The sequence below is a fragment of the Panicum virgatum genome, chromosome 3N, assembly GCF_016808335.1.
Source record: "Panicum virgatum strain AP13 chromosome 3N, P.virgatum_v5, whole genome shotgun sequence".
Taxonomy (NCBI): domain Eukaryota; kingdom Viridiplantae; phylum Streptophyta; class Magnoliopsida; order Poales; family Poaceae; genus Panicum; species Panicum virgatum.
The window spans coordinates 59,074,131-59,218,309 of record NC_053147.1 but is presented as its reverse complement, the minus strand read 5'-3'; the positions used below and the strand labels follow the sequence as shown (position 1 = coordinate 59,218,309).

Sequence of the window (144,179 nt, the reverse complement as noted above, 5' to 3'; positions counted from 1 at the left end):
ATGATGAATAGTAATACGATTAATTATGTGGTCTCCATGTGTAATTCGCCCTCATGTTGGGTCAAGATGTTGTGATGGCAAATGTACAGTGGATAATGTGTGGACAAAGTATCATTTCATTTTAAGTGATTCGTGGAGGATGGAGCTAAATTGCTGACTTGCCTCTTTTTTTTTATTTGGTTCTCCGAATGAATTTACATTTAATCAAATAACCAAGCTAATTTATATATTTAGGGTTACCTGTTTTGAGCACAGTAATGATGTTCAAGAATGCAACAAAATTCTTCCTCTTTTCAGATGCAGTGTTTGAATTTGGTACAGGTAACAAACACTACACATGTTGAAATTTCGGACTGACAAGTAGTGTCATTGTGGTGCAAAACTTTTGTTAATTAAACTGGGCTTTGAGAAAGGAAGATAACATCTGTTGTGACAATAATACCTTTGGGACATAATTCATGCAATCTACATTTGGATATCAATAGAGCTTGCGTTCAATCCATCAGTTATTTATAATTTTATCATATACCAGCAAATTACATATCAACAGATGTGACATGGTGACACATTTTACCTATTGTTGCATAAGATCAAAAAAAAAAGAAGAGAATTTGTGGCACAAATACACGATTTACATAGCGATGTTACAGACTCACAACAATTGTTGTCCACAAATGTAGAGATGTGACCACTACTGTTATTGGGGTTGTTTAGTGGGTGTCCCTGATCTCCCCTCTAGTATCTGCAGCCTTTGCTTGAGATGGAACACTTCAATCTGGCAAACGGCAAACGCCATGATCATCAGCCATGTTGGTATATTTGTTCAGTTGCATAACAAAAACAATTTTGATAGAATTCAATTTCATGGGTCAAATGTCTCAAATGGGGTACCTGGAGCTGGAAAGCGCGCGACTGTTCTCCTGCCAAAACCCTGCGAGTGGAATGCAGTTCCTGCAAGAAGACCAACTAAGTACAGACCCACAACAAGATCACGAAACATTATGAGTAAATATCAAGTTGCCTTGCCTTCTGGGTCTCATCTGTAACGGCCTTCAGGAACGCCACCTCACGCTCGAGGCACACATTATCGGCATGGACCGTGTTCGAAAGGCTGTTTGACTCTTCTTGAGCCAGCTCTAGGGCTGCTATCTTCTCTTTCAAGATCTCCGCCTCCTTATCCTTGCTGGCAAGCATCTTTTCTAGCTGCTCCCTGCTTTGAATGACCGAAGATAGGCTCTTCTCCAACTGGTCTTTGCTTGCTAACGCGGTCGCTAGCTGGTCTTGGAGCACGGTGTTTCTTCTTATTAAATCTGCTATCTTTGTGTTGTATAGGTGACTCTGGCTCACGTCTGAAGAGCATCTAGCGATCCTTCTTACATTTGATCCCCCAGTCACCATAGTTTCTATTTGTGCCAGGTCATTCTGAATACCAGCTCCTGTCCTTGTGCTCCGATGCCCTTTTGGCTGCAAGACAATCTATTATGCAGGGAACCACAAAATATGTTTCTCAAGTGATTAGTAGGTGCAGTACTTACAGTGCTTTCTTGACATGAAGAATAGTCATCAGCATCGTCATATCTGTCATCATCGATCGGTTTCTGAAGTTTTTTAGCTAAGCTGCACTCTTCTACTTGATCCAAATTCCTATGGATTGAAGTGCCTAAATTGTGTTGCTTCAACAATGACTCAGAGAGGGGTTCCCTTCTAGGTGGCTGTTCTACCACAGAAGTGAGACTATGCCTTGCAACGGAACTGTTAGAGTACAAGGGGGCACACTTGTTGAGATGATCAACAAGCTCCTTATTGCTCGGAGAATACTCATACAGCACACGGTCCACTTCTGGGGCTGACCGCAAACTAAAAGAATGCTCATTTTGCAGTACCACAAATACTTCAACCTGCAGGTGGTCATATGGTTAGGGATACAGTTCAAGTTGATATGAAAGCTTCGAGATTCAAACCTTTTTCAATTAACTGCACATGATTTAGTAAGAGGAAAACATAAATCTTAAATGTTCCAGACGCTGGAATGACAATTTTTTTCAGAACCCAAGATTATGGGAAGTCACACTCCATTTTTCTTTTTGCAAGGTGACAATCGGTTCTTTAATCGAAGTTCATTGTTTCACCTTGTTGCACGGCTCCTTTTTGTTCCCTCCAAAAGCAATAAGAGCGATCTTGTCCCTGTGGTAGAAAGGAACCATACTGAAACCCTGCATGAGCAGTTGTTTTAGATTTTTGGTTGGTTAGATGAAATAATGTAAACTTAAAGTAGTGAGAGTATGAGACACTAGAACTGCGCTTAGCACAATGGAAACGAAAGAAGAATTTTGAAGTGATAATGATAATCTTTTGGATTGTTATCAGCAAGAATCCAAACATGAAGGTTAACATTTCCTTCCACTATTTTAGTATTTGCTCCATGGAATGTTTTAACACTATCGAAGTTAAAAGGAGTCAGAAACCAAATGGACTTACTTTCTTTGAAGTTATTGATGAACTAGGGGGCACTACACAAACAGACCACTTAGATTGTTGGATATCAAAAACCCAGGTTTCCACGTGTCCTGAGAATTAGATATCTTGTCAGAAATCGCAAATGAAGCAAGACAGGACATCATTCTAACAATACATGTATTGTTCGTATAAGAAATATAACCACCAAATCATTTTCCAGTCACTGTATTCATAAGTAGAGAGCTTCAGACATACGTTTTTTCTTGCTTGCGCCACCAGCTATGTACCACTTGGTTCCACACAGAGCTCCGCTGCAACCTGCTCGGGGTGATGGGTGATGACCATGAGTCTTCGCTCTTGACCACACCATCTGTTAGTGTTAGGAAGCGAAAACTGTGAGTATCCGGCAACATGGAAATGTACTGAGATGACCTGAATAGAGGAAGCTCACAAACTTACTGTCTCAAAATCTAAAGAATACAAGTCATTAAGGGTCTTCGATTTTGAGTGGCCTCCGAAAATCAGGAGGATCCTATCATCATACAGTGCAGCGACATGATTGGATCTCGGAGAAGGTCCAGCGCCTCTACAACAATGATCTTTAATCAGTAACCCAAGAGTGCGAATTAAATCTAACCACAAATTGGAAAAAAAAAACAGATGCACTTAGATGAGGAGTGTTGAGAGTTGGGACGACAATAGATCGGTACCAAAAATGTAGTGGCCAAAATCTAAGAATGACTTACTTATAGTTCAATGGAAGCCATGTTGATGATTTGAGATCAAACATGTGAAGGTCATGTCGTTTCTTTCCTTTTGTGTCCTCGCCGCCAAAAAGTATCAATCTAGCACCGGCTCTGATCACTGTGTGGCCGCTTCGAGCTGCCTTAACTCAGGACCAGAAGACAATTCAGTCAATTCACATGAAAGTTTGCCAGACTGACAAAAGTTGACTCCCAATATAAAAGAACTTACAGGGATATCACCCTTGGCTTCAACAAGGGACCAAAGTTCTGTTTCAGTATTGAAAATCCATACTGCAGTAGAAGTGGAGTTATTAATCATTATCTAGTTGAGGAAGGCATCAAACACTTATAAGTATTTTTCGGATTTATCTAGCATCTGCAAACCTGATAAACGATCAGAAGCAGGCTCAGTTTTACCTCCAACAAGAATGACACTATTTTCCCATGGAACCTGTATATCAAGCAAATGTTTCTTACAGTGTCAAAAAGAGTGCATACGACAGTGTATAACCGATAGCACTCATTTTTTTCTTTGGCTAATAGATCCCTGACCAGTGTTCCAACTTTCGTAACTTCAAGTTTAGATGATGTCAAGTGCAAGTTATATCATCCACTGTAAATTTTCAGCTAGCATAATTGGCTAAGGGCGTAAGAAAATCTTGACCAACAGAAATGCATACCATAAATACTTGGGGACAACTGCCAATCTAGCTGAAAGAGTTTAAAAGTTTTCATCTTGAAGGAATGACCATATCGGTAATTTAGGTTTTGAGAAGCACACAACAACAGTGATTTACAAGAACTATACCAGACAATGACCTCTGCAGGCTGGCAACTTGGTAGAACGTCCACTTGGTGATGGCCGAACTTTAGGCGGTGCAGAATCCCAGCTAAGCTTCTCTAAATTGAGTATCTAATTAATATAAACAGTAAATTCATAGGATTAATTGATAATAACATGGTAATTAATGCAGACTTCCAATCGAAACAACACAAAAAGAAAGATCCCACTACCTTTGTATCATTTAATAAGTGACGACCAGAATCACCACCAAACACTACCATCTTGCTACTTACAATGGCCGCTGCATGCTGTTTAACCATAGTTGAAGATGTGTTAATCGAAGACAGAAATTTTGTCAAGGTATATGAACTTATCTAGTTACATTTTCAGTCGATTACATAGAAACGAGGAATAGGTTTGTCTCCCTCTGTGGACAACACAGTCCAGTTTTCAGAAATATTGAAAGAACGACTGTCGAGATCGAAAGTATCTGAAGAGCAGCGGTAGGAAAGATCATCTGCGCGGCCGCTCACCGATGTTGTAGCAGCGTCATCCCCCTGATGAAGATAAAATTCCAAGAGCTAACGGTCACGATGTGCCCAAAATACAACAAGATCAATACTACATACAATTACTTCAGTCACAAAGGCTCACATTAGGTAGGCTGAGCTGTTTCGTGGGGCCACCAAGACTCCTGGAGCTATTCAAAGAATCATTATGGTCACCCTTCAACCTGGAAAAAGAAAGGCAACCCCCAAGGGATCAAGACAAGGATATAGCAACCAAAGCAAATGTGGAAATAGGATTGATCATCAGCACCAAAATGTAAAAGGAAGCTTGACCTCAATTGAATGCAATGCTAAAAGAACACGGCAACATGTATTTATATGGTGGGATCTACATGCTGACTCGATTCATGAAGCTGCATGACCGCACGAATTTAGAATGTATCCCATCAATTTTTATCAACAGTACTATTCTAACCAAACATAGCCGTTTGGTAGTCAGTGAAACCAAATCAATTAACAGCCTACCAAAAGAACAAAATGCTCACAACATGTACTGATAATCATGAAGCGCCAGATGATGAACCGATTCAGGTGAAGGTTCTAATTTAACTGCGAAAACTAAAATGATTGACTGATATTCTTCTCTCTCTTTTTGCGAAAGATGTACTGATATTCAAGTACACAAAGAAACCAAGTTTCAGGTCAAAGCTCCCCTTGCCATCATCACACGGCAGGACAAAAGGAGTTAAAAAGGTAGGAGAAACATCGCACGATGAAATCAAAGAACTGGGCGTAATATTCACCTTCCAAGTTTCACCCGGCGCCGCGAGAAACCAAACATATTCCGGACTGTGCTGTCTCTCCAGTTCAGTTCAGGGACAGGGCATCAGCCTCCCCTGTTATCCGCAAACAAGTCAAGTCAATGCAAAAAATCATTTGGGAAAAAAATACATGGGGTTGGTTGAGAGACCGAATCATGGCGGAAAACAGGGGACTGAGACCAAGAACCGCAGACAAATCCATGGGAAAAAAATTCGTCCCCAAAATGCCACCATCTAGTGTAGCAGTGAGGAAGAACAAGAAACCGCGAAGGGGAGTAAAAGCTCAATCATGAAGACAAGGGCAGGAATCGAGGAGAAATCAAGAGGCGAGGCGCTTGGGAGGAAGCGACGCATCCGCATTGTTCGGATTCCAAGAAGCAGCATTCCCAACAAGACAGAATATCAGACGGGCAGCAGGAAGAACTCGGAGAAAGTGCTGACACCTTTCGCCCCCAAAAAGTTAATACCAAGAAATCCTCTTAACGGAAACCATACGGATCGCAATACCACCAAACACCAGAAATGCCGGAGAAATCAGGAAAGAAATCAAGGGCATGGAGAACGATCCCGAGAGGAAGACGAGGAAGGGGAGGAGCTGGAGCACTACCTCTTGGGTTGGGTTGGTGGTGAAGCACGGGGGACAGAATCACAGGCCGCAGAGGACGCCGCGCAGCAGCCAAAATCTGCAGCGAAAACGATGGAAGCTACCCCCTTCCACCTCTCACTCTCACAAGATTCAGCGCCAGAGAGAGAGAAGAGAGAGAGCTGTGTGCCGTGTGCGAGAGAGGAGGGAGACAGAGGACAGAGGGGCCAGGGAAAGGCTGCGGAAAGGCGGTGTGATCTGCAGCTGCGGCGGCAGCAGCCTTTTCGTCCTCTGTGGCCGGCGGATGAACAGGGGAGCTTGTCCGCTGAGGTGGCTGCTGGTTCTTCCTCTCTCTCTCTGCTCCTGGTCATTCACTCCTAGTCACCGTTGCCAGTCAATGGACCATGGGAGGAATGAATGAATGACCGTTTCAGAAGGTGGCTGTAAACGTCATCTCACCTTGATGTGAAAACGCATTTAATTGTAACGTTTCTCAAATGGTTTGTTGGTTTACAAATAATTATTTAAATTCGTTAGTTATGGTAGAGTCATCACACAGTTACCAAAATTATGATCTAGTTAAGCAAGACCAAGATTATGAACTAGTTAAATGAGCCGGAGTAGTGTTATGGTGATCACTCCTCTTACATCACATAACACTCCCTCTTCTCTCTTCTAATATGGTCTTACCCGACATCATAGCACACTAGAACACCCTTTCCGATCTGACAAAGTATTATTATTAACAGATTTGTCGTGGAAACCATTTTTGTGTACCGTAAATTCATGAAATTGGATTTTATTTATCTTTATAATAGAAAGTAGTGTCTTTCAAAAAAAAGTAGTTGCACAAAGCTACTAATTATCAAACGCAGTATATGTTGATGTCTAAATTGTTTGGCCGTTAGCGTCTTATAATTTATAATGTATACATAACCGTAAAATTGATACAAGGTGGCATAGATAGATTCTTATATTAGAATGTCGCACCTGGCATTTTTGTACGACACTAGAAAAATCACTAGGCTGTACTGGCTTTCAATTTTATGTTGGGGATTGATTGCTTTAGAAAAATCTCAGGGTACGGTGCTTCACTCCATCACCAGATAGGAACTTTGTTGTTTCTCGTGAAATCCTAGAGATGTTTGACGATTTCCAAAGGGGGTCTCTACCCCGTGTCGCTGGTTTGTCAGATTTTGTTTTTCCTTTTTGATGATGTGAAATACAGTGCAGACGCAGATACTGACAAACACGCATGCACATTTATTCTTATGAATACACACACAACCCAATCTATACGGGCATCTCCGAAAGATTCAGTCATAGATTTGACACTTTGTCCTAAGTACGTGCAATCAATGGTTTATTACTGAGGCATCTTGGGCACATTTTGTACCACGATAATCTTGTTTATCTCGACCCTTTTTAAGAAATATTTCTGCCTTTTTGGGGTCATCTATTTGGATTTGGCTCGTCACCTGTCTTGCGATGGGGACAAGAGTGGCTGAGTGGGAGCGACGTTTTCAGTGAGGATCTTGGAGCGTAGCAAGCTCGGCATCCCGCCTGCACACACTGCGCACGCGTAGCCACGCCAACTGTGCGGCCTGCGGGATGGTATCCGTGAAAGCTGTGGTTGCATGTTCAGAAACCACTCATGGACTCATGGTACTCCTATGTACCCACATTCACCATATGCCAAAACCAAAATCATACATCAACATAATCTCCATACAAACTGAAACTGAAACTTGTTCTACAGGCATACAACACATGCATGCTCAACCATGCGTATATAGATAACCACATAACTTGCAGATCATCAGACAAGTAGTACAAGCAATTAGTAACTGATATTACCACATAATAAAGGATGGGTGAGAGTGCCAGCTCTACTAATTCAATGCCATATGACCCATGGCACATGATGTGCATGCAAATATGGTCCTGAATGAAACTCCCAGCATGACCACAGCACAGTAGCACTGTAGGCACCACTATTCGGTGCCAATAAATACCACACGACCAGAACAAAATGCAGTGCCCATGCATCCTCCACCTCTCTCACAGAACCATCGGATCAAAGATTGGACGACCCGTATCCGCCGCCCGAAGAATATAATTGAGTTTTTGGTTGATGGACCATGCGTCGTCCATGGGTAGTATGCATTCTTGTGTGGCTAGGCTAGCTGCTGTGCCCCCCTAAATTCAGAGATCTGTTGGCCCATCTGGATCTGGGCATGCATGGGCTACTGACATTATTCAACAAGTCTGGCTCACTCGCTTCACTAGCTACTCTCTTCCTCTCTGGACTGGACTGTGTGTCAGCATTCAAATGCTACCAACTCTCACATGGATGGCCTCCGAGTTTAGGTGGTCGGTTGCATGTTACTCGAGATTATATATGTGCGTATGTGATCTCCTTGTTTCTTTTCACAACTTGATATATTCTTGCTGGGGTACAAGGTTCTGATGCAGCCACATTGTCAGTACGTGCAAGTGAGCATGGATGGAGATGGTTGACAGGGTGGGCACGTACGGCATGGAGTGCGATGGTTTGCAACTCAATGAAAAAACTAGCTAGTTTTTTTTTTCTCAACGACCGACAAATGCATATCATGTTGACGTCTGCTGTTACTGCAGTGGTTAAATTTCTTTTAAAGGGTATTGCAGTGGTTATTAGTGAAACAAGAAGAGCTAGCGAGATAAAGTCATATTGTGTAAGAATATGGTGTCATCTACTAGTCGGCTAGCTTTTTGAACAGAGAATATGGCCTATTTTGAAGATGATGTTTCTTAAAATAAATTCATTTTACTAGCATTTTTCATAAAAAGTTGCATCATCTAGTTCCCCTGGAAATAAGGCGATGCGATTGTAAATAACCTCTATGTTTCGTGGTAACAAAATGGAACGTAATAACACTAGAACCACCCTCTTTGCCCAAATATTATTGTTTGATAAAAAAAGAGAAATTGAATGGAAACTTTGGGCCTGGCTGTTGCACAAAATTTGTATTCAACCCTCTTATTTGGGCCATCAGCCCATCTCTTTGCTGTTGAATTCTTGCTCGCTTGGGCCAGCCACTGGGCCTATCTATATATGTCTGTCCAGGGACGCTTTGTGTCATTGTGTGGGGGCACATGCATAGGTAAGGTTTGGAACAAAATTCACTATTTTTGAAGGGTCATGCTGTCACATGCAATTTGTCTCGCTTGCCACATCTTTGTTTATGCCTTTATTTCTTTTTTCGACCCCACGAGAACATCATCTTCTGACATCAACAAGACTACCAGAAAATCTCTGAAATTCAAACGAAGTCAAGGGATATGGTCCCAAAAAAACCCCTCAAACTAATAAAAGAATAAAAAATAACATCATATCCTTTGCTAAGCATATAATCCTAAAATATTTTCCAATATGAAAATTTACTTTTTGGAAGATGAGTCCTATTTTGCACCTCATGGTATTTTAGTTATTTTTTTGAAGTCAGCACCAATTTTCTGATGTTTGTATCAATATTTTCAAAGCTTTATTTGAATTGTTCTGTGTTTTGCTTGATGGTCTTTTACTGGTTGACCAGATGGGATTGCAGAAAAGAAAATCAAGATAAGAGCATCCGTAAAGGAGAAAGGCATCATCATTTGAAGGCAAGTTCCTTGGTAGCAAAAGGAAAAGTTTCTGTAATTAATATTCCTTAGAGTTGTTCTGTACTTTTCAACTCTCCTTAAAGAATTATGAAAAGAAAAATCAAAGACTCCGCTTGTACAAGATGAGAAGTGTTCATGCATTTAATAGAGTTTCCACTGTACGCTCCATGATTATATATATGATGACTGGAAGAACAATCCAAGAACACAGAAGAGAGTGGTAACTCAAAATTCATATCTCATTGGAAAAACTGGAAAGGGGAGGCTACAAGACCCTTTACACCCTTTTCAGCCCTGCTAGGTTACACCAGCGGCCAAAAAAAGAAGAAGAAAAACTCACATGTTGGGTTTAATTATATCCTATAATCCTAACCTTCCGTTTCGATCGGACGGCCCACAAAGGCGCCTCATATATATCTCTGACTTGTGAACATATTCTGTAGTGTATAATTAAGTCTTAATTTAATTTAGATGCCTGCAATTAGTTAGTTTCCTCCAGGCAAGCTAAGGTGTAATAATTTTTTTGTATAAACCCAGCAAAATTTAGGGTGTGATTGCTTATTGTTGTCATCATCGCGATGGATGGAGGGATTCAGAGCCATATGGCGCCGGCGGCCTTGAGCATGGGCACGAACTTGCCGGCGAGGTGCAGGGACATGACCTTGTTGGTAGAGCCGACGAGGTTGCCGCCGATGAAGACGGCAGGGACCGGCGGCGAGCGGCCGAGGCGGCGAGCGAGCTCCCGCTCCATGTCGCGGCCGCGCGGGTCCTTGTCCAGCTCGTGCACCGCCACGCACACGCTGAGCTCAGAGATCAAGAGGCTCAACACCGTGTGGCACATCGGGCACGGACTCCGCGTGAAGATCACCACCGCCTTCTCCGTCGACAGCCTCGACACCCTCTCCGCCATCGCCGTCGTCTTCTTGGTTTCTCTGGATCGAGCTTGAAGGTGAAAAGTAGATAAGCTAAACTTGGATGTCCCAGCTAGTATAGTCCTCAAGTATGTGAAAAAGTTGGATGTTCCAAATTATAAGTCATTCCAAGAATTTTGGAGAGTCAAACTATCTTAATGTTTGATCAAAATTATAGAGAAAAATATAAAGATTTATGACATCAAATAGGTATACTATGAAAATATAACTAACAAAGAATCTAATGATATTTAATTGGTATCGTAAATGTTATTATCTTATTGTATAAATTTGGTCAAACTTGAAAAAGTTTGACTCACCAAAATTTTTAGAATGACTTATAATTTGAAACGGAGGGAGTATTGACTAGCTCAAACATTCTATTTTCTGAAGTGGCACTCGTACATTCACGTCTTGTACGAGATACTTATTGGAGTTATTCACTTTGCCACTGAATGCAACATGTGCCTTACTCTAAACTAAAATTAATGGACTCCAACATCGAGAGTCCAGGACTCAACAAACCCTAGTTCATAGCTAATTATTGTCTTTTCATATGGATAGATGTAGCCCAATTAATTAAAGGGTTTAATGGTAACAACACCAAATAATAATTGCCCTGTAAAAGAATAATCTTTGGCCAATAATAGGCATCTATCAGAAAACAAAAGGAGAAAACTGACCCAGAACCATTGTCGGAAAAAATATTCAAAGTAGTGAATTATGCATGCACATATGCATATCTTAGAAGAGAAGGAAAACTACGCATCGTACGGCTTTCCAAATTTGGAATGCCTAATGTTTAGTCGGGAGAATTGCATCTTCTTCTTGTTTCTAATATTATGGAACCATAGCCACCACCGAAGGACAAGAAACTCTTCAATTGTCACAAATGAAATAACCTATTGTTGTCGTCAGTGTAGCATCAAGCATACGTTTATTGAGCCAATCAACTTTATTAACAATAAATAAGTCCTTAATTAGAACAATCTGGTGGCACTTGATCTTGTGTAAATGAAATAACCCATTAGCATTTTTCTTCTTTGTGAGAAACCCGCCCAAGTTGATCCCGCCTAATCGAGTCGTCCATTGATCAACTCAATTAGAAAGGACCAACCCCGGTAGTCCTTGGAATGTGTCATGAGTACCGCCCAAGATTTAAACACACTCCGCTCGCACAACAATAATACCATTACATAGTCACGTTCCCACACGAGTTTATATTACAAAGAGATTCAAAGTTCATTACATCAAGTCTTCAGAGTTTGCAGCGGAAAGTCGCTAAACGTGCACTCCATGCATATCACAAAATAAAAGGTTAACACTATATGCCGATAGTGCCCTTCCTATAGCCACGGGCCATCTACTCCTCACCCGCACCTCCGTCCGTGGGGTAGAAGTACCCAAAGACGGCCTCCGGCTGCGCTTCACCTGCATCAATTTAACAAGAGCACCATGAGTACAAAGGTACTCGCAGGACTTATCCGATATGGGTATACACACTTGCCCCACCACAAGGAGGATGCATTTGGGTTAATAGCAAGGATAGGTCGTGGCATTTAATTTTTGCACAAGAAGCATCTACTTTGATCAAGTTGTAAGAAGCAAAAGACATAGCATCTATAATCTCTACAACATACATCCATGAAATTGCATAAGTAAGTGATCATGTATCATAAGCTCAATCTTCCATGAACTTCATCGGTAACTCTATGTTAAAGTCAAAGTACAAGAGCGTGCTCAATATCCGAGAGTGTGGCTATTGCAATAGATTTAAATCCCCACAGGGGTGTACAACTTTACCCACACAAGGACAAGACCAACGACCATACCCACGACCACGGATAAGTGTTAATTCATGCCTTATCCTTTCACACAAACACAACCGACTATGAGCGAACGGTCGGGAAGGACAAGTGCACCGGAACCGCCGATCACACTCCATCACTACTCGCACCGAATCCGATCAAGGCAAGGTGTGACTCATACTAATTGGCTTACCATCCCATTATTAAGCATGTGGCTTGTACGGAAAGTGCTCAAGTATCAAAGCGTTTACGCATCGGTCCTTAATCGACTTAAGCAAGCCTAACCATTTGAGTTCCACTCTCAATCATGGCTCTACCGTACTTGCCCAAGTCCGAATCATCATTCATAGTTGTTCCATTTTATTCATCATTGACTAGCTAGGTAGAATCAAACATTGTATCCTATAACTTGCAAGCGGTGGTGCCCTTGCCACCTCTCGACTTCTACCGAAGCTAAGCATGGCTATGCATATAATTCATGACTCCTAAACAAGCATAGTCACCTAGATGGCAGTGTTCTAAGCATGGTTGGTAATGCATCAAATAGGTTCTAAGCAAACATTGATATATGTATAGTGTTTGGTATCTCATGCGCAAACAAGACACATATACTTTAATGATCCAAAATAGGGGATAAAAGATGCATAGGTGCCTGCCTTGGTTCACAACGGAAGGATCGTCTCCCACGGTCTCCGGTTCACCCTCTCCTTGCTCTGGCGTCACGGTCTCTACATGAATGCAATGATGCTAGATAAATAAGTATGCCATGAATGTGTGCAATGATATGCAATTGACAAGAGGAAGCATGCTTCAATATTACAAATTTATGATAAACGAGGCTAGATATAAGGTGCATAAGTGGTCATTCATAGGTGAGTGCAAGGGTATTAAACAGGTAAAAGCGGACCGTCCGTGTGGGTGAAGCGGACCATCCGATTCACCACGGCGAACCGAGTGGCGGACCGTCCGCCGGTCAGCCGTGGACTGTGCTGGGTGAAAACATGGTCTCTGTGTGTTTCTGTGCAAGACTAGGAAATGAACCGCGGACCGTCCGCGTGGGTGAAGCGGACCGTCCTCGTGGGTGAAGCGGACCGTCCGCGTGGGTGAAGCGGACCGTCCGCCTCTCAAATTTTGAAAGGCTGAAAAAACGTCCAGAGGCTCTGTTGGTCGGGTTGGGAATTGGCGGACCGTCCAGGCGTGACGGGTGGACCGTCCGCGAGACGGCCGAGGCTCACCGGCGAGTTCGCCGCCGGTGATTCCGGCCGCATTTTGGGATGGGGTTTGTTCCTAGAGGTTCCTGGAAGTGTAGGGAGTTCATTTTGGTATGCATTAGGGTCTCGAAGCTCTAGGTAAACAATGCTGATTTGTGCTCTAGGTGGGTTCATGGCTTCCAATCCTAGGGCAATGGAGATGGATCGAAGAGGGGGGGGGGTGAACTCACCAGCAACGAGTGGAAGACCGCCAAGAGATCCAAGGTGGTGGGGGAGGCTTGGTGAAGCTCGGGGTCGCTCTTCTTGCTTGAAGCTTGAGGAAGGGGATGACGATGAGGAAGAAGCTTGTTGGGGAAGCTCCTCCCCAAGGAAGACGATGAAGTCGAGGTGGTGCAGCTCGTCGGCGTTGTTCTCCGGTGTCCTCCGGCGAAGCTCCGGCGAGGTAGGGCTTCAATGGTGGGGAAGGAGAGGGAGCTCCTCCATGGCTTTGGTAGAGAGAGGGAGAGAGAGAGAGTTTGGGTGAATGGGAGGGAGAGAGTGAGAAGGAGGTGCTCAGGAGACTGAGAGAGTCGGGCTGACGTGTGGGGCCCAGGAGGGGTACGTGGTGCCAAGTCTCTGCACGCGTGACACGCATTGACAGTGCACTGGCGGACCGTCCGCGGTTGTCGACGTGGTGAATGTTGACTTGGTCGTGGTTGACCGAAGTCAGCTGTGCTGATGAACTGCGGACAGTCCGCCATATTGGGGCGGACAGTCCGCCTCTATAAATTTTAGAGGGCTTAACCCTATAGTTTTCTCTCCCCTAAGTGCAAGCTAATCATGTTTAGTGTTTGATGATGCATATGATGACATGATTACCCTTTTAATTAACCTAGGGCTTTTGCAAATTACCCCCCCCCCCGGTTGAAAAAATCTCATCCCGAGATTTCACTAAGGACCTAGAGAAAGCGGACCGTCTGCTTGGGCCTAGCGGACCGTCCGACGGTCAAGAGAGGAAACCTACCAGAGAGGGTTGGGTTCAGTTGAGTCCCGGGTTTGTCTGCGGCGGACCGTCCAGCCCAGTAACGAGGACAGTCCGCTGGCCAAAAATTGAAATCTACAAGTTTTGTGATGACTCTGGTAAAATTTTCTGGACAACAGCGGACCGTCCGGGGTCGAGAACCGGACCGTCCGTAGGCAAAATTGGCCTGGAAACATAGATTGCAAGCGCTCTGGTGGGAGTTGAAATTTGAATGGCGGACTGCCTACCTCTAGGGGGTGGACTGTCCGCGAGTCATGAAAAATGCCCAGAAACAGCCCAGTTTGGTGGTAGTTTTCCAAGGTATATAATATTACCCAAAGTAACAAATCAACAGGTCACACAACAACCATCCTAGGATCATTAGAAGATGTTGAACATGATAAAATGGTGGGAAGGATCATGAGTTCACATACTCATTCACCAATAAGTCGGGGTAAGATTGTCGAAGTTGATCCTCCGGTTCCCATGTCGCCTCACGCTCGGAATGGCGACTCCATTGGACTTTCACAAACTTGGTTATCTTGTTCCTGGTTTTGCGCTCGGCTTGACCAAGAATTCGGATAAGATGCTCTCTATAGGCCAGATTTGGTTGAATCTCAATATCCTCATAATTGGTGGCTTCTATAGGAACTCTTAGGCATTTCTTCAATTGAGAGACATGAAACACATCATGGATAGTTGATAAAGATTGTGGCAATTCCAATCGATAAGCGACATCCCCGCGCTTTGCCAAAATCTGAAATGGACCAACATAGCGGGGAGCAAGCTTGTCTTTCTCTTAAAACCGTTGAGTACCCTTGAATGGTGTAACCTTGAGATATACATAATCGCCAACTCTGAAACTTAGCTCTCTCCTATGCCGATCTGCATAATGTTTTTAGTGAGATTGTGCTGCTCGTAATCGTTCTTGAATGGTCTTCACCTTCTCTTCCACCTCCATAACAATGTCCAGCCAAAATATACTATTCTCTAGGTTCCGACCAATTGAGAGGAGTTCTACAACTCCGCCCATACAAAGCTTCAAATGGTGACATCGCAATACTCGCTTGATAACTATTGTTGTAGGAAAATTCAGCAAAGGATAAACATTCTTCCCAATTCTTCCTATAAATAATAGCACATGATCTAAGCATATCCTCAAGAATTTGATTGACTCGCTCAGTTTACCCACTGGTTTGAGGGTGATAAGCTATGCTAAAGGTAAGATCGGTACCCATGACATCATGGAGACTTTTTCAAAACTGAGCGGTGAATTGAGGACCCCTATCCGACACAATTGACCTAGGAACTCCATGAAGACAAACAATCTTGGTGAGATAAAGCTCCGCATATTTCTCAACCGAGTAATTGGCCTTGACCGGAAGAAAGTGAGAAGATTTTGTGAGTCGATCCACAATGACCCAAATGGAAATGTATCCATGAAGAGTACGAGGAAGCCCGGTGTTGAAATCCATGGATACACTCTCCCACTTCCAAGAAGGAATAAAAAGAGGTTGGAGAGTTCCGGCCGGCTTAACATGTTTAGCCTTCACTCTTTGGCAAATGTCACACTCAGCCACATATCTAGCAATCTCCCTCTTCATACGAGTCCACCAAAATTTTTGCTTCAAATCTTGATATATCTTGTTGCTTCCGGGGTGAATAGAAAAATGAGATTCATGAGCTTCATCAAGAATTTTCTTTCTAAGTTCAAAATTTTTGGGAACCACCAAGCGCTTCCCAAATCAAAGAATTCCCTCATCATCAAGCTTGAAACACTTGAGCTTTTCTTCACCGATTCTAGCCCTAAGCTTCATCATGCCTTTATCTTCACATTGAGCTTTCTTGATTTCCTCGATAAGATCAGAGGTGCTAGCTAAAGAGGCAAGCGACCCATGCTCAACCATAGAGAGATGGAGCTTCCAAAAATCATCACAAAGTGTGTTAACTCCGGACTGGGTACGCAAGCAATGGCATTGTGTCTTTCGGTTCAAGGCATCAACAACCACATTGGCCTTGCCGGGATGATATATAATGAACTTCCAATTTGTAATCTTTGATTAACTCCAGCCACCTTCTTTGCCTCATATTGAGTTCGGCTTGAGTGAAGATATACTTGAGACTTTGGTGATCGGTGTAGATATTGCAAGGATTCCCAAAAAGATAATGACGCCATATCTTGAGAGCATGAACAACAGCTGCAAGTTCAAGATCATGGGTAGGATAATTTCCTTCATGACGCTTAGCATAGGCAATGACTCAGCCTTCTTGCATAAGAACACAACCAAGTTCAATTCTAGATGCATCACAATACAGATCAAATCCCTTAGTGATATCAGGTTGAGCAAGAACAGGAGCAGTTGTGAGTTTGGTTTTGAGAGTTTGAAAGGCATTCTCACAAGCCTCGGTCCATTTAAATTCCACACCCTTCTTTGTTAACTCAGTCATAGGTTTAGAAATTTTAGAGAAATTTTCAATGAACCTACGGTAATAACCCGCAAGTCCAAGAAAATGCCGAATCTCACTTGCATTCTGGGGTTGCTTCCAATCAAGCACATCATTCACTTTGCTTGGGTCCACAGCTACACCATTTTTTGAAAGGATATGCCCAAGAAAAGCCACTTAAGCCAAAATTCACACTTGCTAAACTTGGCATAGAGACAATGATCATAGAGTTTTTGAAGAACAATGCGAATATGTTCGTCATGCTCTTCCTCGGTCTTGGAAAAAATAAGAATATCATCGATAAAAATAACCACAAAGACATCAAGCTCTTCAAAGAAGATAGAATTCATAAGATGCATGAAATATGCCGGGGCATTGATTAACCCAAAGGACATAACCATGTACTCATAAAGCCCATATCGAGTAGAAAAAGCCATCTTGGGAATATCTTCCTCACGAATTTTTATTTGATGATACCCCAAACGAAGATCAATCTTGGAGAAGAATTTTGTACCAACTAACTGGTCAAATAAGATGTCAATCCTAGGAAGAGGATATTTATTCTTCACGGTCACTTCATTCAAGAGTTGATAGTCCACACACATTCTTAGACTATCATCTTTCTTTTTAATAAAAAGAGTAGGGCATCCCCAAGGTGAGGAGCTCGGACGAATAAATCCCTTGTCAAGAAGAATTTTCAATTGCTTCTTTAATTCAACTAGTTCATTAGGAGGCATGCGATAGGGTCTTTTGGATACCGGGGCCATTCCGGGAAGTAGCTCAACAACATATTCCACTTCCCGGTTGGGAGGCATCCCCGACAATTCTTCAGGAAAAACATCTGGAAATTCGCACACCACCGGAATTGCCTCTAACTCCGGTACAATGGTGGCATTTAGAGCATGAAGTTGAGAGCCCAATTTCACATGAAGACAAAGATTAACCCGCATTCCGGAAGGGTGCCTAAGTTCAATGGAGCGGGGATTGCATCGAATAACCCCATCATGTTTAGTCATTCAATTCATACCAATTATGACATCCAAATCTTCTAGATCAATGACCACAAGGTTTACCATGAAAATCAGCCCCGAAACTTCAAGTTGAGCTAGATTGATCACTTCCTTAGATACTAATGTTGCTCCAGGAGCATCAATGAGAAATGGAGTAGGAACTATCTGAATAGGGAATTTATGTTCTAAGGCAAATTTTCTACTCATGAAGGAATGGGATGCACCGGAATCAAATAATGCGCGAGTGGGTTTAGAATTGATAGAAAGCATACCAATAAGAACTTGCATATCCTCACCAGCTTCTTCCGCGGTGATGTGATTCAATTTGCCACGCTTGGAATTTTGACCATTCTTCCCATCATAACGAGGAGGAGGTGTTGGTGGGTTTGGAGCATTGCCGGCTCCACCCTTCTTCGGAGAGGGACATTCTCGAGAGTAGTGGCCTTGATCGCCACAATTGAAGCATGGCCCCCGGGAGGTAGTTCCACCACTGCCTCCCGGCTGCCCCGTAGCACGAGGAGGTTGGCCTTGGGGAGCCGGAGGACGACGTGGCATCCACTTAGGTTGAGGAGCACCAAAACCCGGCGCACGGGGTGGAGGAGGAAGTCCCATGCGTGTAACACCTGGTTTACAAAAGGGCATAAACCGGGCAGTCATATACGTGTCAGGATCAAGTCACACGTATATACAATAAAATGAACAATATATCACATCACATATCACGTAGAAAGATATAATAAAATGAGTAAGAATGTTATTTATTACATAAATGAAAAAATGTCTGATACAAAGTATGCGGAAGCGTAAAACAGGTACGGAACTCTCGGAAACTGGGCGCCATAGGGACGTCGACTGGGAGATGACCGCCTAGAAGTCCTCATACTCCTGGTAGCTCTAGGTGAACTCCTCCGCATCACCGGGAACTAAGCAGCAGTAGGGTATTCACAAAAAGAACAAGAGGAAAAGTGTAAAGGAGGCAAGTGTGAGTACACAACTTGTACTCAACAAGTATAACACAAACTATCAGGCTCTAAGGTTGGCTGACTCAACTGCATTAGCTTTTAAGTCTTAGCAAATTTTTATTAAAGCTATTTACTACCAGTTGATGAATTACCATAATCCAATTACATAGTAATTAATCAAAATTAATTATGAACTACTGAGAACCAAACCAAATCGAACCACCCCGGGAACCCCCCTAATCAAAGGAAGATAACCCCACTAATCAAAAGGAGGATCTAAGCCGCTCATAACCGTGAGCACGGCTAGTATACCAGTTTTACACTCTGTAGAGGTTGCACATCTTTACCCACAAGTCGTGAGCTACTCTAGTTGTTCATCACACTTCCTTAGGTGAGATGGCTAGCAAGCACACTACGAGGCCATTACAAAGAATCTCGTTGGTAAGGCGTAACCACGAAGAGTTGGATCAGCAACGATGGGGCCCACCTCACGGGGGTACAAGCACGTAGCACAGACCAGGTCGGAGGAGCAGGGACCATTGAAGCTTACCACCCTTGCCCCGCAGGTAAGTTACTCCAAACCAAAAAGACCTAATTAGTAAGCCAAGACCGTCCCATTCCAGTCTTGTGGTAGCGCTGTTGTCCCAGGTTGTCGCTCTATGAACTGGTCCTTAGGGAGAGTGGCCAACCAAGCACTAAGCACCGTGCTGGCCCCCTAAACCAAGTTTCTAACAAAACATATTTTAAGGACGCACAAACCACAGAGGGTCGGCTCCAGAATTAAGTTGCATAAGAATATTAACAAATTAATTAAAAAGGACCAAGTGTGTTATAGCGCGGCACCTAGCACAGCTAACCAAAATGCAACCCAAGGGATATATATATAAAGGGTATAAAGTCTCTAGGAAAGTCCTTATAGGCATACAGTATTAAAATGCAGTATGAAATTGTATTTAAAGGTGATAGGTGGTGTTCATGTTATACTTGCCTTCCTCAAAGTTCTCCTGCTGCTCAAACTGCTCTGAAGACAGTGGCTGCTCGGGGTACTGGTACTCCTCCAAAGGATCAACGTCTACTCACGATCGCAACGCCAAAACAAGGTCCAGCACATACACATACATGCAAACAAAGGCAAACGCTAAGAAACAGTACAACAATAAATAAAAATAGCAAACAAAACTAAGCTAGAACTATTCTATGCATTACAACGATCGCGTGAGCGCGAAAACCACCTAAAACGGATTTAAAACGACAAAGATAAGGCTAAAACGAGGTTCTAGGGACCTATCTGCAAGAAAACTGAAGTTGCAGGACTCAGGAACAAAAACCAGGGACCTATATGTGATTAAACTATAGATCTAGGGTTTAGGCTGCAAAACTACATGTCCAGGGATGGCGGGCACGATTTTACAGAAGCTCAGGGTCTAAAACATAAAGAAAAGGGCATAACTGTAAATACTTTTGAACTAACGTGGACTGCGGGTTGATTCCCGAAAAGTACAGGGACTCTTTAGCAAAAAGACCAGAGCGAAGTGGTTTCTTCTATTTTGGGCCATCGGATCCAGATCTGGCGGCTTAGATCTAAACGGGGCACGATCTAATCTCGGCCGTCCGTGCGGGATCGGGCGGCCAGGGACGCTTGGGCGCACGGGCGGCGATGGGGCATCGCCGGCGACCAAATCCCGCGGCGGTGCCTCGCGGAAACTCGCCGGACTTCCTCGATTCCGGCCTTCCAGGGGTTAAACGGACCGGCACTTGGGTCTAGGATGGTCTACGCACCATGCGTAATCCACCTGAGGCGTTTGCGGGGCTCGGTAGGGCTCTGGGCGGCACCGACAGGGACGGCGGTGGCTCTGCGCAGTGGCGCTTCGTCGGCATGCGGCGTTCGTGCCGTTCTGGGCTCAGGTCTGGGCGCCAAAGGGTGCGTGCGCGTGTGCAAGGCCAACACAAGCCTGGGCAAGGCCGGCACGAGGCTGTGCAGCGGTGCAGGGCATCCGCCACGGCGGGGCTGCGCTGGGCGTCACCGGCGACTGGTGTTCCGGTCCCCGGGGTGACCTACGTGCCACTAGATCTGTTGCAAAAGGACGGGGAGGCTCAGGGGTGCATACCGAGGGCTCGAAACGGGCGTAGCTACAGCGCAGGATCACCAGCGTCGAGGTTCGGCGGCGGCGTATGGCACTAAGCACGGGGCGGGGTCGATGCAGCGACACTCCGGCTTCTGGATCCCACGGATCGAGTCCTGGCGGTGCTGCGGAGCGGTACAGAGGGTCAGGGCGGACTGTGGCCCACCAGCGGCGAGGAACCACGGTGGCGGGCCAACATACCTGCGGCGGCGCTCCGGGAAAATTCCGGCGCGTACAGGGTGTTGGCGCTCCTTAAGTATCCATTTTATCCCCTGTTTAACTTTGATAATGGCATGAATTTAATATCAGAATCACTAACCATCCTAACCTCGGCCCAATTATTGGTCGTTTTCGCGTTTGCACATATATTTTGGAGGTACTTCGTTTTTGCAGGTTTTTGACCAATTTTGGAGCATGAAATGGCAAGGCCCACGATCACGCGATGACACGAAGAAAGACGAAGGCCAAAGCCTGAACAAAGGATCGAAGGCCATGATGATTAGAGGCCCGTTCATGCACATCCACCCTCCAATGAAGCCCAAAAGACAAAGCCCACAAGATAAGATCAAGATACTTCGGGGCTAAGCAAAGCAAAGAGATATTTAAGGAAGGATTTTTCATCCTATCCTTCTCCTCGAAGAAATCTCGAAGATAACGACGTCAAAAGGGGTGCAATCGTGAAAGACATAAACTCTAGAAGATTCCAGGAGACTTGGGGAGAAAGATGAACACGAGCCGGCGAAGGAAAGACCCAGGCCGGCCGGCCTAGGCTCATTGGGCCGGCCGGCCCAGCCCTTTTCTAGGTCGGTTCGACCTCCCCTTTGACCGAGGGTTCCCTGAGGCTATTTAAAGACCCCTCCCCAAGGTTCACGGAGAGATCAATTCGGGAGACGACGCCAAGGAGCAGAGAAGATAGAGGGACACCTCTCGGAGAGCCGAGGGTCGTGCTAGTTGTCTAGGGTTCGCCCTAGCCGATGTGGGAACCTTGCAAGGAAGACCACGTCGGAGTTCTGGAGCTAGGATCATCAAGATCAAGGTAGGGCCCCGGTTGTGATCTTGTGATGTACTATCATTCATGGTGAAGTTATTTGTGATTCCGAATATTTAGTGACCATGTTCTCTCTTTCGATTTCGTTCTTTTCTATGGGTTTGCTTCATCCTAGATCTATTATCGAGATAGATCGCTTAGCATGATCTTATAGTCATGGTGGCTAGAGGTTCATGACGGAACTACCAAAGGGGGTTCGACTTGCTTCAGGGTATTTCGTTCAAAAGGGGGGCGTCGTGACAGGCCGTCTCCACAGAGTAGGCGGAGTATCGAGGGATCGGATTGGAGATTTTGGGTTTAAAGAGGCTTTTCATTGAGATTCACATCTATCTTACTTCACTTTATCTAGCTGGAATTACAACATATGCATGATCTAGGTGATCTAGATTGGTTATCTCTAACTTTCTCTTGCTACCTTCGGTGTTTGTCGTGTTTTTAGTAGATTAGATTTGTTTTCACCATCTCACACAAAGGAATTTCTATGCTAGTAGATTGTTTCTTGTTTCTTTGGTTCCGTGGATTGATAAACCTTGGGGGAATACTCTAAGGGAAAAGCTACACGAAACCGTGCGCTTGCGGTATATAAATCGGTGGCGCTAAGGAGCGTCAACAAGCTTTTCTGGCGCCGTTGCCGGGGAACCATCGATTTAAGATCCAATCTTACTTGCATTCGTAAATATTTCTTGATTTTTCTTTTTGACCTTTTTAGATCTCTTATTTTTCTAAGCTAACTAAAACAAACGGATCTATTCCACGAAAATCTATCTAATCTAGAGTTTGCTTTATTTTGCTTTATTTTTCTTTTATGTTTTAGATCTTGTATATTCATCTTTTAGATCTCGTATATATTTTTTCTTTTTCACTAACCCCTAACAGGAGATGGACGGGAGCCTCTCCAACAAACCCGAAAATTTTGTGGATGATCCAGAAAAAATTTACAAGCAAAGGAGACGAGAAGCACGATCAAGGAAGCCGGAACTAGTAGATCCAAAGGTTGAAGCCGACGGTTCATCATCTTCACCTCAAGCAACTCCACCAACAAGTCCAAAGGAGGCGCCACTTCACCAAGGGATGGCGCTACCGGAGCCGGAGCGTACGATCGGAGAGCTATGCACTCCGGACGTTCGGGACTTGCCGATCCAAAATCTCGACAACATCGGAGTTCCGTTCGAGATCAAGACTTCAATCATAAGGATGGTGCAAAGCTCGCCCTTCACCGGAAAAGAAGACGCTAATCTACATCTTCAAGCGTTCCTCCAACTATGCCGCACCTTCGACATGCAAGGGATGACTCAAGATCAAATAAGAGCGAGGCTCTTTCCGTTCTCTCTACTTGGGAGAGCGCTGCAATGGTTTCATTCTCTACCACCGCGCACGGTGAAAAATTGGGAGTCCTTGATGAAAGAATTCATGACGGAGTTCTACTCGCCGGGCAAGACCCAGATTCTGCGCAACAAGATTGCAACATTCGCGCAAGCCCCGATGGAGACTATTGTGGAAGCCTATGAGCGCTTCAACGACTACATCCGCGCCGTACCTCATCACAAGTTTTCAAGGGAGGATGTGGTCTAGAACTTCTATCAAGGCCTCACTGCTGCATCAAGGGGGATCATTGACGCATCGGCCGGAGGTTCTATCATTGAGCTCACGCCTACTCAAGTTTTCAAGCTATTCAAGAAGGTGGCGGACAATGACGCATGGGCATCATCGGGGCGCCTACAACCACTCCAAGCCGTGGGCGCCGCAAAGAGTGTATTACAAGTGGAACGCGAAGAAGTGCTAGAAGGGAAGATCGACTAGCTGATGAGAAGGTTGGAGAAGATTGAAGTGGAAAAGAGAGAAGCCCAAGCTATTGATTTGAAGGCAGCCGAAGTAAGGTCTACATGTGAAGAATGTGGAGAGTACGGCCATGTACAAAAGAATTGCCTGGAGGAAGCCAAGATGCTCGACTACATGAAGAAGGGAGAATGGATTCCGCCGACCAATTTCCGCTACAGGCAAGGTAGACCCCAATTTAATGCATGCTCTTCCATTCAAAACTCGGTGCCTCTTCATATACAATTGAAGGAGTTCATGGAGGAGCAAGGCAAGATCAACAAGGACACTGTCACCAAGTTCAAGGTTATGGACAAGATTTTGGAGAACATTGATGGCAAGGTGACGGAGGTCGGGAGCTCTAACCTTCAAGTACTCAACATGATGAAGATGCTAGAAACACAAGTCGCCCAGCTCGCCGGACGCCTATCTAGCAACGAAGGAAAATTGCCTGGGCAACCTCAAAGTCTGGAGACAGCTAAGGCAATTCAAATTCGCTCGGGAAGGGAGACCGAAGAACCCGAACATGCAGCGGGAGCAAGGAAGCCTAAGCCAAGAGTTGAAGTGGAGACCATCATCAAGGAGAAGGCACCTACTCCTATGCCAGAGATAGTCACCGAAGAGCCGGAGTTTGAGCTAGATGATATAGACACCAAGATTCTACCGCCAAGGCCACGATACCACAAAGGTAAACATGAAGATGAGCAATTCAACAAATTTGTTGACATGGTACGCAGGTTGAGCATCAATATGCCGCTCTTGGACGCTCTACAAGTTCCAACGTATTCTCGCTACTTCAAAGACATCATGGGAAACAAGTGCGAGATACCGCCAAGCACTGTCCAGCTAACCGAGGAATGTAGTGCGGCAATCGCTAATGAAGCTCCTGAAAAGAAGGGGGACCCCGGATGTCCTACCATCCCGTGTTCCATTGGGTCTCTTATGTTCGAAAGAGCACTTTGTGATCTCGGTGCAAGTGTGAGCGTCATGCCAAAGAATGTGTTTGAGAAGCTACGCTTGCCGGAGCCGGAGCCCACCGCTATGTGCCTAGAGTTAGCGGATAATTCCGTTCGCTATCCTTTGGGAATCGCCGAAGACGTGCCCGTGAAGATTGGAGAACACTTAGTCCCCATTGACTTTGTGATTCTCGATATGGGAGAAGGGAGCAAGGCGCCTCTCATACTTGGGAGGCCTTTCCTCAAGACCGCAAGGGCGAACATCGACGTTGGCAAGGGGGAGATGAAGTTCGACCTCAATGGCACCACAAGCGAATTCAAGTTTCGTCCACGCCTCGAGGTATGCAACATGATCAATGTCAAATATGTTCCGCCTCACCGCCGTGTCACAAAGGAGAAGCCAGAGAAAGATGAGGAGCCAAACAAGAAGGAAGCGAAGAAGGAGATAGAAGTCGTCGCGTCCATCGCGACAAAGAAGATCGTTGCACCCGTCAAGAAGAAAGCTAAAAGCCCGCCTGTGAAGACCAAAAAGAAGACTAACATAGAAGACAAACCCGCACCATGATTGTGCGGAAGAGGGTACCCAAGACTGCAGCGCCATCACCGAGCGTTGGTCCGAAGTGAAGAAGAAGAAAGTCTAGCTATAGACTATAAACGAAGCGTTTTGCGGGAGGCAGTTCGTCAAGTCAAGAATAAAGCTGCCGGGAGTTCAACCCGTTCGTCGATTCAAGAATAAGCTGCCGGGAGGACAACCCGCGAAAGGTTTAGGTAAGTGAGTCGAGAATTTGGCTACGCAAGAACATGATATACTTTTGAACAATTGGTAGTTCGGTCAAACAATTCGATTTGGATTTTATTCGCTCAGTCATTCCGATGTTATCTCTTATTCTAAACCAATGACATGAGCCATCCTATGATTTATTTGCCTCTTCTTGAGAAAGCCACATACAAAATTCCATACCTATTTTTGGCGACCGTCCTCTCCATGACGGCCGGACCAAGTTGAGATAAAACACACGAATAGAGCCGCGCTATGTTTATATCATTTGAATTCTTGATGCGTAGGTTCGTGCAAACATAGAGAGAATTTTTAGTTTCATCACCATAGGATTAGAATTTTCCTAACTTTATTATTCTTTTTCAAAAATCTCTCTCTCATTTTGGCAAAAATTAGAACCTAAACCCAAGACCCATAGTTGAATTCGAGATTGTTCGCTATCAATTCATGAAAGTGAACGGTTCCGGTGCAACCAAAATTAATGAAGTCGTGAAATATTTTTTTCGACTTACAAATGTAAAGATGTTTCAATTCCCCCCTAATTATTTATTTAAACTCATTGCATGCTTTGAGTCAATTCTGAAATTTCGAAGTTAGAGGAGGATTAAACATCTAAGCATGATTTGGAGAGGGTTTATGTGCTTGATTAACATCCATTGATCAAAGTGAGTTCATGGGAAAGAGTTGTGCTCTCTACCTACCACCACATGCAAATAATTCAAAGGAGGGAGCAGCCATGCAAGGAAGGACATGTGATTTTCAGCAAAGATGGCACCATGTGATGCATGATGAAGCATGGGACAAGGTGAATGACACAAAGTGGAGAAATAATGTTGCAAGTGGACATCAAAGGCAAAGAAGGAGTGGTTCACAGGATTTGGATGGTGCAAAGCATGCAAGATGTACTGGACAGAAGCGAAAAATTGCACCAGGAAGCCACTAGAGAAAATTGAAGTGGAGAGGAGCCAGGAATCCCCTAGGCCGGCCGGCCCCAAGGCCCTAGGCCAGCCTGGCCCCTATTTAACCCCTCTGGTGCTCCCCTTTGGCAGGTATACTCCTCACTCAGTTCCTTGCTTATGTTCTTCAAGTTCTTCGCCCAGAAACATCTGTTAGAGCACTGAAAAATTCGTCCACCAAAATCTACTCAAAAAATCTCAGAAAATTCACCACAATTCCTAGTTTGTTCCACTCTTCGATATATTGTTCTCCCGCCGGCAAGAAACCCCCGGTGTGTTTGTTTTTGAGTGTGTGCAGCAAGGAGTCACCATGAGTGGCCTCATGATGTTCATCGCCGGGAGGAGAAAGACGCGTTCATCAACATCCGACGCATCGGCAAGTTCTTCGCGGAGGCACTCGGTCTCCGAGTCTCCGCGAAGCATGGAGGAAGACAACCCCACACCGAGGAGCGACATGCTGCTCCTTGGTGGGATGAGAGACCCGGGAAGCTACTCCATGAGATTCACCGAAGGGATGCCACCTCCTCCACGGTGTTCGACAAGGTCATCCGCACCACCACCATACAAGCCCAAGAATTCAGAATATGGGTTTATTTTCTTGTCGAAGGAAGAAGAAGAAAGGCTCAAGTTCATGAAGGGAAGACTACGAGCAAATTACGATTTTGATGATGAAGCATTGGGGAAGCTGGGATTTCATCATGACATCTATGAGCTCTTGGAGAACATCGGTTGGAAGTTATTTTCCGACGGTGTCACGGTTGATATGCAAGAAGAAGTGGCTCTTGAGATGTTCATGACATTAGAAAAATCAACGGAAGAGGTGGATGATGAAGAAGTTCCATGTCTGAAATTTCGGCTCAAGAATGAAGAGAAAGTAATCACCTATGGAGAAATAGGAAGCTTGCTCAGATTCAAAAGTAATGCATATGAAATGGTGCAAGTTGAAGATGGAGAGCTTGATGAATTTTGGAGAAAGATAGCAAAAGATGTCAACCGCCAAAGGAAAAATATAAGTAATGTGACCCTCCAAATATTCCACTCTTGGTTGAGCAAGAGAATTCTCGGGAGGATGAGAGAATCGAAGGTCACCGACCAAGAATTAAATTGGATGTATGCTGCATTGGTGAAGAAGCAAGTAATTGATCCCACCTACATCATGGTTGAAAGGTGGCTTTGTGAAGCATCATCCGGCACGGGAGAAGTTGGTTCGGGAAGTTATCTCACAATGATAGCCCTAGCCATGAATCTGATGTTACGAGTGATCCAAAAATTTTATGTCCCGGGAAGAGATATTGGGATTGATCATTTGAGGCAAGGTCATTATATCGGAGGGGATGAAAAGAAAGGATTCACTATTTCTGAGATGGATATTTCACTCCCCGATCAAAGGCTGAAATTATTTGCAAGAGGGAGGACTGATTGGCGAGTTGAAAATATTGGAAAAAGGTGAAGAAATAAAAAAGAGGAAGGTTAATTGAAGGAACATCGGCATCAGCACAACAAGAAAACTTGGAAGTAAACCTTCCACCGCCAAGTTCTGCTTATTGGAGGAACGAATTTCAAGGTGCATCAAGTGGACAGGGATACCCGCAAGGATGGACAAGTCAATGGGAAGGAAGCCAAGAACAAGCATGGGGGCACACTGCGGCGGCACCCCCACCATTTAGCAACTACGGCTACCCACCCTCGTCATACCAAGGAGAGATGCCCGACCCGTCATTTGGAGCACAATATTTTGACGTCCCTCAACCGGAACAAGGAATGAGAATCATGTGTGCCTATGCGAGAAGAAACATGGAAGATATAGACGCCATCCAGAGGCATACAACCCAACTAGAAGATGGAACTGCGGGAATTGCATATCAAATGGGACTTCTAGGCCTGGCGCCACCGGAACAGTTTAATGGAGGAGCATTTCAGCAGTATTATGACCAAGGATACAACACAAGAGCCAATCAAGGAGATTGATCGACGGCAAGACCATGAATAAAATGCTCGCACGTGTGGTTTGGATTTTCTATTTCTTTTCATTTATTTTCAGCATGTGTGCAAGCTTGTGTGTGCGTAGCAATTTTCTGTTTTATTTATTTTTTAGCATGTGTGCAATTTGTTTTCTTTTGCTTTCATCACTATGATAAATAAATACATCACCCACGCTTTAATGTTATGGTTAGTAATGATGAAAGAAAGTTTGTGCCATGATAAAATATGATGATCGTTGCCGCTTTGTCTACTTTCTTGTGCTTGGTTTATGCATGATTAAACTAATGCTCTCTCTAACATTATCTGAAAATTACTTAAATGCCGGCTAATTCAATTGTGGAGGTTATGAAAAATTAAGACCCATATCTTTTACTCTTGCTCTCTTACTTAAGCTTGTCAAGGAAAATTTAATTTGGATTTAATTTTGAGCTAACCTTGTCAATGATACCTTTTGCAATTGCTCTACCCTTCTGCAAGCCTAAATGATACATCATAACAAACCATAGAGCAAGAATTATTTTCAGGTGAATTAATTCAGGATTTATCTTCTTTGGTACGAGACTAAGAAGCTGACCATTCCGTATTTTTGCGTACCTCTCTTTTGCTAGCCATTCTATCCATGCATTGTGAGTTTCTATACCGGGAACTTCGCAAACCTCGCTGGATATCTACCCTTAACCAAAAACATCTTTTTGTGAAACACCTCCTTGACCACAACCTATATATTGAGCATATATTTATTTCGACGGCAAAACAGTGGAATCAAGAGCAAAATTCAGTAAAACATAAGCTTGGGAAGCATCAAAGAGTTTGCAGAAGAAAAATCCGAAGAAGTGGAGGCCTACAGGCAGTAGGCCGGCCGGCTCAACACCCTTAGGCCGGCCGGCCTGCCCCTTTTCCTCCTCTGTTGGCTTCAATCTTTCATGAGGAGATGCTCCATTGAATTCCAAAGTTGAGTCCAGAGAATTGATAAAGGTTTTGTGCACTCACTCCATCAAGTTATCATCACTTCATTGCTTGAGGACAAGCAAACGTTCAAGCATGGGGGGGAGGTGGAGTAAGTGCATTGTGTTGCCAATGGTTCTGAGGAGCAAAAAGAAAGAAAGAAAAAAAAGAGGAAGAGAGAAAAAAATGAATGATGATGAAAAGCTCCTCGGTCCCATTTGCTTCATTAAACTCCAGATAATTTGAAGATTATTCTATACTCAATTATTCCAACCATTTGCAATCCGATAACAAGGACTTCAGTCGTGCCTTGGGATCAACCGTTGCCATTTGCACATGTCCACCATCTAAAGTGTGTGTTCCATTCTCTCCCTCTCCACAAAGAAATTATTTTCCAATGGTCTTTTTGACGAGTCTCGGTAAATCCATAAGAAGTATTTCTTGTTTTGATAATATCTTGATTATAATATCTTTTGTTAGGACTAACCTTTCCAGAGCTCCAGATAAAGCCTCACACATACATATGAGAGAAAGAAAGGAGGTAGTTCTAGCAAGATTGAGAGACAAGATGAGCTGAGAGTTTCCATGAGCAAATTGCAATGAGGTTTGAATTATTGATCTTGGTTTAGCATTACTTATGTAACTTACTTTCTTAATTCTGAGACTTGTTTAATTTTGAGAGCATGTGCTTAATGATTGTGGGGAAGCATTTAACTTGTATCTACCTTCCACATTGAAAAAGCTGGTTACAACTTGAACTATTAATTGCAAAATATTTTGGGAGCATTGTGTTTTCTCGTGTATGATCAAGTGCAGGGATTGGACACTGAAAGTCAGCGCTGATTTTTATCAAAGACTTACTCGAGGACGAGCAAGGTTTAAGCATGGGGGGAATGTTGGCGCTCCTTAAGTATCCATTTTATCCCCTGTTTAACTTTGATAATGGCATGAATTTAATATCAGAATCACTAACCATCCTAACCTCGGCCCAATTATTGGTCGTTTTCGCGTTTGCACATATATTTTGGAGGTACTTCATTTTTGCAGGTTTTTGACCAATTTTGGAGCATGAAATGGCGAGGCCCACGATCACGCGATGACACGAAGAAAGACGAAGGCCAAAGCCTGAACAAAGGATCGAAGGCCATGATGATTAGAGGCCCGTTCATGCACATCCACCCTCCAATGAAGCCCAAAAGACAAAGCCCACAAGATAAGATCAAGATACTTCGGGGCTAAGCAAAGAAAAGAGATATTTAAGGAAGGATTTTTCATCCTATCCTTCTCCTCGAAGAAATCTCGAAGATAACGACGTCAAAAGGGGTGCAATCGTGAAAGACATAAACTCTAGAAGATTCCAGGAGACTTGGGGAGAAAGATGAACACGAGCCGGCGAAGGAAAGACCCAGGCCGGCCGGCCTAGGCTCATTGGGCCGGCCGGCCCAGCCCTTTTCTAGGTCGGTTCGACCTCCCCTTTGACCGAGGGTTCCCTGAGGCTATTTAAAGACCCCTCCCCAAGGTTCACAGAGAGATCAATTCGGGAGACGACGCCAAGGAGCAGAGAAGATAGAGGGACACCTCTCGGAGAGCCGAGGGTCGTGCTAGTTGTCTAGGGTTCGCCCTAGCCGATGTGGGAACCTTGCAAGGAAGACCACGTCGGAGTTCTGGAGCTAGGATCATCAAGATCAAGGTAGGGCCCCGGTTGTGATCTTGTGATGTACTATCATTCATGGTGAAGTTATTTGTGATTCTGAATGTTTAGTGACCATGTTCTCTCTTTCGATTTCGTTCTTTTCTATGGGTTTGCTTCATCCTAGATCTATTTTCGAGATAGATCGCTTAGCATGATCTTGTAGTCATGGTGGCTAGAGGTTCATGACGGAACTACCAAAGGGGGTTCGACTTGCTTCAGGGTATTTCGTTCAAAAGGGGGGCGTCATGACAGGCCGTCTCCACAGAGTAGGCGGAGTATCGAGGGATCGGATTGGAGATTTTGGGTTTAAAGAGGCTTTTCATTGAGATTCACATCTATCTTACTTCACTTTATCTAGCTGGAATTACAACATATGCATGATCTAGGTGATCTAGATTGGTTATCTCTAACTTTCTCTTGCTACCTTCGGTGTTTGTCGTGTTTTTAGTAGATTAGATTCGTTTTCACCATCTCACACAAAGGAATTTCTATGCTAGTAGATTGTTTCTTGTTTCTTTGGTTCCGTGGATTGATAAACCTTGGGGGAATACTCTAAGGGAAAAGCTACACGAAACCGTGCGCTTGCGGTATATAAATCGGGGGCGCTAAGGAGCGTCAACACAGGGGCTGGGGGTCGAGGCAGCGAGCAGCGAGATGCTTCCTAGCGTCAAGGCGGAATTGTGGCGGTGGTTTGCAAAGGTTGGGACACAGCGGTGCGACGAGTGCACGACGGCGCAGAGAGCTCTGCGCGGCGGAGCTAGGCGAGGCAGGCGGAGCTTGGGTTTGCGGCGGCTGCGGAGGCGAGCTGATGTGCAGGGAGGGCTGCGGGGGTGTTTAAAGGAGCTGGCCAAAGATCTCGGCGTGCACGCTCGGTAAGGTTGCGACGGAATCACGGCCGGGGATCTCGGGCTGTTGCGCGAGCGCGGGGATGGCTTGGAAGACGGACCTGGCACGGGGGCCGGGCTGTCAGCGAGCTAGTGGCGAACGGCGGGCGCGGACGCGGGGACGCGGGGAGACACTAATGTGCGGGCCATCCTTGTCAGCAAGGGGGTGGGGGCGCGCTTGCGGGCTGAGCGGGGAGGGGTGACCTGGGCCACGCTGGGCCGTGCGGTGAGGAGGAAAAGGAGGGGAAGGGCCGGGCCGCTTTGGGTTGCTAGGCTGGATTGCTTCTGGGTTTGGGCTGATTTGGGTTTTCTGTTGGGCTGGGTTCTTTTCTGGTTTTCTTCTTTCCTTTTTTCTATTTCAAACACCACTCGAATCTATTTTGAATTCAAAAGAAATTTGAATTCAAACCCTAAGCACTCAACCACATAAAACTTATGCACCAGCATGAATGCACAAACAAGTTTAAACCTAGAAAAATTTTAATCACTTGTGAAAGAAAATTAAATTAAATGCAAGGCTAAGCATATAAAATCCTAGGAAATTAAATAAAGCCAATTAAATTATTATTAAATACGGAAATTTAAACTAGGGTGTTACAATTAGCGGGCGTTGTGAGATACCACCTGTTGAAGAAGAGGCAGCCCGCTTGTGGTTCTCCACATCAATCCTTTGATTCTCATTGTCCAATGCATTTATTTTATACTCAGCCTTGATTGCCTTGCTAACCATATCATTGAAATTCTGAAAGTCCGCGGTAGAGAGATGGGATTGTAGCCTCAAAGATAACCCCTCCATAAATCGATCTTACTTCTTCTCATCCGAATTGATATCATCAAGAGCATATTGGGCAAGATAATTGAAAGCATTCACATACTCCATTACGAACTTGTTTTCTTGACGCAACCCACAGAATTCGTCCCTCTTGATGTTGAGAAGGCTCTTGGGGATTTGATATGCCCGAAAAGCCTCACGGAATTCAGCCCAAATCACTTGGCGGTCTTCTCCAATTTGTGCCATGAACCCATGCCACCAAGCACCAGCGGCATCACGAAGTTGGTGAGCCACAAAGTTCACCTTCTCCTGATCATTGCATTGAATAAGACAAAATTTTTGCTCTATAGTACGCAGCCAAAAATCAGCATCTAACGGTTCCTTGGACCCATGGAAGATAGGAGGGTCGATGGCCATGAAAGCGGAGTAACCGTGGCGTTGTCCACCATGTCCTTGTCCACCCAAATTCTGCACAAGAGCTTGCATAATCTGATTTTGTGCTTGTCGGCTCTCCTCCGACCGCCTAAGAATCTCCAAGAGTGTCGGGTGCACCGCGGGAGGAGGGGGCAAGTTGTCATCACCACCGGCACCGTTATTTTGAGCCATCCTGCCGCCAACCACAAATGAGGTTAGTGATCGGGAGAAAAGAAAATTGATATAGTACAATTGCACAAAGAAAATTGCACAACCATATAATATATCAACTACAAATGTGTAAGAATACAACTTGACATCATAGATATGATGGATCAAAGAATGATGGAATCAATTAATTTCGGATAGCAACTAGGAAGCCATTTGTAAGGAATACCCTTGGCTAAATATTTAGCAAGCCATATAGTGCCATAAAATGCATTCATGAATTATGATAAATGATGACATGTCGCAGCCATACGCATAAATACACGGTGCACAACTAAAATAACAGAGGTCCATGTAGATAACATTAGTACATTACATAGGCATTATAGCAAATTAGTGCCTCACATGGGCTCACCAATTAACTATTCGATTACATGAAAATAGGCGGCACATTACAACGAGTACATAACTCAAGGAGTCTTCTCACCACCATAGGATTACATAAATATTTAAAAGGGACCATAGAGAGCTCTCGCAAAGTGTTGACAGCCAATTCTGGCAGTTCAGATGCCGACCGGTCTGACCGGTCGGGCCGACCGGTCAGACCGGTTTGTCCAGTTGTAATCCGAGTAGGCTTCGTTTTATTTTGGAAATTCTTGTATAAACTGACTTGGAGAGGGGTATGACTTCCCCGGCCTATAAATATAAAGGCTAAGGCCGATTGAGGTATTCCCAATCGAATCAATCAAAATATCACATTACTTTTTATCTCTCAAACCCTAGTCTTTTCCAACCCTAGATTGCTTTCTTCTTTCGTCTCGATGATGTTTGAGGACGTTCTGAGTGGCCTGCCGACCTCAGAGCAACCCTAGCTGCGCAAGCTCCGATGGGGTCCCTCCCGAGCTCGCGTTTCTAGGTCTTCGCGGTTCTCTGCTCCACACCGGTAAGACCGGTCTGTGGAACCGGTCAGACCGGTCCACCAGGGCATCGCTGGTTCAGATTGTTTTGACGATCTCCTGCGCGTTCTAGCGCATTCGAGTGTGTTGGCGTGATTCTGTGTCAACACACTTTTTGGCGACTCCATTGGGGAAAGATTAATCTGGTTTTAAAACCGATCTAATCTACTCCTTGAAGAAGATGGGCTCTTCAAAGATCAACAAGGAAAACATCATCACGGCTGCAATGGAGGAGCTCACCGAAGAGGAGCGCAAGGCCTACCTTCTTGTGGAAGAGCACATCAAGGCACAATTCTTGAAGGGCTTCAAGAAGGATCGTGGTGGCCTCGTCAAGAGGGTGGAGGAGTTCGTACTGCCATCTCTCAAGCTTAGCAAGGATAAGATTGAGGAGATCCCTAATGTAAGCCTCTCTCCCTCTAATATGTTTGATAGAATGTCATCCATGATGGATCAAAAGATTATTGCTGCACAAGCTGCTGCGGGTGACATTTTAATTAAATTGAGTAGTGATGTTGACACGCTTAAAGGTAAACAACCCATGTTAGATCCTAACTCATCAGATCCGAGTTCGGCTACCCTTGAGTTCACACCTGAACCACTCTATGGTATGCCGCCGAACTCGTTCCCAGGGCAAACCCCACCACCGTCGACCGGGCACACTGCACCTGCCGGACCGGTCCCACAGACCGGTATGACCGGTCAAACCGGTTATCAGACCGGTCAGACCGGTTACTCCGTACCGTCGCCAATGCCTCTTGAGACAATTCCAGGTTCAGCTGCCCCTAGCCGAACTAATGAGTTGTCACTGTATACACCATCTCGCACTACTACTGTAGCGGGAGGGCCCCGGGGATCTGGACCTAACCAAGGACCGATCCCGACTTCTTCACAGACGATGGCGCATGGAAATTCTAATGCACACTGTTTTTCTGAGTTTTATACCAGCCAGCACTATCAGGCCAATCTCCTTAAGTTCAAAGAAGATCTGGCAAATGCGATTAAAAGTAAGCTTGGGGTGGATATGGGTACTACGCGTTTGTATCAAAAACCTTATCCCACCGAGTTTGATTTTACCCCTTTTCCTGCTGGTTGGCGTATTCCTGAGTTTACTAAATTTAATGGTGATGATTCTTGTACGACTGAGGAACACGTTAGTCAATATGTCTTGCAGTTGGGAGAAGCTGGTTTCAATGATGCTTTGGGTGTGCGTTTATTTTCTTTATCTTTGACTGGAACGGCTTTCTCTTGGTTTTCCTCGCTTGCTCCTAATTCTATTCGTAATTGGGCTCAGTTGGAGCATAAGTTTCATGATCACTTATTTAGCGGGGAGACAGAAGCGAAATTGTTGGAGTTAACATCGATTAAGTAAGGACGTGATGAATCTTCTTCAGATTATTTCAAAAGATTTATAGAAATTAAAAATTGGTGTTTTAGTTTGACGATTTCTAAAAAAGATTTGACGGATTTGGCATTTAATGATTTACGTTCTTATTTGAAAGAGAAACACGAGGGCTTTGAATATCATACCGTGAATTTCTTGCAAGTCAAAGTCATGGGTTTAGAGTTTAAACTTAAAAATGCCAAAGATACCTTCAAGCCTCATCGGTCCAACACGCATATTCTTGATCATGATTCAGATAGTTCGGATGATGATAGCAAGGAGGTATACGCTGCTGAATTTGTTTGGCCATCAAAGGCCTAACCCGGTTCAGTTCTGTCTCTCCAGCCGATTCAAAAGAATCGGCAAGAGGAGCTGAAATTTACTTTTGATGTTTCTAAATGTGATCGGATTTTTGATGAATTACTTAAAAACGGTACATCCGATTGTCACATGCTATTCCATCTCCCGATGAGCTCAAACGACATGCATATTGTAAGTGGCATAATTCTACATCTCATGCTACTAATGATTGTAATGTTTTCCATTGACAGGTACAATCGGCCATTAATGAAGGACGATTGGTACTTTCTGAGATACAAATTGACAAAGCTCCTTTCCCTGTTCATATGCTAGAATTGAACAATCCAAAGGTGCTCATTCGGCCGGAACAAGCCGAAAGAGCTAAGGGGAAGAATGTTGTCATCGGTGATCCAAGACCGATGGATACAAGGGACAAAATCCTTGCCCGGGAAGTCATCAAGGAGAAGACTGATGATGACAAGGATACTCTGAAGATCATAGTCAGAAATCCCATACTCGGGGGGGGGGGGGGCAAGGAAGCTCTCCACCAGAAAATTGGTCTACTGATCAAGCACGACCGGTCAGACCGGTGTCTCTGACTGGTCCGACCAGTCAGAATGGTTCCTCTAGCCAGTCAGACCACTCTGGTGACCGTCCCCAGACTTTCAAGCCAAAGCGTCCAGAAGTGGGTACTTGGAAGACCAACGAGGTGAAGGTGCAAGGAAGAACTGCTAATCAGAAGCCCACCTTCAACCAGTTGTTGAACAAGTACACAAAGGCCGTTCAAAACGATCGGCCTCTAAAAAAGAGACCGCGATCACCACCGCGTCAGGACCATCCAGTGTCCCCAAGGAGGGAATCCAGCAGGCGCAGGGGTGATGTTGTCACATTGTATCCTCCCCAGATGTGTGCTACCATGCCATGGGTGCCTCCGGCTTCAAATGCGACAAATTCGGCATGGGAGCATGAGGGGATATGGATGCAGTGCTTTCCGATGCCTTATCCTCCACATTACAAGGAAAAAGCTCCAGAGTACTCGTGCATGACCAATTGGGGCCATGCCAATCTGGTCCAGTGCTGCAGGATGCACCAGCCAGACCGGTCGCCATGGACCTGTCAAACTGGTCTCACCAGAGGCCGGGCCAGGCTCCTGTTCCAAGGTTTGTGTATCACGTCAAGGGGCAGAAGCCTAAAGCCGATGTTACTCAAATCGGTGAAATCAAAGTACCCATAAAAGACACGGGCAAAAAGCCGATGGATATTGAAGAATCGGCTGATGTTCCTTCACAAAAGCCGGTCATAGCTAATGATCATGAGGCCAGTAGTAGCAAGAGGGCAGCGGACAAGTACCATCAGCCTAGGTGGTGCCCTTCAGGTTTAACTCATACACAGAAGAGGAAATTGCAGCGCCTTCGCAACAAAGAAAAGAAGGAGCAGGAGAAAGAGAAGATGAGGGATGAGGACTTCAATAGATACAGGCCCATGTTCCCTCAGAGCAAGGTTTGGAAGGTCAAGATAGCTGATCAGCCAGCCAGACCGGTCGGACTAGTAGAGCCTACTGCAGAGCCAACAGCCGAATCGGCACCGCCCGTTTCGGTTCCTTCTGTAGACGAAGCTCCAGCAGTTCCTCTGACAGCAGAAGACGAGGAATTGGTGGATTATGAAGCGTCTCCGGAGCGCACCAACTTGGAGATTAATGTGGTGCACTTGTCTTCGGATTACTTCGTGGTTCCGGAAGAGGATTTGGCTCATCTTCAGTTTGGGCCCCGTGAAGCTGTGTTCCAGAAGCCAAGCGAGAAGGACAACCATCTGAAGGCTCTTTACCTGAGGGGACACATCAACGGGAAGCCGGTGACTCGCATGCTAGTGGATGGTGGGGCCATTGTAAATCTTATGCCCTACTCGCTGTACAAGAAGCTCGGTGGCCAAGATGAGGACTTGATCAAGACAAACATGACGGTTAGTGGTGTTGGAGGGAGCGAGTCCCTTAGCGCCAAGGGAGTTGCTTCCATGGAGCACACCATTGGGAGCAAGACGCTTGCTACGGCTTTCTTCGTCTCGGAGGTGCAAGGTAATTACAATTTGATTCTTGGGAGGGATTGGATTCATGCAAATCAGTGCGTTCCTTCTACCTTGCATCAGTTTCTTATTCAGTGGATCGGCGATGAGGTTGAGATTGTCCATGGGGACACTTCATCCTTTGTTGCTTTAGCCGATTCGGATTCTATTAGTGCACACGACAACGTCAAGTGTTTATCGGGCGTGGATCTGTGCGATTATGATTTGATTAGTTGCACTAAGGATGGTTTTGTTTCTGCTGTAATAAAGCCGATGGATAATCGGCTAAATCATTTAATGTAAATAAGATGAGTACAACAGAAGCTCCAGAAGCGACCGATCAGACCGCTTGTGCCGACCGGTCAGACCGGTCCAGTCCCGTTCGGTGCACAGAGCCGACCGGTCAGACCGGACACCCCGACCGGTCAGACTGGTCCAACACAGAGTGGTTACAGCAGAGGCTAGATCAGTATCGGGCGCGTAGAAACAATATGTGTGAAGCCATTGAAGATTCTGATAATCTAGACAAGCTGGGCCAAGGGTTTGCATCGGCCGATCCTTTATAAAAGGTAGACATTGGTGATGGAACTATCCCTAGGCCGACCTTTGTAAACAAAAATTTATCGGCTGAATATAAAGCCGATTTGGTTAATTTATTGAAGGAATATGTTGATTGCTTTGCTTGAGAGTATCATGAAATGCCCGGTTTAAGTCGTGAACTTGTTGAGCATCGTTTACCGATTAAAGTCGGTTTTATATCTTATAAACAACCGGTTAGGCATTTCAATCCCATTATTTATGACCGAATTAAAACTGAAATTAATTGTTTACTTGATGCTGGATTTATTCGGTCTTGTCATTATGCTGATTGGATCTCTAATATTGTGCCCGTTGAGAAAAAGGATTCGGGGAAAATTAGTGTGTGCATTGATTTTAGAGATCTTAATAAAGCTACTCCCAAGGATGAATATCCTATGCCTATAGCCGATATGTTGATCAATGAGACTTCTGGACATCGTGTCATTAGTTTTCTTGATGGTAACGCCGGTTACAATCAAATATTCATGGCCGAAGAAGATATATCTAAAACGGCCTTTAGATGTCCAGGATTTGTCGGCTTGTTTGAGTTGGTTGTTATGACTTTTGGTTTGAAAAATGCGGGTGCTACTTATCAAAGAGCTATGAATTTAGCCGATTTGAGACTTGCTCTTGAGAGGATGCGCCGGTATGGTTTGAAGATGAATCCACTCAAATATGCTTTTGGTGTATCGGCTGGAAAGTTTCTTGGCTTCATTATTCATGAGAAGGGAATAGAGGTTGATCCTAAAAGAATTGAAGCCATGAGGAAGGTTGAAGCCCCTACATGCAAGAAGGATTTACAGAAGTTCTTGGGCAAGGTAAATTTCTTGAGAAGGTTTATATCTAACTTGTCCGGGAAGATCGATGCTTTTACTCCTATTCTTCGGTTAAAAGATGAAACCGAATTTACTTGGGGGGCAAAACAGCAAGAAGCGTTTGAGAAGATCAAGATTTATTTGTCTTCGCCACCCGTACTCAAAGCACCTAGGAGAGGAGTACCTTTCAGACTTTATGTGGTTGCTGAAGACAAGGTTATTGGGGCTGTTTTGACTCAAGAAACCGAAGGGAAGGAGTATATCATTACATATTTAAGCCAACGACTTATTGGTGCGGAGACGAGGTATACATTTATTGAGAAGTTTTGTTTGTCTCTTTATTATGCTTGTACCAAATTAAGGCATTATCTACTATCTAGTACTTGCATAGTAGTATATCAAACTGATGCGATCAAACATATGTTACAAAAACCAATTTTGAGTGGTAGAATCGGCAAGTGGGTTTATGCTTTGGTTGAATATGATTTGGCTTGTGAACCTTTAAAATCTATGAGAGGCCAAATTGTAGCGGATTTTATTGTTGAGCATTGAATTAATGACAAGCATGATCTAGAAGTCGGCTATATTACTTGCACACCATGGAAGTTGTACTTTGATGGATCGGTTTGTGATGATGGTCAAGGGATTGGTGCTGTTCTTATTTCTCCGAACGGTGCTGTTTTTTGAATTTTCAAACCGATTGGAAGAAGAGTGCACAAATAATCAAGTTGAATATGAGGCTCTTCTATTTGGCTTGGAATTCTTGCAATCCATGGGCGTGAAGCATGTTGAAGCCTTTGGAGATTCTCTTCTAGTGGTGCAGCAAGTATCTAAAGTATGCCAGTGCTATAATGGTTCTCTAAATGCATATCTTGATAAATGCCTCGATATTATTTCTTCTTTCGATGAATTTATTATCAAACATATTCCGAGGGAAGAGAATGGAAAGGCAAATACTCTGGCTCAGCAAGCATCTGGCTATAATGTTACGAAAAAATATTTCAACATTCGAAAGCCGATGCAAACGAAAGCCGAGTGTCTAGTTCTGGATGCACCGGTCCGATCGGTCAGCGAAACCGGTCTGACCGCCCAGACCGGTCTGACCGGTCCAGAGACCGGTCTGACCGGTAATGCAGCTGTTGGTTCTGATTCGGCCAAGAAAGACGATTCAATTGTCTCGGCCGAAGCTCAGGATTGGAGGGTCCCTCTTATATCATATTTGAGAGATCCTGGTCGTGGAGCGAAGAGAAATATTCGGTGTTTGGCTTTTAAGTATGTTTTAATTGACGATGAGCTTTATCGTCGAACTGCCAAAGATTTGCTTCTCAAGTGTTTAGACTCGGATCATGCCCGGGTTGCTATGGGTGAGGTTCATGAAGGCATTTGTGGTACTCATCAATCGGATCCCAAAATGAAGTGGTTACTTAGAAGGGCCGGTTTCTATTGGCCCACCATGCTATCCGATTGTTTCAAATACTATAAAGGGTGTGAAGAATGTCAGCGGTTTGGTGATTTGCAATTGGCGCCTGCTGCGTTAATGCATCCTATTATTAAACCATGGCCGTTCCGAGGTTGGGGGTTGGATGTCATTGGACAAATTAATCCTCCATCTTCAAAGGGGCATCGCTTCGTGTTGGTTGATTATTTCACTAAATGGACCGAAGCGGTTCCTTTGAAAAATATGACACATAAGGAGGTAATTGAGTTTATTACTGAGCATATTATTCATAGATTCGGCATTCCACAAACTTTGACAACGGATCAAGGTTCTTCATTTATATCAAAAGAGGTGCGTTCTTTTGCCGAATCTTATAAGATTAAGTTGCTCAATTCATCTCCATACTATGCTCAGGCCAATGGGCAGGCCGAGTCTAGTAATAAGATTTTGATCAAACTTGTCAAGAAGAAGATAGAAGAAAATCCTAAGAGGTGGCATGAAGTGTTATCCGAAGTATTGTGGGCTCATCGTATATCTAGACATGGTTCTACTAAGGTTACTCTTTTGAGCTTGTGTATGGTCAAGAGGCCGTTTTACACGTTGACGTAAATCTGGACGCATATAGATTGGCAAAGCAAAATGACCTCTCCGCTATTGATTACCATGATTTGATGATGGATAATATTGATGAGGTGACCAACAAGCATTTGAAGGCTTTGAAGGAGATTGAAAAGACAAGCTTCGGGTGGCCAGAGCTTACAACAAAAAGGTAAAACTTAAATCTTTTCAGGTTGGGGATCTGGTTTGGAAGACAATTTTGCCTCTTGGGATGAAAAACAACAAGTTTGGCAAATGGTCGCCAAGTTGGGAGGGTCCATACAAGATTATCAAAGTTATCTCCGGTAATTCGCATATGGTGGAGACGGTGCAAGGTGAGCGTCTACCAAGGGATATCAATGGGAGGTACTTGAAGAAGTTCTATCCTAGCGTATGGCAAAGTGAATGAGGACGAAGATGGCCGGTATTGGATATCACCCTTAGTTTTATTTTTTAGACTTGTATGCTTTGTGTAAAACATGTACATCAGGATAGTTCTTGCTTTTTGGCTTGTGAAACTCACCAAAAAGCAGGGGGCATATGTTGACAGCCAATTCTGGCAGTTCAGAGGCCGACCGGTCTGACCGGTCGGCCCAACCGGTCAGACCGGTCTGTCCAGTTGTAATCTGAGTATGCTTCGTTTTATTTTGGAAATTCTTGTATAAACCGACTTGGAGAGGGGTACGACTTCCCCGGCATATAAATATAAAGGCTAAGGCCGATTGAGGTATTCCCAATCGAATCAATCAAAATATCGCATTATTTTTAATCTCTCAAACCCTAGTCTTTTCCAACCCTAGATTGCTTTCTTCTTTCGTCTCGATGACGTTTGAAGACGTTCTGAGTGGCCTGCCGACCTCAGAGCAACCCTAGCCGTGCAAGCTCCGACGGGGTCCCTCCCGAGCTCGCGTTTCTAGGTCTTCGCGGTTCTCTGCTCCACACCGGTCCTAGGACATCGCTGGTTCAGATCGTTTTGACGATCTCCTGCGCGTTCTAGCGCATTCGAGTGTGTTGGCGCGATTATGTGTCAACACAAAGTATGGTGGGAAGTCATCAAGGAGGTGATATTGAGGGGATCCAGTGTCTTCGGAGTTCTCCGGGTGGGTAAGAGCTGCATGTTCATCACCAAAAATGATCTCTCTTGTCAAGGTTGTGGAGGCAAAATGGCACACACACACACACAGCCTGTTAGACATGCGTGCTTGCCCCAGAACATGTTGAGGAATGTATATGCCTTGAACTTGTGGAAAGCGAAGCTCCAAAGGTGCCGCCTCATGAGGAGTGTAGTCATTGGGTTCATACAACACACCATGGGGCACTTGACCCATGCGCACATACAGCTCCACGGCGTGTTGTAGCCCGTTGAAACGGCGTCTTGTCTCCCTTAACTCAGCTCGAATGCAACGAAGGCTTCGGTCTTGTGCCGCCACCAACTCAGACATACGCCTTTCATACATGGTGGCATCTTCCATTCCCATCTCGAACACATTCACACCTTGCAAGGGTCCTTGAATTGGAAAATGGGTGAATGGGTAACGCTCCAACTCGATCACTTCTTGGCGAAGGATTGCCATGGCCTTGTATGCCACTTCTTGAATTGCCATCTCAATTGAAGTTCCATGAGCCAAAATGTTGTGAACTTCCGTGACTCCTTCAACAAAGCGCCTCGGGATGAACACGGTGGCAACGTAGTCCACCATGCCCGGCCCAAGCCCCCTCGCAAAGACCGAGTACTCTGGCCTCCGCGAGAAGTTGCCTCTCCAAAGCATCTCGGCAAGAAGGGGAGGAATGCCTTCCGCCTCCTCAGCACGAGTCACCATGACAAATTGGCCCAAGTTTCCGTTCATCTATCATGATCAAGACAAGATGAGTTAGTGAACATATTAAGAATCATTAATGTGCAGCCCATAAGATAAGAAAATTATCTCTATGAGAGGTAAGAGTTATATACGCCATAGAAGAAATATAACCTTAGAAAAAGCAAAATTTTACAAGTATTTGATTATTAGTGATCACCATTTTATTCCTACGCGTGACTCACACCAAATTTTAGTGGTAATCATGCATGGAATGCAACCTTAGCTCTGGTACCACGCTGTGAGGAACCGGCCCAAGTTGATCCCACCTAATCGAGACATCATCCATTGATCAACTCAATTAGAAAGGACCAACCCCGGTAGTCCTTGGAATGTGTCATGAGCACCGCACAGGATTTAAACACACTCCGCTCACACAACAGTAATACCATTACATAGGCATGTTCCCACACGAGTTTATATTACAAAGAGATTCAAAGTTTATTATATCAAGTCTTTAGAGTTTACAGTGGAAAATCGCTAAACGTGCACTCCATACATATCACAAAATAGAAGGTTAACACTATATGCCGATAGTGCCCTTCATATAGCCACTGGCCATCTACTCCTCACCCGCACCTCCATCCGTGGGGTAGAAGTACCCAAAGACGGCCTCCGGCTGCACTTCACCTACATCAACTTAATGAGAACACCATGAGTACAAAGGTACTCGTAGGACTTATCCGATATGGGTATACACACTTGGCCGGCCACAAGGAGGATGCATTTGGGTTAGTAGCAAGGATAGGTCATGGAATTTAATTTTTGCATAAGAAGCGTCTACTTTGATAGTGTTGTAAGAAGCAAAAGACATTGCATCTATAATCTATACAACATACATCCATGAAATTGCATAAGTGATCATGTATCATAAGCTCAATCTTCTATGAACTTCATCGGTAACTCTACGTTAAAGTCAAAGTACAAGAGCGTGCTCAATGTCCGAGAGTGTGGCTATTGCAATAGATTGAAAACCCCGCAGGGGTGTACAACTTTACCCACACGATGACAAGACCAACGACCATACCCACGGCCATGGATAAGTGTTGATTCATGCCTCAACCTTTCACACAAACACAACCGGCTATGAGCGAACGGTCGGGAAGGACAAGTTCACCGGAACCGCTGATCACACTCCATCACTTCTCGCACCGAATCCGATCAAGGCAAGGTGTGACTCATGCTAATTGGCTTACCATCCCATTATTAAGCATGTGGCTTGTACGGAAAGTGCTCAAGTATCAAAGTGTTTACGCATCGGTCCTTAATCGACTTAAGCAAGTCTATATTTGAGTTCCACTCCCAATCATGGCTCTACCATACTTGCCCAAGTTTGAATCATCATTCATAGTTGTTCTGTTTTATTCATCATTGACTAGCTAGGTAGAATCAAACATTATATCCTATAACTCGCGAGCGGTGGTGCCCTTGCCATCTCTCGACTTCTACTGAAGCTAAGCATGGCTATGCATATAATTCGTGACTCCTAAACAAGCATACTCAACTAGATAGCAGTGTTCTAAGCAAGGTTGGTAATGCATCAAATAGGTTCTAAGCAAACATTGATATATGTATATTGTTTGGTAACTCATGTGTAAACAAGACCCATATACTTTAATGATCCAAAATAGGGGATAAAAGATGCATAGGTGCCTGCCTTGGTTCACAATGGAAGGATCATCTCCCACAGTCTCCGGTTCACCCTCTTCTTGCTCCGGTGTCATGGTCTCTACACGAATGCAATGATGCACGATAAATAAGTATGCCATGAATGTGTGCAATGATATGCAATTGACAAGAGAAAGCATGCTTCAATATTACAAATTTATGATAAATGAGGCTAGATATAAGGTGCATAAGTGGTCATTCATAGGTGAGTGCCCGGGTATTAAATAGGTAAAAGCGGACCGTCCGCGTGGGTGAGGTGGACCGTCTGGTCCTCCACGGCGGACCGAGTGGCGGACCGTCCGCCAGTCAGCCGCGGACTGTGCTGGGTGAAAACATGGTCTCTGTGTGTTTTTGTGCAAGACTAGGAAATGAACCATGAACCATCCGCGTGGGTGAAGCGGACCGTCCACCTCTCAAATTTTGAAAGGCCAAAAAAACGTCCAGAGGCTCTATTGGTCGGGTCGGGAGTTGGCGGACCGTCCGGCCGTGACGAGCGGACCGTCCGCGACACGGCCGAGGCTCACCGGCGAGTTCGTCGTCGGCGATTCCGGCCGCAGTTTGGGATGGGGTTTGTTCCTAGAGGTTCCTGGGAGAGTAGGGAGTTCATTTTGGTATGCATTAGGGTCTCGAAGCTCTAGGTCAACAATGGTGATTTGTACTCTAAGTGGGTTCCTGGCTTCCAATCCTAGGGCAATGGAGATGGATCGGGAGGGGGGGTGAACTCACCGGCGACGAGTGGAACACCGGCAAGAGTTCCAAGGTGGTGGGGGAGGCTTGGTGAAGCTCGGGGTCGTTCTTCTTGCTTGAAGCTGGAGGAAGGGGATGAGTATGAGGAAGAAGCTTGTTGGGGAAGCTCCTCCCCAAGGAAGAGGATGAAGTCGAAGTGGTGCAGCTCGTTGGCGTCGTTCTCCGGCGCCCTCCGGCGAGGTAGGGCTTCAATGGTGGGGAAGGAGAGGGAGCTACTCCATGGCTTTGGTAGAGAGAGAGAGAGAGAGAGAGTTTGGGTGAATGGGAGGCAGAGAGAGTGAGCAGGAGGTGCTCAGGTGACTGTGAGAGTCAGGCTGATGTGTGGGGCTTAGGAGGGGTACGTGGCGCCAAGTCTCTGTGCGCGTGACACGCATCGGCAGTGCACTGGCGGACCGTCCGCGAGTGGGTTGCGGACCGTCCGCGGTTGTCGATGTGGCGAAGGTTGACTTGGTCGTGGTTGATCGAAGTCAGCCGTGCTGATGAACTGCGGACAGTCCGCCATATAGGGGCGAACAGTCCGCCTCTATAAATTTTAGAGGGCTTAACCTTATAGTTTTCTCTCCCCTAAGTGCAAGCTAATCATGCTTAATGTTTGATGATGCATATGATGACATGATTATCTTTTTAATTAACCTAGGGCTGTTACATTCTTCTTTTTATCTTCGGTAACAGAAACTTTTACCTTTCATAGTAGTTAGAATCATTACTAATTTTACTTACGTTCAATTTGTACAAAATATATGCCATGTTATCATATATAGTATCTATTCACATCTTAACAAAATAATAAAAAAGCAAAAGTAAAACAAATAGCGATGAACATTGAAAATGATATCCACCAAGGAGTTTACGCATAGATTCGATTGTACATGCACACACGCGTAACACAACACAACAATCTAGTATATGTACCACTTCGCAATCGCCCCACTGATCAACTGGTCGTTACATGTACAAGAATAGAATCAATTTAGATTCCACATTAAAAATAAATATAAGATAAAAAAGTCAAAACTAAAGTGATTCCATGGTATCGAGCCCTACCTACCATAGAGGAATTGAGCTCTCATAGCTCACAATGTGGCACCCCACAAGCCACGTCTTTGGCTGGCTTGCTCTGATCTTCGCATCCCATCGTGGTTTGGGAATCTTAAAAAATTTAAAGCTATTGATGTAGATGAAAAGATATATATAGTCACCAAGGCCAGAGGCATCTCTCTCACGCACACACTATTACCTCACCAGGTTTGAGTGCGTCTACAGTGCATTTGTGATGCCGCGATCCGAGGGCGATTGCAATCTATTATTTATCCCATGCATATTCCTTTCAAAAATAAATTATCCCATGTATATATATATATATATAGACACAGACACGTCACTTTTATGTATCCATATGTAGTAGATCTATCTAAGTTGTAGGGGCACATATACTTGCAGATCAATAATTTATGTTAAAGTCCTCAAGCGCATGAGGTTAATTTTAGCATACGTTTATAAATATTTTTTCTCTGGCCGGCTTTTAACACCAGTTAATCAACAAGCGGCTCAAATCTGTTCTTAGTGATACTGAAGTATTTTTTTTAAAGATGCTATTTTTATATTTTTTGCTTAAAATATCATAAAATCACACTTTGATCTGAAAATGATTTTTTTGTTAGACATACATTGTATATATCTTGTGTGAATAAGTATATAAGTTGACCATATCATGCTAGCTATGATTCATAGCTAGTGGGCAAGTATTTAGAGCAAGACTAATGATTTAGCCGGCTGCTGGCTGCAAGAATCTTTGCAGCTCATTTCTTAGCCCACTTATATAGTTTTTTTTAGCTCTCCACCATTAATATATGGCTCACTTGTCTATCTCACAAAATTTCTTGATTCTTGTGTCGAAACTGTCTGTAAGCTAACAGCCCACTTCTCCTCTCTCTCCTATTCTCTTTCCTCCACCTCAGCATTCAACCTGTTTACAACCCACCATAATACTTGTTCTTATAACCGTTGGCCTAAACATAACAGAACAATGTTGCCATTGAACTTTAGTTCCATTTGAGGAAAGTAATTTAAACCTATGAGATTGCAGGAACCAAAACCACATAATAAAGATTATACACTTTCATGGCTTATACTACAGAAATAATTAAAAATTATATTAATTTTCCAAATAATAGTATATTATTTTTTATTTATTTGTCCTAGGCTTTATTAATTTGTTTTAGTTGACTTTGATATGGAAAAAAAAAAACTCGACCCACGAGGGGCAAGCCGCCCCCGGCATTAATGTAAGAAGAAGACATCTCACGCAGACCGAGAAAACCCATGAACCCCTGCCTCACCCTTACACAGAGGCGCCATAACCCATACCGTAACCCGTGTGAGAACGGGCCGGGGTGAGCCGGGACCTATTTCCATGTGCTTTGGCGTGTAGGCAGGCGAGGGGATTTTTTTAACCTCAGCCTGAAATTCGCTCCCACTGGGAGTCGAACCCAGGACCTGAGGAGTGCTACTGAGGTCACCTAACCAATCCGGCTAGGCACACATCGATGTTTTCTCTATTAACTCATAAATGACACCATATCAAATTACTCGTCACTCTGTTCATGATGTAAAGTCGACACCATATCTCTCTTAGATTCGGGAAAATAATTATTAAGGTCTGCCTTATTGCTCTTTTCAATCTGTATGGAAGTAGGTTCACTATTAGATTAGTTGCAACTTTTTAAACTAATGTTATAGGACACAAAATTACGATCGCAACAACAACAGAGATATATCTGCATTGATTACTTATTGTTTAGCTCTCATATATTTTCATATAAACCCATCATCAAAATAGGGTGACAATGCATGCACATGCACTCACCATTGTAAGTTAGAACAAAAACACCAGGAAAAGGAGGAGGAGGCGGCGGAAATTAGAAGCATGACCATCTCTCTCGCTCACTAGCTCCTACATCAAGGCATGCTGCTAGCTTGCAAGCTAGCTAGTTTGCCTTATTTATTCCTTTTGGAACTCGGAAGAACAGGACGGGAAAAAAACCTGCCGACCACCTTTTCCACGCTCGTATGCACTGCGCAGCGCCTGCTGCATGGTGCATGCCCTGGTGTCGTCTACACCCAGAGCGCGCCGGCGTTCATGAGCATGGGCACGAGCTCGCCGCCGAGGTGGAGGGATATGACCCTGTTGGTGCCGCCAACGAGCTTGCCGCCGATGAAGACAGCGGGGACGGCGAGGCCCCTGCCGCCGAGCATCTTGAGCAGGGCGCGCTCCATCTCCTTGCCCCTGGGGTCGCTGTCCAGCTCGTGCACCAGCGCGTTCACGCTTAGGTCCTGCATCAGCTTCGTCACCGTGTGGCACATGCAGCAGGAGCTCAGCGTGAACACCACCACCGCCCGCTCCGACGCTAGCTTCATCACGCGGTCCGCCATGTCGGTGGTGAGCTTTCACGAATCCTAGAACACACACTCTCTCTAGATCTCGAGTTCCTCTGCCAATGCAACCTCTGCTGTGGCCTGTGGATCGGAGATACACGTGGATATGATGAGTTTGCACTTTGTAGGATGGATTGTTTAGGTTGGGAGCATAGGGCCGGAGTGGCTGCCCTTTTATAGGGTTGGCAGGCAGCTGGGTTTCCATAACGGGTCCGGCTGGGTCTCGCTAGGTATAATGCCCTAGTCTTAAATATGGCTCAGTCCTCCTCACATGTTGAGTAAAATACGTACTCGCACTAGCCCTGTTTACACTTTCATCCTCGCTCGTAAAAAGGTTAACCCACAAGTTGAAATGCACTTGACACATGGGTTGGCGAGACCCTCAACTAGCATGGTGGGACAACTCCCCGCACATGCCATATTGCCATGCCACTAACACTTGGGCCACTAGTAGGCTCAAATTCATCCTTGTTGAGCCGGAATGTCACATATACCCCTCCTAAAGGACCCGACGTCCTCGTCAGCAACATATCCGCACACACTAGAGCAATCGACCAGGAACTTCCCTCTTAGCACTGTCATCCATGCGTACAGCACCGGCACACATGCCATGCCGTGTGACCACACACGGGTCCACACGCGCCATGCGCCATATGTCCACGTCCCTAGCATGCACATGCCCGTGTAACTGCGAGGGTCAGCTCTGATAGTCTCAAACTTTTTTCGTACAAGCCAGCACGATCTAGTTTACTGCTATGATGAGTGAAGAGCTATTCTCGGAGTTTCTGGAAAAAATAAACAAAATGTTCCACGGAATCTATAACCTGGAAGTAGCAACAACATTGACTAGTTGTAGATCTAGGGCCATATAGAACACATGCAGGTGGTACATCTTTGACTTTGAAAGATATATTAAAGTAAGTTCAAGGTACCAATTGTAGATTTGGACGCAAAAAGCTCTGTAGCATGCATGAGATCTATATGTATGTCTGGATAATGCATAAGCCGTCTTTTCAATAGGAACCAAGTATAGAATAGATCTGCTTCTCTTTCTTCTTACAAATAGAATTGGCTTGTTATTTTTAATGGAATGAAATAAATATTCATGCCTTTTGTCATAGAATCCCCTGGAAGGGTTAGGTACATAGGATATGTATGAATAGTTTTTTTCCAATACGATAAAATAAAGCGACATCGTGTCTATTTTTCTTTGCTAAAGGGGTATTTCCATGGGTTTGCCTTGGTATCGTGTTCATACTGTCGTATTGAATGATCCGGGTCGATTGCTTAACCCCTCTGCTCAAATCGTGAAAGCTCCTTCTTGTCAGAAGGTCAGGTAGTGTCTTCAAGGGTAGGCTCATGGTCTATGGCTGACCTCCCGAATATGGGGACTTTGATTCATGGTACAGTGCTTTGCTGACCTGACTAGCTATGTGCTTTGTTGGTACTTTTTCTTTAAGGGAGGGCTCCGGTTTTTCACCTTGAAATCAGATATCATCTTTGAATACCGGAGGAAATCGAAAGAAGAAAGGAAAGAATCAACCACTCCCCCCTCGGTTTAACCATCTCTCAAGCAATGCCTGAATCAACACATACTTCCTTTCTGGCTTTCATACCATCATCCCTTGTGCTGCTCGCCTCAAGCGCCGGCTGGACTAGCATTTTCAATCTTATTCAGACCCAGAGTGAAATTCCCCTGGCATATATGGTCCGACTATTGGGAGCTCAACCCTTCAAATAAGAAACGGAAGCCCCCCGCCAACCAGCCTCACGCGCACCCAACCTGTGTCTGCGCGCTGGTCCCCCAACAGACTGCATGCACTGGTTTTCCCTCCCCACGTGGCCAACCAGATGAGAGAGGGATTGGGTTGCAAGCAAAACTGATTGTGTTTTCTCGAGATAACTTTTCACTCAAATATTCAGTTCGCAAACAGTTTTCAACACTAGATTTCTAGCGTTTTTTTACATCATATGAGATCCATTTTGAATATTTTTTTTTTGAAAAGTTTGAAATTTGAATCTAGGTATCATAGAAACACATAGTTATAGTCATAGATGCATATGTCCTGAAAACATGACATAGAAACATATGTGTGCAGTCATAGAAATATGTGTGCAGAGGCACAACATTCTCTCTGGAATTTGAAATTTGAACTATAGAAACAAATATCTAGCATGTCATAAAAATCTGTACGCACACGCATATAACTGCATATAACAGCTAGGGTATGGAAAAATTTAAATTTTGAATCTAATTGGCTAATAGAAATCACAGTAGCATGTCATAGAATTTGAACTTTGAATCGTATCGACCCATAGAGATCACACTATCGTGTGGGATCATAGAAGGCATCTATACAGGTCGTAGAAGGTTATAGATGGCAGTTTATACTATATACATGTCGTGTATATTTCACCACATTTTAGATTAACAAAGTCATACAAACCCAAATGCATAGACGCTATGCAACACATTCGAAAAATCATGTACAACAACATCAATCATAGAGCTCGTACAACATAATTTTAAATTCATTGGTGGCGATCATAGAATGCAACAGTGACAATCATAGAAGGCAGTGTAGATCCAAACTATCTCGCCATACAAAAAACATGACAGAATCATAGAAATGTTGAACGGCCCGTATTACCTAGCATAGAAATGTTCTGAGCATAGAAACATAGGGCATGATGAAAGAAAAAGGTGTGAGCGTAGAAACCTGTAATTCATGTACTTCAGTAACGTCCTCTTTTAATCAAATTTCTAATTTCAAGTAAAAGATAAAAAAAAACTTGATTCTATGATCATGTCGTATTCTACACTTGAGCACGACTCATGGATTTTGTACTTGAGCAACATCTTTTTGTTTGTCGATTAGTTGATACCTAATTTTTAAATAAAAAGTAAAATGTTTGATCCTATGATCATGACATTAGGTTTTCTATATTTGACCATGAGAAGATACAAATTTCAAATGCAATGAAAAAATAACATTTCTATGATCATGTTACTGGGTTTCTATGCTCGATCAGTCGAGCACATGTTATGACCTGAGGTGTTGTCGACGTGGTGTTGTCGACCATGTGATGCATCTGCCACTTAACAAATGCATGCATGCCAACCCGCCCCCAGCCCCCAATTATGTGGAGCCACTATTGTTTTCTTTTCAACTTTGTAGGCAAAAGTTTCATCGTGTATAGAAACCTATGCATGTAAGCATAAAAATCAATATCTTTTACATGATAAATTTCGAATCTATTCATGCAAACATATTCATCTAGAATTTCTTAAAGAGATATACTTTCACATGGCATATATCTCCAAATTATACTTTCACATGGCATATAAACCTTGCATGGAAGCATAGAAACCAATATCTATCTAAAATTTGAATCAAATTCTTAAAGAACAAAATTGTGCATCAAGAACAATTGTGTTCTAGCCATCATGCTCAAGAACTAAGAATACAAAATCAAGAACAAAAATTCTTAAAGAGATGTACAAACTAGGAACAAAATTCGCCCATCATGCTCTAGCCATGTTGTAAACAATTATGCGAACTATAAAATTCTTAAAGATGTACAAACTAAGAATACAAAATCAATGATGTTTGCACTCCGTTGGTGAGGACTATGATGCTAGCTTGCAGTTGTGGAAGTTATCGTCCGGCAAATCCTCATAAGCAACACACCTCACTATTAAAAAAAGCATAAAAATCAGTTAGTGCAGTCATAGAAACATGAGAGAAAAAATAACAAAACAAATATATGGCTGCAATCACATATATCTAATTAAGCAACTACATGTAGCAACAAAAGGTACAAAAACCATTGAGGGCAATCATAGAAATATAAGATACAAGTCAGTATCTATGCTCAGACGTTTAAGATATTTAGTATCTATGCATAAAAAGAAACATGTAAGGCCAAGCATAGAAGCATGCATCTAATAGATGGATGCTCCAATGGAGTACCAAAAATAGATTGAGATCATAAAGAACCATCCTATTTCTGATCCTAGATAAACCTATCCTAATCTACTGCAACCGACCAGACAAAAGAACCATACAACAATAGCAGAGCTAGGCCTAGAAATACATTCCCATTCCCTACAACCTGTGTAGAAAGGGTGCTATGTTAGCATAGAAATCTCATGAGTGAATGAATATAATTAGAAATGAAAATCAACTTAACAAATATATGATTGCAATCATACATATATATGCAGCTACTTGTATATGATGGAAAAACCACCAGACATATAAACAGTTTTGGCAGACATATAAACCAGTGTTGGCAGACATATAAACCAGTAAGACAATCATATAAACATGGGAGGAAAGTACTAGACAAATATATGACACATTGCGGGAGCTGTCATCAATTGGATTCTCCTCGGCAACCCACCCTTGGTACCAAAAGGCATAAAAACCAGTAAGGGCAATCATAAAAGCATGGGTAGCATGTGTATGATACTATAATCTATGCATAGAAGAGACTAGCAGCAAACGGATAGTATCTATATATGGTCAGACACTAGCATGTATATTATTGCAAGCATGGGCAAACAGTCAACTAATAGTATCTATGCACAAACACAAACGTATCTATGCAGCAGCCACACGCCGCATCTTGCTTGGCCGCTGCGCCGCGAGCCGTCGCCTCCTGCGCGCGCGTTGCCGTCTCGCGTCGGCCCGCGCACGACTGCTGCACAGCTGCACAATCGACAGTAAGTTAAATCAACGTGGCAACGCTCCTTTCAGGTGCTTTCTTGAAGGAAGAGAAAAGGTTTCAATTTTTTGGGGTGAAAAGAAGAAAACTATAGAATAATCCAATCAGATTTGGGAGCAACATCGGTGGACGATGGTGGAAGAAGCAAGATCTGAAAAATGTCAGAAACAACGTGGCAATCGAATCCAGGCACCGCTCGCACGATTTCACCTCGTCGCCGTGCTAAATCTTGGATCTTTGCCCCACAGATTGAAACAACGGTGCGAGAGAAGCTAAGCAAATGGTTCCAGAAAGAAAACAGGAAAAAAAAACCTCATGGGAACAACCGCGAAGGGGATGATCGCGGAACGGGGTCGTCGTCTGGCGCTAAACTTGGTGACATACTCGATCTTGGCGAACCTGAAGGCCATGCCAAGGCTTCTGAAGAGCATGGAGACGAGCGCGCAGGTGTCGTCGAAGGGCGCGAGGCGGAGTTCCCCGCCGTCGGCGTCCATCCCGCACGCCAGCTCCTTGAACGCCTCCGTCACCACCGTGAGCGGCGTCTCCATCCCCTGCAAATAAGTAAACACACGTATCACAACAAGGGATCCTCGGGAACCCGCACGATTGATCGTGATCCCAATCCAAGCCAAATCTACAGGAATACACGGGGGAAGCAGGTGGAGGGGGGCGTGCACTTACCACCTGGCGGCGGCGAGGAACGGGAACTCAATGGACAACAGCGGCCGGTGCAAGCCGAGGGCATCGTCGCCGTTCTTGCTCGAGGGTGTGGGAGGGCGAGTCGACTGGGATCCCGCTGCCGCTCGAGTGCGCGGGAGGACGCACGGGATCCAAGCCGCACTCGGGCGCGCGGATCGAGGAAGGGGCGCGCTGGATCTCGCCACCGGCGCCATCGCACACATTGATTCCGCCGTCGCCGCTGCTGAGTCGGGCCTCGAATTGCGTTTGGGCAGCGTGGTTGTGTGGTCTGGGTTGGGAGCGATGGGGGTGGGGGCCGTTTTTTTTTATATATTTTTTAAAAATAAAAATTTCAAAAATATATGTCCGTTTTGAAATATTTCAAAAATACCCCGCGGTCGCCCCCCATAGGGTGACAAGCCTTAAGTGTAAATTTTTTTTTCAAATTCGCAATGAGGTCCCTGGAAAAAAAAGGCCCTGTCGCCTGTTGTCGCCCAGCCCACGGGCGACCGCCGCTGGGCCCAGCCCACGGGCGCGGCAGGGGGGCCTGTCGCCCCCCCCGCGGGCGACCGGGGTATCCCCTATAAAAGCTCCAGCCCTCCCCTTCCCTCCTCATTTGAGCCCGAAAATTCCACCAAAAATCCAGAAAAAAAGAGAGGAGTGAGGAGAAGGAAAGCGGCGAAGCCCTGTCGGATTCAGCACTTGTGATCTGCAGGTTAGTACATTTAGTTTATATATTTTTCCATTTAAGTACTACGTATTTAAATATGAGTAATTTAAGTAGGGGTAAGTAATTTAATTTAATTAGTGCTATAGTAGAACCATTTAAGTAGGAGTTCAATGATACTTTAGTTTGTAGTTACGTAGTAGTAAATTAGTTTAGAAAATTAGTTCTACGCATTTATTATTACAATTGCAGTACTATTAGAGACGTGTTTATAAATTAATTATGATTTAGAATAGAATTTGGCATATGCAGTATAGAATTTGAGTGTCATCACGTAGTTATGAATACTTATACATTGTAGTTGAATTTCATACTTAGTTTTTACGAATTATTGAATAAGGTAGTGAAGTAAAGAGTATAACTCGATAAGTATTATGTGATATACATATATGTCGAGCAAGATGCAGTTTCAAGTATTTTATGGTGAATACAATGTTATGTATGGGCCAAATGGAGTAGATCTTTCTGCCTTTAAGCGCACATCTAGCGGCATAGATAAACCTCTGGAAAGGAGTTTTGGTTCCATATGTAAGTGGCTGCAGCGTGGGTTTCATGTTGATCCGTTGACACATGTGATCACTCTCCAGTCTCTTGTTAATTGGGAGGTAGAAAGTGAATTATGGGAATTAATGATGATACACAGCACTGATGACTGGCAGAAGTACATGCAAGCAGCTCTAGAGCGTGGGTGGCCTCTGGCCATTCTTGTTCAAATTCAGGAGAAGACACAAAATGAAATCCAACATTGTGCAGATCAAGGAACTCCGAGTATTCAAAGAGAGACCAATTATGTTGAGCAAGATGAGTCAGAAGAGACAGAGAACCAAAACATGGGACCACAGGGCCTTGCTGATGAGGGAGAGATGATACATAGCATTGTGGACGAGATGGAGGCAGAAGACCAAACCGCAATAGAGATGGAAGAATATGAGGACTCATCTGATGACGAGCAGTACTCATTGCCAAAAGAGTGGAAAGAGCATGGTTTTGGTAGTCATGTCACAGAAGATGTACGAAATCAGGAGTGGGAGTACAGAGGGAACGAGGTAGTGCAAGGTGCAACATATCCAAACATTGAAGCCGTAAAAGATGCTGTGAGACTATGGGCAATCTCATTGAAACGAGAATTCAGAGTCGTAAAGTCTGGCAGTAAAGAATATGAGGTGAAGTGTGTGAATGCTAGATGTCCATGGCGAGTACATGCATTCAAGGGAAAATGGAAGTCAAACTGGAAATGTTCCATTGTCACAGAGCACACTTGTTTGCTGTCAGAAGTTCTTCCCTCGCATCGCAATATATCATGCGACTTTGTTGCAAAGCAAATGTATGGGTTTATTATGGACAACCTAAATTATGAGCCAAAAATGATTGTTCGATACATTGAGCAGACTTACCAGTACACCATCAGTTATTTGAAGGCATGGCGGGCTAAACAAAGGGTGTTCGAGATGCGGTTCGGCACATACGAGGCATCATATGATAACCTACCTCGTATGTTATCCCAGGTTGCTGCTAGAAATCCTAGAAGCTTTTATGACACATACCTTGTACCAGCCGTGACTAGGGGACAAAGAATTATGCAACGAGCCTTCTTTTGCATAGGTGCTTGTGTTAGAGCATTTCAATTTTGTCTTCCGGTGATCTGCATTGATGGCACATTTTTGACTGGAAGGTATAAAGGTCAGATACTCACCGCAATCGGTGTAGATTGCAACAACCAAATTATTCCGCTCGCATTTGCATTTGTTGAGAATGAGAACATAGACAGTTGGTATTGGTTCCTTAAACGAGTGAAGATTCATGTTGTTGCTGCACGTCCAGATGTGTGCCTTATTAGTGATAGGCATGCAGGTATCCTGCAATCAATACTGAAATTGCAACGTGGAACTGCGACAACGCCTCCATTATGGCCTGATGTCCAAAACAGGTGGTGCATTAGACATATGGGTGCAAACTTCTATGAACACTTCAAGAACAAGGATCTTAAGAACCTGTTTAAGAGGTTGTGCACCCAAAATCAACAGAGAAAATTCAATGCATTATGGCAGATGCTTGATCAGTTGACTGCAGAGCTAGTGAAGGTAAGGGCATCAGGAGCAGGCACGAGTCAGGCTGCAGAGGCTAGGGATTCAATTGAGAAGCCATTTTCACACTGGATTCGAGGTGCACCTAAGGAGAAATGGTCATTCCTTTATGATACCAACGGAATACGGTATGGTATTCAGACAACGAACCATGCAGAGTGTTTCAATATGGTTATGCATTCTTGTCGTGCCTTTCCACTTGTGGGAATTGTTGAGTTCATCATGTATGGGTGCATGAAGTATTTCAGAGAGCGTTACACGGCTGCAAGCATAAACATCAACAACCCCCAAATTCAGTTTTGCAAAAGAGTGACACAATATATGCAAGAGAAGATTGAAAAGGCCAAACTGCACCGCGTCATATCCACAGGTACAATGGAGCATAGATTTGAGGTTCTATGCAAGGATAGAAGTGGTCGTGGTATCCGTAGAGATAGGGTGGTACAGGAGAGTTTGATTACAGTTGATGGCAAAGCCTTCTGCTCCTGCATGAAGCCTAAGTTATTGCATATGCCATGCTCCCATCTCATTGCGGCATGTGCAGAGTCTGCGTTACAGCCAGGACTATTTGTTTCACCGTACTTTAGCAAGGAAGCAGCTGTATCCACATGGGGACATGAGGTATACGGGATTGGAATTGTGGGGCCTTTCACTCAGGATAATGAGAATAAGATGTTTATTCCTGATCCAGCCACTAAGAAAGGCAAAGGCCGCCGTCAGACACGTCGTATTCGGAATGGTATGGACGAGTCGGAAGCAAGCAAGGCACAAAAGCGTTGCAGCCAATGTGGAGCATTGAGTCACAACTACAAGAAGTGTCCTCAGAATGCACTTCACGATGCTGCTGACGTCGGTCCTTCCGAAAATCCCAGAGATGGAGCACCTCCTACGTTCAGACGAGCACCGGCGAGAATTGTTCGTGGAAGGCATTCGGTGTCATGATCCACAATTGTATTTCATTATTTGTAATATGTAGTAATGAAATATGGCAGGTATGTAATGAAGTATTATTGTATTTATGTGTCCAGTTTGTATGAAATATATATTTACCTATGTGTTCTCATATATTTTTGAATGCAGGTATGGAGATGGACTCCTTGCTAGACCCAGTGATCGACTCGAGCCACAGGTCTTACTTTGCAGCTGTTGAGCACCGAGCCCTAGAGGTGCTACGTCCTCGTCCACCCGGCGAGGCGATCTCTATACACCACGATTGGTGTGACCGGTATGTAATGAAATATTATTGTTTATCACTTATGTATTCGTCGGTATTCCTTTGTTTCGACATTTTTTGTTTTTTTGCAGGTTACGTGAGGCCGGCCTACTGACTCTGAGCCGTCTTGTCGAGGTTGGGCCTATTCAGCTCGACCGATCCCTCCTGACGGTGCTCGTTGACAGATGGAGGCCGGAGACACACACGTTCCACCTCCCGTGTCGGGAGATGACTCCTACGCTGCAGGACGTGGCCTACCTCCTCGGCCTCCCTATCGTCGGGGAGGCTGTAGGTCCGCGTGTGGTGGCGGCCTCGTGGAAGGATGAGCTGGAGGCCCGTTTTGCCCTGGTTGACCGCGTGGACGAAGCAGGTCCGATCAACCCGCACCCGCGAGCATCAGGTCCTTCGAAGACCTGGTTCCTACAGTTTACAGTACGTATTCATTGCATATATAAATTTAATTGTTACAATTCACATGTTCCATTGCCAGTTGAAACCATTAATCTTAATTGTTTATGCAGCCTGCCTTGTTGGCTGCGGATGCCGACGAGTACAGTGTGACCAGATCGCTGGAGGCGTACCTACTTTGGTTGTTTGGTTACATCATGTTCAACAACACTCATGGCAACTCGGTCGATAGGATTCTCCTTCCGTATGCATGGGAGATTGCGGATGGGGACGAGGACGTACTGCCCTACAGCTGGGGTGAGGCGGTACTTGCAGCCACTTACCGTGGACTCTGCGATGGGTGCATGAAGACACATGGGAACGCTATCCTGTCAGGGTGCCCACTACTGCTACAGCTTTGGTCGTACGAGAGGCTAGCCGTTGGTCGCCCCTTGGTCATCCACGAGCCTTACCACGGGGGCATGTACGGCGACGAGGAGGACGAGAGGCCCACTATGGGAACTATCTGGATCTGGTGTCAGGTATGTTCGCAACAAACCTAATTTTGTTATTCATTGTTACATGATGTATTAGCGCACTTTTAATTTTACTTATTCGGAATGCAGAGGTCCTGGGCACATGCGCGGGTTAGACGCGCATATCCTGAGTTTGTTTCGGAGCTCGACATGCTGACGCCCGAGGATGTTGTCTGGGAGCCTTACAGCCCAGAGGCTGTGGCTACCCGTGCACCAGCAGGCCTGTCTTCGCACTGCTCCGCGAATGCGAGCCTGTGGCTTACTTCCGCCGTTCTGGTTTATGACATCGCGGTTGAGGCATATTGCCCCTGGAGAGTCAGGAGACAGTTTGGGCAGCGCCAGGAGTTTCCGGTGCCCACCGCGTTGGAGCGTGTCAGTCGCCAGGACCACAGGTAATTATGAATGAACTTGGCTCATACATTCGTGTCGAATCTAACGATTCTTCGTGGTCCACTTTGTAGGTTGTCAAGGAGTGGCTTGCCGTGCTCTGATGATTGGCTCACCAAGATCCAGCCGTGGGTGGACCAATGGGAACAGGCAGACGAGCACTTGGTCCATCCAACAGGACCACACACAGATAGCTTCTTTAGGGCTTACCTCACCTGGTACTTACCCCGGACTCGGGCTCGTCTGGTTTTTGTTGACACTCACCCACAGCCACACCAGGCGAGGCCTCAGGATGGCTATGCCCGGCACCACGTGGAGGCACTAGCTGGCGCGGTGAGTCTCTTGATCATATTTGCATATATATATATATAATCATAATCATAAGATAATTCATGTGTTTCTAACTGTACCTTTACTGAATTGATGCAGCTTCGCCTTTGCAACATGATGGAGACGGACTGCTCGACTTACTTGACGAGGGTACGTGCCGGATCCCCAATGACCCAGTTTGAGCAGACAGAGGCATGGTCGAGGCAGCGTGATCAGTTGCGTCAGGTAGCGCACAACTTCGGAACCCGTGTGCAGTACGAAGACAGCCACAGGTCGTCTCAGGCCTCGTCGTCGTTCCCGTGTCCGTCGACCGTGCACGGGCCGACGTCGCAGTTCTTCCCAAGTGCAGGTAACGTACATATCTCTTTAAAATTATATCAAGTGTTCCTACATATTTACTAATATCACATACAGGATACGATCCAGCTACTGCGTTCGGCCATACTGGAATGTTTAGAGGGACAGCACCAGTTGGCGGACCGTATCCAGGGATGGTACTGGGGCCACAGATACCGGCCTACACAGGTTAGTTTATGTTTCGTATTTCGGTTTCTACATGTCATGACAAAATATACGAGCGTACGCTAACATCCACATTTTTTGCATAGGATTCTACCCCGATGCGGGCGCCGGACCTTCTTCCTCCTCCTTTCGACCAGATAACGAGACCTTCACCTTAGACGACTTCGACAGCTTGTCTCTAGAAGAGCCTGCCGCGCAAGGTGACCCCGATGTCTTGGGGTATTCACAGCTAGGAGGCGCACCACTTGGGATCTCTCAGCAGCAGACACCGCAGCCCCTTGCGCGTCCTGAGCGACAGGTGAGGTCTCCGGATGTTCTCACCTACTCCGAGGGCCATGTCCGTGCCCAGCAGAGGGCTAAGAGGGTCCGACGCCCTAGGGGTGGTTAGATATATCTGATATTTATTTGTAATGAGATAGTTGTGGACCTCTTATTTGTATCCGATGTTTATGATTGTGCTAGTTTACTTGTCATTTGTTTCTATAGATACTATTGATGTGAACTTGTTATGTTTAGGGGTTCCATAATGCTCGTTAAATAAGGGAAGTTTTTGCGATTTTTTTCCGTGATTTAATGAAGGACAAGTTAGGTGCGGTAGGAGTTAGCAGCCGAGATCCCGCCGACGATGAGGACGACTACACGTTCGAATAGCTCAAAATAGGAACTATAGTGTATCTAGCTGCGAGTACGAGATCACAAGTTGCCACTGCTCAGCACGGCGATCACGGAATTCCCAAATATCGCATTCTTTGCCCAGACATATGTGACCCAATAGCAGTGCACTTCCACCATTTCAAAAAGATGTGAAAACACGGCAACCACTCCAGTTTTTTTTCATAATGGCGGCTAGGGCTGGCTTTTTTTCTAAATTTTTAGGCTCAAATCACAAAGGGAATGGTGGCATACGGCGGGGGAGGGGCCCCTGTCGTCCCCCCAACGGGCGACAGGCCCCTGTCGCCCCAGGGGTGGGCGACAGGCCCCTGTCGCCCATTGGGGGGGGGGCGACAGGCCCCCCCCTTTTTTTTCTCCAGGGACTTCGTTGCAAATTTGAAGAAAAAAAAATTACACATCTAACTGTACCTTTACTGAATTGATGCAGCTTCGCCTTTGCAACATGATGGAGACGGACTGCTCGACTTACTTGACGAGGGTACGTGCCTGTCGCCCTATGGGAGGGCGACCGGGGTATATTTTTGAAATTTTCCAAAACGGACATATATTTTTGAAATTCTAATTTTTTTAAATATAAAAAAGAAAAAACCGCGGGGTGGGGGTGGGGTAATTGGACTCGCGAGTGGGCCAGGTGGCTTGGTTGAGTTAGGTTCAGAGGATGTTGGGTGGGCTGGTTGGATTGGATGTTGGCCCAAAAAGTAAGTTGGCTAGGGCTTTCAATTGTTATAGGAAGCCCTAGGCTCCTAATATATATATATATATGTTGCGGGCAGTGACTTTATCAAAATCTGGCATGTGTGCATGTACACTTTTTTTTCTTCTTAGAATTTCTCTATCATGTTCATTACCAGAAGTTTCTGCAAAAAATAGTTGAATTATATATATTGATCAACTTCATGTCCTAAGAAAAATGATCAGGCCAGCGGGGATTATTGCCTTCTTCTCAAGTAAATTAATAACCATGCTTGTAACAATGTAGGACATGTTTCAATGGGTTACGATGTACTCCCTCAGTCCCATGAAGAGTGTAATTGTATGTTTTTTGAGACATAAGTGGTGGCGTGAAAAATCTCTCATACCCTCATTTGTTTGCCACATGCGGTTAGTTTTGGCATGTAATTCAAATCTGACCACTTAATTAGGCAGGTAGTTGGAGATCCAATCTCTAGAATTGCACTTTTTGTGGAATTTTTTTTCAAACGCAGGATTGCACTTTTCATAGGACAGAGGGAGTATATATATGTTCACCAAGTACACCCACAACCCTAAAGTAGTTTGCGTAATACTAGCCCCAAAGAGAGGTTACTGACCATGGATCATGTTCCGCAATGGGTGCGAGAACAATCGGGAGTATAGGGGGTGAGGTCATCTCAATCAACACGACCATCTTGGTCACCTCTCCCTTCATCTAGTTCAAGGAGATAAGGGCGAACAGGTGGTAATTAATGTCAAAGAAGGGGCACATCGTCAATGATCCATGTTGATTTTGAGGTAGTTTCTTAATTTTTCATTTTCCAGTCAACAAAGTATGATGCACTCAATCATCCTGTTTTCTAACTTTTTTAGAAACACCATATATAATCCTATTACCTATGGTAAAATTTTGTTTACACAATGAGAGGGGTTCACCAGGCGTAGGAGTGCTTATAGCTCCCCTGATCCCTCTTCTGTGTTTGCATTGTTCTACTTGTAGTTGGTGTCTCAAAATTAAATAAACATGCACATGCAATTTAATCTAATAGAGGATCCATTTAGGATACCGGAATATGAATTTATATGTCATGTCATCTCTCCAGATGTGCCTAGCTAGCCAATCCTAGCTATATCTATGGAATAGCAAGCACAAAACCAAGATTCTTCAGAAGATAGATAGGGCCAGGGCACTACTATGTCTCTTCCTTGTTTTCACATTTAAATTGCTCATAAAGAATAATCTATCTAGAAATTTTTAACTGAAGAAAATAAAGGGATTGGGAGAAAAGGAATCTATCTGTGGATGATATGATTTGGCCGCGTCACTATTAGCTTAGCTTGCTATTGCTGAACGGCACAGATGCCACCTGTGCTGCAAATCACTTGCGCCGATCGTTATCAAGTTGATGAATTCATCTCAGAAGATAAATCAGAATAAAATTGAGTAAGGTAATCACTTTTTTGTCTTCTCATAGGACTCCACAGTACTTCGTGGGCACTATATATATATATATATATATATATATATATATATATATATATATATATATATATATATATATATATATCTGTGTGTGTCACTGAGGAGCAAAATGCATGTTATCCTGTCATGTCTGTGATCAGTTTATTTATAATAATATTAGTTTTCACGGTAATAAAATAAGTTGAATTATATAGTAGATAGTATTAGTAGAAAATTAAACAAACATTATAGCACATACCATCATACTAGCTAGTTGCTAATAAAACTCTCATACATATATTTGTAATTTTGTATTCACAAGCCCATCGAAAAAAGGCGATAGATTGATCACACATACTGTTGAAAAGTTACACACAAACATCTAAAAAAGAGGAAATCACAAAGCAAGGCCATCTCTCTCGCTCACTAGCTCCTACCTACAGTTAAGGTATCTATGAAGCTGGCAAGCAATAGTTTGCCCTAGTTATTATTCCTGTCAGAACTTGGAAGAACAGGACGGGAAAAACCTGCCCTCGACACACATACTACACTCCACTAACCTTGGTATACTCTTCGAAAGATCATGGTCTTTATTTTAACTTCAAGCTTTTGCATGGTACTCATCATAGCGTGGCCGCCCTGGGGTCTACAGCCAGAGCGCGCCGGCGTCCATGAGCATGGGCACGAGCTCGCCGCCGAGGTGGAGGGACATGACCCTGTTGGTGCCGCCGACGAGCTTGCCGCCGATGAAGACGACGGGGACGGCCGGGCCCCTGCCGCCGAGCATCTTGAGCAGGGCGCGCTCCATCTCCTTGCCCCTAGGGTCGCTGTCCAGCTCGTGCACCAGCGCGTTCACGCTCAGGTCCTGCATTAGCTTGGTCACCGTGTGGCACATGCAGCAGGAGCTCAGCGTGAACACCACCACCGCCCGCTCCGACGCCAGCTTCATCACGCGGTCGGCCATGTGCTATGCTTTGGTTTAGTTTCTTGGTTGCAAGAACTCTCTCTCTCTCTCTCTCTCTCTCTCTCTCTCTCTCTCTCTCTCAAGGTTCGTTCTCTCTAGTTCTCGGGCTCAAGCAGATGCGGATGCACGTGGGAGAGATGATGTGTGTTGTGTGTATGGATGGATGGTTTGGGAGAACCGGGGTGGCTGCCTTTTATAGAGTTTGCAAGCAGGCTACTAGGGTTTCCATAACAGGTCCGGGTCTAATAGAGTTTGCAAGTAAGTTTACTATGAGGATGAGTACGTAGCGCTGAGCTGATCTATGAGTTTCTGGAAAAACAAAATGTTCCAAGGAATCTATAAGCTGGTATATACAACACAGTGGCTACTACTATATAGGTATAGCTAGCTAGGACCACGCTTGCATAGCAAATCTTTATTTGACTTAGGAAACGAAATAACACTAACAAAGATGATAAAGTTCATGGTCCCACATTTTAAGATTTGAATCCAAAAAGCTCTGTATTTATTTGCTCATTGCTTTGTTGAAAAGGATGTCACACATACATGCATGAGATCAATATTTGTTTGGATAACGCACGAGCTAGCCGTCTTTTTAATAGGGCCCAAGGAATATATTTTGGAACGCTAGGGTACGACACGGTTGTGTGTTGACCTAGTGAGAATATCGTATGCATGCATGTGGCCTGTGAGGGTGCAGCTGTGTAGCCCCTTTTCTTCTCATATATGGGACAGGAAGAAATATAGCACATTTAACGTCATACATATATATGCAACCAACTCGCCCAACTTGATCATCATAATCCGGTTCGAGGATCACATTGCTCTCTTAGTGAAGACCCCGAAGGAATGCCACCTTTGCCAAAGGTCTAGCTCATTTAATTTTGTCCTGAAACGGCATGCACTTGCATGTCTATTATTCCTTGGTTTCATATCACACACAATTAAAGTCTATCAATCTCAAAATAATCAATTGATAAATTATTAATCTACTAAGAAAATCTCTTGAATATCTAGAAAAGGGAAGATTGGAGGAAAATAATCTATTGATATGATTTTGCCGTGTCGTTACTAGATTGTCATATGCATAAAATGGATCAGATAACTGTTAGAAATCTAGGATCACACAGTGCACGACCAAGAGGGACTTCCTTTACTTTTCTTGATCTGAGTACAAGAAAAACCTAGAAATACAACAATAGTATAGAGAAAAGAGAGAGTGGAGCGGGGTAGAGGACCTTCAGAGCCTGCAGCAGAGTTAGATCCGGCCATCACGGGTTCGTTGATGCGGATCCGCTCAAAGGCGGCGACGATTGGTGCAGTGTAGTCGATGCCGGAGCGATGGCGTCGTGGACGATGGCGGCGACGACGGGAAGGAGTCGGCTGCAGCGGGGAAAACGCCAGTGGAGCAGAGGCGGCGGCTTCCCGTTGCTTCTGCGCACCCTCAGATCGGGCTAGGGTTTTCGGTGGGTTTGGCGGCGCACCGGTGAACCTCGTCCCGTGTGCCGCCGGCCTCCACCTATCTTTATAGCGCAGTACAACGGGGGCCCACCAACCATTAAGGGTTGGACGCCCCCGATCAGGGCGCGGATTAAGGGCCTAATAGGCCGTTGGGCCTATTAGGAAAGAGATCAACCTAACATTCTCCCCCTTGATCTCACTTTGTACTTTAACTTTATACTTTAACCTGAAACTTTTCCTTTAGTTGTTCCATCACAGATTAATGAATAGAGCATGCCTTATCATCACGGTCCAAAACCGATAGACTCAACAGCTACCACACACATCACTGTTTTTGAAACAAATTCTTTATCTTTTGGGCCCTTTTGTTTTCCAGAAATCACAGGCTTTCCCTTAAACCCATGCCGGCTATGTGTTCCATGAACACATTGGGTGGTAAGCCTTTAGTTAGCGGATCCGCAAGCATTTTCTTTGTACTTATATGCTCGAGTGTAATAGAGTGATTCTGGATTTTCTCCTTCACAACATAAAACTTTATGTCAATGTGTTTGGCAGCACCACTTGACTTATTGTTGTGAGCATAAAACACTGCTGGTTCATTGTCGCAGTACATTCTGAGTGGTCTTTGAATGCTGTCTACCACTCTTAAACCGGGTATAAATTTCTTTAACCATTCAACCTGCCCCGAAGCCTCATAACATGCCACAAATTCAGCGTACATCGTCGATGATGCAGTGACGCTTTGTTTGGAGCTTTTCCACGATATAGCTCCCCCTGCGAGTGTGAACACATAACCGGACGTGGACTTTCGGTCATCAATGTCCCCCGCAAAATCCGCATCTGAGTACCCTTCTATCTCTAGGGAATTGGATTTTCTGTATGTTAGCATGAGGCTTTTTGTGCCTTGCACATAACGTAATGCTTTCTTTACCATAATCCAGTGTGCCTGTCCTGGATTACTTTGATATCTGCCAAGTATCCCGGTAACAAAAGCTAAGTCAAGGCGTGTACAAACTTGAGCATACTGTATGCTTCCTACAGCTAAAGCATATGGAACCGCTTTCATTTGATCGATCTCATACTGGTTCCTGGGACATTGAAATTTCCCAAATCTATCACCCTTGACTATTGGAGCAGGTGAAGGCTTGCACATATGCATACCGTATTTCTTTAGAACTTTTTCTAAGTATGCCTTTTGTGACAGTCCTAATACCCCCTTTGTTCTATCTCGGTGAATTTCAATTCCCAAAACAAATGAAGCTTCACCAAGATCTTTCATATCAAAGTTTGAGGACAAGAATTTCTTTGTCTCCAGTAGCAGACCAACATCACTACTAGCAAGTAGAATGTCATCCACATATAGGATCAGGAAAATGAATTTTCCACTTCTGAACTTTGCATAAATGCAATTGTCCTCCTCATTTTCTTTAAACCCAAATTTTCTTATGGTTTCATCAAACTTTAAATACCACTGTCTAGAGGCTTGCTTTAATCCATAAATGGATTTCTTTAAGCGACACCCCATATGTTCTTTTCCTTTCATGACAAAACCTTTTGGTTGTGCCATATAAACATTTTCATACAAATCCCCGTTAAGGAATGCCGTCTTTACATCCATCTGATGTAACTCTAAATCATAATGTGCCACCAATGCCATTATAATTCTGAAGGAATCTTTACACGAAACCGGAGAAAAGGTTTCGTTATAGTCTATCCCTTCTCTTTGCGTGAAGCCTTTTGCCACGAGTCGTGCTTTGAACCTTTCTACATTCCCTTTGGAGTCATGTTTTATCTTGTAAACCCATTTACAGCCTACTGTTTTGGCTCCTTTAGGAATTTCCTCTAAGTCCCAAACACCATTGGAACTCATTGATTTCATCTCATCCTTCATAGCTTCCAGCCATTTAGATGAGTGAATACTTCTCATGGCTTCTTCATATGAAGTGGGATCACCCTCCATATGAACCTCTTCTGTATTATAAACTTCATAGTCGCTAGAAATAGCCGACCTTCTTTCTCTTTGTGACCTTCTAAGGACCACTGCTTGTGGCACATTTTGTGCCTCAACTTCTGGCATATTTTCCATAGGGGGCTGTAGCTCCTCCTCCTCATGTCCAATCGCGGGTTCGGGCGGTTCCTGGATGACAGGTTCCAAACCTTCGCTCACTGTTGGTATGGTTGGAGTTGCGACAGGTGTTGACACCATAATAACTGGAATAGTTGGCGCAGTAACAACCGAAGAAGGTACTGGTGTCACTATTTCAGGAACTTTTGGTGCAGCATCAACAGGTAGTGAGAAAAATGGCTCTTGAATCATAGGAGTAGGCACATACACCCGCTTCTCCTCAAGGTCAATTTCTCTAGGTACCATGCTCCCCCTGATCATTTCACTTTCTAGAAAGACAGCATGTCTCGTTTCTACAAACTTTGTATGTCTGTTTGGGCAGTAGAAACGAAAACCTTTTGACTTTTCAGGATAGCCTATAAAATGGCAGCTTACAGTTTTGGGATCCAGTTTTCCAATATTTGGATTAAACACTTTAGCCTCAGCTGGGCTCCCCCAGACCCGTAGGTGAGTCAGTGAGGGTTCTCTTCCTGTCCATAGCTCATACGGCGTTTTGGGCACCGATTTGCTTGGCACTCTGTTGAGAATATGGATGGCGGTTTTCAACGCCTCCATCCACAGACTCAATGGCAATGAGGAATAACTCATCATACTGCGCACCATATCCATTAGTGTACGGTTGCGCCTTTCAGCTACTCCATTTTGCTGAGGCTCCCCCGGTGTAGAGTATTGGGCAACTATTCCATTTTCCTGTAAAAACCTCGCAAAAGGTCCAGGAACTTGTCCATAAGGGGTATGTCGACCGTAGTACTCCCCTCCACGGTCTGATCTTACTATTTTAATTCTTTTGTCAAGCTGATTTTCAACCTCAGCTTTGAATATTTTAAATTTATCCAATGCTTCAGATCTTTCTTTAATTGGATAAATGTAACCATAGCGGGAGTAATCGTCTGTGAATGTTATGAACGAATCACAGCCATCCACACTTTTCACAGGAAACGGTCCACATATATCAGTGTGAATTATTTCTAACGTTCCTGCACTTCGTTTGGCACCCTTTTTAATTTGCTTTACAAATTTTCCTTTAATGCATTCGATGCATTGTTCAAGATCAGAGAACTCTAACTGCGGAAGAATTTCACTCTTCACTAATCTTTCAATTCTCCCCCTCAAAATGTGGCCTAAACGACAGTGCCATAATTTCGATGAAGTATCTTGAGTTCTCTTTCTTTTCTTTGTTTCTTTCTCTGACAAGGATTCATTCACATTCACATTACATACAGAATGCACTTTATCACGCATAGATAATAAATAAAGATCATTGTAAAGGACAGCATCACCAATACAATTATTATCAAACCATAGTTCACATTTGCCATTCGCAAAATGACAACCAAAACCATCTGTGTCTAAACGTGATACACTTATCAAGTTTCTTTGAAGCGAAGGAACAAATAAAACATCTTTTAATACAAGCATGAAACCATTAACTAGCTCGATGGAGACATCGCCAACAGCTTCAACATCTGCTTGTACTCCGTTCGCGACTTTAATGTGTCTTTCGCTTCTTTGCGTAGTCCTTGTCGAACGGAATCCCTGTAAAGAATTTGCAACATGCACAGTTGCACCAGAATCAATCCACCAAGTAGATTTAGAAAACTTTAAATACAGGGATTCATTAACAAATGAAATTACATTCTCACCATTCTTTGCCATTATCATCTTTAAATAAGCGGGACAGTCTGCTTTGCGATGCCCCTTGTCAAAACAGTGGAAGCACTCATCTTGTGCTGGAGTGCGCTGTTGCTGACGTTGTTGCTGATACTTCTGTGGCATAGGGGCTTTGTCTTTAGCTTTAGAGGAAGAAGCAGCTTGGAAAGGCCTTTTCTTGTTATTATGCACAAAATTAACAGACCCACCATTCTGTTTCTTGAGTCTATCTTCCTCTTGTGCACACATTGCAATTGCCTTTTCCATGTTCCACTTCTCTGGCTGTGAGTTATAGTTTACAACGAACGTTGCAAACTCTTTTGGCAGAGAGGCGAATACCAGGTGCACCATAAACTCTTCTTTGAGATCCAAGTCCATTGGTTTGAGCTTGGAGTTCAAAGCACACATCCCCATGATATGATCTCTTATCGTACCGGCATTGCCATAGTACCTTTTTGTGACCAACTGCTCTATGATCTGTGTGGCATAAGTCTTTGAAGAACCAGTAAACTGATTCTTTATCTTTGCAAGGTATTCTGCAGCTGAATCACACTCTCCAATTGAACCCAAAATGTTAGGATCAATTGTGTTCTTTATAACTGCCACACATTTCTTGTTGGCGTTATTCCACTTTGTCTTTTCGAGATCATAAGCCATCTTTAAGGGAGCATAGTCCCTTTGCTTTTTCTGCCACTCAGCATCAGTGTCAGAATCTCCTCTCACTGGAGCCGGTGGCTCAGTGGGCTTTGGAGTGGTGATAATCTCATCCACTTCTCCACAGACGAAAGCAAGATCAACTTTCTTGATCCATTCACCATAGTTGTCTCCTTTTAGAGTCGGGATGTGACTGATGAATCCCATCAAGTTCATCCCCGCTGAAAATTTCAAAAAATAGTGAGAACATAATAACAACAATTGTATGTGATAATTCCAACGTTGGTCAAAAATAGAACATAAAACTGTTTATGCAATTAAATCTATATCACCGTTGGGCAGAAATAGAAATAAATGCACAAAAACTATGAAATTACAGTATTGTAATTAACAACGTTGGTCAGAAAATTAACAATATCATAATCCTTAAAATAAGCTTTTAACCATGCTCTTAAACTTTAATTGTCTCGTTGGTTCGAATTAAAGTAAAAAAGCAACTATATATTCTTGGCAGCGGAAACAAGTAGGAATTTCTATTTCCAGAAGCAAAAATATAAACTTTTATCTCTAAACAATAAACACGTTGGTGCAAAATTGAATAGAGATCAAACTATAATTGAACTATTCAAAAACTGCTATTAAAATGCTTCTGGAAAATAGAAAAAAAAATTAAAACTTTCACTGTTGAAGCAGCCCATTCACGAAATCGGCCCAGCCCGCTCGGCGCGCGCTACGCTCGGGCCTTCGGCCCAACAGCCAATGGCCAGGCCGCCAAACCGGCCCATCGCGCTCGGCCACCTGGGCCTTATTCGGCCCGGGACACCGCGGTGCTCTCTCGGCCGTCGAATCAGATCCGACGGCCGGCCGCGACCTTCGCGAGATCAAAACCGGCGACGCCGGTGTTTCCCGAAACCCTAGCAACTCTTTCTCCCTCCCCCTTCTCTCTCCACGCGACGCAGCGGCATCCACGGAGCGGAGGCGACGGCCATGGCGGCCGCGGAGGAGAGGACGAAGCGGCGCCGTCGCGGCTTGCTCGCCGGTGTGCGCGCTCGCCAGTGGGTGAGCGCGCCGCCGTCGAGCTCGCCATGGATGGCGCCTTGCTTTCGAGCCCGCGCGCATGCGCCCCGGCGTCCCGGCGGCGAGCGGCGGAGCGTCCTGTCCCGCGCCCCGACGAAGCGGGCTGCGCGGGTCTGTCCCGCACGAGGGCGGCCGGCTGTGGGTCAGTGCAGGTCAGTACCCACCGCCCTTTGCTCTAGGGTTAGGGTTAGGGTTTTGACTTTTCTTTTCTTTTTCGATTTGCATCGAATTGCTTTTTCTGTGTCTTGATTCTTTGATTCGTGACCGAATCTACACTTCCCATCTCGATCTACACTTAGTGTAGGCGTCTGATACCAATGTTAGAAATCTAGGATCACACAGTGCACGACCAAGAGGGACTTCCTTTACTTTTCTTGATCTGAGTACAAGAAAAACCTAGAAATACAACAATAGTATAGAGAAAAGAGAGAGTGGAGCGGGGTAGAGGACCTTCAGAGCCTGCAGCAGAGTTAGATCCGGCCATCACGGGTTCGTTGATGCGGATCCGCTCAAAGGCGGCGACGATTGGTGCAGTGTAGTCGATGCCGGAGCGATGGCGTCGTGGACGATGGCGGCGACGGCGGGAAGGAGTCGGCTGCAGCGGGGAAAACGCCAGTGGAGCAGAGGCGGCGGCTTCCCGTTGCTTCTGCGCACCCTCAGATCGGGCTAGGGTTTTCGGTGGGTTTGGCGGCGCACCGGTGAACCTCGTCCCGTGTGCCGCCGGCCTCCACCTATCTTTATAGCGCAGTACAACGGGGGCCCACCAACCATTAAGGGTTGGACGCCCCCGATCAGGGCGCGGATTAAGGGCCTAATAGGCCGTTGGGCCTATTAGGAAAGAGATCAACCTAACATTCTCCCCCTTGATCTCACTTTGTACTTTAACTTTATACTTTAACCTGAAACTTTTCCTTTAGTTGTTCCATCACAGATTAATGAATAGAGCATGCCTTATCATCACGGTCCAAAACCGATAGACTCAACAGCTACCACACACATCACTGTTTTTGAAACAAATTCTTTATCTTTTGGGCCCTTTTGTTTTCCAGAAATCACAGGCTTTCCCTTAAACCCATGCCGGCTATGTGTTCCATGAACACATTGGGTGGTAAGCCTTTAGTTAGCGGATCCGCAAGCATTTTCTTTGTACTTATATGCTCGAGTGTAATAGAGTGATTCTGGATTTTCTCCTTCACAACATAAAACTTTATGTCAATGTGTTTGGCAGCACCACTTGACTTATTGTTGTGAGCATAAAACACTGCTGGTTCATTGTCGCAGTACATTCTGAGTGGTCTTTGAATGCTGTCTACCACTCTTAAACCGGGTATAAATTTCTTTAACCATTCAACCTGCCCCGAAGCCTCATAACATGCCACAAATTCAGCGTACATCGTCGATGATGCAGTGACGCTTTGTTTGGAGCTTTTCCACGATATAGCTCCCCCTGCGAGTGTGAACACATAACCGGACGTGGACTTTCGGTCATCAATGTCCCCCGCAAAATCCGCATCTGAGTACCCTTCTATCTTTAGGGAATCGGATTTTTTGTATGTTAGCATGAGGCCTTTTGTGCCTTGCACATAACGTAATGCTTTCTTTACCATAATCCAGTGTGCCTGTCCTGGATTACTTTGATATCTGCCAAGTATCCCGGTAACAAAAGCTAAGTCAGGGCGTGTACAAACTTGAGCATACTGTATGCTTCCTACAGCTGAAGCATATGGAACCGCTTTCATTTGATCGATCTCATACTGGTTCCTGGGACATTGAAATTTCCCAAATCTATCACCCTTGACTATTGGAGCAGGTGAAGGCTTGCACATATGCATACTGTATTTCTTTAGAACTTTTTCTAAGTATGCCTTTTGTGACAGTCCTAATACCCCCTTTGTTCTATCTCGGTGAATTTCAATTCCCAAAACAAATGAAGCTTCACCAAGATCTTTCATATCAAAGTTTGAGGACAAGAATTTCTTTGTCTCCAGTAGCAGACCAACATCACTACTAGCAAGTAGAATGTCATCCACATATAGGATCAGGAAAATGAATTTTCCACTTCTGAACTTTGCATAAATGCAATTGTCCTCCTCATTTTCTTTAAACCCAAATTTTCTTATGGTTTCATCAAACTTTAAATACCTCAGCCTGATAGATGCCGCACCGTTGCTCCCAGTGCACGGCTAAATGCGCATGCTATAACACGAATGGTGCCGACGACGATGGGGCCGGGAATACCGGTGTAGTACGGCCAGTGCTTCGTCTTACGACACATGGAACCGATTCCGACCGACTGATCGATCGAGCTGATTCAAAGGAACCAGGCCAGGGATCGATCACCTGAGCAACAACCAAAGTGTAGCCAGCTAGCCCTCATCGTCTCACGGATCGGCCTTATCTGCGGCACGGAATCTGACCACCTTGCACGCGGCTTTTCTCAGCAGGTTGAGCTGCCGCTGCTTTGTAAACCAGCCTAACCTTATCAGATATGTGGCGTTGCGACGATGCATGGCACGATCCGACGATGCAATCTTGGCTTTTCATACCCTCACTGCATCCTTCCCTAGCTACAAAAATCTTCCATGAGCTAAAGCTAAGAATGAAGGCTAGATGAAAAGATTCCGTGGCACAGTTGCTATCTACCTGTATGATGCTTCAGGCATCTGAAGAGGAAAGTCAGACATTATCTGATCTTTTCTCTATTTTTCTTTTCATTTTTTTCATGTATGTATGACGCAAACATCCAGCGCACGCATGGAAGATTGGATATTTGGATAGAGATATTCTTGTACCCTATATCTTCCTTGATAGTTCTCACCTGGAAAAGAAAGGAAGGGGAGAGAAAAGGCTAGTGTTCTGTATAGCAATCTCTATGGCTCCAGAATCCTTTGCTTCTTCTCTGTGTTTGCTTAATTCTTGACTCCTCAACTTCTCATAAAGGGGCGCTCGTGGCTCCAGCAAGACGTTAGCAATCGTGGCTCCTCCAAGAGGGGATGTTTCTTTACCTTTTACCATTTTAAGCAAAGAAAATTCAAAAATCAGTTAAGTGGAAGTAACCAGTAACCACAGCTTGATTTTTCACCTTCAAGTTGTCCAGTTCAAACCATTGCAATTTGTTCAATATATCTCTCAAGTTGTCACAGAAATACAAGTAAACTTTCAGTTACAATGATTTCCGTATTGCTTTCATTTTCTCTAAAGAACATATGGATTTGTGTAGGTACAGTTTAGCATTGTGCTTATGATTCTTCACCATGTGTTTCACAGAAGAGCTAATCACAATCTACTACAGGGCTACACTATTGCAATATGCCTTAAATAAATTCATGATGTGCCGACACCTACGAGGATCTTATGCGGTGCCCAGATCCGTGCCATCATAACCCATTTGTGCGCAAGTGGTCTAGTACCTACATAGTTCACTTTTTTTCCAGGGCACATCATATCAGTGCATAAGCTCAAAACCAAAACCAGACTAGTTTTAAGCTAGGGGCCCAAATACGGACATATTTTAGTAAGTTGAATCCTAATTTGAACGTGACAATTGGCACCAGTGGATGCCTACGACTCTAAGCTACCTATGCGCGATGAGATCTAAGAGACTAGTTCTATTATCATTCCATCTTCACATTCAGATAATCCTCTTTTGATGAGCTACGTTTGGATGCTCCTTTCTTTCCTTTGTTCATTTAAGATAGACAGTTCAAAGAATGATTGCATTGATATCAACCCTCAAACGTGTGTAGCTGACACAGAAGCATGCATCTGCAAAGGATAAGTTGATGAAAAGCTAAGCACAGGGAAATATTGAAAACAAAAACTATACAGCGATAACCACATACTGATTTGAAGCATTTCAAATCCACAAAACTTCATAGAGTGACCATGAAGTTTTCAGATATTTCTAGGAATAATTCCTCACATGCCATTGGTTAAATCCTAAATCCCTTATATGCCATTGTCGGTGACTGTAGAGGGACCCACGTGTCATAGACACAATGATGAGATATAGGGGATTACAAGTTTTTTCGGTGGCATACTACTTGAGCAAATAGCCTAAATCTTACAGTTGATACTGCTGTACAGTTGATACTGCTGTTTTGCAAAGAATTGTCTTTTCTACGCATACCATTACCAATGGCGTGGTGGCACTAGAACTGTATATTCTGTGAATAAAGACAGAGAACAATACGCAAGATTGTACGACTGTTGACAACGAGAGGAGGATTGCTACCACTACCAGAAAATGGCTCATTCGTCCCTGGCTGTTTGTACCGGTCATACTTTGGTCCGGTACTAAATTTGTCCCGACGCCATTTTAGTATCGGGTCCAAATTTGAAAGCCCCTAAAGCCAATTTAGTACAGGGCCAAGCCACCAGCCAGTACTAAATGTCGCATTTTAGTACCGGTAGGTGTTATCGGCCGGTACTAAAATGGCGTTTTCATTTAGTACCGGTCGGTAACACCGACCGGTACTAAAATGCGACATTTAGTACCAGCTGATAGCTTCGACCGGTACTAAACCGCCACCTTCCTTATTAAATATCCACCACCCCTCACGCCACATCTTCTTATCTCTATCTCCATTCTCTTGCTAAGTCCTCTCATCCTCTCTCTCGCTCCCTCCCTCCCTCCCTCTCCTCAGGCAATCCGCAGGGCGCGGTGGCCCTGGCGCGCGGGTAGGCTGGCCTCTCGGTGGCGCGCGGGGGCCAGGCCGGCCTCCGGCGGTGCGCGGCCTCCCGGCGGCGTGGAGGGGCTAGGCCGGCCTCCGGCGGCGCGCGGCCTCCCGGCAGCATGGAGGGGCCAGGCCGGCCTCCGGCGGCGCGCGGCCTCCCGGCGGCGTGGAGGGGCCAGGCCGGCCTCCGGCGGCGCACGGGGGCCAAGTCGGCCTCCGGTGGCGCAGGGCATCCAGGCGGCGCGCGGGACCAGGCTCGCCTCCCGGCGGCGCGCAGGGGCCAGGCCGGCCTCCGGCGGCGCGCGGGGCCAGGCCCGCCTCCCAGCGGCGCGGGGCATCCAGGCGGCGCGCGGGACCAGGCTCGCCTCCCGGCGGCTCGCCTGCCTCCGGCGGGCGCGCGGGGGCCATGCCGAGCACCAGCGGCGCGGGGGCTCGGCCCTCGCAGCGCGCGAGAGCCAGTCCAGCCTCCTGGGGTGCCCGGGGCTAGACCGGCATCCAGGCGGCGCACAGAGGCTAGGCCGGCATCCAGGCGGCGCACGGGGCTGCCTGCTGCTCTGCCTCTAGTATTCGTGATTGTGAGATATATTTTTTTGAAATTTGTGATTGTGAGATGTATTCTTCTAAAATTTGTGATTGTAATATTTGTGATTGTGATGTGATTTTTTTATTGTGATGGCCGGTGTTGTGGGAAAGGAAAAAGAAAGAAAATGAGAAAAGAAAATGAAAATGAAAAAAAGAGGCGGGAACGGAAAATCTATGTTTGGACACAAAGAATTTTAGTACCGGTCGGTAAGACCGACCGGTACTAAGCAACCCTTTAGTACCGGGCAGCTTGACCAGTACTAAATGTCGTGCCATTTAGTACCGGCCAAGCAGTACCGGTCAGCTACCCGGTATTAATGGGGGGTTCCGGCCCGATACAAATGGCTGTTTTTCTAGCAGTGTACCCTAACTTTGATGGATAGATTCCATGACGAATTGCATACAGCGATGCCTCGACAGGATGATGGTTCCCTCGTCATCAAGCATATGTTGCTCTACATCAAAGTAGCATTATGGCATTCTGTCAAGGGATTTTATACGATCGACATGTGGCGTGGCACCACAGTAGTAGTGATAGCCACCTGACACTACTACAGAAAGGCTAATTTGTCCCGGTTGGAAAACTTTTATTGTCTCGGTTTCCCAACCGGGGACGCCATGCCGGAAAAAAAGGGGGTCCTTTTGTCCCGGGTCTGGCAACCGGGACAAAAGGTGCTGCCAGCGCCACATGGCTGGCGCACCCTTTTGTCCCGGTTGGTGTTACCAACCGGGACAAAAGGTCCCTTTTTTTTCTGTTTTCCTTTTCCCTATTTTTTTCTATTTTAATTATATTTTTGCATTTCAATTAAACTTATGTATTGGAATTCAGTGTGTATGAGCTCCACTAATATATACATATATATATAGTTACTTATATAATATTTGTCCTAGATAATTTTCATATATAAATTAATTCACTTATATATATATGTATACACATATCTATACATGTGAATTCCTTTACATATGAAAATGTCTAGGACCAATATTATATAAATATATAAATATAAATATATATACATATACACACACACAAATATATTATTGGAGTGCTTATTTATATATATATATATATATATATATATATATATATATATATATATATATATATATATATATATATATATATAATACATACTCATAAATAGAAATTTAATACATACACACATATATATTTACATAGGTATATTCGTTCTTAATTACATATATATGCGTATATTATCATATTTGCTGCAATTGTCAATATTAGATAGTCCATCATAATAGAATTCGCCTTTTGGATCGAAGACTTGCTTAACAATAAATCCGGACAATTGTTCTTGAATCGTCATAATCTTTTCCTCCGGTATGAGTTTATCGCGCATCTCCTCGACCTATGGAAAAAGGGGATAATTAATTTCGACTAATTAAAATACGAGTTCAAATATTAACAAGTTTTTTACTTACTTCCTCCTCCCAATCTGTCCAGCCCTTTGGAGGACCTACCAGACCATGGATGTTCTCGCATACATAGTATGCGCATAATACAGTGTCTTGTTTCTGCCTCATACATTTTAAGAGAGAAGAAATTATCAGGTATTTACATGAATATATAACAAAACTAATGAATCGTGCAACGAATCATCCAAGTGCGTGCCGCAAAATCTGTCTTGATCTTCAATTTCTTGTCAAATTTACCTGGATGATTTTTAGCGAATTCTTTCCAAATCCTGTGCATGATTAGAACAATTGTAGTCAAGTAACAAAGTGATTCAAATTATCGGTCATCGACAGAGTAGTGGTAGAATTACTTTTTCATCATGTTAAGAAGATTTTCGTATTATTCTGGAGGTCTCCTCAATGAGTCCATAACCACGAGTAGGCTCTTCTCGGGAATTATGACAATTAGGACCTAGTGTTCACTGCAAGATTATACAGAGGCAGTTATTGGTAGTTAAGGTTTAAACAATTCAATTACATAATAGAAAGAGTTAGATGAAAGGAATCACTCACGCAAAGTTGTAAGGAAACAATATCATTTGCTTGTTGTGATGAACACTTATGTACTTGAACAAGTTTTGGTATAGCTCATCGGCAGTGTCGCGTAGAATCCTCCAATTACAAGTAATTGGGTCGATGAAGCCGAGGTGAGAGTATCCCTTTCTCCTGCAAGTTTGTATCTCCATTCTACATGATACCGAATAAATCAAGGGATCAGTATGTTGAGATCATGCAAAACAATACGTAAGGAGAGTAAAATACTTACAGAACCCACAAGCCGACCATAGAGATGTCGAGGGCCTCCTGATGGAATAGTTGGTAAATTTCTTCCCAGTTTATCCATATAATGGCCTCCCCCCGTAAGAAATCGTCATCTTTAATCTTTACGCCCTGCATGAAGATGCAATCGGCCATCGCACGCATGTAGTGCTGGTGCAGCTTATACATTTGCGTTGGAAGCACGGACACTACTTCGGGGGGGGGGGGTACAAGAGTTTTGCCAATCTCATACGTCCATTTGACGACCACATCGGCCTTTGGAATATCTTCTCCCCCTGCAATCTGAGCCGCCGTCAAGTTTGATTCTTTCAAAAATGTAACAAAGTCTTGTTCTTGCGTCATCTGTCCCACTACGAGAGGCTCTATTGATTGTTTCTTTTGGGCTCCGAGCTGTGGAACGTCGGACGACGACGACTTTGATTGTCTCTTCTTTTTCTCAGTAGTTTTGATAATTGTGCGTTCGTAGTCTGAAGGGGCATCTCTCGTAATGAATTTTCTCTTATTTGCTTCGCACATTCCCTTAAAAAATTTCAAATCTATCAGATTTATCACTTTCTCGGGCTCCGGCTTCGGCTTCGGCTTGAAGTGCTCTTTAACTCTTTCTTGAGTTATCCGATGGCATTCTTCAAGGCTCATGTCCCAGGGCTTAATAAGAGCCTCCTTGGTTTTCTTCTCCTTTTCCTTCTTCTTTGGAGGCTCCTTAGCTGGTGCAGCTACCTTCTTTGCCAGCCGCTATTTCTGCTTCTTTGCCGGCGGCGGAGGGGGTGACCATGGAGGCGACGGTGACGCTTGAGTGTTCATCGGCGCATGAGATGATGGTGATGGAGAATGTGCCGGTGAACCTTGCCGAGACAGTACTGCCCTTGGGGAGTTTTGCAGAGATGCCGGCCTTGGAGAGGCATGCTGAGATGCCGGTCTTGGTGTTTGATCATCTGACTTTAGGACAATGTAGCACTTATCCCATAGGATGTAGCCATGAATGGCTTCTTTTCTAGTGTCCTCTCCCCATCGCCTCCAGGAATATCAAGCTCGAGCGTCTCCCAACCCTGGCACACCTGCTCCACGCCAACTCTTGTGTATCCTGGTGAAATTTGCTGCCCGTGGTACACGTCGCCTGGTTGGGTTGGTATGGCGGTACAGTACGCAACAGTGAACATTAAGTTCTTAAGGGCAGTATGCAGGTCACAAGGTGTACGCTGGGTGATCTCATCCACTGGAAATCGCTGCGGGGCCGTCGCTTCAACTGCGGCCTGGATCCCCATTGGCTCGGCGACGGCGACATCTGTGGAAGCGCAGCTGCTTTTCTGCTGAGACAAATGATCGGCTGCGACATTAGGCTCTGGAGGCACCGTTTGCACTGGCTGTTGCTGGCTCATTGCTATGGCCACTTGGCGTTGAACCTCTTCCTCCAGTTTTTTATCGTGTGACATGAGCCATTCCTCTAGCCTTCGCAAGTGCTCCCGCTTATCATTCTTTCTTCTTTGCCGGCTTCTATATGATTCAATGTAATCCCTGAACCCATACTTCCACGGAACCACGACTTTGCCTCTTGTGCGGCCCGGATGCTCTGGATTCCCAAGGGCGTAAGTCAGCTCGTCCCTCTCTCTATCCGGCTGGAATGTTCCCTCGGCCGCTGCTTGTATGACCTCCTGTAGTCTCTGGGCTGCTCGCTGGATGTTTGGCCCATAGATGCAGTCACCAGTCAATGGGTCCAAGCTTCCCCCGTGACCATAAAACCAGGTCCTTGACCTTTCAGGCCAGTTCATGGTCGCAGGTTGGATGCCTCTGTCAAGCAGATCCTACTCCATCTTCTCCCATTTGGGTATTGCAAGGTTGTAGCCTCCTTGGCCTAGAGTGTGATGGTACACTTTCTTCGAGGCATTGTCTTTGGCCTTCTGCACCTTCTGAAGCCCAAGCTCTGAAGATTTGTATTCCACAAATGCATCCCAGTGACCCCTGAGATTTCGAGCTCACCGGTAAATACGGGTGTGGTCCCGGTCTTGATATATTTCTTCGTCAAAATTTTCTTGAATGATTGCAGCTGTTCGGTCATATTACTCAGGGTCCAGCGCTTGCATATCTCTTCGAATTCAGCTGGAACCGTGAAGTTTTTCTTAAGCTCCCGCCCGCACCGTTCTTTTTCTCTTTCGGGTACCGCATCCCGTTCCTCGCTTGGATTGGAAGCTTTCCAGAGCCTGAAGCTGATCGGGATATGGTCCCTGACAATGCATCCAGATTGTCTTATGAATTTTTGGCGGTAGCTTCTGGAGCGATCGGTTCGCCATCTGGACCAACTTCCGTTATAATGAACCGCCCTTCCAGTTTTTTTGTTGGGCCTCGCTTCGTCTTTTTCTACTGCGATGATGATCCCGACGGCTATAAAAAAACATTCATAGTATTCATATAGATTCATATGAAAATATGATTGTCACTACAAATAAGTATAGTTGTGATATGTACATTAGCACTTTGTTCAGCAGCAGCGTCATCCTGAATAGATGGTGGCTCAATTCCATCACCGGACATATTCAAATATATGTCGGTATTGCTGCCATCATCAGCTTGTTCAGCGACATCTCCTTGACCTTCGCCAATCATATTCAACAGGAACTGTTCGTCTTCTGCGTCTGTGTGTCGCGGGTCCATCGTAACTAAAATATGAATACAAATAATTCAATAAAATATTCACATCAATATTGATTAAGTAATTCCAAGTATGTCACTAAGTAATTCAATAAAATATTCACTAAGTAATTCCCGTATTATGACTATACTGAATAGATCTAGTCACAAGGATTCCAAAAAGTCCTTATTTGCCCCGATCGAGAAGGAGACTATGTTTGGATCGGACTTCGTTTAGCTGGACGTTTCTTTGGATTGTCGTACGTTTAGATAGACGAGTATTGGATGGGACGATAACGTTTACATGGACGAGGATTGGATCGGCCTATGTTTAGATGGACGAGGATCAAATCGGCGTACGTTTAGCTGGACGAGGATCAAATCGGCGTACGTTTAGCTGGACGAGGATTGGATCGGCGTACGTACACATATACACACATATACATACACATTCATATATTTACAAATTAAATATAATTTCACTATACATTAACTCATTAAACAAATTAACACCTAATTTACATCAAATTAAATACCATAATTTACAATTTAAGAAATTCACACAAAAAATTAACACATTAAACAAATTAAATTTACTAAAATTCATTATCAACTAATTTCATACTACATCAAATTAAATACCCTAATTTACCATTTACAAATTAACACATTAAACAAATTTCATATCCTCAAATTTGTAAATTAACACATTAAACACATTAAACAAATTAACACCTAATTTACATCAAATTATGGTTTTAATTTGCACAAAATTCACTAAAATTTGGTCATAAATCACTAAAATTTGAGCCTAATTCACAAAAAATGTAGGGTTTGCGGGCGGGGTGGCGGCTGCCCACAGCCGGCGTGCTCACGTACGGCGGTGAGGTCGTGATGGCGCACAGGCGCGGCGACGGCTGGGCTTGGCGGCGGCGCACGGGCGAGGCGGAGGTCGGGGACGACGAGGCCGCGCAGCGCGTCGATCCTCTGGGCGCGGTGCTTGGGGAGGCGGTCCTCTGGGCGGGGAAGTCCTCCGGGCAGCGCTCGGGGAGGACGACGGCGGCGCACTGGGCGGGGTCGTCCTCCGGCCAGTGGTCGGGGCCACGACGTGGCGGCAGTCTCGGGGTCGCGGTGCGGAGCTCTCGGTCGTGGCAGCGCGGAGCTCGGGACGACGGCAGCGAGGAGGGTCGACGGCGCAGAAGTGGCTAATTGTTGAAAAAGGGGGCGATGGGAAGAAATATATGGGGGGGGAGCCTTTTGTCTCGGGTGGAGCCACGACCCGGGACAAAAGGCCCTTTTGTCCCGGGTGGTGGCTTCACCCGGGACAAAAAGGCCCCCCCTTTTGTCCCGGGCGAATCCACCACCCGGGACAAAAGGTATTTTTGGGCGGGCCGGGAAAATTCCCAGCCCGCGGCCCACCTTTAGTCCCGGGTGGATCTACCACCCAGGACAAAAGGGGCATGTTTTCCCTCATTCCCCCCAAATCTTATGTTTGTTTTTGTTTCTTTTTGCTTCTCTTTTTAAAATAGGCTTTCATTTGTTAATTCAGTTAATAAATTTTGATTCCAAAAATTATGGAACAAAATTTCTTATCTTTATATAAACTTGATACACACAACAAAAATAATTAATTTTCATTCAAGTGATTGGGTCAACGAAATATCTAACTTTTTTGAAATCATATTTGTTATTTTGACCATGCAAAAATATATTAGGTGAACAAATTTTTTCAAACTGTTGCTTTTCGACAGAAAGTGGATTCTATCACGATATTAACGTTTAAAAAGTGAATTTTACATAAAATTAAGTAATTTTATGATATTAATGAGTAGTGTGTGAGTTTGAGAGATAGTGTGTGTGTTAGTGAGATTGTGTGTGTTAGTGAGAGAGTATAGTGTGTTAATGTGTATGTAATTTCATGAAATAAATAAAATTATAATTGAGTCTGGTAATTAAGTGAAAAATATAAAAAATGATATATATATATAACACATAAAGTATAATTGTACAGTACATATATAATAAAAGTATTCGAATTGCGATTACGTTTTGATACAATAATATAAAATGATTCAAGTACATGAAGGATTAGCGGTAACAGACTTTCTCTTCACAAATGTCCCTTGATTATGATCACGGTGCAAGTATGGAGCATCATCATTGGCTAGCAGGATGCATGGATCAGCATTTACTTCGAAAGGTGGAATGTCAACAAAATTATTATATTCTTCTGACAAGTTTGTCTTGTCCTCCACTCCAAATATGTTTCTCTTCCCTGATAGAACTATGTGTCGCTTAGGCTCATCCTTTTGCTTGTTTATCCCCTTCTTTGACTTACTGGACATGTCCTTAATGTAGAAAACCTGAGCGACATCCTGGGCTAGGACAAATGACTCGTCTCTGTACCTAAGATTGTTGAGATCAACTAATGTCATCCCATACTCATCTTTTATTACCCCTCCTCCAGATAGCTTAACCCATTGGCAACGAAATAGAGTCACCTTGAAATTGGGACCGTAATCCAGCTCCCATATCTCTTCAATGTAGCCGTAATATGTGTCCTTTTTTTCATTATTGTATGTGGCATCCATACGAACACGGCTGTCTTGGTTGGTACTCTTTTTATCTTGGGCTATCATATAAAATGTGTTTCCATTTATCTCGTACCTTTGGTATGTTAAGATATTCCAAGATAGTCCCCTAGCCAATAAGAATAGTTGTTCACTTATATCCATGTTATGCATTAGATGCTTCCGCAACCAGCTGCAGAAAGTGTTCATGTGCTCACGTGTAATCCATGCCTCAGACTTTTCCGGGAAATTAGAGAGCAGAATTTTCTTGTGTTCCTCGATATATGGGTCAACCAAGGATGATTGTTGAAGAACCGTATAATGCGCTTTCTTGAATGAGAAATCATTTGTGCAGACATAAGATTTCTTTCCTAATGTACCCTTTCCAGTTAGTCTCCCCTCATATCGCGATTCAAAGACTCCAATCGGTTTAAGGTCATCAATAAAGTCAACACAAAAGTCAATGACCTCCTCAGTTCCGTAGGCACTGGCGATGCTTCCTTCTGGACGAGCTCGATTATGAAGACATTTCTTGAGTACCCCCATGAACCTTTGGAATGGGAACATGTTGTGTAGAAATACTGGTCCGAGGATATCAATCTCTTTCACAAGGTGCACTAGAAGATGTGTCATGATGTTGAAGAAAGATGGTGGAAATATCAGCTCAAAGCCAACAAGACATTGCACCACATCGTTTTGCAGCTTTATCAAATTCTCCGGGTCAATTATCTTCTGTGAAACTGCGTTGAGGAAGGCACATATCTTCATGATGGTTAACCGGACGTTATCAGGCAGAATCCCCCGCAGCACAACCAGAAGAAGTTCGGTCATAAGCACATGGCAGTCATGGGACTTGAGATTTGTAAATTTATTCTCTACCAAATTTAAGATTCCTTTTATATTGGATGAGTATCCAGATGGAACCTTTATACTGCTCAAGCAGTCAAACATGGTTTCTTTCTCTTCCTTGCTAAGAGTGTAGCTGGCAGGACTTAAGTATTGTCGTCCATTGTCTTGCTGTTGTAGATGTAAGGCATCTCGTTCTTCCATACGTTGCAATTCTTGACGTGCTTCTACTGTATCTTTTGTCTTTCCATACACTCCCAAGAATGCTATCAGGTTGACGCAAAAATTCTTCGTGAGGTGCATCACATCAATTGCATGACGAACATCTAAGACTTCCCAATATGGTAGCTCCCAAAATATAGATTTCTTCTTCCACATGGGCGCCATTCCGTTTTCGTTCGGAACAGGTTGGCTACCAGATCCCTTTCTAAAAATAACTTCTAGATCTTTTACCATGTTGAAGACGTCTTGACCACTACGGTGCATCCGTTTTGTTCGGTGGTCCGCTTGGCCTTTGAAATGCTTGCCCTTCTTTCGTACCGCATGCCTGATGGGAAGAAACCGACGATGACCCATGTATACAACCTTCTTACAGTGAGTCAACCATATATTATCGGTATCATCTAAACAGTGTGTGCATGCTTTGTATCCCTTGTTCGAATGTCATTGATCGTTACGAACAGTAATGCTCGTAGGTTGAAGTTTTCCTGTTTGTATTCATCCCACATCCATACACCTTCATCGCCCCAGAGCAATAAGAGTTCTTCGACCAATGGTCTTAGGTACACATCAATGTCATTTCCGGGCTGCTTTGGACCCGGGATAAGCACTGGCATCATGATGAACTTTCGTTTCATGCAGAGCCATGGTGGAAGATTGTACATACAAAGAGTCACAGGCCAAGTGCTATGACCGCTGTTCATCTCACCAAAATGATTCATGTCATCCGTACTCAAACCGAACCTTATGTTTCTCACATCCAAATCAAATTCAGGGTACGTTCTATCTATTTTTCTCCATTACGACCCATCAGCGGGGTGTCTCAACATCGAGTCTTTCTTGCGTTCCTCTTTGTACCATCGCATCAACTTAGCATTATCTTTATTTCTAAACAGACGCTTCAAACGTGGTATTATAGGCGAATACCACATGACCTTCGCAGGAACTCTCTTCCGGGGAGGTTCCCCCTCGACATCTCCAGGATCATCTTTTCTAATCTTGTAACGCAATGCACTGTATACGGGACATGCATCCAAATTCTCGTACTCGCCTCGGGAGAGGATGCAGTCGTTGGGGCATGCATGTATCTTTTGTACTTCCAATCCTAAAGGGCAAACAAGTTGTTTGGCTTCATACGTTGTGGCAGGCAATTCGTTGTCCTTAGGAAGCATTTTTTAAACAAGTTTGAGTAATTCACCAAATCCCTTGTCGGATACACCATTTGTCGCCTTCCATTGCAGCAACTCCAAGGTGGTGCCAAGTTTCTTCAATCCATTTTGACAATCTGGGTACAACAACTTACGGTGGTCCTCTAACAACTCTGAAACTTCAACCTCTCCGTTTCACTCTCACAGTCTGCCTGCACATTGTGCAATGTCTGCCCCAGATCGTCGCTGGGATCATTTTCTGCTACATCTGCTTCGGGCTCTTCCATGGGAATATCGTCATCGAATGCACCGATTCCAGCATTCCTGGGAAAGTGGTCTTCAAAAGCTTCTTCTTCATTGTCTTCCATGGTAACCCCCTGTTCTCCGTGCTTCGTCCAACAAACATACTTCTCCATGAAACCATTTGCGAAAATGTGGCTGTGTAGGATTCTTGAAGATGAGTAATCCTTGTTATTGTTGCAATGAACACACGGGCAGCACATAAAACCATTCTGCTTGTTTGCCCCAGCCACAGACAAAAAATAATGCAGGCCATCAATGAATTCTTTCGAACGTCGGTCAGCATTGTACATCCATTGCCGGTCCATCTGCATTTTAAATAAATCGATTTGAATCCTTTACACGTATCGAATAAATAAAATATATCAAACCTAAATTAAACTAAATGTAACATAACATGAATAATTAAAAGATATGCAATATCCATCATACATCTTGATTAATTAAAAGGAGTACTTAATCCATTACAGAACTTAACAAAGGAGTACTATACATGGAACTTAAAAATTCGGACAACAACACATAAGTTTTCAACCGTCCTTGTGTTGGAACGCAGAATGCTCTAATAGATTTCTTGCTGGCGCAGAAGAAGATGGCGGAGCTGAAACCTCCAAGTTTGGTGGTGACGAACCGTAACGCCGCAATAAATCCTCAAGATCAAACGGAGGTTCCTCGCCCCTTTCCATGCATTCTCTATATTCTTTTCCAAAATAACGGAGCGCTGCCCTATGAAAAGCACTAAGTTTTTTGGAACGACGACCTACTCGAGTTGTGCCCTTCTCTCCAGAAGGACAACGATCATCCCCACCGGCGCCACTCCCTCCAGCTGCTGAAGCCATATTTTACTGAAAAATACCATTATTTTCCACAAAATTATAAATTCTTACCATTACAATGCAAAAATTATTTACTATTACAATTACAATGATCAGATTAATAACTCTTGCAAATAACAATGAAATCATATAAAAAAGACGAAATGAATCATTAATTGAAAGAAATCTCTATAACTTCTAATTACTTTGACACCCTTCAGTTCCAGGAGTACACTCTTTTCAATATCCAGAAACCCTCTAGAAGAAAAATAAACCTTTATTTCTAAAAATGTATATGTCAGTAACCTCAACCCTACGGTGATGACACTGCCTTTCGAAGGGACACGGTGCAGTACAAGGATGTCACCAATCGGCCAGTCGTAGCACCAACATTTACGATTAATAGGCACATCACTTGGCACAGGCAGCTTGCTCGTTGATATGCTCTCAATACAACAACGGCCATGCTGACTGCGTCAAATGCTGTCTTCTTATCAATCGGAAGTGCTGGTGATGCGACCAACCGATTCGAGACGTCCTTATAGCGCATCGTGTATCCCCGAAAGGTAGTGCCATCACCGTTGGATGGAGATTAACGACGTATACTTGTTTCGAAATAAAGATTTTTTTTAGCTTCTAGATGGTTTCAATGTGAGCCTGAATAAATACATCACTAGAGTGTCAAAATAATCCATTCATAATACAAAAAAATCTAATATACTCATTTCATTAATTCATTCATGAATACAAAAATCAATTATCCACAATATGGTCATATATACAAGTACATCACATGAAGTGTCTACACTCATTCTAAAAATTTCTACTATCCACATATTCATCTAAATCTAAAAGAAAATCACACCTACATATGCAATCTAGCTAAATGTCCAAGAAATGAGCTAGCTACACATTTTCTCTATTTCTAAAGCATGAAATGAGCTATACAAGCCAAGGAATAAGAGAAAAACAAGCCCCAAACCTTTAGCGCCGATCCGATAGATGGACGGGGAATCAAAGATCTTCACAAAGGTGGTGAAGAAATGAGCAAGAACTCCTCTCTCCCGAGCCAAGAACAGCAAGAAACAAGTGAGCTGAATGGCTCGGACGGGGGAGGGGGGACAGGGAAGGGGATAAGGGGGCCAAGGCCTTTTGTCCCGATTGGAGACACCAACCGGGACAAAAGGGTGGCCTTTTATCCCGGTTGGTGGCTCCAACCGGGACAAAAGGTGGGCCTTTTGTTCTGGTTGGAGCCACCAACCGGGATAAAAGGCCACCCTTTTGTCCCGGTTGGCGGCTCCAACCGGGACAAAAGGTCCCTGTCCCCCTCCCCCCCCCACGCTGGCCCGGCTAGCCGTTGGACCCGGGACAAAAGCCACCTATTGTCCCGGGCCCAAAGGCTGCCGGGACAAATGGCCTAGAACAAAGCCCTATTCTGTAGTAGTGTGAGAATGTCTCTTGACTTCATCCATTTACCCTTAATTTCCATTCTGTTGAAAAATGGGAGTTTTTCTAATAAATATGCCTAGAATTTGTGCTTTAATTTTCACTTTCTTGAGGAACAAAGTAACTCTTAAAAAGTAAGACAAATACGTACAACATTTGAACAGATCAAACGAAATAAACTTATCGCATATACAGATGTGCAAGCAAACTCATCGAAGTAGCATTATTCTCAAAAAGAAGAATGAGAAGTAGAAATTTAACCAGTTCAAGCACATGTTTTGGTTATTCAACTCAATTTCCATGGTAACCAAACTTAAAGGATATCTTTTTTAACACCTTTATTAAGCATATTCTTCATTTAGGCTTGTAGTTTTATAGTCCATTTTTTTGGAAAAAAAATTATATCGAGTCTATCAACCCCGGCCCCTGCTCAGTATGGCACAATCCAAAAACCAAAAGACTAGCAAGGAGAGACAATTAACTCAAAGTCCACATCATATCTCACTCTGAAAATCCTGGAAAGGTCAGGTTTACATATGTCCATGTACATTCAAAGACACGGACTGGTCATTCCAGACCCTTATCAGCCCTGCAAGTGGTTACACTAGCCGCTGAACAAAACTTATCATATATTCTTGTTGGGATTTGGGAACTATATTGGAGAACTGAACAATACTGGATCGGAGCGAGAGATTTATATATATAGTTGCTGTCGCCGATGGATGTAGGATTCAGACTTCAGAGCCATATGGCGCCGGCGGCCTTCAGCATGGGCACGAGCTTGCCGGCGAGGTGCAGCGACATGACCTTGTCGGTGGAACCGACGAGGTTGCCGCCGACGAAGACAGCAGGAACCGGCGGCGCGCGGCCGAGGCGGCGGGCGAGCTCCCGCTCCATGTCGCGGCCGCGCGGGTCCTTGTCCAGCTCGTGCACCGCCGCGCACACGCCGAGCTCGGCGAAGAGGCTCGACACCGTGTGGCACATCGGGCACTGGCTCCTCGTGAAGATCACCACCGCCTTCTCCGTCGACAGCCTCGACACCCTCTCCGCCATTCTTGGTTTCTCTGGATCGAGCTTGAAGGTGAAAAGTAGATAAGCTAAACTTGGATGTGCCAGCTAGTATAGTCCTCAAGTATGTGAGTGTTTGTGGCTGTGTGCTTTGCGAGTGCAGGGTGTGATGCCCTTTTATAGTGTTCATCCGCTAGAGGAAGGGGAGAATAGTGGGTGCTTGTTGGGAGACTCAGAGAGGACAAATTCGAGAGAGAGAGAGAGATGAGCAGTGCTTTAAGGCACAGTACTATCTCTGTCGCTTAGTTTGTTTTTCATTAACTTTTCAAAAGCGATTATGTTTAGTACGTATTTACTTTTTATTACAGTGGCAAAATTATTATGTCTTGGACACACAGTACAGTGGATCGGAGCTAGGGTGCAGGGTGGAGTATAAGGGAGAGTTGGTCGTGAACTTAGTTGGCTAGTCTATATGCATGTGTGCGTTTGCATTCATAGTAGTGAAACTAACTAGGAATTATGAACAAACTAAGGTGAGCCAACAATCAAGCTATGCAAGTCAATTCTAAGCTAATAAGATTCTTAAAATATAGAGTGATGAAATGCGAAAGTTGGGACACTGATGAGGTGGTAGTAAATTGCAATGCAATTCGTCACTCTTTGTATTTTTTTTTATTTTGCTAATTTTAATCAGTTTGCATATATCTCTTGATACCTAGATTTCACAAAAACTTACAACTAATAGAAAATGTTCATATAATCTAGGTCAACTACTTGGATATTATTAGGGTATATGAAGTGTAATTGGGTTCTTATCATATTAAATATCAAGAATGCACCTAAGAAATAAAGTAAATTATAAACTATTACATCACCTGATCACCATCAGAAAATTTATGGTGGTCATAGACGCATAGTTCTCCATACATGCATGTGTCCATGTCCATTTGTTAAAGTTGCGAGCGCATCAGGCAAGCATACTGGATAAACTTTAAAACAACTTAAATGGGGCGTAGCAAATAAAGATACAAGGGGAATATTGGGTGGGGGGGGGGGGGGGTTATGCCAGCCACTGCAAATTATGGAATCTCGCCAAAAGTTAGAAAAATCCCCATGTTTATGATAAGGTTTGAATCTGGCTTTTCTTTATTTTTATTTCATGAGCACGGCCACAAACGGAAGCATCGGATGCTGATGTGTGTGTCAATGATGGGTTAGTTTCCTATTTTTACAACACCGACCTTGGTTCTTTATCTGGCGAAATAACTATATTGATCAGAGGAGAAGAATTGTACGTAGGATTTTACTCTTTTGCGAAGAAATTAACAAATTATATATTTATGGTCCTAGTACGTTAATTAGATATACTGATTGAAACGAACCGAGTTTCCGAAAGGAGAACCCGACTCCCTGTATCGTCGTGATAGTCCCTGGATCAGTAGCTATCACATACAGAACTCATTTCAATTAGATATCATAGACATACAATGCTAGAAATCATTACACGGGTTTAATTATTACATAATCCAGATGATTGTGTTACGAATTTCTGAGTACAAGTCCCTTGGGCTAAAGGAGAACAAACAGAGATCGGAAGCGGTAGCTAAACTTCTGGACATCCTTCGTCCTGATGTCTCTCCTCCACAGGCCAACCTCGAGTGTAGCACGAACCGTCCTTAGCTTCATCCTCAGTCGTCGTGGTCGATCCACGGATCGGATCCTGCATCTAACAAATTATTCCCAAGGACTGGATAGGTTCACATCACCATCCGTATGCAAGCTTTGAGTGGATGCAACGGTATAAAAGTATAGCCAAAGGATAAGGCTAGGGTTTTCTATGCAAGCAGCAGCAAGTATATAAATATATACTTCAACCAATCACCTTATTACGGGCCATTCCGGCATCCCGGACTCCCGGTCAACACACACCTCCAAAACCCCCCGATTCTGTGCGGGAACTTCATCTCCCCTCGCACCTCAACTGCTATTCGAGCAGGAAAGTAGACTAGAGGGAGGTAGAAATATCAAGTAACACTACTCTATGAAAGTGAAGCCAGCTTCAGAGTTGTACATGATCGAGTACACCGCTATACGTATAGTTTTCACCACGCAGGGGTTGTTGAAAGGTCCTTGTATGGTTTTGGTAATTGAGTGACATGATTAGGTGGACTAATAATGTGGTATATGGAGATATACAGGTGATTAGTCCACAGGTGATGGTGAGGAGTTCATTGTATATGAGACATGACATGGAGTCATGTGACCAAGGTGGAGAAGATCAAGACAATGTTTGGCTTGATGGACCAGTTGCAATGGTGAAGGGCGAGTCAAGGCTTCGAAGCGACGGACCGCCAGGCGGTGAAGCCTGGGCAAGATTTGGCACTGATGGACCGAGGCGACGGTGAAGAGCGAGCAAGGTCAAGATCGATGGACCAAAGAGGTCATGTAATGATATGGACTGGATCATATCATTCATGATTGTGTTGGTGCATTGGTTGCATCGATAATTGGAGGATGGAGATAAAAATGGAGATGAAATGGAAATGCGCAAGGCAAAGGTATAACCTAGGGCATTTCATTTCACCGGTCTAAGGTTGAGTAGAGAAGTGCTTGACCGGATTTAGGATAGATGGCCGTACTATCAAGAGAGGCGAACTTGTTTGCATATCGGTCGTCTAGTGCCACTTGGAGCGATCTAATTTTGCGATGTGCTGAGATTGAGTGGCGCAGTGAGAGCAAGTGAAAATCCTTTGAAAAATGTTTGTGAAAATGCTAACAGACATGCATGGTGGTGTACACTTGGTGGTGTTGGCACTTTTGCAAAGGAGAAGGTGTTGGAGTTGATGTTGATCAACTTGGGGAAGAAAGAAAGGGGTTTCGGTGTTCTCCGGACATTAGGATGGCTCTTGGAGTGGAATACTGCTTTGATCCATTGTGCTCTGGATCAAATATTCAAGTGGGTTGTGTAGCCCTCTGAGTAAGCTTTCCAAAATGTCCAAGATCATCGAATTCGAGTTCGGAGCTAAAAGTTATGAGCGTTTTATCGAGGTTTGGTTCTACTGGAAATGGACCAGCGGACAGTCCGCTACTGGGCGGCGGATGGTCCGTCGGTTTTGTGTTTGAGCTCGAACAGAACCGTTCTTGGCTCTGGGTGGTGTCCCAATTTGTATTGCGGACAGTCCGGCCCTTGGGGCGGACGGTCCGCCTCTTGTTGAAAATTCTGGGACAAAAACTCTGCGGTTTCTGGTATGGCGAGCGAGTTGAACGACAGACGGTCTGCCCCTGGGGAGCGGACAGTCCGCTGGGCACTTCCAGATTTAGTCAGAGACGTTTCTAAATCGGTGGGTTCGGAGTTTTGAACCGCAGACGGTCCGCCCCTTGGGTGCTGACAGTCCGCCCGGGGCTCTAACGGTTGACTCTAACACGCAATCATTGCAGTTCTAGTCATTGGGTTTGAATGGCAGACAATCCGGTCTCTATGAGGCAGATAGTCCGCGAAAGCTCTGTTTTCACGGAATTTTGAGTGTAACGGCTAGTTTGGGGCCTCCCTCTATAAATAGAGGGTGTGGCCAACCATTTGAGAGGTTGAGCACCTTGGGGACTTGGTGTCCTTGTGTGAGAGTGCTTGAGAGCCCTCCAACTCACTTGAGATTAGAGCAAATCAAATTCGCTAAGTGAGAGAGCGATTCTAGTGCGTTGCATTGAGAGATTGCTAGAGATTGGCACTAGGTGATCGAGTTGCAAGCCGGTGGTGCTTGTTACTCTTGGAGGTTGCCATCTCCTAGACGGCTTGGTGGTGTGTTTCCGTCGTGAAGCCCGCAAGAAGATTGTGCGGTGCTCCGGAGAAGTGATTGTGAGAGGTTTTGTACTCACCCCGCGGGAGCCGCGAAGAGTAACTCTAGTTGAGCGAGACTCGAAGAGCAGCAAGTGGTCCGGCCGGGTCAAGTGCTAGAGCTTGTGGTAAGCACTCCACGTGGGAGAGTGTGACTCGTGAGTCACCACTAGCAAGAGGACCGGCGGCGACCTTGAGCTTGTCTCAACGGGGACTAGCTTGGTGGCAACCAAGTGAACCTCAGGATAAAATCATTGTGTCAACACTTGTTCTTCCCGTTGGTTTGCAATTCCCTTCACTAGCTTGTATTTACTTGCTCATATACTTGTGCTAGTGAGTTTTAGTTGCTCTTGTGTAACTAGTTTGCTTGTGTAGTAAAATATTTTTTTCTCTCTTGTGCTAGTTAGCTTGTGTAGCTAAGTACCTTTGCTTAGTTTGTGTAGCTAAGTTGTTTTTGAGCCCTTGGGTTTGGCTTGTGTAGCCTTGTCTTTTGTGCATCTAGTGAGCTTAGGTTGGCTTTGTGCTTTTGCTCATTAGAATTGAGTAGGAGCTCCACCGGTGTGTGAAGTACTAGTGCTTAGATTTGAGTGACCTTGCATTAGAATTGATTAGGTGAACTCTAGCTAGCCTGGCACACCTTTTGCTTTGTGTAGGATCTTTTGGAGGTGCCTTAGAGTTATAGTTAGAGGGGTAAAGGCTTGGCTAAGCGAATAGTTTCAATTCCGCATAAGTTTCGGTTAGCCGGCGCAATTAGTTTTAGAAAGAACTATTCACCACCCCTTTAGTCCGCCATATCGACCCTACAGTTGTATATATGTACCCACTCGCCCCGATGCCAGAAGGGAATGACCCGACTGACCCCGAGGCACCGACCACGAAACTAGCGGCTACGGACACCATCCTATTTTCCCGGTCTGGGGTGCGTCCTCCTGCGAGAGGTCGCCCGGGACTGTGAAGCCTTCTACAGACGGATCCCAAGGAATCCTACTAATCAGGAGCCATAGGGTCGGAGCCCTCTACCCCTAACACTGATACCCTATCCTCCTACAGGCTTGGTGCCGCGCGTAGCTAGCTCGAACTGGGTCCACACGCATAATGGATAAGTGGCGTGCACGTTTGACATAGTTCCTTCTCCAGGTTCACTATTCTTGGGCCTTAAGTTGTCGAGGCGAGTATCTCCGTCCTGATGCGTATCCGCCCTAGCGGTCCGCGTTCGGCACCCATTACAGGTATTCCCCGCCAAGCACCGCAAAAAGTTCCTGAACGAACGGTGTCCCTGAAGAGACATGCACCCACCACTAGTACTTCGTAGGACGTGCCCAGCACACAATCCCTAGCATCCCGATCCGAGGATCAGGCAAGTTCACTCGCCTCCGCTAAAGTCCTAGCCACCAACTCCTCATATGTGGATCTCCACTCACACCAAGACTATCATCACAAGATCCCACACATACACATACACAACATCTCAACCATTCAACATGGTGAAATAGGAGTACAAGGAATACGGTAAAATAAGTAGGCTATGCAGGTTCATCTCAACATAAAGTAAAACAATAGCAAATCTAGCAAGCAATGCTTGATAGGTATTCAAATCATAGATGGGCGTGAACCTGGTGGTTCTTCGTAGTCTTCCTGGATCTCTGGAGGCTTCTGGTCGTCCGATACGTCCTTCTGGATCTTCTGGGCGTCTGAGTAGTCCTTCGAGGTCTTCGAGGCGTTCGGGAAGTCCTCCTAGAACTTCTGGTCGTCCCGGACGTCGGTCAACTTCTCCTCGAAGAGACCTAACCGTAATTACACATAAACATAGGGACCAAAGTGCAAAAATGCACAAAACTGCTCAAATAAGATCCAACCACACAATAAAACCTACTCTAACGGGTAGATCATGATTTTAAATGAATTATGAAACTAGTTTCATATGTTTCGGAGGTCGGGTTAATTTATTATGAATTTTTTAAGTTTATAAAAATAGTAAATGATTATCGGAAAAAGAAAATCACACTGAGGTGACACGTGGCAGCACCAGAGCGTGCCACGTGGCATGCTGACATCAGCATGACGTCACTGGTCAGATCCTGCTGACGACAGCAGTGGGCCCTGCTGACATCAGCATTGACCAGGTCAACGATCAAGGGTCGCCGTGGGGTCCACTAGCCAGTGGGTCCCATTGGTCGGTCGAACATAGCGGCTGACCGGTGGGACCTGCTTGTCAGGTTAAAACCGGAAAAAGAAAAGAGGAAGGCTACTGTGCACAGAAGTTAAACAGGGCAAAAGAGCAACTGGGTTGGACCGTGGTTTTGGTTTCTTGGGCCGAAAGGGAGCTAGGTTGGCTTCGTTCTTGGGCCACCGGTTTGGGTCTCGGCCCAAACAGCTCTTATGTCTTCTTCTCTCACTGGTCGGTCGGGCCTGCTTGTCGGGGTCCTCTCTCTATCCTGCGGGCCCTTCGTGTCAGCGGCAGTTGGATCCGCTGTGGCTCCTCCCAGATCTGGTGTGGCCCGGCCCGTGTGTGGATGTGCGTGTGTGTGCCGACAAGTGCGTGTGTGTGCGACCGGCAGGTGTTCGGCAGAATGCCCAAAGGTGCTTGCCAGTGGCGTGTGCGCGGCGAGTGCACTCGACGAGGCTGATTTGGCGGCGACGGAGCCAGGGCTACTAGGTGTGGTCCGGTGGCTTGGCTCGGCCAAAGGGCACAGAAGCGACGAGGATCCGGCGGCGCAACGAGAGCAAGGCCAGGGCTAGGTCAGAGGTGCGCGTGAGAGCTCGGCATTGCCGAGGTCGCGGTGCGGCGAGGCAAAGGCCAAGGCAGGGTCAGAGCCAGATGGCTCAGCACGGCGAGCGGAGCCATGGCGATGGCGAAGGCAGGGCTCAGCTCGAGCTCAGGTAGAGCGCTGCCTTTGGCGGCGCTGATTTCGCGCACGCGTTCGGCATGGCCCGGGCGCGGCGCGAGGGCTCGGTTCAACATGGCAGTGAGGCAAGGTGGTGGCACGGCTTGGCCTTTCGGCCTTGCCGGCGGCTAGCGTGCGCGTGCGCGGTGGTGCTCGTGCAGCCGAGGCATGTGCAAGGCAAGGCAAGGCAGGGCATGGCCAAAGGCGGCGAGACGAGATGGGCTCGGCCCGGCCGTGGGCGGAGCAGGGTCGTGCGGCGCGGAACGCGCAGCGGGGGTGAGCCCGGGTATGCAGGTTGTGTGTGCGCTCGCGGCGACGTCAGGACGGCCGTGAGGTCGAGCAACGACGAAGGCTCCTGTAGAAAAACGGGACGGGCAGCCTAGGGCTGCTACCGGAGGGTTCATCGACGGCGGTGAACTCGTTGGCAGCAGGAGGTGGCGAGGCGAGGCACGGCGGGGCTTACTGGCGACGCGTGAGGAAGAAAAGGGCGAGGCAGCGACGAGACGAGGCCGTGGCGTCTTGGTGCGGTGCAGGCCGCGGAGCTACGTCGATGTAGTCGTACGGGGCGCCGGCTTGATGGCGAAGCTCCGACGGCAGTGCTGCTGCTCTGGTCGGCGGCGGCGGAGAGCGACATGGCTGGGGCATTCCGTCGAACATGTCGCAGGCGTCCATGGAAGCAGCTCCGGGTCAGTGCTGGTGGCGTAGCCCTTCTCGTGCATCTTGCCGATGTCGTGTGCTTCTCGTGCTTGCAGTTCCCATCGGCACGTCGTGGCTCTGGTAGTCTGGTCCAGCGGGGATGGCGCCCTTCTTGCTCTGTTCCTCCTCACCATTTCCTCTCCTCGTCTCTCTCCCTTGCTGGTGGCCGCTGCTAGTTCGCTCGGCAAGGAATGGAGAGCTGCTGGTGGATTTAGATTTCTCGTTTGGGGAAGCAGAGTAGAGGAAGTGGCGTTTGATTTTGTGGCTGCTGGACTCGGATTGGAGAAATCAGAGAGGAGAAGAGAGAGGGAGCTGCTGGTAAGAAATTAAGGGAGGGAGATCGAGTAGTAAAAAGGAAGCTAATTGCTTGCTCTCTGCTGTGGACGAGAGGAGAGCAGGAGGGAGTGGCGTGTGGTGGTGATGCTTGCAAGAATCAGAAAGGAGGATCGGCGGGAGTGGTGGTGTGCTGCTCTGCTTCTTGCGGTGGAGGAAGAAAACAACAGAGAAGGAGAGGATCGGAGGTGGCTGGCTGCTGCTTCTTACGATGTGGAAAAGCAGAGGGAGATCGATGGGAGAGAGGGCTCTGGTTGCTTCGGGTGGAAGAAGAAAAACGGAAGAGGAGCTCTGTGCCTTGCCGTGGAAGAAGAAGGGAGCAGGAGAGAGGTGGCGGCGGCAGGGGTAAAAATAAAAGGAGTGGAAGTGATTGAGGAGACGAGGGTATTTACGGAGAGTAGAGTAGTTAGGGTTAGAGTTAGAGTTAGATATAGGTGGGTTCTAGATGGGCTTAGAGATTTGGACTAAAATATTTGTAGCCCACGAAATAAATTGATTGTAATTTATTTCGTTAAAACTCAGTCAAATGAATTAGACTATTTCTCGTGATCGAATCAAATAAAATTAATCCAATTCGAAGAGCCGAGAAAAATAATATCGTAGTTCATTTGAACCATGGAAAATAAAGATACACATAAATCAAACTATTTTTCGAGATCGGATTAATTAACAAGGGATTAATCTGAAGTGATGAAAAATAAGATAATAACTTATGCATGATTCTAGAGAGTGCTCGAGATTGAGAAGAATGATGGGGTCGATGGGTCGGTTGCGTTCGAGGTAGGATGGGCCAGATTCGGGTTAGAGCTGGCTAGGCCTAGGTTTTAGGTTGGGGGCCCGCATAAGATAGTTAGCTTTTGAATTTAAATTGAAGGGCACACTTCAATTTAAATTCCACACAATTTCAAATAATCGAAATAAATCCAATCGAATTCGAATAAATAAGGTAGAGCCAATTAAATCCAATAACTCCAAAAATTCACACACTAACATTTAATTCATTTAACTCACTCATAAATTTTTAATTACTAGGAATTTTGAAGGTAGAATTCTTACTTAAGTGGGTAAAATTACAGCACTAACACAAAAAATTTTGAAATTCATATTTTTCGACTTTCTAACATTCCGAAAAAATTCAGGATGTTACACCGATGAAGAATTTATTGCTCAAGTATTTAATTATTAAATCAAGCAGATGATGTGCATAGTCTCAATATGCACGGATTCTTACATCACTTGGCATATATATATATATATATATATATATATATATATATATATATATATCAGAAAATGAAAGAATAAAGCAATACTACAATATTCGAAGTGAAGTGCAAAATATGCGTGTACCATCTACATGCCTCTAAAAAGAAGGAAAACTACCCATCGTGCGGCTTCCCAAAGTTGGAATGCCTAATGTTCGGTTAGGCGAGAATTGCACGTGCTTCTTGCTTCGGAAAAAGTCTATATCACCCCCTCAACTATGGGGTTGGACTACATAACCCCCCAAACTATGAAATCGTCTATATCACCCCTGAACTTTCCAAAACCGGTCAAATTACCCCCTAAATCAGTTTTGAAAAATCATAGTAAATCACAGAAAAATCATAAAATAGAAAATCAAATTGTGTTAGACTCCAAATGAGTAGATCTACACAATGAACATATAATATGGTATGCTTTAGTACAATTTTTTTGCTATAGCTTTAGATCTATGTTTTTCTTCATAGCTATAAAAAATTGTACTAAAGCATACCATATTATATGTTCATTGTGTAGATCTACTCATTTGGAGTCTAACACAATTTGATTTTCTATTTTATGATTTTTCTGTGATTTACTATGATTTTTCAAAACTGATTTAGGGAGTAATTTGACCGGTTTTGAAAAGTTCAGTGGGTGATATAGACGATTTCATAGTTTGGGGGGTTATGTAGACCAACCCCATAGTTGAGGGGGTGATATAGACTTTTTCCTCTTGCTTCCAATCTTAATATTGAACCAAAGCCATCAAAATACAAGAACTAGTTCAATTCTCATGAACAAATTTACTACTAGCTTGCTGTCACTGCATGCGGAGTAGTTCATATATCATTTTCAATATATATGTTTAATGAGCCAGTCAAATTTATTATCTATCAAGACAATAATAAATCATTAATTAGAGCAAAAGTTAGTAGGACGCCTTCTTGGGTAAATGAAACTTGCATTGCCCCAGCCAAACTTTGGTAAATTGTTATGAACTTTTGGGTTTAGTGTCAACTTGACTACATAGAACTTATGATCCAATAATCTAGTTTTACTCAAATAGTGAAAACCGAAACCAATACAAAAACACGTGGATATGATCCTTGACAATGATATCCACCATGGAGTTTGGATCAGCATGGATTCGACATACATGCACGTAACACGAGGTGGCCATCGAGTATATGTACCACTTCAACATCGGTATATGAACAAGAATCAAATCAAATAAAATTCCGCTAAAAACAAAAATAAAAAAGTCAAAGTTATCATATTCCACATTAAGGGATCCAGCCTACCAGCCATACACGAATGGGGGGCTACCCGATAGCTCACAACGTGGCATTCAACAGGCCACGCCTTTGGCTGGCTTGCTCTCATCTTCACATCCTATTGTGGCTTCATAATCTTCAAAAATAATGACATTATTCCTGCATAAAAATGTAGTCCCCCCCCCTCTCTCACACACACTCTCACACACTCACTCACTATTACCTCAACAGGTTTGCGTGCGCATACATTGCATGTGTGTGATGCCGCGATCCGAGACCGATGGCAATCTATTATACCATGCATCCATATGTGTGTCACCTTTATATCCATTTGTCACTAGTAGAGATATCCAAGTCATATATAGTTGCATATCTATACACGCAGTTCAATTTTTTTTTCCTGAATTGAAGAAAATAAAGCCTGCATACATCACATATGAACTTAATTTCAGCAGTACACCTACAAATTGTATGTCCAGCCAGCTTTCATCCTGCTAAGCAAGCGGCGCAAATATGTTTTTAGCTATAGTAAAGTGATCTTTGTTTCAAATAATGCAATTGTTTCCCCTAAACTATCATCAAATAACATTTTGAGTTCACTAGGATTTTATTAAATGTATATTGTTACTTATGAAAATGAGTATATAATTCAAATACCAAACTGTGATTCCTAGCTAGTGGTATAATAATCATTACCATCTGGTCCAATACAACAGACAGATCCTTCCTTGGAACTTTATTTCTATTTTTGGGAGGTACTTTAGAGGAACCAGAAAAGGAATGCACCCACTAATTATTTATTTCATGGTTATCATAATCAAGAAATGAATAAATGTTCCTTTTTCCAGATAATAACAGTGTTATCCACTATTTCTTTATTCATTCTTGACTTCCTTATTTTATTTTAATTGACTTTGATAAAACAAAAGGCATTTGATTTCCTTATTACACTACTACAGAATAGGCCTTTGTTTCAGGCCATTTGTCCCGGCAGCCTTTGGGCCCGGGACAATAGGTGGCTTTTGTCCCGGGTCCAACGGCTAGCCGGGCCAGCGGGGGGACAGGGGCCTTTTGTCCCGGTTGGAGACACCAACCGGGACAAAAGGGGGCTTTTTGTCCCGGTTGGTGGATCCAACCGGGACTAAAGGCCCGCGTACCATTTTGTCCCGGTTGGAACCACCAACCGGGACAAAAGGCCCCCCTTTTGTCCCGATTGGTGTCTCCAACCGGGACAAAAGGCCTTGGCCCCCTTATCCCCTTCCCTCTCCCCCCGCCCGAGCCATTCAGCTCACTTGTTTCTTGCTGTTCTCGGCTCGGGAGAGAGGAGTTCTTGCTCATTTCTTTACCACATTTGTGAAGATCTTTGATTCCCCGTCCATCCATCGGCGCTAAAGGTTTGGGGCTTGTTTTTCTCTTAATCCTTGGCTTGTATAGCTCATTTCATGCTTTAGAAATAGAGAAAATGTGTAGCTAGCTCATTTCTTGGACATTTAGCTAGATTGCATATGTAGGTGTGATTTTCTTTTAGATTTAGATGAGTATGTGGATAGTAGAAATTTTTAGAATGAGTGTAGACACTTCATGTGATGTACTTGTATACATGACCATATTGTGGATAGTTGATTTTTGTATTCATGAATGAATTAATGAAATGAGTATATTAGAATTTTTTGTATTATGAATGGATTATTTTGACACTCTAGTGATGTATTTATTCAGGCTCACATTGAAACCATCTAGAAGCTAAAAAAATCTTTATTTCGAAACAAGTATACATCGTTAATCTCCACCCAACGGTGATGGCACTACCTTTCGGGAATACACGATGCGCTATAAGCACTTTCCCAGCGAATCGGTTGGTCGCATCACCAGCACTTTCCCAGGAATGCTGGAATCGGTGCATTCGATGACGATATTCCCATGGAAGAGCCCGAAGTAGATGTAGCAGAAAATGATCCCAGCGACGATCTGGGGCAGGCATTGCACAATGTGCAGGCAGACTGTGAGAGTGAAACGGAGAGGTTGAAGTTCCAGAAGTTGTTAGAGGACCACCATAAGTTGTTGTACCCAGATTGTCAAAATGGATTGAAGAAACTTGGCACCACCTTGGAGTTACTGCAATGGAAGGCGACAAATGGTGTATCCGACAAGGGATTTGGTGAATTACTCAAACTTGTTAAAAAAATGCTTCCTAAGGACAATGAATTGCCTGCCACAACGTATGAAGCCAAACAACTTGTTTGCCCTTTAGGACTAGAAGTGCAAAAGATACATGCATGCCCCAACGACTGCATCCTCTACCGAGGTGAGTACGAGAATTTGGATGCATGTCCCATATGCAGTGCATTGCGTTACAAGATTAGAAAAGATGATCCTGGAGATGTCGAGGGGGAGCCTCCCCGGAAGAGAGTTCCTGCGAAGGTCATGTGGTATTCGCCTATAACACCACGTTTGAAGCGTCTGTTTAGAAATAAAGATAATGCTAAGTTGATGCGATGGCACAAAGAGGAACGCAAGAAAGACTCGATGTTGAGACACCCCGCTGATGGGTCGCAGTGGAGAAAAATAGATAGAACGTACCCTGAATTTGATTTGGATGCGAGAAACATAAGGTTCGGTTTGAGTACGGATGGCATGAATCCTTTTGGTGAGATGAGCAGTGGTCATAGCACTTGGCCTGTGACTCTTTGTCTGTACAATCTTCCACCATGGCTCTGCATGAAACGAAAGTTCATCATGATGCCAGTGCTTATCCCGGGTCCAAAGTAGCCCGGAAATGACATTGATGTGTACCTAAGACCATTGGTCGAAGAACTCTTATTGCTCTGGGGCGATGAAGGTGTACGGATGTGGGATGAATACAAATAGGAAAACTTCAACCTACGAGCATTGCTGTTCGTAACGATCAATGACTGGCCTGCTCTTAGTAACTTGTCAGGACATTCGAACAAGGGATACAAAGCATGCACACACTGTTTAGATGATACCGATAATATATGGTTGACTCACTGTAAGAAGGTTATATACATGGGTCATCATCGGTTTCTTCCCATCAGGCATGCGGTACGAAAGAAGGGCAAGCATTTCAAAGGCCAAGCGGACCACCGAACAAAACTGATGCACCGTAGTGGTAAAGACGTCTTCAACATGGTAAAAGATCTAGAAGTTATTTTTGGAAAGGGATCTAGTAGCCAACCTGTTCCGAACGAAAACGGAATGGCGCCCATGTGGAAGAAGAAATCTATATTTTGGGAGCTACCATATTGGGAAGTCTTAGATGTTCGTCATGCAATTGATGTGATGCACCTCACGAAGAATTTTTGCGTCAACCTGATAGCATTCTTGGGAGTGTACGGAAAGACAAAAGATACAGTAGAAGCACGTCAAGAATTGCAACGTATGGAAGAACGAGATGCCTTACATCCACAACAGCGAGATAATGGACGACAATACTTAAGTCCTGCCAGCTATACTCTTAGCAAGGAAGAGAAAGAAACCATGTTTGACTGCTTGAGTAGTATAAAGGTTCCATCCAGATACTCATCCAATATAAAAGGAATCTTAAATTTGGCAGAGAAGAAATTTACAAATCTCAAGTCCTATGACTGCCATGTGCTTATGACCGAACTTCTTCCGGTTGTGCTGCGGGGTATTCTGCCTGATAACGTCCGGTTAACCATCGTGAAGATATGTGCATTCCTCAATGCAGTTTCTCTGAAGATAATTGACCCGGAGAATTTGATAAAGCTGCAAAACGATGTGGTGCAATGTCTTGTTGGCTTTGAGCTGATATTTCCACCATCTTTCTTCAACATCATGACACATCTTCTAGTGCACCTTGTCAAAGAGATTGATATCCTCGGACCAGTATTTCTACACAACATGTTCTCATTCAAAAGGTTCATGGGGGTACTCAAGAAATGTGTTCGTAATAGAGCTCGTCCAGAAGGAAGCATCGCCAGTGCCTACGGAACTGAGGAGGTCATTGACTTTTGTGTTGACTTTATTGATGACCTTAAACCGATTGGAGTCCCTGAATCGCGATATGAGGGGAGACTAACTGGAAAGGGTACATTAGGAAAGAAATCTTATGTCTGCACAGATGATTTCTCATTCAAGAAAGCGCATTATACGGTTCTTCAACAATCATCCTTGGTTGACCCATATATCGAGGAACACAAGAAAATTCTGCTCTCCAATTTCCCAGAAAAGTCTGAGGCATGGATTACACGTGAGCACATGAACACTTTCTACATCTGGTTGCAGAAGCATCTAATGCATAACATGGATATAAGTGAACAACTGTTCTTATTGGCTAGGGGACCATCTTGGAATATCTTAACATACCAAGGGTACGAGATAAATGGAAACACATTTTATACGATAGCCCAAGATAAAAAGAGTACCAACCAAAACAGCGGAGTTCGTACGGATGCCACGGACAATAATGGAAAAAAAGACACATATTACGGCTACATTGAAGAGATATGGGAGCTGGATTACGGTCCCAATTTCAAGGTGCCTCTATTTCGTTGCCAATGGGTTAAGCTATCTGGAGGAGGGGTAACAAAAGATAAGTATGGGATGACAATAGTTGATCTCAACAATCTTGGGTATAGAGACGAGCCATTTGTCCTAGCCCAGGATGTCGCTCAGGTTTTCTACATTAAGGACATGTCCAGCAAGCCAAAGAAGGGGATAAACAAGCAAAAGGATGAGCCTAAGCGACACATAGTTCTATCAGGAAAGAGAAACATCCTTGGAGTGGAGGACAAGACAGACTTGTCAGAAGAATATAATAATTTTGTTGCCATTCCACCTTTCGAAGTAAATGCTGATCCATGCATCCTGCTAGCCAATGATGATGCTCCATACTTGCGCCGTGATCATAATCAAGGGACATTTGTGAAGAGAAAGTCTGTTACCGCTAATCCTTCATGTACTTGAATCATTTTATATTATTGTATAAAAACATAATCATAATTCGAATACTTTTATTATATATGTACTGTACAATTATACTTTATGTGTTATATATATTATTTTATATATTTTTCACTTAATTACCAGACTCAATTATAATTTTCATTCAATAATGGATTACTCAACTAATTTTATTTATTTCATGAAATTACATTCCCATTAACACACTATACTCTCACTAACACACACAATCTCACTAACACAAACTATCTCTCAAACTCACACACTACTCATTAATATCATGAAATTGCTTAATTTTATCTAAAATTCACTTTTTAAAAGTTAATATTGTGATAGAATCCACTTTCTGTTGAAAAGCAACAGTTTGAAAAAATTTGTTCACCTAATATATTTTTGCATGGTCAAAATAACAAATATGATTTCAAAAAAATTAGATATTTTATTGACCCAATCACTTGAATGAAAATTAATTATTTTTGTTGCGTGTATCAAGTTTATATAGAGATAAGAAATTTTGTTCCATAATTTTTGGAATCATAATTTCATTAACTGAATTAACAAATGAAAGCCAATTTTAAAAAGAGAAGTAAAAAAAACAAAAACAAACATAAGATTATGCGGGAAACGAGGGAAAACGGGCCCCTTTTGTCCCGGGTGGTAGATCCACCCGGGACTAAAGGTGGGCCGCGGGCTGGAAATTTTCCCGGCCCGCCCAAAAACACCTTTTGTCCCTGGTGAAGCCACCACCCGGGACAAAAGGCCCTTTTGTCCCGGATCGTTGATTCACCCGGGACAAAAGGGGGGGCCTTTTGTCCCGGGTGAAGCCACGACCCGGGACAAAATGGCCTTTTGTCCCGGGTTGTGGCTTCACCCGGGACAAAAGGTGTTTTTGGGCGCCTGGTTCGCCGTCGACCCGCCGCTACAGGCCATCCCAGCCCACGCCGCGACTACCCAAAGGTAGAGCTCGATCTCCTGAGTCCCCTCGACACCTTCCCCCACGCCCCCGGCGAGCATGCTCGCCAGAATCGGCCGAACGCCGCCGCGACTGTAGGTGTGAACGGCTAGGGACCCGATTGCATAGGTTTAGATCTTTCCAGGGGGTCCCGGCAAGATTCCAGGGGCTTTTTTATAAAACTTCCTTTAAGTTTTGTTTTAAATCCAGTGAACTTTGAAAATAGATATAAATTCGTAGAAATATAAGAAAAATGCAAATACAAATGTTTTGAGTTTTTTACGAGTAGATCTACAACTTTTCTTACATAAACTTTTTCATTTGACCTCTGTTTTTAGCTCTAGATTAAAAGCAAGAAAAATAGGGGTTTAATTAGATCTCTAGCTAGAAGCTTTGACCAGCCTTCTCTTTTGGGTAGTAGCTTGTACATGCAAATTTTATCTCTCTGTAAATGTTTGAGACCCAATGTTACCCTCTAGCTAAAGTTTTTATTTAGTTTTTGTTTTATGCCTAATAGTGTAGATATATTTATATCTCTGTCAATATGTCATGTATGCACTTGAAACATTTACAGCATGTTAGTTGTGTTGCTTATAGGCCACAGAAAAAAGTTTGATGATTTTTAGTGGACCCAAACTAGTTAAACTAATTAATGGTTTAAGTAATTGAACTAAATCAAGAAAAATAATTTCTGTGCTAGGAAAAATTCCTTATTTTTACCAGAGCCTATAAACAACTAGTTATGATTGCTAGAAAAATATGAACACTTGAAGTGCAGTATAACTGTTTTTAAAAATCAGTTATGCTTTATTCCTTAATAACTTGTGTTATTTTTCATACCCTATAAAGTTATCCATTAAATCTGAAAAATTTGCAGAGAACTCCTAACGTCCGCCATCCCGACCCGGACCCCGCCGCGCGAGCCCAACGTCCCCGAGCGCCGCCGACCTCACGCCGCCGCCCAGAGCCCCGCGTCCTCCGGCTCGCCCCACCGTCGCCTGTGCGAGCCCAATTATTTGTTTAAATTTGTTTAGAAATTAGTTTAAATATGGATTATTTGTTTAAATTTGAAAATATGGATTATTTGTTTAGAAATTATGTTGTAAAATATAGATCATTTGTTAATTTGTTTAATTTTGATGACAAATAGGGTGTTAATTACTTTTGAAATTATATTATTTAGAGTTCATATTATTTAGAGTGAAATCATAATTTGTTGTTTAGAGTGAAATCATAATTTGTTGTGTAAATAAAGGTATATTTACAAATTTTTAAATGTATGAATGTATGTGTATGTATGTGTAAAGTGAGTTTAAATTTCTTTTAAATATTTCATGTATATTTCTTGAATTACTTAGAGAATATTTCTTGACTTCATCCATCGATCGTTACTTAGTAAAAAAACCATATAGAATATTTCATATATAGATGATTTCAAGTTTGTTTCTTGAATTACTTAGAGAATATTACTCGACCTCGTCCATCGATCGGTACTTAGTCAAATGCTCGCAAATATGTGGATTATTTAGATAATTTTTTTAAGGGTTTTATTTGTATTTATATTTTAGTTACGATGGACCCGCGACACACAGACGCGGAAGACGAACAGTTCCTGTTGAATATGATTGGCGAAGGTCAAGGAGATGTCCCTGAACAAGCTGATGATGGCAGCAATACCGATATATATTTGAATATGTCCGGTGATGGAATTGAGCCACCATCTATTCAGGATGACGCTGCTGCTGAACAAAGTGCTAATGTACATATCACAACTATACTTATTTGTAGTGACAATCATATTTTCATTTGAATCTATATGAATACTATGAATGTTTTTTTATAGCCGTCTTGGATCATCGTCGCAGCAGAAAAAGACGAAGCGAGGCCCAACAAAAAAACTGGAAGGGTTGTTCATTATAACAGAAGTTGGTCCAGATGGCGAACCGATCGCTCCAGAAGCTGCCGTCAAAAAATTCATAAGACAATCCGGATGTATTGTCAGGGACCACATCCCAATCAGGTTCAGGCTCTGGAAAGTTTCCAATCCAAGCGAGGAACGGGGATGCGGTACCCGAAAGAGAAAAAGAATGGTGCTGGCGGGAGCTTAAGAAAAACTTCACGGTTCCAGCTGAATCCGAAGAGATATGCAAGCGCTGGACCCTGAGTAAGATGGCCGAACAGCTGCAATCATTCAAGAAAATTTTGACGAAGAAATATATCAAGACCGGGACCACACCCGTATTTATCGGCGAGCTCGAAAAGCTCAGGGGTCACTGGGATGCATTTATGGAATACAAGTCTTCAGAGCTTGTGCTTCAGAAGGTGCAGAAGGCCAAAGACAACGCCATGAAGAAAGTGTACCATCACACTCTAGCCCAAGGAGGCTACAAGCTTGCAATACCCAAATGGGAGAAGATGGAGTAGGATCTGCTTGATAGAGGCATCAAACCTGCGACCATGAACTGGCCTGAAAGGTCAAGGACCTGGTTTTATGGTCACGGGGGAAGCTTGGACCCATTGACTGGTGACTGCATCTATGGGCCAAACATCCAGCGAACAGCCCAGAGACTACAGGAGGCCATACAAGCAGCGACCGAGGGAACATTCCAGCCGGATAGAGAGAGGGACGAGCTGACTTACGCCCTTGGGAATCCAGAGCATCCGGGCCGCACAAGAGGCAAAGGCGTGGTTCCGTGGAAGTATGGGTTCAGGGATTACATTGAATCATATAGAAGCCGGCAAAGAAGAAAGAATGATGAGCGGGAGCACTTGCGAAGGCTAGAGGAACGGCTCATGTCACACGATCAAAGACTGGAGGAAGAGGTTCAACACCAAGTGGCCATAGCAATGAGCCAGCAACAGCAAGCGCAAAGGGTGCCTCCAGAGCCTAATGTCGCAGCCGATCACCTGTCTCAGCGGAAAAGCAGCTGCGCTTCCACAGACGTCGCCGTCGCCGAGCCAACGGGGATCCAGGCCGTAGTTGAAGTGTCAGCCCCGCAGCGATTTCCAGTGGATGAGATCACCCAGCGGACACCTTGTGACCTGCAGACTGCCGTTAAGAACTTAATGTTCACTATTGCGTACGGTACCGCCATGCCAACCCAACCAGGCGACGTGTACCACGGGCAGCAAATTCCGCCTAGATACACAAGAGTTGGCATGGAGCAGGTGTGCCAGGGTTGGGAGACGCTCGAGCTTGATATTCCTGGAGGCGATGGGGAGATGACACTAGCAGAAGCCATTCATGGCTACATCCTATGGGATAAGCGCTATATTGTCCTAAAGTCGGATGATCAAACACCAAGACCGGCATCTCAGCATGCCTCTCCAAGACTAGCATCTCCGCAAAACTCCCCAAGGGCAGCATTGTCTCGGCAAGGTTCACCGGCACATTCTCCATCACCATCATCTCATGCGCCGATGAACACTCAAGCGTCACCGTCGCCTCCATGGTCACCCCCTCCGCCGCCGGCAAAGAAGCTGAAACGGCCGCCGGCAAAGAAGGTAGCTGCACCAGCTAAGGGGCCTCCAAAGAAGAAGGAAAAGGAGAAGAAAACCAAGGAGGCTCCTATTAAACCCTGGGACATGAGCCTTGAAGAATGCGATCGGATAACTCAAGAAAGAGTTAAAGAGCACTTCAAGCCGAAGCCGAAGCCGGAGCCGGAGCCCGAGAAAGTGATAAATCCGATAGATTTGAAATTTTTTAAGGGAATGTGCGAACGCACAATTATCAAAACTACTGAGAAAAAGAAGAGACAATCAAAGTCGTCGTCGTCCGACGTTCCACAGCTCGGAGCCCAAAAGAAACAATCAATAGAGCCTCTCGTAGTGGGACAGACGACGCAAGAACAAGACCTTGTTACATTTTTGAAAGAATCAAACCTGACGGCGGCTCAGATTGCAGGGGGATAAGATATTCCAAAGGCCGATGTGGTCATCAAATGGACGTTTGAGATCGGCAAAACTCTTGTACCCCCCGAAGTAGTGTCTTTGCTTCCAACGCAAATGTATAAGCTGCACCAGCACTACATGCGTGCGATGGCCGATTACATCTTCATGCAGGGCACAAAGATTAAAGATGACGATTTCTTACGGGGGGAGGCCATTATATGGATAAACTGGGAAGAAATTTACCAACTATTCCATCAGGAGGCCCTCGACATCTCTATGGTCGGCTTGTGGGTTCTGTAAGTATTTTACTCTCCTTACGTATTGTTTTGCATGATCTCAACATACTGATCTCTTGATTTATTTGGTATCATGTAGAATGGAGATACATACTTGCAGAAGAAAGGGATACTCTCACCTCGGCTTCATCGACCCAATTACTTGTAATTGGAGGCTTCTACGTGATAATTCCGATGAGATATTCCAAAACTTGTTCAAGTATATAAGCGTTCATCACAACAAGCGTGAGTGATTCCTTCCGTCTAACTCTTTCTATTCGGTAATCGAATTGTTTAAACCTTAACTACCAAAAACTGCCTCCGTATAATATTGCAGTGAACACTGGGTCCTAATTGTCATAATTCCCGAGAAGAGCCTACTCGTGGTTATGGACTCATTGAGGAGACCTCCAGAACAATACGAAAATCTTCTTAACATGATGAAAAAGTAATTGTACACTACTCCGTCGATGACCGATAATTTGAATCATTTTGTTACTTGACTATAATTGTTCTAATCATGCACAGGATTTGGAAAGAATTCGCTAAAAATCATCCAGGCAAATTTGACAAGGAATTGAAGATCAAGACAGATTTTGCGGTACGCACTTGGATGATTCGTTGCATGATTCATTAGTTTTATTATATATTCATGTAAATACCTGATAATTTCTTCTCTCTTAAAGTGTATGAGGCAGAAACAAAGCACTGTATTGTGCGCATACTATGTATGCGAGAACATCCATGGTCTGGTAGGTCTTCCAAAGGGCTGGACAGATTGGGAGGAGGAAGTAAGTAAAAAACTTGTTAATATTTGAACTCGTATTTTAATTAGTCAAAATTAATTATCCCCTTTTTCCATAGGTCGAGGAGATGCGCGATAAACTCATACCGGAGGAAAAGATTATGGCGATTCAAGAACAATTCTCCGGATTTATTGTTGAGCAAGTCATCGATCCAAAAGGCGAATTCTACTATGATGGAATATCTAATATTGACAATCGCAGCAAATATGACAATATACGCGTATATATGTAATTAAGAACGAATATACCTATGTAAATATATATGTGTGTGTATGTATTAAATCTCTATTTATGAGTATGTATGTATTAAATTTCCAAAAGGCGAATTCTACTATGTAATTAAGAACGAATATACCTATGTAATTAAGAATGAATATACCTATGCAAATATGATGGAGTATGTATGTATTATATATATAAGCACTGCAATGATATATATGTGTATATATATATATATATAATATTGGTCCTAGACATTTTCATATGTAAAGGAATTCACATGTATAGATATGTGTATACATATATATATAAGTGAATTAATTTATATATGAAAACTATCTAGGACAAATATTATATAAGTAACTATATATATATATGTATATATTAGTGGAGATCATACACACTAAATTCCAATACATAAGTTTAATTGAAATGCAAAAGTATAATTGAAATAGAAAAAGAATTGAGAAAAGGAAAACATGAAAAAAAAGGACCTTTTATCCCGGTTGGTAACACCAACCGGGACAAAAGGGTGCGCCAGCCATGTGGGCGCTGGCAGCACCTTTCGTCCCGGTTGGTAACCAAAGGTCCTCTTTTGTCCCGGTTGCCAGACCCGGGACAAAAGGGCACCCCCTTTTGTCCCGGACTGGCGTTCCCGGTTGGGAAACCGGGACAACAGGGGTTTCCCAACCGGGACAAATCAACGTTTTTGTAGTAGTGTTAACAGAGATGTAGCATGCCCTGGCCTCCTGGCATCATATCAAATTAGTTGGCTGCTTTGGTTGTAATGAAAAATCTGCTTTGCTCTTAGGAAAAAGCTGTCATAACAAAAAAAAAGAATCTCTCTAACAAATCATGGACAAAATGGTCTTTGGTCTAAGAAAAAAGAACCATCATGCTTTAAATGTATTAAATGTAAAACAGCTTTAGTAGTTAGATTGTTGCTTTTTCAAGCAAAACATGTTCTATATTTTCATTGAGAAAAATCTGCGACCAAAACTTTGTTGATGGATGACCTCATTCTTTTAAACATTACAATATAAATTATGAGATAAAATGATTCACTCGTCTTTGTGTACCTAACCAAGCGACTCATCAACAAGCGACTTCAATAATTGAGCTAAACTTACTGGGAAATTATACGTTCTTCAACTTCTCATGAAACTATTGCAGCATTGATATATGTGGATATATGTAATCACTAGTAGTTGATGCATGAAACAATCTACTAATCTGAACTTTGCGTTTTCAATCTTGCTAACTTTAAGATAACATTTCTCTTAGTATGGTACAGTTATATGGGCTTATGAATTTGCAATGCATACTATGATTGTTAGAGCAGCTCTAGTTTATAAAAAAAAATTGAACCGTAGCTGACACAAATTGAATAGAGCACATTGGAGTGGCCGACTGATGTATATGTTATCAGAGGGAAAAAAAATGAACTCCAAAGACGAGTTGAATTGAACCATGCGGTACCCAGCTGAATGACATATTCAATTCCATGTATAGAAGATTTAAAATGCATGAGTGCATTGATGAACAATTATAACTTTATAGGACACAATTAAAATGCATGAATAGAGATAAATGTAACTGGTCGTCTATTTGAGTGAAACCAAGTTACTAACAAAGATCTATCACCACAACAGCATCAAGAACCAGCTAGCTTATTAATATATCAATATTACTTTTATTTAACAACAAATTAAAGTTTGTGACTAATTAGAACACAACCAAACACAACTAGGTTATGATCAATATGAGCAGATACATGCTACGCAATCTTGTATACATTGATTGCGCACATGCCACATCATACTGCTAGCTTATTACTGATAAAAACTCTCAAACATATATTGGTATTCATAAGCCTGTCGAAAAAAGGCGACTGATTGATGATTAGTACACGCACGTGCCACTGCAAAGTTAGAACAAAACATCAAGAAGGCCATCTCTCTCTCGCTCACAAGCTCCTACAAGGCACGAAGCTAGCAAGCAGCTAGTTTGCCTTAGTTATTCCTGTCAGAACTCGGAAGAACAGGACGGGAAAAACCTGCCCTCGACATACACACACACACTAGTAACCCTTGGTACTCTTGGACCACGACCTCTTTATTTTTCCAGCTAGCGTATCCATGGCCATGCTCGCACGTACGTGAGTATGCATGTCTCTAGAGCCAGAGCGCGCCGGCGCTCTTGAGCAGGGGCACCAGCTCGCCGCCGAGGTGAAGGGACATGACCCTGTTGGTGCCGCCGACGAGCTTGCCGCCGATAAAGACGGCGGGGACGGCAGGGCCCCTACCGCCGAGCATCTTGAGCAGCGCGCGCTCCATCTCCTTGCCCCTGGGGTCGCTGTCCAGCTCGTGCACCAGCGCGTTTACGCTCAGGTCCTGCATCAGCTTCGTCACCGTGTGGCACATGCAGCAGGAGCTCAGCGTGAACACCACCACCGCGCGCTCCGACGCCAGCTTCATCACACGGTCAGCCATTTGCTATGCTTGATTGGTTTAATTTCTTGGCTGCAAGAACGTAACTACTCTCTCTTTCTCTCCCTTTGATCTCTCTAGTTCTCTCTCTAGCTCTGTCAAGCAGCTGTGGATGCACGTGGAGAGATGAGTGTTGTGTGTATGGATGAATGGTCTGGGAGAACAGGGGTGGCTGCCTTTATAGAGTTTGCAGGCCCTCTAGGCTTCCTTAACGGGTCCGGTTCTACTAGAGCTGCAAGTAAGATGGACCAGGGAATACATGTGTACTTTTTCGAACAGGCCAGGACTATCTAGTTTAGTGAGATGATGAGTGGGGAGATGATCTGGGAGTTTCTGGAACAATCGCAGAATGTCCTAAGGAATCAATAAGCTGGTACGTATAGCAACTACAGTGCCAGCTAGCTAGGACCATACCTCTTTGACTCTGATGAACGATATATTAAAATAAGTTCAACGTACCACATTTGTAGATTTGAATCCAAAAAGCTCTGAGGTTTGCTCATCTATCATGACTTTGTCAAAAGGAAAGGGGTGGTATGGAGGCATGAGATCAATTGGTGTTTGGATAATGCGCGTGATACGTCTTTTCAACAGGGCCCAAGGAATATATCTTCCAATGTTATGTTGTGTTGACCTACTTGAGAATCATTCTAGATCAGATTGGGAATGTATGCATATGGCCTATGGGCTTCCAGTGCCCCTAGTTTTGTTCTCTTAGATTTGGTAACCATATATACTCAAAGTTGTTTCTGCAAAATTTGTCGAACCGATCAACTTTATTGCCTTCTCAACAAGTGACAGAGGCATGCAAGGTGACACGAGGTTTCAAATTAATTGCTGTTTAGGATCTTGTTCACCAAACCCAAAAGGACAGATTGTAGATGTGCTTATATGGAGGCAAAATGAAGCGTCCCCTCTAAAGAGATGACTTAAATGTGATACAAATATCAGTCCCAGGAGGCTGATAATATATTTATTACATCAGATGGTACATCACCGTACAACTCTACACGGTAATAGGCAATGAAGTGCCACTATCGCGAGGACAAGAACTAAAACCCAAACAAGAACGTGAACCACAAAGAGGTCATCAGAGTCTTGCGCCATACGAAGCTTCCTGCGGGTGACCCTATCCATAGGCAAAGTTGGGTGCAGAACGGAACCCCTACTCAACATCCTCGGGAATAAATTCTGAATCCTCCTCTGTAAAAATTAAGCAAGGGTGAGTACAAATCTACTTAGCAAGTCCAACCACACCCACGGAGGGGGTATAAACAGAATATATGCACAGGATAAATCAAGGATAAGGCTAAGGTTTAATTTGCGGAAAGCTAATTTTTATGCATGGGTTTATTTGAGAGAAAAGGATTTTCAGAGCAATTATCTTGTACCGGGTAAAACGTAGGGTTGATCCACGTAGGATCCCAGTATATAAGTTGCTACCGGACTCCTCATCCGCCGTAGTACACGGCACAGCTGCCGGACATTTTTCCAAAATAACTCACGTCATCCCAACCATCCTCAGAAGAAACACTAGTTATGTGACCAAACCATAACTCGCCCTGTACCGTGGGCACGGCTATTCGAATAGGTTTTAACTCTGTAGAGGTGTGCAACTTTACCCACAAGTGGGGTACCACAGCATGATCATCTTAGTGTCGGTGCAGATCCCAACAAAGCCATTACCCACCTTAGCTAGACCTGACTAGCCAACACGAAATCCACCAAGGGGTCATTGACCTATCACCGAGGTTTAACCGGGGCATAAGTCACACAGAGCTTATCCCTTCCACTACTAAAAAACAGGCCAAAGGTCCTGACAAAAGGTACCAGCTGCTGTTGCAGCCGGACCTAATGCCACGCATCAGTACCGACTGCAGTGGCATCAGTACCGGCTGCAATAGCAGCTGGTACCTTTGGCCAAAGGTAAGGGCTTTGGTACCGGGTTAAAGCATCACTCGGTACCAAAACCCTAGTATAGGCACCGGTTAGTGACACACACACACACTCTCTCTCTCTCCCTCTCCCTCTAACACACACACACACACACTCTGAAGCGTCCCCTCATAAGAGGTGACTTAAATGTGATACAAATATCAGTCCCAGGAGGCTGATACACATTTATTACATCAGGATGATACATCACCGTACAATCCTCCGAGGAGGTGGACACTCGAGACAGACAATAACAAGAAGTAAAAGGGCTATAGTAATACACCAAAGCACGACCCACATGGGATCCAGCTCGGGCTCAGAGTAACGCGCCAGCGAAAGCATCCTGGACAGGGCCAACACCACAGGCAGAGTTGGGTGCGGACGCAACCTCTACTCAATGTCTTCAACCACAAAGTCTGGATCTTCCTCTGAAGAAAACCACATATATATATCGGGTGAGTACAAAAGTACTCAACAAGTCCAACCCCATCCACGGAGGGGGTAACACAGATATGCACAGGATAAATCAAGGATAGGGCTGAGGTTTATTTGCGACAAAGCTAGATTTTACACATGCAGGGGTTTAGTTTTGAAAAGATTTTCTTAAAGCGGTTCCTTCTTAACCGAATCATGAGTGGGGTTGACCCTACACAAAGGATCCAAGTTTTAATGCTACCGGACTCCTCATCCGCAGTAGCTCACGGCACAACTACCGAACACCTTCCAAAACAACTCACGCCGTGAAAACATCCCTCCCAAAAGTCTAGTTGTGTGACCAAACCATAACCCGCTCAATACCGTGAGCACGGTTATTCGAATAGATTTTACACTCTGCAGAGGTGTGCACCTTTACCCACAAGTGGGGTACCACAGCACGATCACCTTAGTGTCGGTGCAGATCCCATCAAAGCCATTACCCACCTTAGCTAGACCTGACTAGCCAACACGGGCTCCACCAAGGGTCCATTGACCTGACACCAAGGTTTAACCGGGGCATAAGTCACCACGACCTTATCCCTTTTCCTTGTTCACCCGTTGCTCTCAGTTCTCCTGATGGCTATCAGACTAACTAGTGGAGTTTATGCTAAGCCATTGCCACATACAACGGTTGAGTGCTTCGCACGATAGTTGAGTTAGGCAAGATGACACATCAACTCGGTCCTTAATTGTGACAGGATGGATATCTCCCAACCTGCTTGCTCTACCACAACGGTACGAGCCTCCGACGCATGACAATCCTCCCAGGGAATGCCATTCATCCATCCCATCTTAACATTTTATTCTTTATAACCCAACTTCCCTTTTCTTAATACTCACGCATTTTCCCTTTTATAAAGCATGTTGTAACCATTTTTGAGTGTAATAAAATGAGTACCGGGTCCTAAGCGGCGCTTTAGCAGCGATTAACATCCATAAAGAATAAATCATATATAGACGTTAATCTAGGTGGTCAAGGAATGGTTATAACGAATCAAGGGGTGGCTATCCAACCATGTTTTCAGCAGTAAGAACACATGCAATTTTGTAAAGCAGGCCAATAGGTTGTGTTTATAAATCTGGGTCCAAATATGCAATCAAAGGATGAGATTGAACTTGTCGTCTTCAAAGCCTTCCGGGAGGTCCTGATCGAGATACTGTCCTTCGAGTTCGGGTTCGCGGTACTGATCCTCGCACACCTGCTCGCAGTACTGCTCGTCGACGGGTTCTCCCTCGTTCACACCGTGATCTACGGAGCACACAAATAAACACACAATAAAGAAAAAGAAATAAAGGTTTTATCGTCGAGCTCGAATCGGAAGAAATTAAGATATGGAGATGGGAGTAATATTTTTGGGTGGTTCTCTAATGGCATGGCCGGAATTATGTTAGAAATGGCGTGGTAAAGTTTTGGGGCAAACGGAGGATTTTTGGCGCATGAAATGATGAGTCGAAGGAGTGGTTAGGGGTTAAACAGGGGTTCAAGGGCTTCTTTGTAATTATTTTTTAGAGTGGAAGGACTTGATTATAATTTCTAAAAATATTTGTGTTACTCCGAAAAGGGGCAGGGATCTATTTGTAATTATGTTTATATGATGGGAGGGCTAATTATCAAAAATAGAAAAAGGGAGGGTGTCTTTTGTAAATAGACATAGAGGGGGGTGCTTTCGGGTAAAAGGAAAAAGGGCAGGGGGCTCAGCACAAAAGTGCCTTCTTCCTCCCCTCGATAGGGGAAAACAGGGGAGGGGGGAGGCAGCACCGGCGGCGTCCCTTGCCGGCCGTCCGGGGCACGGCGGCGGCCGGGGATGGGGGCAAGAGCAAGAGGAGGCCGAGGGGGTTCCATCCCCCTGCTCACCTCGTGCGGAGAAGGAGAGAGGAGGCGGGGCGATGGCGGCGGGCGGCGGCGGGCAGAGGTGGCTGTGGTGGTGGCATTGCGAGGCGATAGAGGGGACTAGCGGCTGCGGCCGGGGTTTGTGGGGATGGCGAGCTGCGGTGGAGGGGTATTTATAGGCGAGGCGAGGTGAGGCACGGAGGAGGGAGGAGCGGTGGCCGGCTGGTGAGCTCGAAGGACAGTGATTAATGGCAGCGGGGCCGGCGGTGGCGCATGAGGTGACGGGGGATGGTGGCAGGTAGCGCGGCGAGGCGGCGAGAGGACAGGTGGGCCGAGGGGCCGGCGCAAGAGGGAGGGGACGGCAGCCAATGGCGGGGCGCTGTGTGCACGGCCGGCTCTGCTCTACTGCAGCTGCTCGGGCGCGCGCACGCGACGAGGCGGCAAGGGGGTACGGCGGAGGGGGCTGCAGGTGGGGGGTGATGGCCAGCGGCGGTGGGTCCTGGTGGGGAGAGGGGCGCCGGCGTCGAGCTCTGGGTTCTAGCGCCGAGCTCTGCTCTGGGCAGCGCGAGGGGGAGAAAGGAGGAGGAGGGAGAAGGAAGAAAGGGAAGGAGGAGAAAAAGAAAAGAGAAAAAGGAAAATGGAAAAAAAAGAAAAGAAAAGAGAGAGGGAAAGAGAGAGCTGCCGGCGCGATTCGCGGCGGCGGTCGGCCACGCGCGTGCTGCGACGCTCGGCCGGTCGACGATGTGCACGTGGAACGAGAAAAAGAGAGACGGGACAGGGATTGGTACTGGTGTTGGGACAGCGGATTGTCGGGGCATGATTTCGGGACATTGGGAGTTCGGACGGAAAACAATTTAGAAACGATTTGAGCTCAACGACGGAAAAGATTTTGAAAATTATTTTTAGCGAGTAATTTATTTCGGTGGACTTTTTGGGATGTTACACACACTCACACTCACAAACACACACACTATCTCTCCCTCTCCCTCTAACATATTCGTTCAAAGAATTGAATTCTCCTGCTTCATTTAAGGATGGACACATACGCTAACACATTTTTACGGTTTAAGTTAAGGATGGACCCCTTCGGTGATGATCAGGCCGCCGGGCAATACATGTTGGACGCAATAAACGAAGATACGAGGGCCAACACCACCCAGCCAATCGGTGAAGAAGATGATCGGACAGCTGATTCCTTCCTGAATATGTCTGGAGATGCCAATGAAGAAGATGATGACTTTGCGCTGCCGCCCAATCATCAGCAACACGTTCCCGTATGAATCTTAATTATATATGCCATGGTGACTTCGGTAGATTAGTTTTGCGATTAACATATTTTTTCTATAATTTAGTCGACCTCCGCATCGACTTCGTTGAGCCAATCAAAAGGGAGATGCCGGCCAACCAAGAAAATGGATGGAAGACAGGTCGTCACAGAAGTGGACGCAGAGGGCTGTCCAAGTGCTCCAGAGGCTGCTACCACAAAATTTGTCAACTAATGTGTGGTTATTGTTTGGGCTAGAATTCCGATCACCACAAGACTATGGAAAACGAGCAAACCCGAAGAATAGCAACAAGCCGTGCCTCCACATCAAAACGAAATGCTATGGGCAGAACTCAAGGATATGTTCACTCTTCCTGAAGGAGTTGACCAAGAACTTGTGAAGAAATGTGCCTTGAAAAAGATGGCCCTAGCCTTTGCAACTTTCAAGAAGAAGTTGTACCACAATTACATCAAGAAGGAAAAGGAGCCGAACTGGGACGATCTTCCTCAGGTTAAACCATACTGGGAGGAGTTTAAACAATATAAACTATTAGAGGAAGCCCAAGGAAAATCCGAATAGGCCAAGGTGAATGCAGCAAATAAGAAGTACAACCACCACCTTGGGACTGGCGGGTACAAGAAGGCAGTCAAAAAATGGCAGAAGATGGAGCAGGACCTTATGGACAGAGGCATCAGGCCGGCGACTTAGGATTGGCCGGATAGATCCAAGTGGTGGTTATTTGCTAACGGCGTGACAATAAACCAGTTGGATGGAACTTTGGTCGTGCCCGAGCATATGCAAGAAGTGTCCCACGATCTGGTCACAGCAATAGATGAGGCCCAACAAGGAACATTCCAGCCTCAAAGGGAGAATGATGAGCTGACCAGGGCATTAAAGAATCTGGAACACCCTAGACGAGCCTGCGGCATCGGCGTGGTCCCATGGAAAGTTGCTTGGGCCGGAGATTCCTCTTACAAGACTCACCGAAAGAGCAAAGCCGAACAAGAAGAGAAACTCCGTGCTATACAAGAAGAGATGAACAGGAAGGTTGCGTCCTTGGAATCTCAGATAGACGCCAGGATCAATGAGGCAGTGTAACTAGCTCTGAGCCAAAGGGGCACTGCTGGGTCGCACCCGGATGTTGTCACAAGCCCGGCCTCTCAGCGACGCAGCAGCTGTGCATCCACGGCGGCGCCCGACGTACAAGCTGAACAGCAACCCCAGATTGAGCCAACGACGGTAGATGACCAGAGGTATCCAGTGGATGATATCACCATGCCGACAGCGTGCGAGCTTCATGTGCGAGCAAGGAATATATCCATTCATGTCGCATACGGGTCAGCCCTGCCCCTGAATCCTTCTACTACAATTCATGGAAGGCCGATACCCCTTGGCTACACCTCCGTCACAGTCGAGCAGATAGTTGGAAACAATGAGGATCTTGAGCTCGACTTCATTGGAGGGGATGGAGAGAAGACATTGGGAGATGCACTGCACGGGGTCGTTCTATGGCGCAAGGCCGACATCAAACTTACTTCAAGCACAACGGCTCCCGTGTAGACCGATCGCCCGTCTCCGCGGCCTCCCTCACCGCCGTCCCCACAACCACACCTACCTCACCACCATCTCCGCCGGCGCAAAGGGCCACGAGTACTCCAACTCCTCCTGCACCAGAAAAAGGAAAGAAAAAGACAACATCCCTCCCAGCGGCTGGACCCTCAAAGAAGAAGCAAAAAATGGTCGAAAGAAAATTGACCTACGAGAAGACCGCTGAGGAGTTGGAAGAGGAGACTGCTCGATACATAAAAGAACAGTGGAAGCCAAAAGTCCCCCCGCAGAGGGAAAAGGTACCTCTAGAATTAGGGAAAAAGTTTCTCGCGAACCTAGACAACCCACCAAAACTGAAAAGCTTAGCCTCAGACTATGATCGTACTCTGACAAAGGCAGATAAGGTGAGAAATGTGAAGAAAAAATGTGGCAAGACGATTCCTCAGCTTGGCACAAAAAAAAGGAACTCGAGCCCCCCGGGTGCCAGGGTTGCCACTCCTACACCCCGGCGGACGTACAACACCAGGCGGACCTGCAGGCGGCGATATTTCTTTCTGAAACTGGATTAACGCTAGAGCAGGCAACGAGGCAAGAGGAGCCGGATATCCCTGTCGCTCCCGTTCTTACTCCGTTCGAGTATGGAAAACCTTTTGTCACTGAGGAAGAGGAGATAAGTCTAGGCACGCAGATGTTCAACTTGCATAGATGGTACCTGCGAATGTCGAATGACGAAGGGAAAATGTTTGGAGTCAAGTATCGTGACCATGATTTCTTCTGCGGGGAGGATGACTTCTGGGTGTACTTCGAAGATTTATATCACATTTACCATCGACAAGCCCTCGACGCCTCTATCACCACCATTTGGGTTCTGTAAGTATCACTTACCTCTACATTAATATTTTTTGTTAACAAGAACGTAAATATATGTGTGCATTATATAATTTTAATTGTATCTTTTAGTATGGAGCTTCAAATAAGCCGAAAAGAAGGATGGCACCATCAGATCGGCTTCATGTCTCTGTTGCTAGTCAACCAAAAAGTGAACAACGAAAATTACAAGGGCACGTGCCAAAACATGTACGATTCGTTGACTAGGCAAAATTACAAGTCCTATATATTCATACCATACAACTACGGGTAAGTCTTAGTCGACTCAATGCTCTTTTATATTTCTAAATAAATACTAAGTCGTCTAATGGATGTGTGTATATATGCTATCTATATCTGTAGTTATCATTGGGTTTTATTCATACTTGCCATAGAGACCGGCAATCTTGTAGTGTTTGACTCAATGAGAAAACCAAAGTCCGCAATCCAACATATCATAGACCCCTTGAACAGGTAAGTTCAGTTTGCAAATTCAAATCCTTTTTTAGTTAATATCAATTGTTGAATATCAAACTTAACTTTGACCGCAGGGTGTGAAATAAATTTGTGAAAACAAACAGAGGACGTGGTCAATGGAGCCCCGAACTGAACGTTAAAATGGATTATCCGGTATGTTGATTCACAAACATTTGTCTAGTTAAGTAATCCCAAATTATTATAAATTGAGTAATTTATTTATTTCTCTTTAAGGGTGCGAGACAAAAACAAGAAACTGATTGGTGCGGATACTACGTATGCGACTACTTGCACATCATGACTCTATACGGGAAGTCTACTACGGAGGACATAAGAGTACGTACAAACCGTTCACTAGTACATTTTCATAATTATACTAACGCACATGATGTTAATATATCAGTCCTTTTTTTTCTAAATGATAGATGGCTCAAATGGGGGATGAATGTTATTCTACCGATCGGATCAACGCCGTGTGCGAGCATCTCTCCGGATTCATTTTGAACGAGATCCTGGATCCTAGAGGCGAGTTCTACCACGACGGTCACATCCATAGAGGACTTCCATCGTCGCCCTGAGGGGCCCAGTAGTTGGACTACAAACATGACTTGTATATTTGTAAATATTTCTAAACGCGATGCCTTGATGTTTGTATATTTGTAAATATATTAGTTTATCTAATTAGCTTAATTATATGCTTGCATTTGACTTTTAGTTAGTTTCAAATATTCTGTGAAATCAAACACGTACGACCAATGAACGTATAGTACTGTAGAGCTCAAGTACACTTAGCAATTATAAAAGAATAAATAGTAATAAATAAAACTAACAAAACTAGATTTGGAGAAAATAGGGGGAAACCTCATTGGTACCGGTTGGAAAGACCAACCGGTACCAAATGGGCTGCCACCTTGCGTCAGCGTGGCAGCCTCTTTGGCACCGGGTTAAATACCCGGGGTCTTAGGGAGACTCTATTGGTCTCGGTTTGGGGGAACCGGTTGGAAAACTGGTGCCTAAGGCTGTTTCCAACAGGTTCTCATGGCTCGTTTTCTAGTAGTGTTCTCCTTGATCACCCGTTGCTCTTAGCTCTCCTGATGGCTATCAGACTAACTAGTGGGGTTTATGCTAAGCCATTGCCACACACAACGGTCGAGTGATTTGCATGATAGTTGAGTTAGGTAAGATGACACATCAACTCCGTCCTTAATTGTGACAAGATGGATATCTCCCAACCTTCTTGCTCAACCACAAAGGTATGAGCACACCATTTGGCGTCCCACACAGGAATCACCATCCATCTCATCTAAGCATGTCTTTCTTTTATTTTCCAAAAATTCCATTTTTCCCATTTTGATACTCACGCTTTTCTTTGTTTTGAAAACATTTTGTAATAATATTTGAAGTGTAATGAGTAACCGGGTCCTAAACATTTTAGCAGGGTTTATCATCCAAACAGAGTAAATCATATTTAGAGACAAACCTAGGTTATCAAGGAATGGTCAAAGCAATCAAGGAGTGGCTATCCAATCGGGTTTTAGCAGCAAAACAACATGCAGTTTTGAAAACAGGCCAATAGATTGTTTTTGAAAAACTGGGTCAAAATATGCATCAAAAGATGAGATTGAACTTGCCGTCTTCGAATCCTTCCGGGAAATCCAGATCGAGGTACTGTCCTTCGGGTTCGGGTCGTGGTACTGGTCCTCGCACACCTGCTCGCGGTACTGCTCGTCGATGAGTTCTTTCTCGGTCACTCCGTGATCTACAGCGCACCAAAAAAGCACACAATCAAGAAAAAGGAAATAAAGATTTTACCATTGAGTTCGAATCGGGAAAACTTAAGATAGGAAGATAGGAAGAATATTTTCGGAAGATTTTCTAATGGTACGGCTGAAATTATATTGGAAATGGCGTGGTCGAATTTCGGGAGAATCGGAGGATATTTGGCGCATGAAATGATAGGTTAAATGAGTGGTTAGGGGCTAAAGCGGAGTTCATGGGCTTGTTTGTAAATACTTTTGGCAAAGCAAATGTAACATCCCAGTTTTCATCACTATTGAAAGAAATGCAAGGCAACCCTCTAGAACATTCTCCACTAAGCAAGAGTGAGATATTTTCCATGGAGTACTCTAGAATTGGTAATAAGTAAAATTTTGAAAATGTTGGGATATTTTGGAATTCTCAAGAAGGGGGACACTTGTCCAAATACCTTGGCACCCCTTGGCCTATAAATAAAGCCCCCCCCTCCTTACCATGGTATCCATCCATAAGCAAGGTAGATGAGTTGTGGTAGGGCTAGAAGGGTGAGTGCTAGGCTAGCCACTTGAAGGTGTGTGTTCCTTTGTAACTTTGTTGCTCCAATAAGGCAAGTGTCTTTATAAGTGTTAGTCTCCCGGTTAAATTTAAGTACTTAGTGTATAAGTTGTGATCCATCGAAAGTTGGCTCTGCCACCCGGGATCACAAAAGGGTCTAGGCTTCATCGAAGGTTGGCTCTGTCACCCGGAAGCCAGCTTCATCTGTTGGTAGGCTCTGCCTCCCGGAAGCAAAAGGCGGCTCTGCCGTCAAAAGGACCCGGTACACTAAGTAACTAGAAGCTGACCGACTCTGAAGTGAGTTGGTGTGTCATAGGGGTAGATCCTCAACTTTGTGGGTATTAGGGCCACCTCAATTTCCAACAATCACAAAAATAAAACTTATATTGCAATTAAACTGGTAACGTAAAATAATACTAACGTTATATGATGTATTACATAACTACTAGGCAAACTATTTTATACTCTTGCCTTACGTTAGTACATTCGTTCCCTTCAGTAACAAGCATACGCATGCTTGCACCTACGACAAAAATCATGTCATCTCTTTCCATAGAAGCCTCTCGAGTCACCGTACCACGCCATAATTCCCAGACAATCATGACAGCGCCTACCTCCTTCGCCATAACTTCATCATCCCCTGGAAGCCACAGAGTACCCACACCATTGACCTTGAAATGACCCGTCATGGCAGCACTCACTCCATTTCCTGGAAGCCGGCAAGAGTACTCACAATATTAAATAACCTGTCATGCAAATATGGCGGCACCCACCTCGCCATAAATCGGGGTCGTCGCGCACAGTGCCGGCCGAGATTTTTTTCTCCGCCGCGCGAACCGCCTCACCTCGTTTATAAAAGAAGCCGACACCCCCTCCCTGCCGTCCTCACCCGTGCTCGCTCTCGCTCGCGCACGCGCGACACGCCGGCCCCACGACCGGACCGCGCAGTGCCATCGGCACCACGCCGTGCCGCCCACCTCCGCGTCCCCACCTCGCCCACGCCGCTGCAGTGTCCTCGCCGGCTTTGCCGCCTCGACGCTCGCGCCTTCAGCACTGCCACTGTTCGCGTTGACGACGAGCTGCTGCAGCCCACGCCGTCGCCCGTCCCTGCGTAACGCCGCTGCTGCTCTATAAAAGGAGCGAGGCCGTGACGAGCCCCATCATCAGCCCAAGCACACCGAGCCGCTTCGCTCCACTAGCTGAACCACTCCTCACGAGCCCAGCTCACTCACGAGACGAAGCTCCAACAGTTGACCCTCTTCCTCGAGATGTTCCGCGCCAAGATGAGATGGCAGGCAGCTCCCCGACCATTAACTCCGCAATACTAATAAAGGCCCAAAACACCCATCAGGCCGTGAGCACTTAATCCAAATCATTCTATTTTCAGAACTGAATACCAACCAATACTGTAAACTCAATATCTCCTTCAAATCATATACTATCTATTCCTCCTATTTTCATCTCCATTTTTCTCCAGAGGATCCTGACTTTGTGCCAGAAGACTATGAGTAGATCGTGTCCGCACCCAAGCTGATCGAGTGGAGCCGTGATGGATGAAGAGCTAGTCCTCCATGTCGTCATGCTAGTCGTTATCCTATAGTTGTTCTGTGTAGCTCTGTGTTGTCGTTTTATCCCTCGTATACATGTTGAATAAAGCTCTGTATGACTCTGGACTCCACTTGATGTAACATGTATTATGCCAGAGACCCTATTCGGTAATTAATACATGGTTTAGCCTTGATCTTTGGGTCGGGGCACTTCAAGATGGTATCAGAGCCATGCTTGGCTGTAGGACACACACCGGTAGTAACGATGAGCGTAGGAGCCCTAGGATGGTTAATCCTTGAAACCCTATTACTCCTTCAAGCTTTATCCTTATTATGCTAACTCTACCTTTGTAAGTCAGATGGCGGATGACTAGACCACCACCTACTGCATCAACAAAGATGGATTCCCCAGGGTGCTTTATGCTGCCACGGTGCGACTGGGTATTCCGGAACGACCGGAGTACGTGGGTCACGAGTTCATGGAGCATGGCACCGAAAGCTGTGAGGTCACCATCCATATTGGCGCCAGTGATAAGTACTTGGAGATGCAACCCTGGAGCGTCACCGCCACTGGAGCCCGTATGCCTGACACCATTCAACTTGCAGCTCGCAAGGCACTGCGGTACCTGTGCCAGATGTTTGAATGGCACTTGGGTTCCACTCCCATGAAGTACTTTCCACCATTGGATCGTAGCCGTCCTACTTGGGCAGCGAGGATCCGTAACCTGGAAAGCCCCGCAGGGACAGAGAAGAACCCCACAGTTGTCACTATGTCTGTCTATTTGCTTAGCCTCGACGATTTGTGCGACCAACTGCATCAGCCTGTGAGAGATTTAATCCAGCGTGCTGAGGTTGCGGAGTCCTGTTGGCGTAGGGCTAAACTGGCCGTAGCCCAGGCAGAAGCCCGAGCAGCCGAAGCTGAAAGCCGCCTTGCCATGGCCGAAGAGAACCTTAGGGAGCAGGCAGATCGCCACAGTAAGCTCCTTAGGGGTGTCTACTTAGTGGACCTTGCCAAGCACAAGGAACACCATCCCAGGACTGCCGAGGAGCCGCCAATCTTAGAGGGAATTCCGCTGTATCGCTTGTCCCAACCACGCAGGAGGATTGGTGAATCAGTGCCACCCACACCTCCCGCGCCTCCCCAAGATCCCGGAAACAATGACCCCGAAGACCGTGTTGTAGGGTTCAGTAGTCGAGTCGTCCCGGCCGACCCTTAAAAGTCGAGCCGCGTTATTGTAATCCGTCGTGTCATGTATCCCTGCTTGTTTGAATGAATGCTTGTGTGGTGCTTGAATGATTCGTTTGTGTTGTGTGCTATTATATATATACAAATCTACCCCAGTAATAAATTAGGAGAGCCACCTAATCTTACCTTATCCCTCCTTGACCGCAGATGTCCCGTCGTTCGAGCCGAGTCCAGGGACTCCATGCTCAGGAAGACGGTGACAAGGTCAACCCGAGAAACCATGCCCCTCTGAATGTAGCCCCAGAAGCACCAGAAAATGGACACCTACCGCCACCACCTCCACATGCCCCAGCACCCATTGATCTGGCAGCCATACTGCAGTAGCGGAACCAACTCCTTCAAGTTGTTATGACCACTCTCACAGCTCAAGCTCAAGGCAATCTTGGCAACAATAGACCTGCAATGCATCATAATGGCAATGGCAGCAGAATTGCAGATTTCAACCGCTTGTAGCCACCTAAGTTTGGAGGATCTGACAACCCAATTGAGGCAGATGATTGGCTACGAGAGATTGAAATGAAGCTCGAAGTGGTCCATGCAGATGACAGAGACAAGGTTTTGCTCGCAGTACAGCAGTTAAGGGGACCAGCCCTTGCTTGGTGGCAGAGTTACCGGGAAATAAATGAAAATGCTAACGAGATGGTATGGCCTGACTTTGTCAAGATCTTCAGAGAACATCACATTCCCAGCAGTGTTATGAAGCTCAAGAGGGATGAGTTCAGAAAGCTTCGTCAAGGTGGTATGAATGTGACGGAGTATCTTCATAAGTTCACGGAGTTGTCTCGTTATGCACCAGAGGATATCAATGATGATGAAAAGAAGCAAGAAGCTTTTCTTGGTGGGCTTAACCCTAAAATCAAGACCTTGGTTGAAGTCACCACCCACAGTGACTTTAATGCCATGATCAACAGGGCTATCAGCCCTGAGAGAAATAGGAAGTCAGAACTCAGTGAGCGCAAACAACGGTTTGAAAGCAAGAAGCCCCAGCAGATGGAGAAGTTTCAGAGGACTCAGTATCCGGCTCACTCAAGCCAGAGGAGCCAGGGTGCCTTCTCATTCAAAATGCACCCGGTTCTTTCAGAAGCCAGCCCAGTCAGCTCCTGTTATGAAGACCCAGAATACCTTCCGCACCCAACCGACTGGTGGAAGTCAAGTGACCAATGTGAAGACCTGTTTCCACTGCCGCGAAGCCGGACACTACAAGGCCAACTGTCCGTATCTCAATCAGCCCGCCCCTTCTATTTTCTACAACTCTATTCAAGGACCAAAGCAGCCGACGGAAGCCAACCGTACAGCACCAGCTAGGAGCCAGCAGCAGTCCTTCGGCAAGGCAAAGGTGAACCATGTGTATGCTGAAGAAGCAGAGGATGCACCAGGAGTGATTTTCGGTGAGTTTCTGGTCCAATCAACTCTAGCCTCAGTGCTCTTTGATTCTGGAGCATCGCATTCCTTTGTATCCTCCCACTTTGTGGAAAATCATGATATACCTATTATAGCCCTTAAGAGGCCGCTAATGACACGTTCGCCTGGAGGTTATATACCTTGCCACTTAGGTGTCTTAGATATCCCTATAAACCTAAGTGGGGTAGTATTCCTTGCCAACCTAGTAGTCCTTACTTCCAAAGGGATAGATGTCCTACTCGGTATGGACTGGCTCACCAAGCACCGAGGAAACATAGCCTGTGCTGAGAAAGCAGTGACAATCACCAACCACTAAGGGTTAACAGTCACATGCCTAATCCAGTCTAGCCTATCAGACTCCATGGTGAACCACATTCAAGAAGAATCCCCAGAAGATGTGCCAGTAGTTCAGGAATTTGCAGATGTGTTTCCAGATGAATTACCCGGTATGCCTCCAGAAAGAGATGTAGAGTTCACTATTGACTTAGTCCCTAGAACCAAGCCTATAGCAAAGAATGCCTATCGATTAGCAGCCCCAGAGCTTGCCGAGTTGAAGAAGCAGCTTGAGGAGCTTCAACAAAAGGGATTTATTAGACCTGCTGCTTCTCCGTGGGGAGCCCCAGTGCTCTTTGTGAAGAAGAAAGATGGAAGCATGAGACTTTGTGTGGACTACCGTGACCTGAATGCAGTCACCATCAAGAACAAGTACCCTCTGCCTCGGATTGATGACCTGTTTGATCAGCTGAAGGGAGCTAAGTTCTTCTCCAAGATAGATCTGAGGTCAGGTTATCATCAGCTCAGAGTGCGACAAGAGGACATCTCTAAGACAGCCTTCAGGACCCGTTATGGCCAGTATGAGTTCACAGTGATGCCTTTTGGCCTAACTAATGCCCCTGCCTTTTTCATGACCCTCATGAATAAGGTGTTTATGGAGGAGTTAGATCAGTTTGTCGTGGTATTCATAGACGACATACTGGTCTACTCTAAGAGTGCTGAGGAGCATGGACAACATCTCAGAGTTGTGCTGGGAAAGCTCAGAAAACACCAGTTGTATGCCAAGTTTAGTAAGTGTGAATTCTAGTTGCAGAGAGTCAGTTTTCTGGGTCATGTCTTAACAGCTGAAGGTGTTGAAGTGGACCCAGAAAAGGTCAAGGCAGTATCAGAATGGAAGCAACCAACCTCAGCCTCGGAGATCAGGAGTTTCTTGGGATTAGCCGGCTATTACCGAAGATTCATCGAAGGTTTCTCTAAGATAGCCCGGCCTATGACCGAGTTGCTTCAGAAGGACACGAAGTTTGTCTGGTCTGAAGCTTGCGAGAGAAGTTTTCAAGAGTTGAAGAGGCGACTAACTTCTGCCCCAGTGCTAGTCTTGCCAGATAATCAGAAGAGCTTTGTCGTTTATTGCGACGCATCCCGACAAGGGTTGGGTTGAGTGCTTATGCAAGAAGGAAGAGTTGTAGCTTATGCCTCAAGACAGTTAAGAACACATGAGTAGAACTACCCCACCCATGACTTGGAGTTAGCCGTAGTGGCGCATTCCCTCAAGATTTGGAGACATTATCTAATCGGGAATAAGTGTGAAATCTATACGGATCATAAGATCCTGAAATACATTTTCACCCAGTCAGACCTCAACCTTAGACAGAGAAGATGGTTGGAGTTGATCAAAAACCATGATTTGGAAATTCATTACCACCCTGGAAAAGCTAATGTGGTGGCTGATGCGCTCAGTCATAAAGCGTATTGCCATCACTTAGTTACACAAACCCCAGAGCTGAGTGAAGAAATGAGGAAGTTGAACCTAAGAGTTGTACGCCGCTCTTGCAACTACAATCTTAGTGTTCATCCCGTTCTGGATGACCAGATCAAGGAAGCTCAGATGGAGGATAGGAGATTGGTATGGATTAAAGGTCACAACAGTGAAGGCAAAGCCCCAGATTTTAGAGTAGATAAAGATGGAGTCTTGTGGTTCAAGAAGAGATTATGTGTGCCTAAGCAAGGTCACTTCCGCAGGACCATCTTGGATGAAGCCCATAACTCAGCTTATTCCATTCACCCCGGCACCACGAAAATGTACCTGGACCTTAAGGAGAAGTATTGGTGGAATGGTATGAAGGGGGATATCGCTCGATTCGTCGCTCATTGTGATGTGTGCAAAAGGGTTAAGGCAGAGCACCAGAAGCCCAGTGGATTACTTCAGCCGTTGCCAATTCTAGTATGGAAGTGGGATGAAGTTAGTATGGATTTTATCACCGGTCTACCAAGAACCTAGAGCAGCCATGACTCAGTTTGGGTAATTGTCGTTCGACTCACTAAAGTGGCACACTTCATCCCAGTGCATACCAATTATGGAGGTGATAAATTAGCCAAGCTGTATATTGAGCGTATTGTGAAGTTACATGGAGTACCTAAGAGTATTGTGTCAGATAGAGGCACCCAGTTCACCTCAAGATTCTGGAGCAGGTTACATGAAGCACTTGGTACAAAGTTGGACTTCAGTGCAGCCTATCATCCTCAGACTGATGGCCAGACCGAAAGAATTAATCAGATCCTTGAAGACATGCTAAGAGCCTGTGTTCTTAATTATGGCAAAAATTGGGAAGACAGTTTGCCATATGCGGAGTTCTCTTACAACAACAACTACCAGTCTAGTTTGAAGATGTTGCCGTTTGAAGCCCTCTATGGGAGGAAGTGTCGCACACCTCTCATGTGGACCGAAGTTGGTGACCGCATTATTGAGGGCCCAGATTTTATTAAAGAAGCAGAAGACAAGATAGCAGAAATCAGAGAGAATCTAAAGGCAGCTCAATCCCGCCAGAAAAGTTATGCCGATAAAAGAAGACGTACTCTCAGCTTCGAAGTTGGAGACTATGTGTACCTTAAAGTTTCCCCAATTCGCGGCACACGCAGATTGCAGATACGAGGAAAGTTGGCTCCACGTTACATTGGACCTTTCCCAATTATCAAGAAAGTGGGAGCGGTAGCCAATAAGCTTCAGCTGCCAGCAGAGATGTCAGATGTGCATGATGTATTCCATGTGTCCCACTCAGAAAGTGTCTGCGAGTACCAGAAGAACAAGTGGCCCCAGAAACAATCGACCTGCAGGATGATCTCAGATACCAAGAAGTACCAGTAAAAATTCTAGATACTGTGACGCGAAGAACCCGCAACTCAGCTGTCAAAATTTGTCGAGTCCAGTGGATTAGACATTCGGAAGCAGAAGCAACTTGGGAGAGAGAAGACGCGCTCCGAGCCGAGTTCCCCAGTCTCTTTAGTAGTGAAGCTGAATCTCGGGGACGAGATTCAACCTAAGTAGGGTAGGTTTGTAACATCCCAGTTTTCATCACTATTGAAAGAAATGCAAGGCAACCCTCTAGAACATTCTCCACTAAGCAAGAGTGAGATATTTTCCATGGAGTACTCTAGAATTGGTAATAAGTAAAATTTTGAAAATGTTAGGATATTTTGGAATTCTCTAGAAGGGGGACACTTGTCCAAATACCATGGCACCCCTTGGCCTATAAATAGAGCCCCCCCCCCTCCTTGCCATGGCATCCATCCATGAGCAAGGTAGATGAGTTGTGGTAGGGCTAGAAGGGTGAGTGCTAGGCTAGCCACTTAGAGGTGTGTGTTCCTTTGTAACTTTGTTGCTCCAATAAGGTAAGTGTCTTTATAAGTGTTAGTCTCCCGGTTAAATTCAAGTACTTAGTGTATAAATTGTGATCCATCGAAGGTTGGCTCTGCCACCCAGGATCACAAAAGGGTCTGGGCTTCATCGAAGGTTGGCTCTGTCACCCGGAAGCCAGCTTCATCTGTTGGTAGGCTCTGCCTCCCGGAAGCAAAAGGCAGCTCTGCCGTCAAAAGGACCCGGTACTCTAAGTAACAAGAAGCTGACCGACTCTGAAGTGAGTTGGTGTGTCATAGGGGTAGATCCTCAACTTAGTGGGTATTAGGGCCACCTCAATTTCCAACAATCACTAAAATAAAACTTATGTTGCAATTAAACTGGTAACATAAAATAACACTAATGTTATATGAGGTATTACATAACTACTAGGCAAACTATTTTATACTCTTGCCTTACGTTAGTACATTCGGGAAGTCGAGCGTGTGGGTACAATGTACGACCTCTGCAGAGTGTATAATCCATTCGAATGGCCCGTGTCCACGGTATGGACAGGCTACGGTGTGGTCCTGACAACTAGTGAGCTACCTACTGTGGGTTGTGTCGGGAAGTGTTGCATGCCATGAGTTGCATTGCTAATGCATTGTGCTTAATGTGCGTCGTGCATGTCATTCCCCTCCCGTAGGGTGAGGTGGAACTTGCTGAGTACTCTTGTACTCAACCCTTGTTGATTTTTCTCTAGAGGATCCTGACTTTGTGCCAGAAGACTGCGAGTAGATCGTGTCCGCACCCAAGCTGATCGAGTGGAGCCGTGATGGATGAAGAGCTAGTCCTCCATGCCGTCATGCTAGTCGTTATCCTACGGTTGTTCTGTGTAGCTCTGTGTTGTCGCTTTATCCCTCATGTACATGTTCAATAAAGCTATGTATGACTCTGGACTCCACTTGATGTAACATGTATTATGCCAGAGACCCTATTCGTTAATTAATACATGGTTTAGCCTTGATCTTTGGGTCGGGGCGCTTCAGGAAAGGACCTTATTGAAATTTCTGGGAATATCCGGGGCATACTAGAAGGGCAGGGGCTTAGGTGTAAATGTTTTTGTAAAGTGGAGGGGTCATCTCTCAAATAGGGAGGACATAGAGGGTTTCTTTGGAAAAAGAACATAGAGAGAGGGGGCTCTTGAATAAAAGGGAAAGAGGGGAGGGGGCTCCGAGCAAAAGTGCCCTTTCTTCCTCCTCTCTCCTGTGAAACAGAGGAGGGGGAGGCAGGGCGCCGGCGGCGGCCCTTGCCGGCCGTCCGGGGCACGGCGGCGGCCAGGGATGGGGTCAAAAGCGAGAGGGGGCCGAGGTGGTTCGATTCCCCTCCTTACCTTGAGCTGGGGCGGAGCGAGACGATCTGCCCAAGGTGGCCAGCGGGAGGCGGCAGCTATGGTGGTGGTGGCGGCACTGGAGGCGGCGCTGCATGCCAGGGAGCGGGAGCTGCGGTGGTTGTCGAGGCTGTGAAGGTCGAGGGTGCGGTGGAAGGCCTATTTATAGGCAAGGAGAGGCGGTGGAGAGGGCGGGCAGTGGTGGCCGGCGGCCGGCGAGCTTCTTGGTGGCCATTAATGGCGCTCGTCATCGTGGAGCGGCGACGCGAGCGGCGAGGCGGCACAGGGCGATGGGACGGCTCTGGCAGGGGCCGAGCGGCGCGCCGGGCATCCCGGGCACGTGGTGCGCGTGGGGGCACATGGGTGCACGCGTGCAGCGCGTGGGCAGGGAGCAGCGCGTGTGGGCAGGGAGCAAGAGGGAGAAGGAAGAAAGGAGAAGAAAAAAAAAGGAGAAAAAGGAAAAAGAGAGAAGGGAAAAAGAGGGAAAAGGAGAAAAAGAAAAGGAGGTGCCGGCGGGATTTGCGGCGTTGGTCGCGAGCCGAGCGTGGCGTCGACGAGAAGCGACGTGCACGAGGAACGAGGAGAACAAGGAAAGTTTAAATGATGATTGATTTCGGTGTCGGGACAGAGATTGGTTCAGGGCGACGAATCGCCGGAAAAGATTTGAGCTCGGCGGTGAAAAGATTTTGAAAATCATTTTTAGCGAATAATTTACTTGGGTGAATTTTCGGGATGTTACAAACCTACCCCACTTAACATGAATCTCGTTCTCGGGATTCGGCTGGTCCTTAAAGAGATGGGGGAAATTCCTTCTTCAGAGCATCTTCGCATTTCCACGTAGCTTCTTCTACTCCGTGTCTACTCCATTGCACTCTGCAAATCCGTACTTCTGAGTTTCTTGTTCTTTTTGTGACAGTGTTCAGAATTTTGACCGATACTTCCTGGTATCGCAGGTCTGGCTGCAAATCTATTGCCTCCACTGGCACGTGTTTTGTCTCGGGGACCCTCAAACCCCTTCTTAATTGTGAGACATGAAACACCGGGTGTATGTCTGACATTCCTTCTGGTAGTTGGAGTTGGTAGGCTACTTTTCCGACTTTCTTTAGCACTTGGTACGGTCCAATGTACCGAGGGCTAACTTTCCGTGTACTTGAAACCTCTGGGTCCCTCGAATAGGTGAAACCTTGAGATAGACGAAGTCTCCTGGATTGAAACTTATTTCTCGTGTCTTCTTGTCCGTGTAGCTCTTCTGTCTGGACTGGGTTGCTTTCAACTTTTCGCAGATTTCTGCTACTCTTTCTTCTGCTTCCTTTATGAGGGCTGGTCCAACTAATGAACGCTCTCCTACTTCTGACCACATCAGAGGGGTTCTGCACTTTCTCCAATAGAGAGCTTCAAATGGCGACATGCCTAAGCTTGCCTGATAGCTGTTGCTGTATGAGAACTCTGCATAGGGCAAACTCTATTCCCAATCTTTACCATAGGTAAGGACACATGCCCTTAACATATCCTCCATAATTTGATTTACCCTTTCAGTTTGTCCATCAATCTGCGGGTGATAGGCCGAACTAAAATCCAATTTGGTCCCCATGGCCTTATGCAGACTTTTCCAAAACTTGGAGGTGAACTGGGTCCCTCGATCTGAAATGATTCTACTAGGTACACCATGCAGCTTTACTATATTATTCACATAGAGCTGGGCTAGCTTTTCTCCTCCATAGTTGGTTCGTACGGGTAGAAAGTGAGCGACCTTGGTGAGCCGGTCCACTATTACCCAAATGGAATCATAACTTTTCTGGGTTTTGGGCAATCCTACCACAAAATCCATTCATATCTCATCCCATTTCCAAACTAGGATAGGCAGGGGTTGCAGTACTCTTGCTAGCTTCTGGTGCTCAGCCTTGATCCTTTGACATGTATCGCAATGGACAACGAACTGGGCAATGTCTGACTTCATTCCATTCCACCAATACTTTTGTTTTAAATCCAAATATATTTTGGTGGACCCTGGGTGAATGGAATATGCCGAGTTATGAGCCTCGTCCACGATCACTTGCCGAAAGTCTCCTTCTTTGGGCACACAAATTCTATCCTTATACCACAAGGTTCCCTTATCATCCACTCGGAAATCCGATGCTTTGTCTTCTCCAGTATGTTTGTGGATTTTTATTAAATCCTTATCCGAACCTTGGGCCTTTCTGATTCTGTCCTCTAGTGTGGGTTGGACGTTCAGCGTGTGGCTGGAGCCTCGAGGGACAATGTGCACATCCAATCGTGCCATTTACTCTCGCAGATGAGCATCCTTGGGTCCATAAGATTTCCGGCTTAAGGCATCGGCTACCACGTTAGCTTTATCAGGGTGGTAAGGAATTTTCACATTATAATCCTTGACCAGTTCTAACCATCTTCTCTGCCTGAGGTTTAGATCTGGTTGGGTAAAGATATACTTCAGGCTCTTATGATCCGTGTATATCTCACACTTGTTACCAATCAGGTAGTGCCTCCAAATCTTGAGGGCATGCACTACGGCTGCAAACTCCAAATCATGTGTTGGGTAATTATGCTCATGAGCCTTGAGCTGTAGGGAGGCATAAGCTACTACCTTCCCGCCTTGCATGAGGACACATCCTAACCCTTGGCGGGATGCGTCACAATAGACGACAAAATCCCTGTGGATATCTAGTAGGGTTAGCACTGGGGCGGTTGTCAATCTTCTCTTCAATTCCAGGAAACTCCTTTCGCAGGACTCTGTCCAAACAAACTTCTTTTCCTTCTTAAGCAGCTCTGTCATGGGCCGGGCTATTTTGGAGAATCCTTCAATAAATCTCCGATAATACCCAGCTAATCCAAGAAAGTTTCTGATTTCACTAACATTAGTTGGTTGCTGCCATCCTATAGGGACTCTTAACTATAGGAGAGGTTCCAGGGACAAGGTCGATGACAAACTCTATATCCCTATCTGGAGGCATTCCGGGAAGTTCTTCAGGGAAAACATCTGGGTACTCATTTACTACTGGAACTTCTTCTAAGGACTTAGCTTCCATGCTAAAAATCATTGGGTCTGGTCCACTTCTCTGGGTATGGCAGGTCACTTGTACTCCTTCTGGGTTCGTTAGGTGTACCACCTTGTCGGCACAACCTATGAGACCATTGCGTAGGCTTAACCAGTCCATTCCAAGGATCGCATATATTCCTTTAGATTTAATACTACTAGATTTGCTAAAAATTATACCCCACTTAAATTGATCCTTACCCGGGAACAACCCAGTTGACACTTGATGTCACCTCCAGGCGTTCGGGTTAATAGGGGTGTTTTTAGCGGTACTGTAGGTACATTATGCTTATCCACAAAGCTTGATGATATGAATGAGTGTGATGCTCCAGAATTAAATAATACTATTGCCAGAGTTGAGCTGACTAGGAACTCACCCAGTACCACTCCTTGTGCACCCTGAGCCTCCTGCACGTTGATGTGGTTGACGCGGGCTCGTCCGTAAGGCTGCTGGTTGTTGTTGTTGCCCTTGTTGTTGCTGCCGACGGGGACACGGTTGGCTCCGGACACCGGTGGCCTAGGCCCATTCACCGAGCTGGAGAAGGCTGATGCAGCAGGCTTGTTTTTGGCATATGGGCAGTTGGCAATGTAATGCCCTGTCTCACGGCAGTTGAAACAGGCCCTAGCATTGTTGTTGGTGGTGACTTGGCTGGCATTGCTCTGCGGGGCCTTCATGGTGGTCTGGCTCCGGAACTGTGTGTTAGGGGCCTGGGGGCCTGTCACTTGGGACTGGGTCCTATACTGCATTGGGGCTTGAGATCTTGGTGCAGCATAGCTGGAGCTTCTTGGTTTCTAGAAGCGGTCCTGCTGGCGGGCCTTGCTTTCCAGGAACTTATGCTTGTTTTTCTTCCTTTCTTCAGCTTTGTCCCTTTCTATGAGAATGGCCATTTTCATCAACGTATTGAAGTCCGGGTAGATCTGAGGGGTAAGCAAGGTCCGAAGTTCTAGGTTCAATCCCTTCTTGAACATGTCCTGCTTCTTTTCATCCGTGTCCACTTCCTCTGGTGCATAGCGGGCAAACTCCATGAACTGGTAGGTGTACCCTTTCACTGACTTGTTCCCTTGCTGCAGTTCGCGGAACTCATCCGCCTTGCGCTTCATGGTGGCTGTGGGGATATGGTAGCGGCGGAACTCCTTCACAAATTCATTCCAGGTGATGGTGGAGGCATCTTCTGCAGCGGCACAGTAATTTTCCCACCAAGCTAAAGTAGTTCCGGTGAGTTGGTGAGCTGCCAGGAGAACCTTGTCTTGGTCTTGGCACTCGAACGGCTCGAGCTTCCTCTGAATCACATGCAGCCAGTCATCTGCCTCCAAAGGGTTGCTGGATCCGGCAAAGGTGGGTGGCTTGGTTCTCAGAAAAGCTGTCAGCTTGTCATTCATGGTCTGCTCTCGTGGCCGCTTGTTGATGAGGGCATTGGCCAGGGCTTTTAGTATGAGGGTCTGATTGCTTATCGCCTGTGCCAGGTCCCCAAAAGGTGGAGGTGGTGGCAGTGGCATTTCTCCTTGGTTTCCTTCTCCGCTCTGGCTCACTTCCTGTTCTCCCTAGAGAGGGTCCCGTCCGTGTCCGTTAAGCGGTCCTCCCGCGCTAGGGGCTGCAGGGGTCCGACTGTGGTAGGCTCTTGAACCGCGTCGGGAAGACATCTGTAGATTGGGTAGAGTCTTTGTGAGATTGGGATTGGGATTAAGTGATGTTCAAGTTATTTAATTTTTGAAAAGGTAGAATCCACCTTCTGCCGATAAGCACACAGATTAACAAGCACACAGACTAGCAAACAACAAGCACAAACAACTTCATTACTGCAAGTGGGTACAACACTGGGGCAAGGCCAAAACGCGTACTACACGACCGGGTACAAAGGCCACAATTAAGGGTACAACTTAAGCCAAATGGTCTGGGAGGGCTTTTTCTAGGGTGGCTTCGGGACATGCTACTCGCGAGGCAAGCCTTCTTCTGGGACGGAGTGTGCCTCTAGGGGAATATGAGCAGTCCTTGCTCGCCATTCTCTAGATTTCCATTTTCCAGGGGTTGCTCAGCAGCTTCTCCTTCAACGGCGGCAGTAGGCCCTTCAGGGTTCTCGGGTGGGGCTTGTGGGGTCCCCAAAAGTGGTCCCCATCCTATGATGAGCATCCCAAGTAGGATATTAGTTTCCCCAATTGCCGGGACAGGCGTTCCACTTCTGGTCCATCCTTGCATACGCCGGTCCTGGGTCTGCCTGAGGCTCTCCTGGGCAACCGCTTCGCTACTGACAGCGGCTGCGGCCCTTGCCTCGGCTTGGGCCACCTGGATCTGATGCATTCTTACCGTGAGCTCTACTTGCTCGGCCCAATGGGCCTGCTCCCTCAGGATGCTGGCTTGCTTGTCAAAGAGCTGATCCAAGGAGGCTAGGTAAGTAGCCACTTGGTACAGGGAGTCCTCTTCATGGCGGCGCCATTCCAGGCTTATCATGCGAGCCTCCCAAACTGGGGTTCTGACGGCCGGAGGGAAGAACCTCATCGGTGTGGGGGCGAGGTGTTCTTCAAAAATCCGGCACAGATATCGAAGCGCCTTTCTGACGACTAAGGGATAGGTGTCTTGGTACCTAAACCCGGTGGCAGTCACTCGCCATGGCTGGATGTTGGGGTACCATGGTGCTCGTACTCCCTGCTGTAGTACCTTGGGCGTTCCGTAACGCCAAGGCTCTCCAGGGCATTGATCAAAAGGCTGGGGAAGCCAGGTGCAGCTTGGCAAATGCCCAGGGTCCATCCTTCCTCCACCATTTGAAAACAAAGATAGGGTGAACAAGTTTTGCACAAATACTTGGGTACAAAGAGGATAGATGGTCCTTATTATTATAACAGGGTGGGGTACATTTTCCATGGATACACAATTATTAGGATAGAGGCTCTAGCTTAGGTGTGCTACTCACCTATCATGGGGACTCTTTCTCGATCTGGATAGGGCGCTTCTTTGGTGGAAGACACTGCTCCAACACCTCATCTTCAGTCTGAGTACCCTTATCCCAATGGGTTTCTTCGGGTTCTTCTAACAATCCAGCTTCTGTCCCGAGCGCCTCGTAGTTTTGCCATTGGGTTTGGAGAGCGGCTAAGGAGTTCTCGGCTCATATGGCTTTTATCCGTTGTGACTCCATCTCTTGGATTGCCTTTTTCTACCCTGCGGATTTGGTGTTTCAGTTGTGCCGCCTGTTCGCGGTAGAGTTGGTCCAAGCCGGTGAGGTAGATGGATAGGTGGGAGACCGTATCTTCTAGTTCTTCTTCTTCCCTCCCAAGTCCTTTCATCCGGGCAATCCATGAGCGTCCTCTTCCTTCAGTAGGCGGGAAAAATCCCATAGGAGTCCGCTGAAGATGATGTTTGTAAACCACACGCAGACGTCGTAGGGCTTTTCGGGTAGCCTTTCGGTTGGTGTCTGGGAAGCAAAAGCCAGTGGTGGAGATGAACCAGGGTTCTACGTCAGGATAGCGGGTGCTCTTTCCCACGAAGATCATCATGTCGCACCGAAGGGTGCCCATGGAGTCGAACTCCTGGTAGGTGTACTCCGGTCGGTCCACAACTCCGACGCGTTCCAGGCTAAGTAGCAATAACTTAGGGAGGCCAGGCTCAGCGGGGCAGAGTCCGTAGCTCCATCCATTATCAGCCATCTGGAACAGGGAAAAATGTCAACAGTGAGTGTCTATGTGGTTAAACAGGGAAGTACCTAATGTGGAAAGGCTTGGATAAAGGGCCTCGATCCTAGGGGTCACGTCCTACGGCCAACCTACGGCTCTAATACCACCTGAAGCGTCTCCTCTAAAGAGGTGACTTAAATGTGATACAAATATCAGTCCCAGGAGGAAATGGGCAATGAAGCGCCACTATCACGAGGACAAGAACTAAAACCCAAACAAGAACGTGAACCACGAAGAGGTCATCAGAGTCTTGCGCCATACGAAGCTTCCTGCGGGTGACCCTATCCACAGGAAAACTTGGGTGCAGAACGGAACCCCTACTCAACGTCATCGAGAATAAATTCTGGATCTTCCTCTATAAAAATTAAGCAAGGGTGAGTACAAACGTACTCAGCAAGTCCAACCACACCCACGGAGGGGGTATAAACAGAATATATGCACAGGATAAATCAAGGATAAGGCTAAGGTTTAATTTGCGGAAAGCTAATTTTTATGCATGGGTTTATTTGAGAGAAAAAGATTTTCAGAGCAATTATCTTGTACCGGGTAACACGTAGGGTTGATCCACACAGGATCCCAGTTTATAAGTTGCTACCGGACTCCTCATCCGCCGTAGCACATGGCACAACTGCCGGACACTTTTCCAAAACAACTCACGCCATCCCAATCATCCCCAGAAAAAACACTATTTATGTGACCAAACCATAACTCGTCCAGTACCGTGGGCACAGCTATTCGAATAGGTTTTAACTCTGCAGAGGTGTGCAACTTTACCCATAAGTGGGGTACCATAGCACGATCACCTTAGTGTCGGTGCAGATCCCAACAAAGCCATTACCCACCTTAGCTAGACCTGACTAGCCAACACGGAATCCACCAAGGGGTCATTGACCTATAACCGAGGTTTAAACGGGGCATAAGTCACACAGAGCTTATCCCTTCTCCTTGATCACTCGTTGCTCTCAGCTCTCCTGATGGCTATCAAACTAACTAGTGTGGTTTATGCTAAGCCGTTGCCACACACAACGGTCGAGTGGTTTGCACGACAGTTGAGTTAGGTAAAATAACACATCAACTCGGTTCTTAATTGTGACAAGATGGATATCTCTCAACCTTCTTGCTCAACCACAAAGGTACGAGCATACCATTTGGCGTCCCACACAGGAATCACCATCCATCTCATCTAAGCATGTCTTTCTTTTATTTTCCAAAAATTCCATTTTTCCCATTTTGATACTCACGCTTTTCTTTGTTTTGAAAACATTTTGTAATAATATTTGAAGTGTAATGAGTAACCGAGTCCTAAGCGTTCTAGCAGGGTTTATCATCCAAACAGAGTAAATCATATTTAGAGACAAACCTAGGTTATCAAGGAATGGTCAAAGCAATCAAGGAGTGGCTATCCAACCAGGTTTTAGCAGCAAAACAACATGCAGTTTTGAAAACAGGCCAATAGGTTGTGTTTGAAAAACTGTGTCAAAATATGCATCAAAAGATGAGATTGAACTTGTCGTCTTCGAATTCTTCCGGGAAGTCCAGATTGAGGTACTGTCCTTCGGGTTCGGGGTCGCGGTACTGGTCCTCGCACACTTGCTCACGGTACTGCTCATCGACGGGTTCTTCCTCGGTCACTCCGTGATCTACAGTGCACCAAACAAGAACACAATTAAGAAAAAGGAAATAAAGGTTTTATCATTGAGCTCGAATCGGGAAAAATTAAGATAGGAAGATAGAAAGAATATTTTCGGAAGATTTTCTAATGGTACGGCTGAAATTATATTGGAAATGGCGTGGTCGAATTTTGGGAGAATCGGAGGATGTTTGGCGCATGAAATGATAGGTTAAAGGAGTGGTTAGGGGCTAAAGCGGAGTTTTGGGGCTTGTTTGTAAATACTTTTGGGAGAGCAAAGGACCTTGTTGAAATTTCTGGAAATATCCAGGGCATACTAGAAGGGCAGGGGCTTAGGTGTAAATGTTTTTGTAAAGTGGAGGGGTCATCTCTCCAATAGGGAGGACATAGAGGGTTTTTTTGGAAAAAGAACATAGAGAGAGGGGGGCTCTTGAGTAAAAGGGAAAGAGGGGAGGGGGCTCTGGGCAAAAGTGCCCTTTCTTCCTCCTCTCTCCCGTGAAACAGAGGAGGGGGAGGCAGGGCGCCGGCGGCGGCCCTTGCCGGCCGTCCGGGGCACGGCGGCGGCCAGGGATGGGGCAAAAGCGAGAGGGGGCTGAGGTGGTTTGATTCCCCTCCTTACCTTGAGCTGGGATGGAGCGAGGCGAGTTGCCCACGGTGGCCGGCGGGAGGCAGCGACTATGGTGGTGGTGGCGGCGCTGGAGGCGGCGCTGCAGGCCAGGGAGCGGGAGCCGCGGTGGTTGGCAAGGCTGTGGAGGTCGAGGGTGCGGTGGAGGGCCTATTTATAGGTGAGGAGAGGCGGTGGAGAGGGCGGGCAGCGGTGGCCGGCGGCCGGCGAGCTTCTCGGCGGACATTAATGGCGCTCGTCGTCACGGAGCGGCGGCGCGAGCGGCGAGGCGGCACAGGGCGACGGGACGGCTCGAGCAGGGGCCGAGCGGCGCGCCGGGCATCCCGGGCGCGTGGTGCGCGTGGGGGCACAGGGGCACGCACGTGCAGCGCGTGGGCAGGGAGCAGGAGGGAGAAGAAGGAAGAAAGGAGAAGGAAAAAGAAAAGGAGAAAAAGGAAAAAGAGAGAAGGGAAAAAGAGGAAAAAGGAGAAAAAGAAAAGGAGGCGCCGGCGGGATTCGCGGCGTTGGTCGCGAGCCGAGCGTGGCGTCGACGAGAAGCGACGTGCACGAGGAACGAGGAGAACAGAGAAAGTTTAAACGATGATTGATTTCGGTGTCGGGACAGAGATGGGGTCAGGGCAACGAATCACCGGAAAAGATTCGAGCTCGGCGATGAAAAGATTTTGAAAAATATTTTTAGTGAGTAATTTATTTGGATGAATTTTCGGGATGTTACACAGAAGAGATGAACATCCTAGATCAGATTGGGAACCAAGGTGGTAGCAGCTTAAGGGGCATATCAGTGACCTTTACTAATGACGCCTAGTTAAAGCATGGTTACTCTTACTAATGATCTTCCAATTTTGGAACGGTGTTATGTCGCTACCAGAAACCATAATTTCCCTCTGTGCCAATAAAATCTTGGTAGAAGGTAGGCCCTATTTTTGCTTCTAACTTGAAAGAACTATACACATGAAATTTAGTCCAATACAGGACCCATTTAGGAACAGAAATATGACATATGTCAATTTTCTTGTGAACTCCAGATGAGCCTAGCTAGCTAGTTCTAGGTACAGCTATGGAATTGATTGAAAGCAGGCACGCCCTGATTCTTCAAAGTGATAGTAGATAGGGTCATCAGGGTATTGTTATGTCTGTTTCGTGGTTTAGCGATTAAAGTTGGTCACACAAGAATCATTTTTAATTATCAATCAACAAAATTAATTAATAGTTGCAGAAACAGAGAGGGAGAGGGAGAGGGAGAGGGAGAGAAAAGAATATATTGATATGATTAGGCTGTGTCGTTATTAGCATGTTATTGCTGCAGGTGCAGGGGTGTAGAGGCCACCTGGTGCTATGTGAAAACCACATGTGCTCCTGGTTGGATATA

General features: G+C 45.1%; 8 protein-coding genes and 2 long non-coding RNA genes across 13 annotated transcripts in view; 2 read left to right on the top strand and 8 right to left on the bottom strand.

Annotated features, from left to right (window-relative positions):
- The window catches only part of LOC120666388 (golgin candidate 6-like), a 13,714-nt gene extending 13,540 nt beyond the window's left edge, over positions 1-174 (top strand). The window contains exon 18 of the mRNA XM_039946226.1: positions 1-174. This exon is cut by the window's left edge and continues 553 nt beyond it. Within this exon, the coding sequence (XP_039802160.1) occupies positions 1-11 (11 nt within the window). The 3' untranslated portion in view covers positions 12-174.
- Positions 175-455: 281 nt separating this feature from the next.
- Positions 456-6,201, bottom strand: LOC120666387 (acyl-CoA-binding domain-containing protein 5-like). Of its 4 annotated transcripts, none has more exons than XM_039946222.1 (17): positions 5,925-6,201; positions 5,300-5,392; positions 4,642-4,720; positions 4,386-4,544; positions 4,218-4,295; positions 4,012-4,116; positions 3,588-3,654; positions 3,433-3,494; positions 3,204-3,343; positions 2,917-3,043; positions 2,713-2,827; positions 2,479-2,567; positions 2,130-2,213; positions 1,536-1,898; positions 1,027-1,464; positions 892-951; positions 456-775 (listed from the first exon to the last, which is right to left on the bottom strand). In XM_039946222.1, the coding sequence occupies exons 2-17, from the start codon at positions 5,335-5,337 to the stop codon at positions 698-700; spliced, it is 2,082 nt and encodes a 693-aa protein (XP_039802156.1). In that variant the 5' UTR covers positions 5,338-5,392; positions 5,925-6,201; the 3' UTR covers positions 456-697. The 4 variants fall into 4 exon arrangements, with proteins under 4 accessions (XP_039802156.1, XP_039802157.1, XP_039802158.1 ...); XM_039946223.1 differs by lacking the exon at positions 5,925-6,201 and adding an exon at positions 5,761-5,880; XM_039946224.1 differs by lacking the exons at positions 5,300-5,392; positions 5,925-6,201 and adding an exon at positions 5,042-5,108.
- Positions 6,202-9,894: 3,693 nt separating this feature from the next.
- On the bottom strand, positions 9,895-10,557 carry LOC120663558 (glutaredoxin-C15-like). The gene has a single exon (XM_039942417.1). The coding sequence runs from the start codon at positions 10,453-10,455 to the stop codon at positions 10,138-10,140; it is 318 nt and encodes a 105-aa protein (XP_039798351.1). The 5' UTR covers positions 10,456-10,557; the 3' UTR covers positions 9,895-10,137.
- Positions 10,558-48,936: 38,379 nt separating this feature from the next.
- LOC120663554 (putative glutaredoxin-C14) lies at positions 48,937-49,254 on the bottom strand. Its single transcript, XM_039942413.1, has one exon. It carries the CDS (start codon positions 49,252-49,254, stop codon positions 48,937-48,939), a length of 318 nt encoding a protein of 105 aa, XP_039798347.1.
- Positions 49,255-52,616: 3,362 nt separating this feature from the next.
- On the bottom strand, positions 52,617-54,968 carry LOC120666386. Its single transcript, XR_005671690.1, has 2 exons — positions 54,670-54,968; positions 52,617-54,539 (listed from the first exon to the last, which is right to left on the bottom strand). It is a non-coding gene; the product is annotated as an uncharacterized LOC120666386 (long non-coding RNA).
- A 459-nt stretch (positions 54,969-55,427) lies between these two features.
- Positions 55,428-61,406, top strand: LOC120664978 (serine/threonine-protein phosphatase 7 long form homolog). The gene is made up of 9 exons (XM_039944384.1): positions 55,428-58,469; positions 58,558-58,702; positions 58,783-59,122; positions 59,212-59,619; positions 59,704-60,005; positions 60,075-60,333; positions 60,430-60,679; positions 60,757-60,855; positions 60,939-61,406. Exons 1-9 carry the CDS (start codon positions 58,463-58,465, stop codon positions 61,238-61,240), a joined length of 2,112 nt encoding a protein of 703 aa, XP_039800318.1. The 5' UTR covers positions 55,428-58,462; the 3' UTR covers positions 61,241-61,406.
- A 2,562-nt stretch (positions 61,407-63,968) lies between these two features.
- Positions 63,969-64,851, bottom strand: LOC120666385 (putative glutaredoxin-C14). Its single transcript, XM_039946221.1, has one exon. The coding sequence runs from the start codon at positions 64,641-64,643 to the stop codon at positions 64,326-64,328; it is 318 nt and encodes a 105-aa protein (XP_039802155.1). The 5' UTR covers positions 64,644-64,851; the 3' UTR covers positions 63,969-64,325.
- Positions 64,852-89,570: 24,719 nt separating this feature from the next.
- Positions 89,571-90,281, bottom strand: LOC120666384 (glutaredoxin-C15-like). The gene has a single exon (XM_039946219.1). The coding sequence runs from the start codon at positions 90,144-90,146 to the stop codon at positions 89,832-89,834; it is 315 nt and encodes a 104-aa protein (XP_039802153.1). The 5' UTR covers positions 90,147-90,281; the 3' UTR covers positions 89,571-89,831.
- A 1,265-nt stretch (positions 90,282-91,546) lies between these two features.
- LOC120666383 lies at positions 91,547-98,210 on the bottom strand. The gene is made up of 2 exons (XR_005671689.1): positions 97,282-98,210; positions 91,547-95,717 (listed from the first exon to the last, which is right to left on the bottom strand). It is a non-coding gene; the product is annotated as an uncharacterized LOC120666383 (long non-coding RNA).
- Positions 98,211-113,285: 15,075 nt separating this feature from the next.
- On the bottom strand, positions 113,286-114,106 carry LOC120666382 (putative glutaredoxin-C14). Its single transcript, XM_039946218.1, has one exon. The coding sequence runs from the start codon at positions 113,943-113,945 to the stop codon at positions 113,628-113,630; it is 318 nt and encodes a 105-aa protein (XP_039802152.1). The 5' UTR covers positions 113,946-114,106; the 3' UTR covers positions 113,286-113,627.
- Between the last annotated feature and the right edge of the window lie 30,073 nt (positions 114,107-144,179).

Coding starts and splice junctions, on each gene's coding strand:
- LOC120666382 (XM_039946218.1), bottom strand. CDS start 113,945: ATGGCTGACCGTGTGATGAAGCTGGCGTCGGAGCGCGCGGTGGTGGTG.
- LOC120663558 (XM_039942417.1), bottom strand. CDS start 10,455: ATGGCGGAGAGGGTGTCGAGGCTGTCGACGGAGAAGGCGGTGGTGATC.
- LOC120666384 (XM_039946219.1), bottom strand. CDS start 90,146: ATGGCGGAGAGGGTGTCGAGGCTGTCGACGGAGAAGGCGGTGGTGATC.
- LOC120666385 (XM_039946221.1), bottom strand. CDS start 64,643: ATGGCCGACCGCGTGATGAAGCTGGCGTCGGAGCGGGCGGTGGTGGTG.
- LOC120664978 (XM_039944384.1), top strand. Junction 59,620..59,703: donor CTATCTGGATCTGGTGTCAG/GTATGTTCGCAA, acceptor TTCGGAATGCAG/AGGTCCTGGGCACATGCGCG. Junction 60,856..60,938: donor ACAGATACCGGCCTACACAG/GTTAGTTTATGT, acceptor TTTTTTGCATAG/GATTCTACCCCGATGCGGGC.
- LOC120666387 (XM_039946222.1), bottom strand. CDS start 5,337: ATGTTTGGTTTCTCGCGGCGCCGGGTGAAACTTGGAAG. Junction 3,655..4,011: donor CCTGCAGAGGTCATTGTCTG/GTATAGTTCTTG, acceptor CTTGATATACAG/GTTCCATGGGAAAATAGTGT. Junction 2,828..2,916: donor ATTCTTTAGATTTTGAGACA/GTAAGTTTGTGA, acceptor TAACACTAACAG/ATGGTGTGGTCAAGAGCGAA.
- LOC120663554 (XM_039942413.1), bottom strand. CDS start 49,254: ATGGCGGACCGCGTGATGAAGCTAGCGTCGGAGCGGGCGGTGGTGGTG.